The sequence below is a fragment of the Chelonia mydas genome, chromosome 25, assembly GCF_015237465.2.
Source record: "Chelonia mydas isolate rCheMyd1 chromosome 25, rCheMyd1.pri.v2, whole genome shotgun sequence".
Taxonomy (NCBI): Eukaryota; Metazoa; Chordata; order Testudines; family Cheloniidae; genus Chelonia; species Chelonia mydas.
The window spans coordinates 6,886,029-7,007,030 of NC_057858.1; the positions used below are offsets into that span (position 1 = coordinate 6,886,029).

A 121,002-nucleotide genomic window follows, 5' to 3' on the forward strand; every position below is an offset into this window, starting at 1 on the left:
ACCATTGAGAGGGCTGATTTGTCTACTAGCTATGCCTTCCCCAGTGCTTTGTGCACATTCAATTCCTTGTGCACTCCCATTTACTTATGCAACCATTCCACCTTTGGGATCTTTTCAAATCTCATGAAGCACGAAGGGATAAGCACATCAATGGAGACCGCCAAAGAACAGGCAGGTATCAGAGGAACTAATGTTGGTAACACTGTTTTCTCTGAGGGTGTAACTACACTGTAGATACTACAAACTCCCCTGAGCGATGTAGCTAGGTGGATCGAAACATTTTAGGTATAGACCCAGCCTGAGTCAGGGCTGATTAGTTGCCTCGGGAACAGTGCTAAGGGATGTTAGGTAAAGTACAAAGTATGTTTTTAACAATATAGGTCTTGTCTCTATTATGAAAATCATCTGGTTTAATCTCATGAGCAGAGAACAAATAACATTTAGCAGATGTTAGTTGTGTTGCTCAATGCACTGCTGGAAGGCACTCAGGGTATGTCTTCACTGCAATAGCTAGCTCGAGTTAGGCCAGGTCTACACTACAGACCTATATTGGTCTGTAGTATTGAGAAATCCACACCCCTGAGCGATGTAGTTATACCAGCCGAACCTCCCTCGTACGCAGCCCTGTTGGCAGGAGAGCTTCTCCCATTCACATAGCTACTGCCTCTCGGGGAGGTGCCTTAATTATGCCAACAAAAGAGGCTCTCCTATCGGTGTAGTAGCACTGTACACAAAGGCAAGTCCTTAGTGTTCAAAACAACACTGGATTTACACAGGGTGATTTGATGGGCAGCACAGAGTGATCAAATGAGGCGCTGATAAGCACTACTAGCTTGCGCATTTCCGCTTCGACCCCCTCCCCGACCCCTGCCCTCAACAGGGTCCGTAGCTCAGGCTTAAAGCGCCACTTAACTTGAATAAGAATTTTGTGTGTATAGGTGGGAGCTGAATGGGGGTAACACTCGAGTTACAACTTGAGCTAACTATGCTGTGAAGACACACCCTCAGATATTATGGTGACAAGTGGGGTATAAATCTATACAGAACGCTTAAATGCTTAAATTCCAATTGAGTGTATTTACATTCTTAGTGATGTACTGATGCAAGTAAACATGTACAGCTTTGTCCTGCATCCACACTAGTATTGGGCTACCCTGATTGTGGTACGTTGCATTCTGGGTATGTATCCCAGAATTCCTGGCACTGCTCACTAGCATGGTGCTATGCCTTCTAACTTCTGGGCAATTAATTTGTGCTCAGTATTGTGAGATAGAACCAGGGCTACTCAAAGGAACTGTGGGAGGAGGAGTTAAGGAATTTCCATAAATTCTTGTTGCAAAAAACAGCTCTGTATCCAGAAGCTGCTCACTATGATATGGCTCACAAATGAACATCACACAGTGCCCAGCACTGCTGGTATGGTAGATGACTTCCAGCCAAACTGATCCCTGGACAGCAGAGTGCAGAAAAGAGACCAACCAGACAAGCCATTTTTACAGTCACTGGGGTACTGTGGGACAGCAGAAGGGAGGACTATTTGTATTTTATTGTGTTAGCACAGTAGTGAGATGGGTTCACACAAGCAAACAGTTGATTGAGCTAATTCCAATTAAGGTTAACAAGAAATTGGGATAACTTGAACAAACTTGATAACAAGTCAAAAGTCAATTGTAGCAAACTTGTATGTGTGAAGGGCACAGCCTACCGAAGGAAGAACAATTCAATTGATCTCTCCAGTCTAGAATCATAGAATATCTGAGTTGGAAGGGACCTCAGGAGGTCATCTAGTCCCACCCCCCTGCTCAAAGCAGGACCAATCTCCAGTTTTTGCCCCAGATCCCTAAATGGCCCCCTCAAGGATTGAACTCACAACCCTGGGTTTAGCAGGCCAATGCTCAAACCACTGAGCTATCCCTCCCCCCCCGAAGAGGGATAGACAAGGCCTCAGAGTTCACATTGCTCTATATTATGAATATGTAATGAGCTGACATATTATGTAGATTAGTTATGGGTTTCAGATGTCATTACATGTAAGTGGTAGAGCAATTTTGCAATAAGAACTACAAAGAATAACAAAAACATTTTGACAGCTCAATTTAGTATAAACTTTGGGCTAAATTCTGCCCTCTTCCACCATGTAATTCTGTGATAAGCCTGGGATTAGTCCAGATTTATAACAGTTTAACTGAGGGCAGAATTTGTCCCTTTTCCATACACACATACTTAGTCTGTGATACTAATTTATAAGTGATGAATATTATACAGTGAGCCAACAGATACATTCTATAGTACATTTGGTGTACCTGCCTCTGTCTACAGTATGGCCACAGTGGAAAGTCCCAAAGTACACCTGCTGATCAGCATTAAGATATCAATTCAGCTGATGCCAGTTCAAGGCCTTGGTCCTAATATTCAACTTGATTTTTGGATCAAGCACCAGCTACATTATAGATCGAATTTTGATCTTTGGACTACTGAGACAGTTGCACTCTCCTGGGACAATGGGGATCACAAACCCAAGGATGAAATACATGAGAGCAGGGGACAGTCAAGGGGATAAGGCTGTGGAACAAACTTCCAGAAATCAAGCGAATACAGAGGTTAACCATTGTTAGGAAATGCCATAAAACCTTCCTTCTGAAAAATGCATTTCCACCATAGCAAAATTGTCACTCACAATGCTGACATCGCACAATACCCACTCCCCAGAAAAACCCTATAACAACAAAACAAAAAACCAAAACAAAATAAAACAAAAACACCGGTCACAAACCACTTCAAGCAGAGTTTTTAATTCAAAAAGGCAGGAGGAGCTACAGAGTCCATGAAGTCCACTAGGAACTTTTCTATTGTTATTGATTTTACATGGAAGGTGCTCAGATACTATGATGATAGGAGGCAGTATAAAACTCTAAGATAGAGAGATAGAAAATGTGGTCAGTTCATTTGTGTGGCCGTAACTGTAGCACACAATCATTTAGAGTCCTGCTTCCTTTTTGTAACTAAATAATGAAGATGTATTCAAAGGATAGCTTCCCGTGTGGACGTTTAACATCCTCAGATATTTTTCACAAGAGTAACAGGGGTTAATCATAGTGTCCTGGCCAAATTCTAATTTGGGTAACTGCTTTCAACCTCCTAAACTCCCTCTAAAGTGTCAACAAAATGATGTATTCTCTTTCTCTTCATAAATGAAACTGCTGTATAATTGTGTATCTCAAGCTGACTGTGAAACCTCTGCAAAGAGTCCAGCTGATACAAATGCAGTTGCCCACCTCCTTTGTGGTTTAGGATGAACACATTAAGCCTTTGCTCCAGCTCCATGAACACATTTAGTCTTTGCTCCAGTCCTACCACCAACTCCTTCTGCTGCCAGTTTAAATCCTAATCTCCAAAACATTTAATGGATCAGGTTCTAGCTACATTAGAGACCACATTTCAATCTATGAATCACCAAGGCAGTTATGCTTCTCTGAGACAATGCAGAACAAAACACGGAGGACTTGAGCTGGTCAGGAATGTCCTGGTGAAATGGTTTTACATCAGAAAATGTCGATTTGTTGGAACCAAAACTGTTTACAAGAAAGGGCCAGTTTTGATGAATCTCTCAAATAGAACAGTTTTTGAAGAAAAAAAAAAAAGTCAAGATTGTTGAAACATCCCACTCTGACATTTTAGGGGGAGGGGAAATCATTTTTTTATTTCTGTTTTGAAATCTAAATTAATTTATATTTTAAAAGGTACAAACAAAAGGTTTCAAAAATTTACCAAAAGAAACATTTTGATTGATCGATTCCAACATTTTTCAAATGATTGGTTCATTAATATTTTTGAGATTGGGACATTTTCTCCTATTTTGGGACAGGAAACATTTCAAAATATTGAAAACTCTCACAAGATGGAAAATTGTTTTCCACCCAACTCTACAAAGTATTCTTGGTTGAGGGAATCCAGCTACGGAATGAACTTCCAGAGGAGATCAGATGAAACCAGAGTCTGACCACCTGAAGGAAACGCTGGACAATCTTCCTTTTTGATAAAGGTTTTCCATCAAAACCAGAACAGTATTTACAACATCAGCCACCCCACTTTCCCCACCAGAAATGTCCACCCTTCCCTCCCCATGCAGAAAGATTTCTATAATACAAAGTTGGTGTGCCAGAGACTCCAAGGCAGCCACATTGGATTTTGCTATGGCCAATCTATTTTATGTGAGAGGGGCTCATAAACTACAGTGGTAGGTAGATGTACAGAATCTTAAAACAGATAGATTGATAGATTCTCTACTAGCCCTAGCTACATGCTTTACCATTAGACTGCAGTATAAGGGTGAATGTACCTCAGAAAGGTAGATAATTCCTCCTAATCAGGAGAAACATCAGCAAAAACTGAGGAAAATCTCTGCAAAATCCCCACAATTTTCTCCATATTATCCATTCTCTCCCACTTCTGCAATGTACTCCTGTCCCTTGTGACAAATCATTGTGCTGCTGTAACCATGGGTATATCTACATTGCGACTGAAGGTGTGATTGGCTTGAGTAGGCACACTCAGGCTAGCTTCTATCTAGCTAGCACGGCTAAAAATAGCAGTGAAGACGAGGCGACACAGTTAGCAGCCTAGTAATGCAAATAAGTACCCAGGGTCCTGGATAGGCTTGTACAGCCCATGGTGAAGCCTGAGCTGTTGCATCTTCATGGTACTTTTAGCACGGCTAGCTAGATTAAAGCTAGCCTGAGTATGCCAAGCTGCAGTCACACTTCTGACTGTAGTGAAAACTTACCCCACGTTGTTGCAGGGGAAGCACGGCAAACCTCATGCTCTGCGGCTTCTGTTGAGGGAGAGGGGAGATTATCCACTTTAGTTACACCGAAGGAGTAATGTTAGATTTTTGCAGGTATATTTTGGAACCTAAACATGTTGACAGTGCTCCTTTAAATAAACAGCTGCAGGGAAGATGATGTGTTCCCACTGTCATACTGGGAATATTCTAGAGACTGTAGGTAAATGATGAGGATTGCTAGTTCCTTTTCTTTCATACTCAGCTATGGTATTTATTTGTCTTTTCCTGCTCGCTGGTCCATTTTGTCATTCCCACAGCGTGAGCATTATGTGACTGTTACTTGATGTCAGATCATTCTAGCTATCCTCAAACAATGTGTATTTTCCTTCCTCAGCACGCAGTTTCTGGACTTGATCCCACATTAAGGATTGGTTGGTCTTGGCAAGGATCCTTTCCTCTCTTATATTCCTCCCAAAGGGACTGAGCCAAGTCCCACGGAAGTTCAGGGAAAGACTGTCAAATTACCTTTCTTAGCGCTATCCTGTCAAAATACTCATAATACTCATGCATTTTCCAATCTACAAAGATTCTAGAAAGTGTTATTAATTTGAATTTGTCTAGCAAATTGTTCTGCTCATTTCCCTTGTTGAATGATGTAGAATGTAATTCTAAATGCACCATAACATTTTCCCAAAGGGAATTTTTAAAGTTTTCCCTTGAAATGTTGTTCTACTCAGAAAAGCTACACGGCATATGGCTTCACGGGGTTCTGTAACTCCAGATCACAAGAAAGTCAGTTCACAAAAAAGTATCCATATCTACATGAGGAAAAAAGGTGTATTATTAATGTGTCGGCTAACACAAGTTAGCCAACTGGTTTTACATTCCTAGTGTAGACAAGAGAGACAAGGTAAGTGAGGTAATATTTTTTATTGGACCAACTGCTGGCGGTGAGAGAGACAAGTTTTCAAGCTTACGCAGAGCTCTTCTTCAGGCTACAGAACTAACTCAGGGGAAGTCTACACAACAAAATTAAGTTGACCTAAGTTACATTGACATACAGCCACCATAGTAATTACATCACTTTTGCATGTCCATACTACGCTCCTTGTGTCAGCAGTGCATGTCTTCACCAGGGGCACTTGCACCGATTTAACTGACAGTGAGGGGCAGCTTCTGAAAGGCAGTAATAGTTGATGGTGCAAGTGCTGAAGGAACCAACTAGGGGCAGAGCTCTTCTTCACCTGCTGCTCACAAACCGGGAAGAATTAGTAGGGGAAGCTAAAGTGGATGGGAACCTGGGAGGCAGTGACCATGAGATGGTCGAGTTCAGGATCCTGACACAGGGAAGAAAGGAGAGCAGCAGAATACAGACCCTGGACTTCAGAAAAGCAGACTTTGACTCCCTCAGGGAACTGATGGGCAGGATCCCCTGGGAGAATAACATGAGGGGGAAAGGAGTCCAGGAGAGCTGGCTGTATTTTAAAGAATCCTTATTGAGGTTACAGGGACAAACCATCCCAATGTGTAGAAAGAATAGCAAATATGGCAGGCGACCAGCTTGGCTTCACAGTGAAATCCTTGCTGATCTTGAACACAAAAAAGGAGCTTACAAGAAGTGGAAGATTGGACAAATGAGCAGGGAAGAGTATAAAAATATTGCTCGGGGATGCAGGAGTGAAATCAGGAAGGCCAAATCACACCTGGAGCTGCAGCTAGCAAGAGATGTTAAGAGTAACAAGAAGGGTTTCTTCAGGTATGTTAGCAACAAGAAGAAAGTCAAGGAACATGTGGGCCCCTTACTGAATGAGGGAGGCAACCTAGTGAGAGAGGATGTGGAAAAAGCTAATGTACTCAATGCTTTTTTTGCCTCTGTCTTCACAAACAAGGTCAGCTCCCAGACTACTGCACTGGGCAGCACAGCATGGGGAGGAAGTGACCCGCCCTCTGTGGAGAAAGAAGTGGTTCGGGACTATTTAGAAAAGCTGGATGAGCACAAGTCCATGGGGCCGGATGTGCTGCATCCGAGAGTGCTAAAGGAGTTGGCGGATGTGATTGCAGAGCCATTGGCCATTATCTTTGAAAACTCATGGCGATCGGGGGAAGTCCTGGACGACTGGAAAAAGGCTAATGTAGTGCCCATCTTTAAAAAAGGGAAGAAGGAGGATCCGGGAAACTACAGGTCAGTCAGCCTCACCTCAGTCCCTGGAAACATCATGGAGCGGGTCCTCAAGGAATCAATTCTGAAGTACTTAGAGGAGAGGAAAGTGATCAGGAACAGTCAGCATGGATTCAGCAACGGCAACTCATGCCTGACTAATCTAATTGCCTTCTATGACGAGATAACTGGCTCTGTGGATAAGGGGAAAGCAGTGGACATGTTGTTCCTTGACTTTAGCAAAGCTTTTGACACGGTCTCCCACAGTATTCTTGCCAGCAAGTTAAAGAAGTATGGGCTGGATGAATGGACTATAAGGTGGATAGAAAGCTGGTTAGTTTGTCGGGCTCAATGAGTAGTGATCAATGGCTCCAGGTCTAGTTGGCAGCCGGTATCAAGTGGAGTGCCCCAAGAGTCGGTCCTCGGGCCAGTTTTGTTCAATATCTTCATAAATGATCTGGAGGATGGTGTGGATTGCACCCTCAGCAAATTTGCAGATGACACTAAACTGGGAGGAGAAGTAGATACGCTGGAGGGTAGGGATAGAACACAGAGGGCCCTAGACAAATTAGGGGATTGGGCCAAAAGAAATCTGATGAGGTTCAACAAGGACAAGTGCAGAGTCCTGCACTTAGGACGGAAGAATCCCATGCACTGCTACAGACTAGGGACCGAATGGCTCGGCAGCAGTTCTGCAGAAAAGGACCTAGGGGTTACAGTGGATGAGAAGTTGGATATGAGTCAACAGTGTGCTGTTGTTGCCAAGAAGGCCAATGGCATTTTGGGATGTATAAGTAGGGGCATTGCCAGCAGATCGAGGGACGTGATCGTTCCCCTCTATTCGACATTGGTGAGGCCTCATCTGGAGTACTGTGTCCAGTTTTGGGCCCCACACTACAAGAAGGATGTGGAAAAATTGGAAAGAGTCCAGCGGAGGGCAACAAAAATGATTAGGGGACTGGAACACATGACTTATGAGGAGAGGCTGAGGGAACTGGGATTGTTTAGTCTGCGGAAGAGAAGAATGAGGGGGAATTTGATAGCTGCTTTCAACTACCTGAAAGGGGGTTCCAAAGAGGATGGATCTAGACTGTTCTCAGTGGTAGCAGATGACAGAACAAGGAGTAATGGTCTCAAGTTGCAGTGGGGGAGGTTTAGGTTGGATATTAGGAAAAACTTTTTCACTAGGAGGGTGGTGAAACACTGGAATGCATTACCTAGGGAGGTGGTGGAATCTCCTTCCTTAGAAGTTTTTAAGGTCAGGCTTGACAAAGCCCTGGCTGGGGTGATTTAGTTGGGGATTGGTCCTGCTCTGAGCAGGCGGTTGGACTAGATGACCTCCTGAGGTCCCTTCCAACACTGATATTCTATGATTCTATGATGTAAACAACGCAATGTCTACATCAACCTAAGCGCTATGCCTCTCGCGGAGGCGGAGTTATTAAGTTGGCGTAGTGGGCAAGTTACATCAGTGGGAGCTACATTTTTGTGTAGACGCAGAGTTAGGTCAATGTAAGCTGCCTTATGTTGACCTAACTCTGTAGTGTAGACCAGGCTTCAGAGTGTCACAGCTAAAGACAAGGTAGAGCAGATTGTTTAGCATAAGTAGTTATATATTTCAAGGGACCATTCAAGGTGAAGTGTCCCATTAATACCCCTCCAGTCACAGGGAGGAAAGGAAGGAAGGGAAAAGCAGGGTTTGGAGTGGGTTAAGAGATTGTTGCAATAAGCCATAAAATTGGTGTCTTTATTCAGCTCATAATTTTTAGTATCTAGAAAAGTCATTAATGTTAGCTCACAGGTTCATCTTTTGAAAGTGTGGTGCAAGTTTTATTTGAGGGTGAGGACTGATTGGTCAGCTAGAGAGTGAGTGCTTTGCCAAAAGTGTTCACCCTCAGGTGATGCACAGGTTTTGTCTTTTATCACTTTCCTATGCAAGTTCATTCTAGAGCATAGTGATTGTCTGGTTTCACCCAGACAGTTGCTATCAGGGCTTTTAGTGCATGGGATGAGGTACACAACATATTGTGATAGGCATGAGTAGGACCCATGGATCTTCAAAAGTGTGTTGTGGAGGAGTTGATCATTGTAGCAGTGGAGATATGTCTGCAGGAACCTAGAGTTTACCTTGACCAGCTAAGACATATTAAAACTACAACTTGTTTTCCATACACAAGGATTTTAATGTGCGAGTTAATACATGTTAGCCACTCCAGGTTAAAAGAATATAAGACCCTAGCTACGCTGATTGTGCAGGGCTATCCGGAGTAAAAAATCAATAAAACCCTATTTTAATCACTAAAGCCACAAATATGAATCAGAAGTACAAGATATACGGCATAACACAGTGCCATTTTTAAATAGATTAGAACCACACTTTAAGAAGAAATTTTCTCTCTCAAAAGTTGACTATTCTAACCCAACCTGTGCATCTCTCTAACATTAGATTTCATGTTCTGGTATGAATTTACTTCAAAACGTCATCATTTTGCACACAGACTTTACCAGGGAGAAGACCGGATGCAATTTATTACTCCCAGACCTGGCTTTGAAGCATATATATTCCTGACTAGTATGGGAACAGAGCATCGGAGAACGTAAAAAATCCAAAATTTCCTGAGACCCACCCCTCCCATTAATTTATCACCTCCTTAGAACGCACTTCAGATGCGGGAATGTTCATGTTGTATGTGCTACATACATTTGCACTGTGGAAATCTTCCTCATTCTCCAGTCATTTCAGATGGCAATAGTTTTAGCTGTGCTAGTTAGATTGGCTCTGTACCGAGTCCTTGATGCATGTTTTTTGAAAATTCACAATGGCCTGGGGCAGAGTACAGAGAGGTCTTTAATAAAATGAGAGCCAGAGAAGTCACGGGCAAAAGGCCAGAAGAGAAAATGGCTGAGTTGTAGTAAGCGCGGAGTCCAGGAACAACTGAAAGCCAGAAGGGAAACTTGTACTCAAAGACAGGAGAGATACAGTCCCACATTCTGAAGTGAGCGAATAGTCTGGTCATTGCATTGTGGAATCCCTGGAGTTTAGAGGATGGTAATTTAGGGAAAGTGTTAAAGAAAGAATGGTAATATTTGAGACAAAGGAAGATTAAGGAATTAAAATATTTTTGACCGGGGCAGGCTCAAAGAAAAGAAGTATCCTGATAATATTCACGTACAATTAAACTGAATAGAGAGAAGTTTACAATTTACAGAGAAGGAAGATGAAGGATGAAAAGTTCAAGGTGAAGAATGACACAAATGACTAGCTTTGGGAGCAAAGTTTAAGAGATCGATAGCGGAGCCTAAGACAAGGGGAAAAGAAGACTCTTCTCCAAAACGGACTTCAGTCTTTGCAGCATGCAGACACTAAGGACCATATGATGATACTAGGAACTAACAGTCAGGACAGTGAGCTAGAGGAAAAAGAGACGTGTAGAGCTGGGAGTTATCTGCATGGAAGTGATGTTCACAATCAAAGCTATCAATGAGACCTCCCATGAAGAGAAGCTCTAAGGAGAAGAACAGAGAGACAGTTTTCAGACCCCGTTTCTAGCAGAGGGGAACATGGAAAACTAAAAGAGTAGCAGTTAGCAGTGGAATTCAAACCAGGAGACAGTGATGGAGTCATTGCTGTTAGACAACTGAGATTCAACACTTCTAGTCCATTGTGCTTTGCAAACATCTGACATCAGGCTAATGAAACTGTTTCTGTGTCTAGAATAATTTAGGATCTTGGTTAATTTTTTTCAGATGTCACTAACTTACCCTCATTTTCCCATGTTAATGGATGACATGTATTTTTGTAAAAAGAAAAGGAGTACTTGTGGCACCTTAGAGACTAACCAATTTATTTGAGCATAAGCTTCCGTGAGCTACAGCTCACTTCATCGGATGCAACACGGCTGTTACTCTGAAACATGTGTTTTTTGTATGTACCCCTACAGACTTCAACAAACTTTCACAATGTGATGATAGCCAGGGGCTTATTTGGAGCCTTACATAACTGAGGAAAATAACTTGCCTTCCAGGCTTAAAAAAATTAAAACCTTTTGTTTTTTTGGTTGTAAATATGACACACAAACTCACCAGCAGCACTGAGAACCACATCTGAGGATCTTTTCTCAGTGAACTGCATGCCACAGACAACAGTTCCTTTCAGGCGCCTCATCCACAGCTGGGCTTGTGGTAGTAACTGCTGCATCTCAGAGCACAGCTGGGCCTGTGGCTAATAACCACTCATTTTGCAGGAGTTACTTCATATGATGTTGCATTGCCAAGGCTTCTTGATGTACAACTGAAAACGTGCTATCAACTTTTCTGTGCCATTTTTCTCATGCAAGATAATCAGCAGCGCATTGCACTTTCCCATACTGGAATCATCGGTCTCCATGGAACATGAAGGACAGTTTAGATCAAGACGACACACTCCATGCTAGGAGACCAGCGTGCACATAGGGAGCTGTACTGTTTCTGCTGCACTGTGTTCTGGAGATTCTCCGCCTCCAGCTGGCTGAAGGGTGATTCATGTCAGGAGCTGTAGCTCTTGCCCTGGTGTGATGGGACCACAGGCCTTGCAGGGCTGGTGCATGCACGGGCGCTGGAACAATTTGTACAGTGGGGGTGCTGAGAGCCATTAAATCAAACTGCAAACCCGGCATATGATGGAAACCACTTCAAGCCAGGGCATGCAACAGCACCCACAGTTCCAGCACCTATGGTGTGATGGGAGCCAGGGGCCCTGCAGAACTGGTGCAGGGGGTGTGATGGGGCCTGCTAGGAGCCAGGGGCCCTGCAGGGCTGGCGCAGGGGGTGTGATGGGAGCCAGGGGCCCCACGGCGCTGTTGCAGGGGGTGTGATGGGGCCCACTGGGAGCCAGGGGCCCCGTGGGGCTGGTGCAGGGCTGGGCTGGGAGCCAGGGGCCCCGCGGGGCTGGTGCGGGGGCTGGGCTGGGAGCCAGGGGCCCCGCGGGGCTGGCGCTGGGGCTGGGCTGGGAGCCAGGGGCCCTGCGGGGCTGGCGCTGGGGCTGGGCTGGGAGCCAGGGGCCCCGCGGGGCTGGCGCGGGGGGGGGGGGGGGGGCGATGGGAGCCAGGGGCCCCGCGGGGCTGGCGCGGGGGGGGGGGGGGGGGCGATGGGAGCCAGGGGCCCCGCGGGGCTGGCGCGGGGGGGGGGGCGATGGGAGCCAGGGGCCCCGCGGGGCTGGCGCGGGGGGGGGGGGGGGGCGATGGGAGCCAGGGGCCCCGCGGGGCTGGCGCGGGGGGGGGCGATGGGAGCCAGGGGCCCCGCGGGGCTGGCGCGCGGGGGGGGGGGGCGATGGGAGCCAGGGGCCCCGCGGGGCTGGCGCGCGGGGGGGGGGCGATGGGAGCCAGGGGCCCCGCGGGGCTGGCGCGCGGGGGGGGGGCGATGGGTGCCAGGGGCCCCGCGGGGCTGGCGCGCGGGGGGGGGGCGGTGGGAGCCAGGGGCCCCGCGGGGCTGGCGCGGGGGGGGGCGATGGGAGCCAGGGGCCCCGCGGGGCTGGCGCGGGGGGGGGGCGATGGGAGCCAGGGGCCCCGCGGGGCTGGGCTGGGAGCCAGGGCCCGGCAGGTCGCCCAGGAGCCGTGGCCCGCGGGGCGGGGCAGCATTGTGCACTGGGGGCAGCGCCCCGGGGCTGGCGTGGGGCACTTCTGGGAGTCCGGCGCCCAGCCGCTGGGCGGGACCCCTTTCTGTGGGTGGCCCCCAGGGCCGCGGGTGGACAGCGCGGGCCGGGCCGGGCCGGGCCCGCGGAAGCGGGGGGGGTGGGGACTCGGCTCAGCCCCCGCCCCGACAGCGGGCCCAGCCCCCTCAGCTCCACGCTGCCGCCTGACCCCGGCAATGCGCCGGCTGGCCACGCCCCCACCCGCCTCCCATTGGCCGCAGCGCCGGCCAGTCAGCTGGCGGCAGAGGGGGGCTCGCGGCTCCCGACGGATGCCCCGCCTCCTGGCTGTGGGCTGAGCTCCCATTGGCGGCGGAGGCTGCCCGTCCGGGCGCGTCTAGTTCCGGTTCCGTGGGGCGGGCTGAGGGGGGGGAGGGAGAGGCAGGGACTGTGCCTGTGAGTGACACACAATGAGGCGAGGGGCCGCGGCGGGGCCGTGAGGGGCCGGGACCGAGCGGGGGGAAGCAGCGGGCCCAGCCATGGACAATCAGGTGAGGAGGAGGAAGTCCGGCCTCCCACACACGGGGAGAGGCCAGGGGTGATAGGCCCCTCGCCCCCTCAGCGGCATGGGGGAGGGGCAGCAGCGGGACTGTTGCTCCCCCTCCCCTCCGAGTCATAATTTGGGGGAGGGGCAGCAGCGGGGCTGTTGCCCCCCCCGTCCCCTCAGAGTCGTAGGGGGGGGAGGGGCGGCAGCGGGGCTGTTGCTCCCGCCCCCCCCCATCCCCTCAGAGTCGTATGGGGGGGGGAGGGGCAGCAGCGGGGCTGTTGCTCCCGCCCCCCCCATCCCCTCAGAGTCGTATGGGGGGGGGTGGGGCAGCAGCGGGGCTGTTGCTCCCGCCCCCCCCCATCCCCTCAGAGTCGTATGGGGGGGGGAGGGGCAGCAGCGGGGCTGTTGCTCCCGCCCCCCCCATCCCCTCAGAGTCGTATGGGGGGGGGAGGGGCAGCAGCGGGGCTGTTGCTCCCGCCCCCCCCCGTCCCCTCAGAGTCGTATGGGGGGGGAGGGGCAGCAGCGGGGCTGTTGCTCCCGCCCCCCCCGTCCCCCCAGAGTCGTATGGGGGGGAGGGGCAGCAGGGGGGCTCTTACCGCTCTTATCCAGCTCTTAATTTGTTCTAGGGCTTGCCAGGGCTCAGCCCTGGCACTTCTCAGCTTGGCAGTTCAGAGCCCCAGCACCTCTGGGCTTGCCGCATCAGTTATGAATGTAAAAAAAAAATACTTAAGGCCTGGCACCTCTTTCAGTACAAATTAAGCCCTGCTTGCCCCCTCAGAGGCATAAAGAGAAGGGCGGCAGCAGAGCTGTTGCCCCCCCTACCCGCTCAGAGCCATAATGGGGGGGGGGGGTATTGCCTGCTCCAGAGGAGTAATGAGAGGAGCGGTAGTAGGGCTGTTGCCACCCTCCTTCCCCTACCCAGTGGTGTAATGGGGGGGCAGGAGTGACACAGTGCTCTTGATCCCCCCCCCCCCCCCCGTGGCGTAATGGGAGTGAGGGACAGTAGCCCTCCCATCCCCTCAGAGTTATAATGGGGGCGCAGCAGTGGGGCTGTTGCCATCCTGCCTCCACAGAAGGATAAGGGGGCAGGAACACGGTGGGGCTGTTTCCCCCGTTCAAAGGCATAAGGGGGCAGAAAAGGCCAGTGGGGTTATTGTCTCCTCCTGTCCCCTCAGAGGCGTAATGGTTGGGGCAGGGGCAACAGCAGGGCTATTGTGTTCCCTTGCTCTCTCAGGCATAATTGGGAAGAGGGGAAGTAGTGGGGCTGTTGCCCCTCTGCCCCCTCAGAGACATGAGGGAGAGAGGGGCGATGATACAGCTGGCCTGTAGCCAGCTCACAACCTACCCAGACATGGGAAGGGGGTATGATGGGTAGCAACAGGCCTGTTGCTCCCTCACTCAGACATGAGGGAAGAAGGACAGTATCAGTAGCAGGGCTCTGTATACTGCCCCCTCCCACAATGAGTGAGCAGAGCAACTGCATCTGCAGGGGCATTGTCTTCTCTAGGCATTAGTTTGGGGGAGGATTAGTGTCAGCATTAAGGTTCTTGCCCTGCAACTATCCTTCACTCAGCTCTGCTTGAGGGGAAGTCATGTCAGCAGTAGTGCTATTGCCCCTTGTCAGACGTGGGGGAAGAGGTAGTGTTATCAACAGGGCTATTGCTGGCCCTGGTCATGGGGGGAGACCCTGCATTCTCAGAACAGAGTTTATTTCAGATCATCTTTCTTATTTCAGATCATCATTTTTTCCGTCTTTTTCCGTGTGTCCGTGTATGTATTTTGACATATCATATCCGCACAAGTTCAGGCTTATGAAGTCATACGGGAGGCTCAGTTAGTGCTTGATTGATAATCCAAAAGGAAGAGAGAATAGGTAGAGTTGGTGACTTTGAAAACAATTGATACATCAAAAGAAAATTAGAGGGAAGGGTTGAAGACTTTAGTAAATTATTGTAGAGTATGTTCATCCCCACCATCACCAGTTGAACAGGGTTTTTGTTTCCTCAGGGCATGAGAGAAATCTCTTACTCCATAATTTCAAATGGGGCAAATTCAAATATTTTAGGTTCTATTTGGATTTCCTTTCAGCTATTAACTGGACCTGAAGAGAATGGTGCTTCGAGTGGGAACTATTCGCAGTTCTTTTCTGTATTTAATTTTCCCCTCATCCATATAGTTTTAGCTGAGAACTGTACGGGACTTAGTCACTGAAACTGAGGAACCTCCATGGGGTAATAGCCATTTATACTTCTCTGAAGAGTAGAGTGTGTTTGATGCAGTAGCAAAATTTAAGGTGTAGTTGAAGCTACAGAATAAAATGAATCTGTTGAAAAGAATTCCTGTTTGAATATTATGGGAAATATCCCAGATAAACTTGCTTTCAAGAGGTTTCCCCCATGGATGTCAGAATTTAGGTAGACTACACAATGGTGCATCACAATGTACTAGGTTCCTGTGTGTTGATTAAAACTCAGTTTACCTTTTTCCTTGGACCTTCAGGATTTTTAAGCCTAAAGAAAGGGAAGCATTTGTTAGGAAACAGAAATATTTGACAACAGAGCACCATTATCTGTAATATTGAGGTGCAGCCCATGGAAATGACAGGTCCCAACGTGCAGAAGAAGAAAATGACCTAGCAAGATATATTTAAGAGGAAGGTGACTCAAGAGAGAGACTTCTGTAGAATGGATTAAGCAGTTAATTAGAAGAGCTGGTACCTGGGTTTTATGGTTGATGCATGAACTGCTGATCTCTGAAAGTATTTGATGGTGCAGGTGATAGCTTGGAAGAAAAATTTTAAAATCTTTTTGCCTTAGAGAAACAATTTTGAAGGTGGGTTTTGTGATTGAGGTACTAGACTGGGACTCAGGAGATCAGAGTTAAATTCCTGGCTCTGCTGTAGATTTCCTGTGTGATCTTCAGCAAGTAGCTTAGGCCAAGATTTCAGAAAGCAGTCTGATTTTTGGCTGCTCTAATTAAGACTCCTTAAAGGGTCTAGATCGGGGTGATGAAACTTACTGACCATACGAGCCGCATACGACAGTCTTCAGAAGTTCGAGAGCCAGGGCACACCTGTCAAAGCTCGGGGCTACAGCTCCATGGGAGGCATCTGTCAGGGCTTCAGCCCAGCTCCTGCTGAAGCCCTGGCAGGTGCACCCTGCAGGGGTGAAGCCCCAAGACTCCCCTCCCTTCTGGGCAGAAGCCCTAGCCCCACCACTCCACTGCAAGGCAGAGGTCTTAAGGCACCCCTCCTCCCCCCCCCCAGCCTGGTAGGTGGAGAATGCGGGGGAGCATGGGGGGCTCTGCGAGCCGCACTTTAACGATAAAAGAGCTGCATGTGGCTCATGAGCCACAGTTTGGCCACCCCTGGTCTAGATTATCAGAAATTGCTAAATAAACACCTTCTGAAAACCAAGCCCATCCAAGTGTGTCAAGTTTGGACACTCAAAATCACTATTATACTCTCAGATCACCATTTCACATATGGAGAAAATACTTTTTTCAACTATTATCTGTCTAGACCAGTGTTTCCCAAACTTGGGACGCCGATTGTTCAGGGAAAGCCCCTGGCGGGCCGGGCCGGTTTGTTTACCTGCCGTGTCCGCAGGTTCGGCCGATCATGGCTCCCACTGGCCGTGGTTTGCCACTGCAGGCCAATGCGGGCTGCAGGAAGCGGCATGGGCTGAGGGACATGCCGGCCGCTGCTTCCCGCAGCCCCCATTGGCTTGGAGCAGCAAATGGCGGCCAGTGGGAGCTGCGATCGGCTGTGGCAGGTAAACAAACCGGCCCGGCCCGCCAGGCACTTTCCCTGAGCAAGCAGCCTCCCAAGTTTGGGAAACAACTGGTCTAGACTAAGCATTTCAGGGAAGGGACTCTTACTAAGTATAAAGAAAAGGAGTACTTGTGGTACCTTAGAGATTAACAAATTTATTTGAGCATAAGCTTTCATGAGCTACAGCTCAAGTGCTCGTTTCTTTTTGCGGATACAGATTAACACGGCTGCTACTCTGAAACCTGTTACTATGTGTAGGTCCTATGCCTAACACAGTGGGTACCTTGATCTCATTTGGGGCCCCTGCATGCAGCTGTAATACAAATAATAATGTTCCCCTTAAAAATGCCCATCTGAGACCTGACTAGGTTACACATGCAATTTATAAGTGAAATCAAATCCCTTATTCCTCATAAATCTTAGTTGAGTGGGAATCTGAACCAAGCACTGCCAACCTTCATGTGGGTTTGAACTTCTACTTGGTTAATCTGATCATTTTATTAAATTTAGTGTAAGATGGTCTTGGCAACTACTTCAGTTTGTATAGGGCACATACTTCAAACTAGAGTTGTACATACATGGCACATATTCTCAGGTGGGTCTCTGGCTCTTCAAATCTCTCCTGAAACCTTTTGGTGTGCTTTAGTTTTTTTGAAATTAATACTTGCCTTCCCTCTCCTACATCCACCTACCTCCTTCCACTGTCTCCGAGATGTAAATTGTCTACAGTAAAGTATACATCTTAATTTAATTTCAGCTGTTTCTTATACTCTGTGTAGTGGGCTTTTTGTTCCTTGTATGGGGCACAATACCCATTTTTTTCTAGTGTTATGTGTTTAACATTATTTAGACTAGACTTCAGAAACTTTAATCGGGGCTAGGTCCCTATAGTGCTTGGTGTTTTACAAATACATACAAAAACACAGTTCCTGCCCTTAAAGAGTCTTGTGATCCTTTCTTTGAAAGAGGTTACATAAATTATTTGGTAAACACACAGAACATCATAGTTACATTTTTTTTTGTAAATTACACAATTCTTCTACTAGCAAACACACAATAGTGTATTGTCTGTATAAGTCCATGTAAGCATAGGCCATGTAAATCAACTAATGTATGAAACTTATAATGCAACTAAATTCTAGTTCCTATGAAAATGCATGATACTTGTGTCCTGGAAGTTTACTAACTCAAGTGCTGTGACAAAGCAGTACTGTAAGATTTTTTTTTTTTTTTTTGGTGGGCTTTCATAATGGTCTAACCCAGTGAGCAAATGCCTAATACTCTTTTTAAGATTATTTTACTATCTGCAAATGCTGTAAACTATTTGAATCTGAGAATCCAGTTGTTCTGCTTTGTCTTCCTGAATGATAAAGACGGTGGAGTCAGAACTTAGCTTACAGCTTAGTTGATGTATCTGTCTTCTATAGCTGTATTGACTCTGCAGAGTAAGGTGTGACTCAGGCACACACAATAGATTTATGATGTTAGAAACCATTTTCACAGTCACTTTTCTGACTGACCACAGTTTAGTTTTAAAGAATCGCCATGATCTTCTGTGGCAACTTAGTTTCATTGTGGTAAACACTTGATTTGATTCTTGTCCTTCTGATACTTAGTATCTTCTGTCTGTAGATCTCAAAGCTCTGTAAAACAATGTCATCTGGCCTGTATTGACTAGTGTCCCACATCTCTCTCCCTTTCCAGTGCACAGTGCAAGTGAAGCTGGAGCTGGGGCACCGAGCCCAACTCCGGAAAAAGCCCACCACCGAAGGGTTTACTCATGACTGGATGGTATTTGTCCGTGGCCCAGAACAATGCGACATCCAGCACTTTGTGGAGAAGGTGGTCTTTCGGCTACATGAGAGCTTCCCTAAACCCAAACGTGGTGAGCGTGCATGTTAACTAGCATTCGGTCTCCTTTCTCTGGGGGATAGTCATGCAGTCTGGGTCTGGCATTGCACTGTTGTTTCTGTGAAACATTTTCTTAAGGAGGAACAAAACACACACTGCATACACTTGAGTCTTGAGGTTTGCCACTTTTGTTTGAGGAAGATTAGAGAGAATGTGACCTTTCCTCTAATGAAAGGGTCAAAGGTGAAATGCTTCCTCCCTCTTTTTTTTTGTTACTGAAGTAATATTATTTTGCGTGTTTTCAGAGCACTTAATGCCAAGAGAATGGGGACAAATGACTATCATGTTACATGGGGGGAAGTGCCATTGGTGGCTATGCAGCTGTCTTAAGGGCATATACTTGTCATGGTTATCTGTGAGACTCTCATGCTGTGAAAAGCAACTTGAAAGGAAACTTGAAAAGCAACTTGGTAGTTCTGTCTTAAACCTGTGCAGGTAATACATATAATGATTATGTCTGCCACAAGGTGGTGGCAATAAAATTGATGTCTGATAGGAAATTGGACTGCTGAACTAGAAACAAATTTATAGAAAGACTTGAATAAAAGTTGCAGTTTATGCTGGTTGACAAGGATCCCAGCACAGCAATTACCTTATAACAAACATCTTTATGACTATTCATCTTTGCTAACCAGATTACTGTGTCACCCAGCACTAAAAATGATAGTTTGTTTCCCCCTTCTTGATTCACACTTACCTTAAGGTTCACCATGATGCCAACCTGTTTTTCACCAAAGAGGGGTTGGAATAGAGGGATTTTGCAGTCCATCAGTGCTATTCCTAGATTGGCCTGAAGGGTTGTTGCAAATGACGCTTTCCCTAACCTGAAGCAAGAGATTGCTGACATGGGCTGGGCTTCGCTTCACTGCACTGCTAACAAGTTATTTTAACAACTAAAATATTGTAGAAACAGTTTTTAATAAAATAAAAAAGGCGGCCTGCAAATAATCTAAAAATCTGAAATCATTTCATGGTAGGATTTTAATGTAAAAGCAGAGTTAAAATCAAGTCAATTGACCCTTATTTCAAACCGGCTTTTTTGTTGTTGGGAATGCAGAGAATTGTTGAGGTACATCTCTTGGCACCCTTACTATGGAGTAAGAGTGTGAAAGTGGGGAAATTAACTTCTGTGGTGTTAGATTTGAGGAAATTGCCATTTCCTAATCAAGCTATTAATTTAAAATTCTTTGAGTGTTGGTCCCTATATGTATTCCATATGTGGGTGCACGTGTGGCGTGCACCTGAGTTTGGAAGTGTTCCTTAGCAGTGTCCTTTGACCCGAACGTGCGTAGTGTATCCCCTCCTGCTTGCAGCTGAAGGTATACTAGGTTGTGCGGGTTGATGTCTCTCCAGTTCCCTCTTACTGCTGCATTGCCTGAGTCGGAACCTTTGTTCCTTTGTGCTCTTAGTTTTTGCAAAAAAAGTTACTTCTGTCCATTTGTTGTAGATTGTAGTTTTAGAGTAGATAATTTAGTTTGTGATGTTTTTTCCCTGTTTGGGGAATGTCGTGTCATATTCCCCCCCACCCCCCGACGATGCCCTGGATTCTGGGTTTTAAAAACTCTCTCTCTTGCCCTCGCCCATTCTCTGTGATTGACAAGCACCAGCGATGCCTTTGTTGCCTTGGCGAGGCTCGCATTGTGGCTTGCTGCTCCATTTTTAAGTCCTTCCTGCGCCAAACCTGGGAAGCTCGGAAGCTCAGGAGCTCCGCCTCCATAAGTTCCTAATGCAGTAAGCTATGCGACCACGTGCACTCTCTGATCCAGGACCATCAGACCCCCTGTACAGTGGCCGTCAGCCAGAGGTGAGTGATCTTACGAGCACCTCACAAGCCCCAGGTCTGGTGATACTGAAGACAAACAAACTCTAACATGAGACTCTCTCATGGGCACAAAGAGCTGCAGACTGCTCCCAAGTGCAGCTTTTCCTACCTGAGCTGGGCCAGGTTGGATGAGATGTCACGCATGAATCCTGCTGGACCAGCACACAGGCTTCCCTGGATGGAGGGTAAAGCTCAGTGCAAACAGGATTCAGTGATGGCCCTGGTACCCATGTGTCTGGAGTGCTCACTGGCATGTGCAACACCTATCCTGCCATTGTCCTCATGGCTCCTGGAGAAGCTGGCCCTGCAGATGCCACCAGGGCCCTTTGGTATCTCCATGGACACACCAAGGACTCCTGGCCGCTTGGAGCCTCTCTTGTCAGCAGCAGAGCTGATGCTCCCATACCCGCCATTTCCTCTCCTCTCTGGACCCTCGCTTGCCAGAGATGTCCCCACTCCAGAAGACGAACCTCTTCTGCTGTTGCCGGACAGACCCCTGCCATGCTGCGGCCCTCCTGTGTCACCGATTCCCCCACTGCCAGAACTATCCTTGGAGTCGGAAGAGTTTTCGGAGCCAGAACCCTCGTTCTCCCCGATGTCATGCTGTAGTTCAGACTTGTATCCCTACCAGTGTATGATCCAGCAGCAAAGGTCTGGTACCATAACCTACTGCATCTGCGGGACCCTTCCCCTTGGCTGTACCGGGCACCCTCACACCCCTAGCGCCGACAGCATGCACCCTCCCAGGCATCCTATCGTGCCTCCCCTGCTCTTCCACCAGCACCGCTGAGTTCTGAGAAAGAGGCAGACATTGAACTGGAACTGTCTGCTCTGCTGGTCCCAACGGCTGCTTGCTCTTCCCCGGATGAAGTGGTTATTTCCCTCTCGCTTTCTCTGCCAGACAACAACTGGTAATATCAGGGTAGCAGCAGACCTGGGGATTCCCTTGGAGGAGATTCAGGACAAACATCATCAACTTCTGGACATTCTCCAACCTCGGGCCCTCTAGTTTGGCACTACCTATTGATGAGACCATCTTTCAACCAGTGTGGGCAATGTGGCAGGCCCTTGCCTCCTGTGCCCCCACACCGAAACGGGCAGGGAGGAGGTATTTTGTACCTGCTAAGGGATTTTTTTTCCCATCCACCCCCCAGCTCTTGTCGTCCACACAGCAGCAGAGCACGCATGCCAGCACCCACAGAAGTCGACCCTTCCAGACCAGGCAGCAAAACACACGAAAAGTATATTCTTCAGCAACACTGCAGTTCCGGATTGCAAACTATCAGGCTGTGGTGGCCACGTACGATTTTAATAACTATGTAAGGCTAGTAGAGTTCCGGGACAAGCTGCCATCACACTAACAGCAGCAGTTTCAGTCGCGGGTAGACAGGGTGCCTAGTGACCACAGTGGGCCTATAGGCAGCTGTGGATGCAGCTGATAAGTCTTCTCGCTCTCTCACAACTGGGGTTGTCATGCAATGACATTCGTGGGTCCAGTCATCCGGCTTGCCCAGGGAGGTCCAAAATACAATCGAGGACCTCCCCTTTGATGAAAACAGATTGTTACACGACAGAATGGATGAATCCCGTTATTCGTTACGGTCCCTTGGTGTGTATGTGTGTTCTGGTGCCATGATGCAGACAACAGAGGCAGCAGTTCTGTCTGTGCCCCCACACTTCCTACTCAGCCTACTACCAGCGTCCTCAGGAGGCCCCACATAGGTGGCACCACTCTCAACAACCTCGATTCCCTGCCTCTTCCACAACTGCCTCTGCCACAACCGCCTCCTCGACCTTCTCCCACCAGCAGTCAAAAGCTCAGTTTTGACATGCCGATCGACACCTAAGAACCTCCCCTGACGCCACCCATGGTGCTCCATGTCGTCTTTGGGGGTCGTCTTGCTCTATTTGCATGCAATTGGGGCAAGATCAACATGGACATTTAGGTACTGGAGATCATCCACTATGGATACGCCATAGAATTTCTCTCATCTCCCCTCCGCCCCCCAGCATCATCTCACTTCCCTCCTCCAGGGAGCCATAGAGCATGTCCCACCTCACTACATGGGATGAGGCTCCTACTCACCATACTTCCTCATCCCAAAGAAGGGCAGAAGGTACCGTCCCATTCTCGATCTTCGGGTGCTGTACACCTTTATCAGAAAGTCCAGACTGTTCACCCAGCCCACTGCAAATTTCTCCGTTTTTGGGTAGGACACAACCACTACAATTCCGCGTCTTTTCGGCATAGTGACGGCTCCGTGAGTCTTCACGAAGGTCTTCACTGTGGCAGCAGCACAAATGCATCACCTTGGCTATTTGGTATACCCCTACCAAGACTGACACGACAGTCCGACGTTGTCTCTCTCTCCGTGAACATATGGCAGCCTGCACCTATGTGACGCCACACATGTCTGCACATGCATTGCCTCCAGATATGGCTCCTCTCTATCTGTGAACCATATTGTTCCCCAGATTGTGCTGACCTCTCTTGCTTGGTGGACCGATCCTTCCGAGGTCATGGTCGGTACCCCCTTCATCCCTCCCACCCCACAGGCCACCATCACAACAGACGCTCCTCTCGTGGGTTGGGGAGCCCATCTAAACCATCACACAGCCCAGGGAGTGTGAATACTATGGGAAGCCAGGATGCATGTAAACATACTAGAACTGTGAGCAGTCTATTTTGCATGCCAGGCATTTCTTCCTTTCATCCAGTCCCACCACGTTCAGTTGTTCTCCAACAACAGTGCAGCAGTTGTGTCCACCAACAAGTAGGGCAGCGCCAAGGCTCCCTCCCTCTCCCTCCCTCCAACTCCATCCACCTTTGGAACTGGTGCATCAAGCACCGTATGAGGCTCCAAGCCATGTACATCCCAGGCATCCAGAATTCACTAGCCAACATGCTCAGCAGGACTCTCTACCTCAACCATGAGTGGGAGCTGCGCGACGCCACACTCTGGTACCTCTTCGACAAACGGAGCACCCTTCGGTGGGACCTCTTTGCCACTTACAAGAACCAAAAGCTCCCCCTTTATTGTTCTAGGGGAGTAATAGGAGAGGACTCGCAGGGTGACGCTATCCTCCTCCCCTGGACAGGTGACCTCTGCTATGCCTCCTCCCACGAGTGATACGCAAGAACCCTGGGACTGGGTCACTGTGGTATTCGTAGCCCTGTTCTGGCCCTGTCAGTTCTGATGCATGGACCTCCTCAGACTCTCCACCCACACACCGCTCTGCTTCCGAGCCCTCCTGGATCTCCTCACACAAGACTGGGGCCGGATCTGGCCCCCCAATCTGGGCCCTCTTCACCTCATGGCCTGGTGATTGGATGAGGCTCGAGGGTAGATAGGGCATGCTGCAGCCCAGTGCGACACGTTTTTAACCAGAGCAGAGGGCATCCACCATGGCCTGCTACCGGGCTGAATGGAGATGCTTCACATCATGGGCTCACCACAGTCCCCACCACTGAATGCAATATCTATACCTATCATCCTCGACTACCTTCTCAATCTCAAAACGTCGGCAGTGCTCAGTGCCTTTCCTCCTCCCATGGATGGCACCGCTCTGTTTACACCCCCAACCACCATCTGTTTCATGAAGGGTTTACTTAATTTAATACCTTCCTGCCAGTAGTCAAACCCACACCCCCATGGGACCTTAACCTTGTTCTCTCTACTCTACGTTGAGTGCTGGCAACGTGCTCCCTCTCTCACCTCTCTCTTGGTAGCCATTTCCTCAATTAGATCAGTCAGTGAACTGGTGGCTAGGATGGCACACCGCTCTTACACTGTATTCCACAAGGACAAAGTGTCCTTACGATTACACCCTAAATTTCTCCAGGAAAGTTTTTGGAAAGGGTAGGGGACAATTTCCTGGTGCAAGTGCTGGTGGAACCAACTAGGGGCAGAGCTCTTCTTGACCTGCTGCTCACAAACCGGGAAGAATTAGTAGGGGAAGCTAAAGTGGATGGGAACCTGGGAGGCAGTGACCATGAGATGGTCGAGTTCAGGATCCTGACACAGGGAAGAAAGGAGAGCAGCAGAATACGGATCCTGGACTTCAGAAAAGCAGACTGTGACTCCCTCAGGGAACTGATGGGCAGGATCCCCTGGGAGAATAACATGAGGGGGAAAGGAGTCCAGGAGAGCTGGCTGTATTTTAAAGAATCCTTATTGAGGTTACAGGGACAAACCACCCCGATGTGTAGAAAGAATAACAAATATGGCAGGCGACCAGCTTGGCTTCACAGTGAAATCCTTGCTGATCTTAAACACAAAAAAGAAGCTTACAAGAAGTGGAAGATTGGACAAATGACCAGGGAAGAGCATAAAAATATTGCTCGGGGATGCAGGAGTGAAATCAGGAAGGCCAAATCACACCTGGAGTTGCAGCTAGCAAGAGATGTTAAGAGTAACAAGAAGGGTTTCTTCAGGTATGTTAACAACAAGAAGAAAGTCAAGGAACGTGTGGGCCCCTTACTGAATGAGGGAGGCAACCTAGTGAGAGAGGATGTGGAAAAAGCTAATGTACTCAATGCTTTTTTTTGCCTCTGTCTTCACGAACAAGGTCAGTTCCCAGACTACTGCACTGGGCAGCACAGCATGGGGAGGAGGTGACTAGCCCTCTGTGGAGAAAGAAATGGTTCGGGACTATTTAGAAAAGCTGGATGAGCACAAGTCCATGGGGCCGGATGCGCTGCATCCGAGAGTGCTAAAGGAGTTGGCGGATGTGATTGCAGAGCCATTGGCCATTATCTTTGAAAACTCATGGCGATCGGGGGAAGTCCCGGACGACTGGAAAAAGGCTAATGTAGTGCCCATCTTTAAAAAAGGGAAGAAGGAGGATCCGGGAAACTACAGGTCAGTCAGCCTCACCTCAGTCCCTGGAAAAATCATGGAGCAGGTCCTCAAGGAATCAATTCTGAAGCACTTAGAGGAGAGGAAAGTGATCAGGAACAGTCAGCATGGATTCAGCAAGGGCAACTCATGCCTGACTAATCTAATTGCCTTCTGTGACGAGATAACTGGCTCTGTGGATGAGGGGAAAGCAGTGGACGTGTTGTTCCTTGACTTTAGCAAAGCTTTTGACACGGTCTCCCACAGTATTGTTGCCAGCAAGTTAAAGAAGTATGGGCTGGATGAATGGACTGTAAGGTGGATAGAAAGTTGGCTAGATTGTTGGGCTCAACGGGTAGTGATCAATGGCTCCATGTCTAGTTGGCAGCCGGTATCAAATGGAGTGTCCCAAGGGTTGGTCCTTGGGCCGGTTTTGTTCAATATCTTCATAAATGATCTGGAGGATGGTGTGGATTGCAGTAAGTTTGCAGATGACACTAAACTGGGAGGAGAGGTAGATACGCTGGAGGGTAGGGATAGGATACAGAGGGCCCTAGACAAATGAGAGGATTGGGCCAAAAGAAATCTGATGAGGTTCAACAAGGACAAGTGCAGAGTCCTGCACTTAGGACGGAATAATCCCATGCACCGCTACAGACTAGGGACCGAATTGCTCGGCAGCAGTTCTGCAGAAAAGGACCTAGGGGTTACAGTGGATGAGAAGTTGGATATGAGTCAACAGTGTGCCGTTGTTGCCAAGAAGGCCAATGGCATTTTGAGATGTATATGTAGGGGCATTGCCAGCAGATCGAGGGACGTGATCATTCCCCTCTATTCGACATTGGTGAGGCCTCATCTGGAGTACTGTGTCCAGTTTTGGGCCCTACACTACAAGAAGGATGTGGAAAAATTGGAAAACGTCCAGCGGAGGGCAACAAAAATGATTAGGGGACTGGAACACATGACTTATGAGGAGAGGCTGAGGGAACTGGGATTGTTTAGTCTGTGGAAGAGAAGAATGAGGGGGGATTTGATAGCTGCTTTCAACTACCTGAAAGGGGGTTCCAAAGAGGATGGATCTAGACTGTTCTCAGTGGTAGCAGATGACAGAACAAGGAGTAATGGTCTCAAGTTGCAGTGGGGGAGGTTTAGGTTGGATATTAGGAAAAACTTTTTCACTAGGAGGGTGGTGAAACACTGGAATGCGTTACCTAGGGAGGTGGTAGAATCTCCTTCCTTAGAGGTTTTTAAGGTCAGGCTTGACAAAGCCCTGGCTGGGATGTTTTAGTTGGGGATTGGTCCTGCTTTGAGCAGGGGGTTGGACTAGATGACCTCCTGAGGTCCCTTCCAACCCTGATATTCTTTGATTCTCCCAAAAGTAGTGTCAGAGTTCCACCTACATCGGTGCTTCCTCCAACCTGTTTTCTTCCCCAAACCACACGCCTCCTATGCAGACAGGGTCCTGCATTCCCTTGATGTCTGCTGTGCACTGGCATTCTGCCTCCACAGAACTCGCTCCTTTTGCACATTGCCAAAACTATTTCTGGCCATTGTGACTGATCCAAGGGCCAAGCGCTCTCCTCCCAGTGAATCTCCAAAGGGGTCTCGGTGCATCCACACGTGCTGCACGCAATCCAGTGTACCCACTGCCTGATGGAGTCACAGCACGCTCTACACGAGCACAAGTGCTCCTAGATACAGCAAAGACCATGTGGAAAACTCCTGCCACCATTTTGGCAACTTGTAAATGGGCAATAACATACTATCTCCCTGCGCTCGAGACTCAGAATTTTTGTTTACCCATCCCCACCTAATTCCCTGGTGCTGAATGCCATAAATGAGCAGGGTAGACAACATTACTCTAGGTCTACTCTTTATGACAAGGACCAGAAAAGGTCCTTTTTGAATGGAAGGCCTACTCATCTGCAACCCTCCAATTTTGAATTGCAATTCATGTAGTCATACCTGGCCATGATTGCCTGATAGTTTGCAACAAGTTTGCATCCTTTATTGAGCGTCTTCCAGAGGAGCATAGAGAGTGCTTCCAGGCTGTCTTAAGGAGGGTCTTTTATTAGGCAGAACCTCTCTCCAAGCATCTTTGGATGCTGGAGACACTGCTGCTAGATGCATCTCCACAGCAGTTGTCATGTGCAGGGCATTGTGGCTCCGGTTGCCAGGATTTCTGAGAGGTTCAGAATATAGTTGAGGCCCTCCTGTTTGATGGTCAGAAACAGATTTAATTGGGGATTGGTCCTGCTTTGAGCAGGGGGTTGGACTAGATGACCTCCTGAGGTCCCTTCCAACCCTGATATTCTATGATTCTATGATTCTTTTCAGGAGCTACGAACGCATCCCTGCACACCCGAAGGACTCCAGGGCTACATTGAGGTCTTTCAGTATATACAGTCCTGGTAAATGTCCTCTTATTTGTAGATCTCAAACTGCCCAGAGATTGCACCCAGTACAGTTCTCTGATTTTTACAGAACCACCGAACACACTAGGAAAAGAGATTCCCACCCTCCTTCAGCTCCTACCTAGTTATCATTGAAAGAACAATTTTCACAGGTTGATTGAGAGCTCAACTCTTCCCTCACCTCTAGTTTGCAAGCCGCAACCTTTTGCCTACCTCCCCAGTTCTGGAGGCTGCCTTTCCTATTTCCAACAGGCCTGGCAGCATAGTACAACAGATAAGTTGGTCATAGTGGTTAGAACCTCGAGCTACACCATCCGCTTCATGTTTCTCTTCAGGGACCCCTTTCATGAGACTATTTTGAGTCAAGAAGTATGCTCCCTCCTTTGTTTAGAAGCCAATGAACCGGTCCCATCCCCTCACAGGTGGAAAGGGTTTTAATCAAAGCATTTTCTTGTGTCAAAGAAGGATGGAGGCTGATGTAGATCTAAGACAACTGAACAAATTTGTAACGTCTCAAAAGTTCCAGATGATGACTCTGGTGGCTCTAATCCCTTCTCTAGAGGCAGGAGATCGGTTTTGGCCCTCAGCCTACAGGACCCCTATTTCTTTATAGTGATACATCCCACCACACAGGAAATACCTGCATTTCACCAGGGGCCAGGATCATTTTCAATCCTGAGTACTTCCCTTCAGCCTCTTTTCAGCCCCAAGGCTGTTCTTGAAGGCTTTAGCGGTAGTGGCTGCTTACCTTCATAAAGAAGTAATTTTAGTCTTCCTGTATCTCAATGCATGGCTCCTCAATGGCTAATGTTATGAAGCAGTACTAACTTCCACTCAGATGGCTCTCTCCCTCTTCTAGGAGTTGGATCTCCAGTTAAATGTAAAAAAATCCAACTTAGCTCCTGTACAGAATACAATTGATAGGGTGCATATTTGGATTCATTGATAGCCAGGCCTTCCTTCCCACAGACAGATTCATAACTTTGTCGAATCTGGTTGGGACAATTCAAGGAATCCCCCATACTACACTAAGGAACTGTTTGCAACTCCTGGGTCATATGGCAGCTTGCTCCTTTGTGATGGAGCATGCAAGATTATGCCTCTGCTGTTTTCAGGGCTGGTTTAGGGGGACCTATTCCTCAACCAGAGACAGCTTGGACAAACAGGTTACTGTTCTCCTCTAGATGAAGAACTCCCTGGGTTGGTGGAAAGATCAATACAATGTATGCACAGGCGTCCATCTATCCACCCAGCTCCAACAATCACAGTGACAACAGATGCATCACTGTTATTATGTGGGAAGCACGCTTCAACACACTCACAACTCAGGGCACATGGTCACCTCAGGAAACTGGTATTCATATCAACTTATTAAAACTCAGGACAGTTAGGAATGCCTGCCTTCAGTTCTTATCCCTCGTCAAGGGCAAATCAATCAGAATCAGGATGGAAGAACAAGGTCCATCTCTCTGTGTGCCAAAGTTATGAAGTTATGGAAATGGTGTATTAGCCCATCAGATTGCTGTTTACCTTCCTGGAGTTCAGAATGTCACAGCCGATATGCTCAGCAGGTGCTTCTTCCAGGACTATGAATGGGAGCTGGACTCTCACATCCTTCATGGGATATTCCAGAGGTGGGGACTTCCTGTTGCTGGATGTGGAGAATAGGTGCACCTGTGGAAGTGCCCATTATTCTGCTTGAGGGGAGGTCTAGATTGCCTTTCTTTTGGGAGACGCTTTCTCCTTCCTTGGACAAATGGGGAGTGTTCTACGCATTTCCCTCCAATACCACTAATTCTAAGAGTGGTGAACAAGATCAGGCAGGAAAAGGCCAGGGTTATCCTTGTGATACTGGCCAGACTGAGGCAAGCTTGGTATCCTTACTTCCTTCACCTGTGTGTCCAACCAGTGCTCAAGCTTCCGACCTTCCCTCATTCCTCTCCCAGGGTGCAGGTCGTGTGCTTCACCCCAGCTTAGGGGTCTTCTGTCTCCAAGTATGGCTCGTACATGGTTCCCGGGATTAGAGTACTCCTGTCAAACAGATGGACAAGTATTACTAAATGGTAGAAAGAAAAGGAGTACTTGTGGCACCTTAGAGACTAACAAATTTATTTGAGCATAAGTTTTCGTGAGCTACAGCTCACTTCATCGGATGCATTCAGTGGAAAATACAGTGGGGAGATATATATATAGAGAGAGAGACACCATGAAACAATGGGTGTTACCATACACACTGTAATGAGAGTGATCACTTAAGGTGAGCTATTACCAGCAGGAGAGCGGGGGCGGGGGGGAGAGGGGAAACCTTTTGTAGTGTTAATCAAGGTGGGCCATTTCCAGCAGTTGACAAGAAAGTCTGAGGAACGGGGGCGGCTGGGGAGGAAGGGGATAAACATGGGGAAATAGTTTTACTTTGTGTAATGACCCATCCACTCCCAGTCTTTATTCAAGCCTAAGTTAATTGTATCCAGTTTGCAAATTAATTCCAATTCAGCAGTCTCTCGTTGGAGTCTGTTTTTGAAGTTTTTTTATTGAAGAATTGCAACTTTTAGGTCTGTAATCGAGTGACCAAAGAGATTGAAGTGTTCTCCGATTGGTTTTTGAATGTTATAATTCTTGACGTCTGATTTGTGTCCATTTATTCTTTTACGTAGAGACTGTCCAGTTTGACCAATGTACATGGCAGAGGGGCATTGCTGGCACATGATGGCATATATCACATTGGTAGATGCGAGGTGAATGAGCCTCTGATAGTGTGGCTGATGTGATTAGGCCCTAGGATGGTGTCCCCTGAATAGATATGTGGACACAGTTGGCAACGGGTTTTGTTACAAGGATAGGTTCCTGGGTTAGTGGTTCTGTTGTGTGGTGTGTGGTTGCTAGTGAGTATTTGCTTCAGGTTGGGGGGCTGTCTGTAAGCAAGGACTGGCCTGTCTCCCAAGATCTGAGAGAGTGATGGGTCGTCCTTCAGGATAGGTTGTAGATCCTTGATGATGCGTTGGAGAGGTTTTAGTTGGGGGCTGAAGGTGACGGCTAGTGGCGTTCTGTTATTTTCTTTGTTGGGCCTGTCCTGTAGTAGGTGACTTCTGGGTACTCTTCTGGCTCTGTCAATCTGTTTCTTCACTTCAGCAGGTGGGTATTGTAGTTGTAAGAATGCTTGATAGAGATCTTGTGTTTGTCTCTGTCTGAGGGGTTGGAGCAAATGCGGTTGTGTCGCAGAGCTTGGCTGTAGACAATGGATCGTGTGGTGTGGTCTGGATGAAAGCTGGAGGCATGTAGGTAGGAATAGCGGTCAGTAGGTTTCCGGGATAGGGTGGTGTTTATGTGACCATCGCTTATTAGCACCGTAGTGTTCAGGAAGTGGATCTCTTGTGTGGACTGGTCCAGGCTGAGGTTGATGATGGGATGGAAATTGTTGAAATCATGGTGGAATTCCTCAAGGGCTTCTTTTCCATGGGTCCAGATGATGAAGATGTCATCAATATAGCGCAAGTAGAGTAGGGGCGTTAGGGGACGAGAGCTGAGGAAGTGTTGTTCTAAGTCAGCCATAAAAATGTTGGCATACTGTGGGGCCATGCGGGTACCCATAGCAGTGCCGCTGATTTGAAGGTATACATTGTCCCCAAATGTGAAATAGTTATGGGTGAGGAGAAAGTCACAAAGTTCAGTCACCAGGTTTGCCGTGACATTATCGGGGATACTGTTACTGACGGCCGCATTTGCTCCAACCCCTCAGATGGAGAGCCCCCCCGCCCCCCCCGCTGGTAATAGCTCACCTTAAGTGATCACTCTCGTTACAGTGTGTATGGTAACACCCATTGTTTCATGTTCTCTGTGTATATAAATCTCCCCACTGTATTTTCCACTGAATGCATCCGATGAAGTGAGCTGTAGCTCACAAAAGCTTATGCTCAAATAAATTTGTTAGCCTCTAAGGTGCCACAAGTACTCCTTTTCTTTTTGCGAATACAGACTAACACGGCTGCTACTCTGAAACCTGTCATAAATGGTAGAAGGCAGTCAGCTTGAATTACTTACCTTCAGAAATGGAAGAGGTTCAACCACTGGTGTCCACCATGTGCCAGAATCTTCTCTGCTCTCAGTTGTCCGCTGGACTTATTTAATAAACCCAGGTTTCAGAGTAGCAGCCGTGTTAGTCTGTATTTGTAAAAAGAAAAGGAGTACTTGTGGCAACTTAGAGACAACCAATTTATTTGAGCATAAGCTTTCGTGAGCTACAGCTCACTTCATCGGATGCATGAATCCATGAATCAATGAGTGCATGCGTCGGATGTAGCTCACGAAAGCTTATGCTCAAATAAATTGGTTAGTCTCTAAGGTGCCACAAGTACTCCTTTTCTTTTTAATAAACCCAATTCTTTTAAACTGTATTAAGGTTCAGCTCACCACGATATCAAGATTTTATGCCTGACTAGGAGGGTTTTCTATTTTTACTTCCCCTATGTCATTGAGATTTATTAAGGGTCTGGAAAACCTTTACCCCCAGGTTAAGAATCCTACTCCGACACAGATATGGAGGCCGCATAAGGTTTGATCTGCTCCTTTCTTCACTTATCTATGAAGATGGCCTTTCTAGTAGCTATCACGTCAGCCCACAAGGTTGGAGAAATTGGAGCCTTGATGGCAGCAGACCCTTCTTTTATGATATTTTTTTCAAGAACAAGATGCCCCTATGACTGCACCCAAAGTTCTTACATAAGGTGCTGTCAGATTTCTATTTTAACCACTCTATTTATCCACCAGTACTTTTTTCTAAACCACATAAATCTCAGTGGGAGACTTCCCTTCCCATAGATGTATGACAGGCATTTGTCTTTTATCTGGATAGGACCAAGCAGTTTTGGAAATCACCTAGACTCTTGTCTCTATCGCAAAAAAATCAAAGAGATCCATGATGTCTTCACAGAGACTGTCAAGCTGGATCTCTGGGTGTATTATTGCTTTCTGTGATGCAGCTGGTGTGTTGCATCCTCAAAGAACTATGGCACACTTTATCAAATCGCAGGCATTTTCCATGGTGTTACTCAAAAACATTCCTGTGTCTGAGATATGCAGAGCTCCTACTTGGGCTTCAGTGCTTACCTTTTCTAAATATTATGCCTTAGTCCATGCTGCCAGATCTAGTGAGTCTGTTCTGCTGTACTGTCTTCAGTCTTTTGTACTTAATTCTGAAGCTAGCTTCTCCCTGTGAGGATAGTACTCGGGAGTCAACAGAAGAGGAGAAGCCCTAGGGACACTACTTGAAGAAGAAAAGGTTACTCACTTTGTGCAGTAACTGTGGTTCTTTGAGATGTGTGTCCTTGTGGGTGGTCCACTACCTGCCCTCCTTCCCCTGTGCTTCGGACTGTTCTTGGACGCTCAGCTACAGACGGACGTGACTGTGGTTCCCCCGGGCAGCCCTATATACCTTTGCAGCACAGCATGAGGTTGCGTAGGGTGCATGAGCAGGCCGAACAGACACTACTAATAAAAAATCTCTGAGGGCTCAAGAGACCCACTTGCACCTGGAGTGGAGCACCCTTAGAGCGCACATCTCGAAGAACCACAGTTACTGCACAAGGTGAGTAACCTTTCATTTCTGAGGGTAGCGGGCAAGCAGTTTTCCTACCCCTAATTAAGCATAGGATCTTATTCTGTGTTTATAAAGGTCAGAGGTTTGCCCTGCATTGTCAGAGGCTCATTTCTCTTCCTTGTAATTGCTCTGATCTTGGATATTGTTACATTTATGTCTGAAGCTAATGTTTGTTTTGCCTTTTTCTTCTTAGTGTGCAAGGAGCCTCCTTACAAAGTGGAGGAGTCCGGCTACGCTGGTTTCATTATGCCCATTGAAGTACACTTCAAAAACAAGGTAGAGTCCTATTCGCCTAATTGTTTTGATTGCTTTGAACTGCACCAGACAGTTAAACTGCTTGGCAAAAATGTGCTAAATTATGTGACCATTTTGTGTGGTTTTTTTGCTCTGATAAACAGAAATTGACTCTGATTTTTGGAAGTTATAGCAAGCTTTCTGCCAGACTTTGAAAGGAAACACTCCTGTCTGGTAGAGAGAATGTTGTAAAGAAAGGTAATATAAGGGTAGTGTAGCAAGTTATGGACTTGTCTAAACACAAGTTTGTATAGTACAGATTCCCAAGTGGGGGTGAAGTTATATTGATATAAAGATGTGTATACCAGAGTAATTTATTTGTCTTGCTGTACAGGAGTGTAAACTATAAGCTCCTTTTATATTGGTATAATGTCTTCCACACTAAGGATTGTACTGCTATTAAAAAAAAATTTCAAAAAAATCACACCCTTAACCTAAATAGTTATACCAGTATTAATATGGTATGTAGACACAAACATAAGACTTGTGTGTCTTGGACATGTAATTCACAATAGATACTATAGGTCTGAGTTTGTTCACCCCAAAAGAAAATGCAAAAGACTTTGTTATCGCTGAATCTTAAGATTTAATGTGAAAGTTAAAATGTAGTATTCGCTGCATACGGTGAAGATAAAGTTTAGTCCTGCCTCAAAAGTCCTATGCCACATGACTTAAAGAAGGTTACGGAGACTAGAGATTTGTCAAACCAACTTTGCACTCGCTGGTTGTATATTCAGTTTCAAATTAACTCTTTGTTATGATCATTGTGTTGAGCGTTCCCTTCTTTTGGTTACTACACAAAAAATTGGATGTGAACCAGTTGTTTGTTATGTATAATATAGCTGACATAAACCCAGAAAAGCTAGGAAATGAAACCATTAAGCCACTTAACAGTACATAACCTCTAATTCCTCACCCATGGGTAGATACTTTACCATTACCACAAAAAGAAAAGGAGGACTTGTGGCACCTTAGAGACTAACCAATTTATTTGAGCATGAGCTTTCGTGAGCTACAGCTCACTTCATCGGATGCATACTGTGGAAACTGCAGAAGACATTATATACACAGAGACCATATATATATATATATATATATACACACATGGTCTCTGTGTATATAATGTCTTCTGCAGTTTCCACAGTATGCATCCGATGAAGTGAGCTGTAGCTCACGAAAGCTCATGCTCAAATAAATTGGTTAGTCTCTAAGGTGCCACAAGTCCTCCTGTTCTTTTTGCGAATACAGACTAACACGGCTGTTACTCTGAAACCTACCATTACCACAATTACTGTATACCACACACCAATACTGTAACTCTACCTATCTGCCTTCCAGCACCTCCTTTACTGAACACATTAGGCTGTCTCCATCCTTGCCTTCTGCACCTCTCTTCACCACACTACCTCCTCCCAACACTATTAGATGTGAATGTTTGATGTGTTTGTCTGCTTTCCCTTTGTAGCTTGTGGAGCTCTGACCTTTATTACTGAAGCAGTAATGAGCTGGTGAGCAAGTCCAATAAATTTCTCATGTTTTGCCACAGAGGGAGCACCTCCGACATAGCATTGGAAGCTTTTTTTTGCCCAAGATTGTCACTGTTCTGAGGCTGGGACGTGGGGGAGCCCAAGGCATGTAAAGGGAAGTGGGGATTGCAGTGCATGGGGCATGAGGGTGGGTGATAGAAGCAGTTTTGCCCAGACCCACAAAAATAATGAGATTTTAAATAGGCAAAGTTTGTGACTTTTCCTTTGGATTTTTTGAAAGCTTTTAGGTGAAAGCCACACCTCCTCCTCCCTTCACTCACTCCAGGTTCAGAATTCACCTTTAAATAACCAAACAAAAAATGTGATCCTCTCCCCTTAGGAGAGTCCCCTCCCAGCTGCCAAATCCTGGTGTGGGTGAACAGTCATTCACATGCTCTTCGCTTCTCTCTCCTATCACTGTCTTTTCCTCTCTTCCATTTTCCTCCCATTGTTTTGCCCCACTTGCATTCTCCCTCCATTCTACCATATAATCACCTGTCTTTCACATGCCCTCAGTCTCCAGTCTCCCCACATTCTCTCTCCTGCACCCACACTCGATTGTCCTTTCTGCCCTCCATATTCTCTTGCTTTCCCTGTCTTCCTCCCCTATTCACATGCTTGTCAGAGTCCCCTCTTTGCCACCTAATGGCATATAGGGCTGCCACCTTCCCTGAATATAGCTTGGTTTCACCCTTTTGGGGAACAATGGGAGGCGGTGTCCATTATTGCAAAAGACTGCTTAAATCTCTTCCTTCACAGATATTAGGGACATGGTGTCCATCTTAACTGATAAAAGCAGGGATGCTCTCTTTCACACTGAGAACAATGGGAGACGGTAGCCATTTTGAGGGTCTTTGCAGAGACGGAAATGCGAAGAGGGGAGGAGGAGAAGACGGGAAAATCCCAAAGATCGGGAAATGGAGGAGAAACAGAAAAGAAGATGAGGAAGGAAAAGAGAAGGCAGGATTACTAGAGTCCCGCAAATCTGCGGATATCTGCTTTATGTCCGTGGACCACATTTGCAGATCAGATGCAGATACAAATTTTGTATCAACGTAGGGCTCTAAGGATTACTGTTGGCTTATAGGGGAGCATGCTTTCTCACTGAATGATTGAAAGTGACATTAGTTATTTGTTTGTTCAGTACCTTAAATGTTTATTACTTAAAGGCTGTATCCTCCCCATGATCTCTGTGCAAACCTACTGATGTCAGCGACAGGTCTGCTATATGTTGTGGGCACATATAGTCCTGAATTTATATCACAGTTCATGGATCATAATTAAATATGGAATTTGGCCCTGACTTCCAAATGAGTTTAATGCCCCTGCTTTAGCTCAGTTAGAAGTTTTGGATTTGATACAGGAATCACTTAGTGAAATGCTCTGTAGCCTGTATCTATGCAGGAGGTCAGACTAGATCACACTGTCCTTTCCGGTCTTAAAATCTCTGAATTTTGACAGTTTTGGCAGATGGTTGAAATGTGTCTGCTTGGTGACTGAGGTGTTTGTCAGTTTCGACCCTCATATTGTGTTCCTGTAAGTGAATTGAGATTTACAAAGGGTTTTAGGCCCTGTAACAATACCACTTTATTATAGCCTTTTGAAAGGTTGAAGTGTGGGAGGGTGGAAACAAACTGGAGAGGCAATGGACTCCTAATCCATGAGGGTAGATCTTTTTCATGGTTAGCTTAAATTAATTTTTAATTCCAAGGTTTTAGTCTTTCCTTTAACTCTTCCACTTTCCCATTTGGTTAGTTTCTGAATTGTTGCTAAAAAGGGAAGTAGTGGTTGTTGGAGCCAATGTACTCTTTACCTTTTGCGTAATGAAGCATGCTGCCATCTAGTACTATTGGAGAATCTTACTTTGAGAGTATCTTCAATGAGCTTCATCAGGGACTTCTGGGCAGCGTGGTATAAAGCTGCCTGTCAACTCTGTCCTCTGCATTTTCTCATTGCCCAGTTGGAGTTGGGAGAGTCAGCAGCCCCAGCACCACCATAGCTGGAGCATGTTTACTTCTGGTGCCTCTCTGAGAAGGCAGAGATGGCAGATTACTGAAGGTGTTGTTGGGAGCTGTTCTTAACCTCCACCCCATGTGGCCCTGCCTTGACACTGTGTGTTCACCTTCACTATACTGTAATTTGGTTCATCGTGGGTGGGTGAATGCTTAAACTCTTGTCCATTTGACTTGGAAAAAGATCCTAATGATTTGAGTCCTCCACAATGTCAGAGTAGCCCCTGTGGGAAATAAGACTTTCATACCATAAAGGTGGGGGGGATCCTTTCATTTGCTAATCTAGTGCTGGTGGCCAGCTAGAGCTCCTGCCTCTGGAATCAAGCCTGAAAATAAAATGGAAGGTTCTCAGCAGATTATGTGAAAAGTAGTTTTGTGAAAGTGAAATTGACTAATAGTAACTGCCAATTCATTTGGGACTGTTTGACTGAAAATGTTAGCTCGCCCACTTCTATTTTTAAACCCTTTCTATTTCTTCCTGTAATTGGATCAGTATGAACTGGTTACAGTAAATGCATTGCAATCTTTCTCCTACTCCTTCCCCAGAAATCTGGTGGTATTGAAATTTATCACAGCCTGCTGCTTATTTCCAAATACATATTTCAGAACAGCAACCACTTAAATCTACAACATAAAATTATAGGTACGGTTTGTGGTTTTCAACCACTATTATTACATTGTGGACACTGACCAAATGATTATACACCATTACAACTAAAGAACCAAATACAGTTTCATATTATACCAAGATCAGACAGAAGATATTAATGTGATAGGTATCTAAAACCATTGCATTAGGACCTAAATAAAGTTTACCATCTTCAAACTGCAGTGTTAAAAAGAGAGACGATTTTCAGTATTTACATAATAGAATACATACAGTGAAACTTAATTTATTCTCCATTACTAAGAAGGGAGATGGGTGGGGAAGGAGAGATACCAATTTGGTTCTTATCAAACATTTTGCTTTTTTTTAAAAAATGTGGGTTTTTTACTTTGTCTAATATTTGTTTTGGAAGAAAACTTCTTTTGTATTAGCAAGTCTCCTTCAGGATTTGAGTTAACTCTTTATGGTGATCCAAAAGAGTGTAACTAGGAGAAAAGGGATGGAATGAACAAAGGAAAACTTAGGCTAAATAGCAGGAATCTTCCTGTCAGTGAGATATATTAATTTGTGGAATCGTCTTCCAGGGAAATTGTGGAGAACGCATTTTACCTGAGACACTTAAAACTTTACTGAAGAAAGCACTTTTAAGGTGCTGTATGGGAAAATTCCTACACCGATTGGGGGTGAGAAGGGATAGATTTGACCTCTTTCATCTCTTATTTAATTGTAGCATGCTGAAAAAAACAAGAGTTTAGTTTACTATTTATTTTGTTCATGCTTTAGATCAACACATTGTGATCTTGCATTTTTCAATAGCATTTCTTACCTGATTCTCAATCAGCCCTGCAACATTTTCTAGTGGGCTGCTGTTGAACAGAGCAATATTTGTACTTCATCTTAAATTCATATTTGTTGCTTTGTTTTAGCCGTTTTCTTTTTGGATGGACTGGAGTTTGTTCAGTATGTTTCCTCAGCCTAAGTTTTCTTGTGTGTCTTGCTGCCTTTCATAGGTCTTCCAGTTTGGTGCTCAAGAAGTTATGTGGTGCCTGTTTACATGCAATTCTGTATGTTACACATCACTGTCACTCTGGCTGGCAGAGAAGTGTTGTCAAATGTAGGTGCTTTCCTAAGTGGGGCAGTGTCCCCTTCAGCATTTCTAAGAGCTGACAGCTAATTAAACATATACCTGGATTTGAAAATTACCTTATAAAAATGTATTCGCTGCTCCAAGAAAGTATTGGCTTAAAATGGAGGGTTTATATGATACTTCAGTTTTTTATTAATTTTTATACATCACAAAAACAAATGAATATATGGAAAGTGCAGTGTATAAAATATTACTAAAACTTGTAAGGTAAACACAAGCATAAGAACCTAGATAGTAAAATAGTTCTATCTTATGCTCTTTCAGAGGAAAGACCAGAAAAGTTAGAAGAAAAAGGGATTGTAAGTTCCTAACTAGGATTCTTGTCTTATTTTCTATCTGTAAAGTGTCATTCATACCTGTGGAGTTACGTAAACAGTGTGTGATGAAGAAAATGAATAACTTTTTAATATTAGCCATTGGGAATTTAACCCTTAGCACTCACCAACCTCCCCTTCTGTCAGTGATGCTATCAATTCCTGAATTTTATCTCATGTCAGCTACTTTTTCTCTAAAGAGATTTTGTTTTCCTGAACTGTAGAGGTTGCCCAGACTTTCAAGAAGTCTTATTATACCTTGAGTTTTTAAAACAAAGGAATAAATGTCTCTTTGAGGAGATTATAATTTATAAATATATGACTAGATGTCTTGATTTTATCTCTGTAGTCGGGGAAATCTGAATAATCCCATCATGCCTCAAAGAGGTTAAGAGTGTCTTGAGGACTTGCCCCCAGAATAGCACCAGCAGCACCTTAGGCTAGTCACTCTAAAATGGCCTATTACACAGATCTGGGTGGAGAACCAGTCAAACAGGTTATATAGCCGTGAATAGAGGGTCTCATCCATATACCAGAAAGCGTTATGTACTGTTTACAGAAAGGTGACCATGTCCCAGCCTAGATCTCTGGCAATGGTGAAGCACTGTTAGTTGTCATGGTTACTGAGGCTTTGTCTACACTAGCATTTTTGTGAGTCAGGGGTGTGGAAAAAATCCGCACCCCAACTAAACCACACCCTGACTGACATAAATTTCGCCGACAAAAGCGTCGGTGTGGACAGCAGTGTCGGCGGGAGAGCATCTGCCGCCGACATAGCTACTGCTGCTCATTGGAAATGGTCTAATTATGCTGGCAGGTGAGCTCTCTCTCACTGGCATAGAACAGCTGCTGTAGGGTCCGTAGTGTAGACGTAGCCTAAGTAATCACGGAGCTGCTTCCTTAGTATTTTAAATTTCTCTAGGGCCTTTCATTCTGTAGAATTCCAAAGTGTTTTACAAACCCTGTGCACATAGCACCAGTAAAATTCTTCACCTCTTGGTTGGAGCATGTGGCCAGGGACAACACACCTTGCCCAACCGGAGGGAAGGGGAAATTTTGACCGAGGACATATAAAACTGTCACAAGAACTTTAACCCTTTATTAAAATTTTAAAATGTCAGTAACTAACGAGGAGTAGGCGGTGGTAATTGACGGGGTGCAAATGGATGCTAGAATAGTGAGGAATCAAGCATAAGGTGATCCGATAGGTGACAGGTGGGGGGAGTGGAGGCATCCATTGGATGGGGCTCAAAGTGGTTGCAAGTTGGTTAGGACATGTCTTAAGCTTTGCAGTAGGCTGTTCCTGGTCTATTTATTTAATGGTGTGTCAGGATTAAGGGATTGTTGTCCATGTGGAGTGGACAGAACCTCCGTTTCCAAAGCCTCTAATTGAAAAGATCCATACAAGATTAACAGCATGAAGGGCTGAGTTAACCCTTGGACTTGAATTTGAGTTCTAGCAAGTTTTAGCATTGCAGAGACACTGTTGAAACATCCCCGCTAACTGTCTTCTTGGAGAGGCAGGAGATCTGTCCCTTTAAGAAGGGACTTGGACTCTGCAAACGTTTTGCCTTTCCCCTTATGCATCTGTTTGTCACTTCTTAGAAATTAATCTTGCCACATATCTATTTGAATGTGCCTAGTTGGCTCTTCCTTTCTTGGCATACTTATCAGCATCAGAGGTTGGGCTCTATATAGTGGGATCATTTGAGCCTACAACAGTTACCAGCCCTTATCTCAGCAACTCAAGTAAATAACAGTGCTGAGTCCTCATGTCACATGTATATGAGGCCTGGGAGAAGAGCAACAGTGCATGCAGCTGTGCACCTAAGGCAGTTTCGGAAAGGAAGAATGGAAAACCTAGTTTCTTATTTAGAATGGCTTTGAAGTCTGGCCTTGTAGACGTACTGGGACTTTCACTTCAGAGTTGGAGGGTGAGTAGCCTGTAATAAATCATGTTGTGGAGGTGCTCCTGGGCTTTCCTAGGTGTGTGTTTGGAGAGTCCTGGGGGAGAAACTGGATGATCTTAACCTTCTGGGACCCACAGGGTTCTCAGCTCTAGTGGCCAGTGAACCCAGCACTGAAGAAACACATACTTGCTAGCAGCTCTCTGGTTTAAGGGTACTTGCAGACATTTCTCTGGTATACCTTTTTTTATTTAAAAATGCTTGTTTTCTAGAGTTGAAAACCTGTGTGAAATGGAGCGTATTTAATGCTTCTCTGACTACTAAATGGATTATTCTCTCATACAGGGCTGTTTGCATCTAGAGAAGAGAGGACAGGAGATCTTATGGTTAAAGCACTTGACTGGGACTCAGGAGATTGGGGTTCAATTCCCAGCTCTGCCACGGTCTCTGACTTTGGGCAAATCACTTAAGTCCTCTGTCTCAATTCCCCGTCTGTAAAATGTGGAGATTCATCATAGAGTTGTTAGAATAAATACATGGGAAACCCTCAGTTACTTTGAGGGCCATATAAGTATCTAGATACATGAGATGAAAGGGAATTATCTCTTCTGCTTCTGTACATGTAAATCTCCTATTTTGAAAACAGTATAGCTGTGCTTCCTCATTTGCCTAGTATTACAGGATAATGGTCTTTAGATAAAGCCTGCTTTTGCTAGTTATGTCCTCGAGCCATTGACTCCATGTGGCAAACCTTGAGAAGTCTTTTAGAAACAATTCTATGTAGGTCACACTTTCTGGGGCTCTCCATCTATTTAAGTTACATGAGGCAATTGCATATGTTTGCAATCTTTTGTTCCAGAATTAATTACTTTTTCTGTATATTTTGCACCTGAGATTGTTACCTCAGCCTTCAGGATACCCTCCGCAGCAGCTATGGATTCCCAACAAGTGGAGAGAAGAAAGCGCAGAGGTCTTTAAATTCTCTGTTCATGAAAATGTCCTTTTTGACAAACTGAGAATGAAACTAAACTGTGGCATCCTCACTAAAGATATTTTTTTTCCACTTTCCTGTGAGGTACCAGTGGCTCTGTAACATAGCACTGAGAAACTGGATTCTCCAAAACTTACCTTAGGGGTTCCTTGGATTTTAAAGACCCTGTCTTCATCTGTGTAATTTGTGTGTTCACACTGTGTTTACCTGAGAGCCCCAAAACCTTGGTGCTATAGCACAATCACCTGCACGTTAGTCCTCTTCTGGCCTGGGAAGCTAGAGACTAAAAACTTGACTCCCAAGCTCTCTCATAGGTACTACTTCTGATGAAAGGCCAGCTGTGGTCACAGATGTTTGTTTTAAGGTTAACAGTGGCTTAGCTCTTAAGGGGAGTCGCTTTTATTTATTTTTTATATATATATATAAAAAAAATTACGTGCACACACTAGTATCTCCATGGCAAACTTCCAGAATCTGTGTGGTCTGAGAATTGCCAGCTCTTCATTAGATCTGCTGAAAATAGGTTGACTTGGGCTAGAAGCCCAGGGCTTCTGTTCTTGTATAACAGCTGCACTAGACTGGTAAATGAAATTGCAGGATGTGATCTGTAGTAAGTAAGACTGCTGTGAAGTTGCTGAATGTTATGGACTGAATGCGACATGCATGGAATGCATGCATGCAAGTATGGGATCTTCTGAAAGGCCCCACGTAGCTTCAGAAGGGTCCCCTTTGCTATGCTCAGTAGCATTTCTTGAAGCATTGCTTTCTGGGATGATCCTAGGAAATGGAGTATCAATATACAGGGTGATGGACAAGTGCGTACAATGGTCTGAAGCACAGGAGGGGAAATGGATTGGTGCTGTCCTGATGTGGACAAGAATGCATCTGAAGAAGCTTATGCTCAAATAAATCTGTTAGTCTTTAAGGTGCCACCAGACTCCTTGTTGTTTTTGAAGAATGCTTTGGTAGCTATAGGACAATCCCTATGACATACTCACTAATGAAATCTGGCATAATGGAAATGCAGCTTCCAGCCATACCAAGCCTTATCTTGTGACCAAACAGTTCATTGTTACATAGGAGAAGATCAGGAAGTTTCCTAAGGTCAGGAACATCAGAGGGTGTCTACTTGGCCTCCAGGAGTGTCGGGTGTGACGCTATAGCTGAGTCACTGGCAAATGTCACCCTCTGGCCATGTTCAGCAGCATTCATTTTGAAGGGATCTCTGAAAGGGATTTGAGTAGTAAGAGCTTATCAGGGTGGTGTTGACTGTAGTACCTAAACAAAGGGGTAGGGTAAAACAAAAGGACTAGGGAGAAGAGGACCCAAGCTTGACTGTCTAGGGAGCCAAAATCTCCCTTCCCTCTCCTTAAAATAGAAACAGAATGTTGGTCTAAAGCAGGCTTCTGTGCTCCCTGTGTTTGTAAGAAAGAAGGCAATACTGGTTCACCCTGGTCCTTGAGGCTTTTCCCTGTTGTAATAAATAGGACATGTCTAATTTCAGTGGTGTCATGAGGACACGTGGGCTGCAAATCCCCAGAGGAGAAAAGCACTTGAAATTATAGTATTAAAGGTGATACATAGCCTTAAATAGGCAAATAGAGGAAGGTTTCTCTTCCTAGAGACCATTATCCATGCAATTTGTCAACTAAAACCATTCTTTCACTTATTACCACAGATTGGGATGCAAATTGGGCTGGATGGGCATTCCATTTTATTTTTCTAGTGAAATCTGTTATTGTACACCTCCCTAATAGCGCTGTGTGCTACTTTAAGGATCATCATCTGAGTTAACAGAACTTCCTCGCAACCTCACTCAGGGCTGTGAAACATTTCACTCCTTGTGTGATGTAGTTAGGCCAACCTAACCCCCACTGTAGATGCAGCTATGTTGACATAAGACAGAGAAGTGCATTAACTGCATTGACAGAAAAACCCTTTCTGTTACTGTAGTGATGTCTATGCTACAGCGGCATATCTGCAGCACTGCATCTGTTCCCAGCAGTGATTGTACTGTAGACATACCCTTACGCTTATCTGTGTGTGTAAGGTGATAGATACTCCTGCAGCAAGCGGAGTCCTTCCATTAGCAGTAGAACTAGACACTGCACTGACAGAGACTGATAAAGCGTCACAATGGCTGAGAATTCCCCTCTCACTAATGGCTGCACTTATGTTAGTAGCAGCCAAAAAACTAGCAGCCAGTGATATGTGAAAGGGACACAGTCGGCATAAAACTCATATTTAAAACCCTTATTTCTGTTACTAGCCTCACCTTGGATTACTAACTCAGTTTTAAACACGTGGTTTGTTTTACACCACTTACGTTGTTTATTTTCTCCAATTGCCTTATGGCTGGATGACAGAAAGAAACTAATCCGTTTCACTGATGTACGTCTTCATTTTCTGGTTCTCCTGACCTAGTTCAAGGAATCAATTGCAGGAGACAGGGTTTTGTGGGTTTTTTTGTGTTTTTTCATAGCACTGAAGACAAACAATATTCATATTGTCTTTTGTAAAACCTTTAATATAAACCTGGGAACTAAAACTAGTAAATGTCTGTCCATTTGCTAACCTAGTATTATCGATTCTCCTAGTTTCTTGATATACGAGGATAGGTGACTGAGGAGATGTCACTCCTACTTTTTCTGAAGAAGATTAAGGAATTGTGTTAGCTGTCTGGAAAGAGTTCCAGCAGTGCTCTGCCCCATACTGTCTGTCCCATACATGAGACATGAGAATGCATGAGAACTCTCTTCACTGATGCAGCAGGTGGAACAGAATCAGTTGGCCACAAATAGGAAAACAGTCTGACTTGTATACAAATCCCAGACTTCATCAGATAAAGATGGCTCATTTGCAGTACTTGGAAAGCTGAAAGGACTAGGTCATTTGCTCGTTCATCAGCTTCCACCCAACTCATTCAGTTTTTATTTCAAAAGGGATTTTGCATATCTAGCACTCCTTCCCTCACAGTGGCTAATCTTTCTAGAACCCGCATCTCTTTGGAGTCCAGGAGTTGTCCTTTCCCTAAATAATAAAGCAAAATATGTTTCTAATGGTGGTAACTATAGTTCCATTATTCTCCAAAGAGGCTGAATAGATAGATTGTATGTTTGTATCAAAGAGTGGAATGGATAAAATTTGTACGTCCTTTCTTGGACCTTGGATGCCTAACAAAGACCAGCATCCCTGTAAACAATCGGTTTTGGCAGGTGTCAGTCAATATCCTTATCTATAGATTGTCACTCTAGGGGAAATTCATGTCTGAGTTTTTTGGTGTGAGTTTTTTGGCAACTGCAATCATTGCAGGCATTTTAGAAAATGAGATATTTGTACCTAGATTTTGAAAACTCTGTGATTCCCAAGATGAAAAACTCTGTTATGAATGTGACATTCATTCAAGAGTTAGTTCAGCATTCCTAGGACTGACCATTTGAAACCTCTGACCTAGCACACTTGCCAAAACCCTTCATGAGTCTTCTGCTTTCTTGGTTTTAGGAGGAACCGAAGAAAGTTTGCTTCACATATGACCTTTTCCTGAATCTGGAGGGAAACCCACCTGTGAACCATCTTCGCTGTGAGAAACTGACATTCAACAACCCCACCAAGGACTTCAGACGCAAACTGATTAAAGCTGGAGGGGTGAGTGCCGAAAGAACCAGGGATGCGAAGAGAATTTTAGTGAAAAGGTGTAGCCAACTAATTCTATTCTGGGGGTTCTCTCTGTACTTGAGACCCAGCTGTCTTCTGATTAACTTAGCTATTTAGATACCCTTATTATAAACAATCTCAACTGAACACTTGCTGCATTTGTCTTGGGGCAGATTCAGGTTCTGGTGACTTAATTGAAATGCTAGCAGCTGCAAGATGTTCTTGTGTGGATCACTTGATGCATTTGTATTTTCAGTGTAAATTTGTCTGCACACTGTGCCAAGGCCATAAACTTGTGGCTGCAGGCACCAGTCTGTGGATGGTGACTTTTTTTGTCCATCTGGCTGTTTTCAGATTGCGTGAGCTCCTTTTGTGAACTGGTTGGTGTCAATAACTTCCTCCAAATGTACCAATATACAGAAGGAGACTCAAGAAAAAAGATATCCTAGTGTCTCTCTTCCTCTTTCCCACAAGCAGGCTTAATAGTTGGCACTTCTGGCCAGTAAGTGTCCCCTAATCCTGGCGTCCGCTGCCTATCGCATAGGAAGCAGAACCAGGGAGAAGTTCTGGGTGCCAGATTATTTAAAGCAGGCTAAGAGGAGAACACACCTCTGCATGTGAGAAAACGTTCTTTCTCTGCATATGCTGGTGGGGGCCACCAGTTGCAGAGGAGAGAGGAACCATTTCATCATGTCTGCTTTTTTAAAGCTGGTATGTCTGTCGAGAGGTTAGAAACACAAACTTGGAGAAATAGAGAATTAGAATGAAAGGAAAAGAGAAGAAGGAAATGGAGAGACACGACATGCCAGGAGAAGCAGAAAATGAAGGAAACTGAGTTAAAGGAGAACAGGAAATATGGGGGATCAAGATTGTGTGATGGAGAATGGAGGCAAATAATGGTAAAAAGAAGTGAAAGCAGGTGAGAGAGGAAAAAGTGGAAGTAAATAGTAAAAGTAAAGTTATGGAGAAAAACCTGGACAGATCCTTGAAAAGCTGCAATAATGAAGACTTGGGCAGCCACAGTGGGTAAGTTACTGGTTCTGTGGAAACTGGTACTGAGGAATCATTCACTGAATATTGCCAAATAGTTGTATAAGGTCTAAGCAAGTTACCTTGACCCACATTCCCTGTGAGATCTGGCAAATTTGCAGTCAGGGTTCTAATATTTTGACAGTAAGTCTTTCCTTTAGTCTTTTTTCAGCTGAGGTTGTCATGTGACAGGGTTTTAGGGCACACCTGGCACATGACTCCATTCCAGTCAAGCACCTTACTATTCCAGGTATTCCTAAATCAATGTGAAAAAAAGTTGTCTACCTAAAACCATCTTTCTGGCCTGGGATGGTAGAACTAGTCTTGTTCCATGAAGAAGTTTGTAAGCAGAAGATTCCAGAAGTGGAACTATTAATTTATTTGACTAAGTTCTAAGTCAGTCTATCCAGAACTTCCCTACAAGTCCCACATCCTCCTGCAATGAGGATGAAGAGGAAGAGGCTTATTTCAGCCATACAATGGTGCTGAGCACTGTTTGCTTTTTGACACTTGTACTTTTTAGTATTTTAGTCATGCATTTTTCTTGCACGTCTCTAGGATCATCAGATATTGGAGTAACATCATATATGAGCCATTATTTAGAAACTGGGTGGATCAACTGAGAGTCATGTCTGATATGCCGCATCAAAAATCTTATTGGTCCCATAGCTCATTGGCAAAAAATGTGGAAGACATTTCTTTCAGTCCCAAATTCTCAGGGGAATTACTTTAGCTACATTGAGAGGAGCCTAGAGACATTCTGGCCTCTCATGGCTATCCACGTGTGTTTCTGATCTTGCCAATAAATGTTTTTCATGGAGGTTTTTTGGCTGAAAGAATCCAACTATCTCATATTCTGTGAAATCTTGCTCTCCCTGGCCCCCAGTTTGCCTCCAAACTGTTTAGGGCATAAGAGAGGCTGGTGCATTTTATTCTGTGTCTCCAGCCTCTCTTGGTCATAGCCACAGTTATGCATCCTACTTGTACACAGGGTGCTGAAGTTCCCCTTGGTGGAGCTGAAACTTGTCATTGCATCTTGGCTCCCAAACTCATCTCTCTGAATGGTCTCTATTTAAACATTGTCATTGGAGCTGGGAATCTTAACTGGAATTATTCAGGAGATATCTTACATCTTTAAAGGGAAAAAAGACATAAATAATAGTAGCTAGAAATGATCAAAAGTCACTTGCTGAAGAGTAATCATGTTAAAATAGTCAACATTTCTCCTTACTTGTATATCATTTCTCTTCTTTATTACTAGGTGATGGTAATGCCAGAAGGAGCAGAAACAGTGTCCAGGCCAAGTCCTGACTACCCTATGTTACCCACAATACCACTCTCTGCCTTCTCTGATCCCAAGAAGACCAAACCATCCCATGGGTCAAAGGTCAGTGAGGCGTGCTGCATTTATTTTGGAGCATTGGAGTACAGGGCTCTGTTGCTGGCAATGCACCCCAAAATTAAGTTTCCTCTGTCGTAACTAATTCTGGTTACTTACTCTGAGCATCTGGGATTTCTTCTTCCTTAGACTCTAGTTAGTGACCCAGGCAATTTGTGTTGTATTTGCTCTGTAGGATTCCCTTCCAAGCAACAGCACTGCGATTTCCTCAGCTTTAATGGAGGAGGTGCAGCACTTGGTAACCATTGTTGTCATCCTCTGTATCTGACATGTTAAGAACCCTTTAAATGCCTCCGAGGAGCCTAGGTTTCCTTTCTAGTAGCTCATGCAAACAGGCTATTATTTAGTCCCTACCTAGTATAGTGACAAGTGCTTTGGAAATTCATAGATGAACATGTCCCTAGTGGAGTCCCATTGAGTCCACTGCTCCCGTTTCTCTCTATCTCAAGTCCAGAAGGCCTTTAGAATTCTTGTGACTTCCTGGCCCCTCTGAAGAGATTTTAAATAATTAAAGCCGACGGGATTTGTGAATATTTGTGAGCTAAGCCTACATGCTCAACTGCTAGAGCTGATATCTTTAACTGAGGCTAGTAAAGCTTTCTTTTTAAGTCATTTCCAGTTGTTATAACTTGTTTCCATATCACTGGATATAGAGTAATTGAATGCAGCTTTTGTCCCCTGTCTCATGTAATAGCTGTGGTCAGAGTCCCTAAGGAATTCAACCTCCCAGCAGGAAGGAGAGGTTGACTAGAGAATCAAAACTTACTCTAGCAGTGTGGATGCTTGGGATGGCCATGTAAAGAGCACAAGATGTGCTGGACCTGATCAAGCCAGTAGTTTGAAGATTTTGATATCCTGCCTGTAGCAATAGCTAGTTCCCAGAGGCTCCAGAAGAAGGTGAAATTCACCTTCAGCCTCCACCAGCCTAATGCAGCTGACCTTGTGTAGGTTTTTGTACATAGCAAGGGCAATTCTCGCATGATCCCCACAGGCAATGTGCCTTGAAGCAGATTACATGTATTCTGTCGGTTTGCATAGCTACAAAAATTAACGGCCAAACAGAATGCTCAAATGACCTGAAGAAGAGCTCTGTCTAAGCTCGGAAGCTTGTCTCTTTCATCAACAGAAGTTGGTCCAATAAAAGCTATTACCTCATCCACCGTGTCTCTCTAATGACCAAAGAGTTCAGTCCTACTATACGTTTTCTCCATTCTTCTAAAGTTATTGTATTTTGGCTGTGTCTTGATTCTTATGGGATGCAACAGGGAAAAATGACTTTGAATCATGTATTGCTTGTCTAATAGTGGCTGATTTGATTTTTGGACAGGTATTCGATAGAAAATGCTGAATCAGGAAGAAAGACTATGGCCAGGTCTACACTAGCAAGTTTACAGTGGCGCAGATGTCCCGATACAGCTGTGCCGCTGTAAGATTGCTCATATAGCCACTCTATGCCGATGGGAGAGAGCTCTCCTATCGACATAATAAAACCACCTAAATGAGCCACGGTAGCTATGTCAGCAGGAGAGTATCTTCGGCTGACATAGTGCTGTGCACGCGAGCACTTATGCTGGCGAAACTTATGCCGCTCAGGCAGGTGGTGTTTTTTTTTCACACCCCGAGTGACATAAGTTTTGCCAACAATAAGGGGTAATGTAGACCTGGCCTAAATTAGAGATGCTTTCTCTACTGTCTCATTCTGTACAGACCCTCTCTCTCCTGCTTCCATGATGGCAGAGCAGCATGTGTGCACTAACTGGGGCCAGTCATCCAAAAGTGGCAAAGGCAAATGACTCCTCATTATGCATTTCTATCCCCTGAGATAGGCAGGTGCCTACTGAGGTGTTTTTTTGTACTGCTTGTTAAGCTAAAGATCTGCTGTGGCAGGAAGCCTTAGCTGTGATACAGGTGTCAGAGACCTCAGTCATTTTCCTAAGATCCAACATAGTATTAGTTTAATGCTTGATAGGTAAGGCATTTTTGGAGGGGGATGGGTGTGATCACAGCTTACTCTGGCAGAGTAAAAGATCTAATAATTCTCCTCCATTGAATTGTTTTGTTCCTAAAATGTCTGTTTTAAAAGGACAGCTTGGTATAAAAGTTCACCTTATGTTTAACACTTACATGAAGTAATATAGTCTTTACCACAGTCTGTGCAAATTTGGATTATAGTGCTGTACTGAGTTTCAGGTTTTTATGTAGCTTCTGTGTTTCTGTCCCTAAATTTTAGGATGCAAACAAGGACAGTAGTAAAGCATCCAAACCACACAAAGTAACCAAGGAGCATAGAGAGAGGCCAAGGAAAGACTCTGAGAGCAAAAACTCCTCCAAAGACCTCGAACGAGAACAAAGCAAGCCTTTGAAAGATTCCTCCAGAAAACCAGCTGAGAACAAACTGCCTAAGGATGAGAAAGCACCTCCTAAAGCTGCTTTCAAGGAACCAAAACTAGCCCTGAAGGAGACCAAACTGGAGAACACTTCTCCAAAGGGTGGACCACAGCCGGAGCCAAAATCTTCCAGCAAGAGGCCCTCCAACGTGGAGTCACCAAAGCCAAGCGCCAAAAAGCAAAAAAAGAGCAGCTCCAAAGGGGTGAAGAACATCCCAGGAACTTCTCCCCGAACTGCGTCTTCCTCATATCCAGAGAAGAAACAAACCAAGGAGAAGATGAATGCCAAAGTGGAGAAAGTAAAATCTGAAAGCGAAGCCAAGGAGATCAAAAAACCCGTGGAGATGGAGGAGTCCAATTCAGAGGATGAAACTTCTTTTAAATCAGAGGTGAGAGAGAGTTTTTCTCCTACCTGGCCTGGTGGGCATGTTGCTTGGGTTTCTTCATGGGGAAAAATGCAGACTAGATATAGTCTTTGATCTAGTCCTGTTTCAAAGAGGACTAGATGAAAGTGCAATAATGAACTGTTAATGCATGATAGTGGGGCCTTAGGGGAAGGGGTGGGCTGGGCTGGGGGCGAGCCTCCCTGAGCCCATGGTTCACCCACTGCCCGTGTGTCTAAGTTATGGTCTGTCATTCAGATTTAGTTTCTTTGCAGTAACATTTATGGTGCAGGCCTGAATATGCCTTCAACTTCTTTGGTGATAACATCATGATTTTATGCCCTCGTCCCAGTTAAAGAACTGAGTAAATAATTTTTCTTTTGGAAAAGCATCATAACTGTAAAAATAGAATGTACTGACTTGTCTGAGGCTGACGGCAAGAACAGAGAATATAGTACTATTAGGCAGGCCTCAGAAACTCTACCTGATTCTTGCTAGCCTAGCCAGAGGACCAAACATACTAAGCGACGGGTTCTTCTACAGATAGGCACCTGCAGTGGTTCCAGGATCATCACAAGGCCTTGTAATAAAATTAATTTATGGCACCAGTCTTGACTGAGTAGGTTTAGTTCTGTGGTGTAGATGTCTGCTGCTCGGAGAAGCTCTACACCAGTGGGGCACACCCTCTCTGGGGGGGCAAGGAGGAACATCTGGGGGGGGTGGGGTGGGAGGGAGAGGGAAGGTGCAGCAGGGCCTGGGCCAGCCCCCATGTTGGCCTGGAGGGGGATCTCCCAGCCCTGCTCTGCCCCAGCTCCACTCTCGGCTGCCAGCCCACAGCCCCCGCTCCCTGGCCGTGGCCCACTACCTGGCCGCAACTCCGCTACCGGCCATGGAGGGGCACACCACATTCCATTACTGGTAAGGTTGGGGCACAAGAGGAAATGTTTGGGTACCACTGCTCTACTCCCTCTTTTCCTACTGCCTCTCTATGAGCTAGGGTGCGATTCCCAGCTCATGTAGACATACTCGTGCTAGGTCTCATCTGAGCTAGTGTGCTAGCATGGGCGGCAGCGGTACAGGACTAGCAGTACCGAATACAAACCTGTCTGAATCCCATAGGTACCTACACGGCCCAGCTTAGCTCATGCTGCTGCTGCCTGTACCCGCTCAGCTACGTTACTATTTTAGCACACTAGCTCAGATGAGAGGTAGAATGAGTATATCTGTGTGAACAGGGAATCACACCCTTAGCCCATAGTGTAGATGTAGCCTTGGTAAACTGAGAGTTCCATTCATTCATTATCTCTCCCCTATCTTTGGCTGCTGGGAAAGGCAAAATGCCACTTTCTCCCTCAAGGATGGTGGTTTACCTGTTCTGCATTGAATCACAGGAGCACTCCTCTTTTGCCCTTGGAGTGCGCAAGTGGAGTGCTCCGTTGGTGTGTTCTGTGATTTGCTTTTCTGCCTGCGTATTTCAGGCAGAGAGCCGAAGGGGGCTGGACCATGGACAGGACATCACATACCCTCTTGCCAATTGGCTATGGCAGAGGGCATTTTTTCCAATCCCTGCCCTTTGCATGTCTTTTCCTCAATGTTTTGATTCAGTGTTAAACTCAGGAAGGGCCTTGGATGCCTTGGTGAGAACTGCATGGAATTTGGAAAATGCAAAAAGTTTACAAAGAGAGCAGCATTCTGAATGTGCACTCAGTTTCCTGGTAGAATGTCCATGCACCTTACTGCTCAGGATGAAGCTGGTCTCAAAAGAACTCCCTCCTTCCTGTTTAGAATGGAGTATAAAATGGTTGAGCTTCCCTCACTGTTGCAGGACAGTGGTCTTACCCACAGCAGTACATAATACAATGCTTAGATCTCAATAAGTGTAATGCTTTTAAACTCTGTTGTTTTTATAACAGCGTCAATGAGAGGTGATACTTAAAAATAAACAACTGGAGAGGCTTGTTGCTAAATTAGCATTGGTGTTGACACTGATCTGTAAAAATAATCTGAGCCCAAATTTTGGTCAGCTTCTGGACATTTGTCAGAAGATGAAGGGCTACTGTCCATATGCAAAAAATTGAGACAGGTGTAGCTATTGTTATTTTAAATATGGGGGTGCAGTTATGAAACATGTTCATTGAGCAGTGGAAATTGGCAAAGGTAATTCAGCCAGTCACAAGTGATTTTATTCATTTGTAACTGTGATCACATTACTTAAAATGCTCTAAATTTCTTCTTCTTTTATCCTCGTTATGTCAGTCATAAAATGTACAATATCCATCTGAGGAGGATATAGGTAGAGAGGGACTTCAGGAGTGAAATCTTGACTTACCTGCCAAATAGAGATTATTTTTAAACCCATCATCGCTTATTTGTGCTTCATAACCTCAGAAGCTTGTCTCTCTCTCACCAACAGAAGTTGGTCCAATAAAATATATTAACCTCACTCACCTTGTCTCTCTAGTATCCTGGGACTAACATGGCTACAACAACACTGCATGCTTCACATATAGACGTAGGAAATAGGATGTGGTTATAAGATCATGTGTGATATGATCACCTGATGCTCATGGATAATCCCTGTCATCCCAGGGAAAGGCAGAAAAGACTCCAGCTAATTTTTCCTGGAGGAAGTTCTTTCCAGGTGTCAATGTGCATGTAGTGTATATATAGGTTATGTACAATATGCATGTGTATAGCAAAGAATGCTATTCCATCAATGATTTTTGGAAATATAAACAATCAAAATTTTAGATGGAATCATTTTCCTGGAACTCACTGTAGCCAGTCTTATTCATAATGCAAACTCTGAACTGTTTAAATTTTAAAGCTGCTAAAACATGTACTAATGAACTGATATCTATTTTAAGAGAATGTGTAAAAGTGAAGGAGAGATCACTCCCACAATCTGGAATGACGAAGTGGAAATCTCAAAATAGTCAAATAAGAGTTGGGTCAGATTGTTCTAAAAGTAAAGATTCCTCTCCTTCCAGTTTTAGTATGACATTCTTCTGTATGGGTGAGGTGTTCCAGTGATGCTCTAGATCAGTGGCTCCCAAAATGTGGGGCATGTGAAGGGTACTTGAATAGGCCTCCCATTTGTTCTTGAGTCTGAGCTTTTATATAAGGGGAAAAAAATCTCTAGCGGTTATGGTTGAGCAGAAAATCTTCAAAACCTGACGACATGTGTAACTGATACAGTGGAGTCTGCCTGAATTTGCAAAGAGCCTGAAACAACAGTTCTGAGGTGTGAATTTCCCTATTTAAACCGATGGGTACTAAATCAGATTACAGTAATATTTCAGATGTTGACACTAACTATTTCACTGCTCCTCAAGGCATGTAAGAGAGAAAAAGTAGTACATTATTAAGGTCTACGCCAGCATTTTCTGAAGTTGTGGGAGAGCATGGCACGAAGGACTAGGTGGGAGGCAGGGGAATGAAAGATGTAGAAGGTGTGTAGGTCTTTTAACAACATGTAGCAGAGTTGCAGGGGAGGATGTGTGAGATTGGCTTCATTTTTCCTTAGTGAAAGTTCAGCTTTCACAAGTTTAGGAAATGTCAAAACCATGACCTTTCTACGAATTGGGGATGCTTTATTCCAGATAAACAAACATAGGTAAATAGTTAGAAACACACATAATTCCACCCTGGATAGGGTGGGGAAAGTCTACTTTAGGTGGTGAGGGAGTAGATTTCGGATGCAGCAGGTGACAGATGCTGAGGAATATTGCAGGAGGAAATTAGTCTAATCAGTTGTTCTATAAAGACAAATATTTCACTCAGCTGTTAACTTCAGCGCAACTTCAGATTGTCCTTGCTCACAATAATATGACAGGTAGAACCTCATCGAGCAGTCATAAACGCACTCCAATCTACTTGTCTGAGAAGAGGCCACGTAATTGGAAAATAGCTTTGCCGTAGTCATCCTTTAGTCCATAGTTTAGTATTTTTGTGTGCCCAAAACTATTGACTGGATAGGTGTTGGCTGAAACAAGCTTATAAGATCCCAAGTCATAAAACAGAGACCCCTTAACCTAGAGTAATTTGAAACTGTAAATGCAAGGCAAAAAGACCCTGTCTTTCAGGACAAGAGCTTCCCACCGAGCGAAGCATTTTAAGCATATTTCTTTGATAATCTGCAAGGAGTAGAGTAAACTGTAGCTAAGTGGTGTGCAGGGTGTGGCTACCTACCTTAGTACAGTGGGATGGACCAGGAAGAGCATCTAACACCTGTGCTGTGCGCTCTGCACTGATGCCAGTCGCCTGGGTACATTTATAGATGGTAAAACCAACATCTTGAATTTCTAAGTAGCTTGTAGCCCATGTACCTCAAACAGGTTTTCCCTGTGACTCAGCACAGCTAAGGTTGCTGAAAAGTGCGGTCAAAGGGGGTCCTGTACAGTGTCCGGTCAGATGTACTGACCGGACACGAAAGTCCAGTTGCCTGGGTGGGGGAGGGGTGCTGGGTCATCAACCACACTAGCTCCTACTCAGCCGGGGCTGCCTCCTACCGGCATCTCATGGGCAGGCAGGCTCTGCATCAGGGGCTGCAGCTCCTGATCCAGCCCTGGAGCAGAGGAAGCCCAGCCTGAGGGAGTGGAGGGATGTGGGGAGGCTTGAGTGACGGGGGAGAAGGAAGAGGAGTGAGTGGGGTGGGGCCTTTAGGGAAGAGGAGCAGCAGGGGTAGGGCCTTGAGGGAAGAGGCGGGGCAGGGGGAGGTTCCCATGCTCCTGCTATAGTGTCCGGTTTTCAGAAATTAGAAAGTTGGCAACCCTAAGCACATCTCTTTGTTCATCTGGAATGCTTCAGTTAACTGTCCCAGGGAGGCCCAAGGAAGCAGGGGGCAGTGTGAATAGTGTGGGGGTTTTTGCTTTGTTTTTTGCTATCTCCTTATCCTGGGGGAAATGTTGTTTGTAATCTAAGCTGTGCAAAGTGTGCCCAGCTACTGCAATGCTGGATGCCTCCCCAGTGTTTGAAATAAATGGAGGCTAATGAATGACCCCTCCCCTAAGTAGTTAGTTGTTTAAGGGGCCAAGAAGGTGCAGTGCAGGGGAAGAACACCTGTTAGTTGGTCAGGAACCAGAGTTATCAGGGTGGCTCCCAGATCTAAGTTCAAAAGCAGCACCTTGGTGAGAGTAGCAGCACTTCCTGTTCCCAGCAATCCTGAAGGAGCTCTGCTGTAGGTCTTTGGTATCTGCTTCTGCTTAGTAGGTTTAATCCTCATGGGCAAATAAGTGTCTTGTGAACTTTCTAACCCTTGCTGCTATATGCCAATGTATCAAATATCCCCAGTGTTAAAACGTTTAGTTTGCTATGGAATAAGTTGTAACTGTAGAAAGATCTTGTTTAACACTTGTATTTCCCTGGTTTTGGTATGAGATACATGCATCTCTGGTGCGCTAGATAGTAAACCTACAACATAAAAATATAAAAAGAAAATGCGGTCACTGCCTTCTCTTGCTAATGTTAAAAGCTGACATGCATGTTGCTGAGTCCACTGCACGCTCCTATATCGTATTAATGTTTCCGAGTATATAAAATATATTCACCAATAGAAAAGTAGGGTTTTCAGACTCAGTATTCCATTGTATGAAATAATAACCATTGGCTTTCTAGGATTATGTACAAATTAAAATGCTGTTTCCTGGGAGAACTACCAAGAAATAGCACTGCATCCTGTTACAAAGGGGAACTTAAAGTAAATCTAGACCCAAAGGACTATCTCTTACAATAATCCTTACAACAAATAATTAAAATTATCTTTTTACTTTCTGCTGTTTTGGACCAGAATACTTGATTTAGCCTTGACTGCCACCTTGTGGTCTCTGGTACTACAGAATGTGGGTGCTCTGCAAATATCTGATGCTACATGAAATACTGTAAAAAGATTTTAATACTTAATTTCCATATGTTACTAATAGCACCTATTAAAACTCCTATTTACTTGTCACAATTTTATACTGTTTGTTTCTTGCATTTTTGCTTGGAGGGGTGTCCCGGAAGTTAATTTCACCTGTTTGGTCACTTTCATTTTCAGGTTCTCAGTGTTGGCATTGCAAACAATGCAAGGGAATATTTAATGGTTTTCATTGGTATTTTTTTAAAGATGGAAGCATTTTTATTGATCTTGGCTTTTGTTACAATTTCTGTAAAAATCTAAACTGGAACCAAATCACAGTTGTCTTGTAAAGCAGTCACTGCTAGGAATGCTTAGTTTAAAGATGTACTGTCAGTTTAACATATATAGTTCTAAATAGAAATATTCTTAGTTTAAAGAGCATTTTAGGCTATGAGGATTAAAGTAATCTTAAACATTTAATTTATTTTTCATGATTTATGCTGGTTGTTTACATTTTGCATTCGTCTTTCACAGTGAAAATAGACTTTGTATCCACTTTCACTTACAGGTTGTCATACAGGTTGTCATACTATTTCATGCTTTTTGAGATGATTTGAGACTCAGTAGCGAGGGTGGTGTGTATTGGAAGCTTGTGCTGCTGCTGTTTCAGCTGTCCTACATAATCCCAAAAACTATCAGCCCAGAATAGGGTGATCAGAGAGCAAGTGTGAAAAATCGGGACACTTTTTTTTTTTTTAAAAGGGGCGTGGGGTATATAGTTGCCTATATAAAACAAAGCCCCTAATATTGGGACATCTGGTCACCCTAGCTAGTCCAGAACCTTTCACTAATATTAATTAATTGAAATTACATTTTATATGTTTTTTAAAAAATTAGTGAGCAGTGCTGTAGATAAAATGATGTAGAATGGAATGATGATGTGACGTTCTTGAGCACTGCTAGACCATGTTGCATTTTGGTCAGTCTTTTCTGTGGATTGAAAGGTTAAGATTTTTTTTTTCTTTCCTTTTTTTTCTTTTCTTTTTCTTTTTTTTTCTTTTTTCTTTTCTTTTCTTTTCTTTTTTTTTTTTTTTTTTTTACCTTCTATGGGGGGTGAAGTCTGTCCACTCCAGTCCTTCCAACTCCAGTTCCAGCTCAGACTCCAGTTCTGACTCGGATTTTGAACCATCTCAGAACCACAGTCAAGGTGTGTTGCAAGAAGTGATATTCTTCAAAAACCTTCTCGCTTGATTTGTATAAAGTGTTTTTTACCATATGTTACAGTCCAGGAATTCCCCAGGGGGATATAATAGAGGCTAAGGGGGGATATGATAGAGGTTTATAAAATCATGAATGATGTGGAGAAAGTGAATAGGGAAGTATTATTTATCCCTTCACGTAACACACGAACCAGAGGTCACCCAATGAAATTAATAGGCAGCAGGTTTAAAACAGAAGGAAATACTTCTTGACACAGCACACAGTCAACCTGTGGAACTTGTTGCCAAGAATGTTGTGAAGGACAAAAGTATATCTGAATTCAAAAAAGAATTAGTTTAATTAAATAAGTTTGATAAATTCATGGAGGATAACTCCATCAATGGCTATTAGCCAAGATGGTCAGGGATGAAGCCCCATGCTCTGGGTGTCCCTAAGCTTTTGATTGCCAGATGCTGGGACTAGATGATGGGATGAATCACTTGATGATTGCCTTGTTCTGTCATTCCCTTTGAAGCGTCTGGCATTGGCCACTGTTGGAAGACAAGGAGTACTTGTGGCACCTTAGAGACTAACAAATTTACAGGGCTAGATGGACCATTGGTTTGACCCAGCATGGACATTCTTATGTTATCCTTTTTACACCACCATTCAACGGGCAGAATTTAAACCTGCTTCATCAAGACTATCTAAGGCCAAGGACGTAGCTTGGTTTTGCTGAATGGAATTGATGCATGTTGAATTTACTATGTGATTCTATGCAAGGGAAAAAGTAGTACCTTATGTATTTGCCATAAACAAATATTTGTTACTTTGGTAGTTAATCTGTGGGCACTGAATATCTCTGGAACTGGATTTTTCCTGCACAATGTGTTGGCTTCTGCTTTTATTTAATCTTTTAAGATTTTTGTGATCTGTTCAGTTTAAGAGGTTTTAGTTTGTGAATTTGTTCAGTGCTGACTAAAATCTCATGGCATCACCAGGCTTATGACTTTCTCCCACAAACTCAATTTGTCCCAATTAATAGAAATTAGAGATGGAAAAGACCTATTAATTATATCAAGTTCATCCCCTTGCCAATGCAGGCATGTTCCCATTATTACATTTCCAGTGCTTTGTTCTGTCCAGCTTTAATTACTCAAAGAGATGGAGCATCCACCACTACTTTCGGCAGTCATAACAAGCACTGTGGGGCTGCAAATGCCACTTCTTGGGTGACACTTAAAACTTGCCTGGCACATGCACTGAAAAGTGGCCGTTTTTATTTTGACACGAGCAGGGGGAGTAGAAAAACCCTTTAAAGTATAAAAAGGGTTTTTAAAAGTTAATGTTCTTTTCCCAGTGAACTATGTTAGAAAACTGAATTTCCAACACTACTTCAGTCTTGAGAAACACAAGCTGACATATCCTTGGATAGAACTTAAACATCTGTGATGCCTGTCTAATAAATCATGACTCTTCTGGGTTACCTTAGGGATAAACAAAGCCAAGTTTAGTTCGTAGCAGTCAAATACGATTCTGTAGCAATCATGCTGAAGACATATTGCATCTGCGTTAAACTGCTTTTCTCCCTTTTCCTCCCTTACCTCTAACCTCAGGCCCACTGCGCTCCATGGTAGAGGATCTACAGTCGGAGGAATCAGACGATGATGACTCCTCTTCTGAGGAAGAGGCAGCAGTCAAAGCTAACCCGGTCAGCCGGGATTCCAGGTGATAAGGGAATGAAAGATGCCTAGCCACCGCTTCATTTTGCTTATGTTTATTTGTGTTTGTAACTTCTATGACCATAACTTTGTAAGAGAAAGTAAACAAGGGCATTGACGTGTTTGCTGGGGTGGGGGATGGTTTTTTGAAAGGAACAAATTCATGGAGGTTTAAAGAAGAGGGCCTTGAGTAGTAGTAGTAGGTGGCTGCTAGACTCAAGGTCAACAAAGTGACTAAGGGGAATTGGTATGGTAGAAAGCCCCTTAGACTTGAAAAGGAAGAAGTCATTAGAGTCTTGTGAGAGCTGTTTCACTGGAATACAGAGGACAGAAGGTGAGTTGGAAGAATTAGAAGAGAGATGAAGGGGAGCAGGTCAAAGTGCTTGGAAATAAAGACATGTTCGATAAGACAATGAGGAATAGAGGTAGACTGAAGACTTCTGCAAAATCTAGGCTTTTTCAGTGAAAGCTGCTAGTCCTCATAGTTAAGAAACCTTTAAACCTTCCACCAGTGCAGTGTTGTCCTACTGAGGCTGCAGGCAGCCTGTGACGTTCTTATTTGCATTGCAGTAGCACATAAGAGCTCCATTTATGGACGGTGGCCGTGCAGTGCTAGGCACTGTACAAACAACAAAATAAACTCCCCTCTCTCTCCTTCCCCTTTAATCTCACTGGAGTGTTGATACTAAGGCCTAATATTTGTGGTGGTGGTGTAGCTATGTTGGTCCCAGGATATTAGAGAAACAAGGTTGATGAGGTTATATCTTTTATTGGACCAACTTCTGTGGGTGAAAGACAAGCTTTCGAGCCACACAGAGGAGTTCTTCAGGTTCCAAAGCCTAATGATATTTTAAATGTCAGCATGGACTATTTAATTGCTGATCGTTTTAGTGGAGGGGGTGCAGTAGAGGTAGAGTGAAGCCTGTGGGCATTGCGGGTGGCATTGGGAACTTGTAGATGCTGCAGAGAAGAAAATGTAGAAGGGATAAGGGGGGTGGGTACAGAGAAAAGAAGAGGTGGAGTAGAAATAGTAAAGATCCCAAAGGGAAGCGTAGTTTTCCATGGAGTGGTGCTGGATGTGACTTAAGGTAATGAACTACTATTAGTAGTAGCAGCAGTAAATATTTATTTTTGGTAACACGCAACCAGGATTGGGGTTCCATGTGCTGGATGTTGTAGAAACACAGCAAAGAGACAGTCTGTGGCCTGAGTGGGACTTACACCCTAAATATACCAGATGATAAACTGTCACTAACGAAGGGGGAGCATAAAGGCTTTAGAAGCACAAGCCCCATTGACTTTCAGTGGGATTTGTACTCCTAACTTCCTTAGGTGGCTTTGAAAATCTTTTCCAAAACTTGGTTATTTAATACCATATTCTAGCCTGTGACCATGGTGGGAGCTCTGCTGTGGACTGGAAGCAGTAATTAATCCAACACTCAAACCATGACTCAGGAACCGTAATTGAATATAAAAATTCGTCTCTTTCCACTGAATGAGTTTGATCTGGATAGAATAGAGAAATGGCGAGGCTGGCTGGCTGTGTAATCTTCTCCTTACCTCAGGTTACCAATACTCAGCCCAGAAGTAATTTTCATTCCTGCTGCTGATTAGACTTTGCTCCTGCAGGACTTGGCCAAAAGTAGTTTCCTGCTTTAGTTTGGGGTGCAGGCTGACAGCTCACGACCCCCTGTGTAATAACCTTGCGACCCCCTGAAGGGTCCCAACCCCCAGTTGGAGAACCCTTGATTTAGCCCAAGCAGCAGCTGTAGGTTTTCAATGGGGTCCTCTATCCACCACAAAAATATACTACTTTGATTAGCTTCTGTTTATATCACAGTGACTGAAAAGGAGTGTGGAGCTTTTTAAGGGTCTGTCATTGATGGTCAATCTATATTTAAATACAGTTGAAGTTGTGGTGCTGTTGCATGTTTATACACTGAGGATGAGCCTTCAGTGGAAATTTTGTGGTTTTCCTCCTTATTCATTGTAAATGTTTAGTGCTACTTGTGTACAGTACCTACAGCATTGCAAAACTTTGAGCTTCTGTATGGGAACAATTGCAATAGCATATCATCATTTGGAATATATTCTTCATTCTGAATTAGATTGAAATGTGCTGTATTGGAACCGCAGGTTGACCAAAACAGAACTGCAACCTAAACTACAAAAAGATGATTTTTGATCCATGTATTTCTCTTACAGCTAAATAGCAGTTTCCTACTAACTGGTGATGGTAATTCTATGCTACTTGCTTCTCAGATTGAGTCTTAGCGACAGTGACAGTGACAACAGTGCGGACTCCTGCCTGGCAAGTCGAGAACCCCCTCCCAGTCAGAAACTTCCCCCAACTAATAATAAGGTACTTGCAACGTGGGTGTCGACACAATGCTCCTTTATTGGCTTTGGCTTTGACTTTGGCTTGGATCTGCATCTCCTAAACAGGCAAGACTGAATACCCTGGAAGCTTTGCCTGTAGAAGGAACTGCAGGACTAGCCCTTGAAGAGCTCATGTTAATTGCGGGGGGTGGGGGGGGAGAGGACACTATCAACTTGACATCTAGTCAATTTCAGAGTTCAAAATTCCAGGTGCTATACCTACTTGTCAGACTCCCTGCAGATTTCCCTGGTTTGACATTCACATTTTTTGACTTCTTAATTTTGTGTTCTCCCCAAGGCAAACTGACTACATACAAAGTAAGCAAATTGAAATATAGGAATAACTTTTACTCTAGTATCTTTCAATTACAGTAATCTGAAGTTAATTGTAATTGATTTTTTGAGTCAGAAATGATTTGTTGTACAGTATCTCTTTAACACAGTGAAATATGGCTCTTTAGAACTCAGTGATGCCAAGAGAACTGTGTGGTGATGGAGAGCAAATTTGGTACAACCGTTAATGTGAGTTGCCAGCCAGAGATGTCAGAATTTTGGGTTGCAACTTGTCTCATTGCAGCAATGATAAGACCATAGTATATTGCATGCAGGTCTTAGCATCTTGCCGGCAAAAGGCAACAAATTGGATGGAATTCAGAAAAGAACAACAGATTAATTTATATATTATAAGTAAATCTCTCCGTCCCCTCATTAAACAATTGTTTAATGTTCCCCTCAGAAAACAAAGGGTAGGAATAAATGGTCAGTTTTCAGAATGGAGAGAGGTAAACAGTGGTGTCCCCCAGGGGTCTGAACTGGGCCCAGTCCTATTTAACATATTTATAAATGATCTGGAAAAAGGGGTAAACAGTGAGGTGGCAAAATTTGCAGATGATACAAAACTACTCAAGATAGTTAAGTTCCAGGCAGACTGCGAAGAGCTACAAAAGGATCTCTCAAAACTGGGTGCCTGGGCAACAAAATGGCAGATGAAATTCAATATTGATAAATGCAAAGTAATGCACATTGGAAAACATAATCCCAACTATACATATAAAATGATGGGGTCTAAATTAACTGTTACCAGTCAAAAAAGATCTTGGAGTCATTGTGGATAGTTCTCTGAAAACATCCACTCAATGTGCAGCGGCAGTCAAAAAAGCAAACAGAATGTTGGGAATCATTAGGAAAGAGATAATAAGACAGAAAAAATCATATTGCCTCTGTATAAATCTATGGTATGCCCACATCTTGAATATTGTGTGCAGATGTGGTTGCCCTATCTCAAAAAAGATATATTGGAATAGGAAAAGGTACAGAAAAGGGCAACAGAAATGATAGGAGTATGGAACAGCTTCCGTATGAGGAGAGAGTAATAAGACTGGGACTTTTCAGCTTGGAAGAGATGACGAAGGAGGGATATTATAGAGGTCTAGCAAATCATGACTAGTGTGGAGAAAGTAAACAAGGAAGTCCGGTGGCACCTTAAAGACTAACACATTTATTTGTTGTTTTTGTGGATACAGACTAACACGGCTATCCCTCTGATAAATAAGGAAATGTTATTTACTCCTCATAACACAAGGAGTAGGGGGTCACCAAATGAAATTAATAGGCAGCAGGTTTAAAACAAACGGAAGTATTTCTTTACACAATGTACAGTCAACCTGTGGAACTCTTTGCCAGAGGATGTTGTGAAGGCCAAGACTGTAAGAGGGTTCAAAAAAGAACTAGATAAATTCATGGAGGATGGGTCCAACAATGGCTATTAGCCAGGACGGGCAGGGATGGTGTCCCTAGCCTCTGTTTGCCAGAAGCTGGGATTGAGCGATGCGGGATGCATTACTTGATGATTACCAGTTCTGTTCATTCCTTCTGGGGCACCTAGCATTGGCCAATGTCGGGAGACAGGATACTGGGCTAGATGGACCTTTGGTCTGACCCAGTACGGCTGTTCTTATGTTCTTAAATAGAGATTAGATGATGACTAAAGAGTGCTTACAATTAGCTGCAGGGCAGAAACACCAAGACGGAAAAGAATTTTTTGGGAGGTCCATTAGAAATAATGTTGTTAAACTAATAAGTGGAAAGTGCATCCTAAACATCAGAAACAGTTTTCTAAGTGAGATCTTTTGAATTGTGGATTGTCAAGGATGGAAGCCCAATCACAAGCCAGTGAAAAATGGGCAAAATGCTAGACATACCCTGTAGGGAACAATTCAGTGCTACTCCTAGGGAATGGCCTATTGACCTACTAGGCCATGACTGCCATCTTTTCCTGGCAGGCTTCTCCATAGCTGGTTAGCAGTGTGAATCAGTTTGCCTCTGCTTGCAGGTGCCAGGAGTGCCATTAGTAAAGGACTTTTTAATTGTAAGCGTAACTTTTTCGTGCTATACAGTTCACTTCTTTATCCAGCACTGTGAAAAATAAGAGCTGTCGCTCTATGTTGCAGAGCTGCTGAGGTTGTGATCATTCCCTTTGCCCAAGTCAATCAAGCCAGCAAGTGTTTCAAGCCTTTTATCAATATTTAGTGATGGAGAAACTTTTCCCCTCTCTGCCTTCAATCCCTGTATCATGGTTCTGTCCTTGGTGCTGTGGACTGCCAAAGGCAGCTCTCTCCACAGCTCATCTACTTCACTGCCCACACGTCAGCCAGAGGATTTCCTTCCATTGGCAGCCAAACCATTACAGTTCTGCTCTGCCTCAATTATTTTTGGTCACAACCCACTATTTGTTTTCCTCTCAGGCCTCTGGAAGAAAGAGTCCAGAACCTTGCAACAAGCCAGAAAAGATCCTGAAGAAGGGAACATATGACAAGGTACTTTTGCTTAGGGTAGGCATAGCATAGTATTGTGGGATACAGGAGGACATTTCTCCATGAAAACAAGAGCTCAGAAGGAGTACTTGCCCCCCACATTGAAACAATTTTGGCCGTTTAAAGGCTTGAACCCTGAAATACTGATGCTAGAAGTACTGACTCAAAATGAGGTGATAGAAATGTTATAAGTGTTTAAGAAATGAACCCCACATCCTTTCCAGGTGTTGCTTCTTAGATTAGTTCTCTCTTACTTTGGTCTTTGTCTTCCCTTTGAGGAGCATTGTGGCCACAGGTGACAAGGCAGTTTACAGCTGTTTGATCTTTGCCAGAATGTTAGAATGGCAGTTTGATTATTGTTTCACGCTCTGATTGCTCAGAGCCTTGCACACCTAATTGAGAGCTTTATTTATCTTGGTGGATGCCCCTTCTTTCTCCCCTCTGGGGCAACTTAATCAAGTTTTTTGAACCACACACACTATTTAACTTACTGAAATGCTAAACATGGCTGATTTCTTCACTGTTCAGAAAGGTCTCAGTAGGAGAACTCTTCCTATGTAGAAATCCTTCAAATGTACATTTAATACTTTCATTTCTGAGCCACACATCATACTACTAAAAATCACAATGCGAGGATTACCTATTGGACTGCAAGCCGGTTTCTTTTCTGCTTGAATATTATTCAGCCAGAAGAAAGGCAGTGTTTAAATATTAAAGACAATGTGTGTTTGTGATCTTGCTAGCAGAAGGGTCAGAATACATACTTTCAGTGGTCAGCGTAGTGTTCTGGGTGAGATGCTTGTCCCCAGGTGAAACTTCAGGGTGCTGTGCTAAGGTGTATCTCATGACTGATTTCTTTGCCTTGGTAGGATTGCTTAAATGAGCTCAGTTTTGCTGGTACATGCATGAATAACTCTGGGACAGCTTTACAGGTAAAGAATCTGTCCTCTGATTGAAAGCACTAGACCAGTGGTTCTCAACCTATTTACCATTGTGGGCCGCATCTGCAGCTCTCTGTGCGTTGTGTGGGCCGCATCCACACAATCCACGTACTACCTGTGTATCTCCCAAAAAAAAAAAAGTTCGAGTATTTGTCATCTGACAGCAATACGATTCAGTGCCTTTCATTTCAATAAAGGCAAATGTCTGCCAAGAGCATTTTAAATTAGTAAAATAAGACAAAACATTAACTGTTAAAATGAATTAATTTACTGTACGGGTGGCCTGGCTTGGTATATTGCCACCCTCACTTCGCGCTGCTGCTGATATCGTGGCTGCGGAGCCTGCCTGCAAAGACAGGGAGCCCTGCCTGGTGCGGTGTGCCCTCCCCCCAAGGCGGGACTGTCCCCATGCACCCAGCCCCCCTCACCCAGGGACTGCCCCCAACCCCTTCCCAGATGGCCCCCCAGCCAGGGAAGGCCCCCCCCATCACCCAACCAGCCTGGGACTGCCCTCCCCTCCCCCCCCCCCCCCCCCCCCCCCAAAACACTGGGCTAGCATACATGCCTGCCCTGCAGAGGCAGTGCCCTGTCCAAGGCAGAATGGCCCCCCCTGCCCCCCCCCCCCCCCCGGACTGTCCCCTTCTGCATTCAATCCACTGCCCAGGGACTGCCCCCCAGCAATCAATCTCCCCATCCAGGGACTATGTCCCAGTATCTAGCCCCCTATCCAGGAACTGCCCCCAGCCACCAGTTCCCCCACCTAGAGTCTGTACCCCATATACTGGCTATACCCTCGCTCTGCGGCCCTAGTCTGCTATACCCTTGCCCTGCAGCCCCAGCCCCCTGCATGCCACGCCACACCTGCTGGTCTCCTATCTTGGCAGCACATAGCTCTGCCCCCCTGCCTCTGCAGTCCTAATGCTGGGGAGCCTGCTCCAGCTAGGGTCACTGGACCCTCAATCCTGAGGCTTGGAGGTGGGACACTAAGCACCCTGGCCTCCTGCTGATGCCGCTGGGCCTGATCCTGTGCCGTCCCATTTTTGCACGCGCACACCCCCCGCTGGCTCTGCAGTTGCCCCTCCCGCCCTACCCTAGTTATGGCCCTAAAGATGTCACATGGGCCACAGCTGTGCGATGACTCGGCTGCAGGTTGAGAACCACTGCACTAGAGTGTGCTAACAGAGATTTGCCCTCTTGGCTGGCTTCTCTGAAAGTCTGGTCTGATTCTTAAACTGAAGTGGGTGAGGGTGTAAATGTCCCCGTTTCTTGGATGTGGTATCAGTGAAACTTCCTGGGGAACAAGGATTTCAAAAAGTTTCTTCCTCAGTTTGGTTGGAAGCTTCATATGAACACAAACTAGTGTCAGTGTATTGCTAAAATCCCATCATAGGTGACCACCTACTTGGTATTGTATTTGGGGGCACAGGTGAGCATTTAGCACAGACTGCTCATAGGGCACTAACATGGAAGTTCACCAAGAGACATTCAGCCTGAAATTGGGGGTGCTCTAAGTTCAAAGGTTCAGATCACTTCTCACAAGCCACTTGTTTGGAGGGAGACACCTTGTGGTGCACTATGAAACATACCTGACTGGACCCAACGCAGCTGGATTTCAGTCAGTTTAATTTCCAAGCAGATGAGAGTTGATGAATTAGACTACAGAGGAGGGACTGGAAGGTTTTTTTGCGGGGGGGAATGGGAACAAAAAAGTGACAAAGGCCCTCAAGCAGCTGCCCAAAATCTTCATTGGGGAAGTAACTGCTTTGCTTCCCTGGCAGGACTGGAAACATGCCAGATGCGTTTTTTTATTCCTTTTTACCCTCTCGTTCACAGGCCTACACTGATGAATTGGTGGAGCTTCACCGACGACTAATGGCGCTGCGGGAGCGCAATGTACTCCAGCAGGTAGAGAGTCTGTCGGTTTTGTGGTAAATTACACCCTATATCCTTGTAGCATAGGTAATCTTCTCACCTCGCTGGTGTAACAAACAATAGGGAAATGGGGACTACAGTGATAGAACAACAAAGAAATGAGGATTTCACATCCCAGCTATTGATAAGTGAGTTCTTGCCAGACAGGATGCTATCAAACTAAGTTTCCTTTTACATCTTCTAGGCACTTCCCTTTCTCTGGAAGCGATAGGCACTATCAGGACAGGATTGTATTCCTGACAGCCCAATAGCACCTTATTTCAATGTGACTAGTTTGGAATGTGAGGATGTGACCGGTCGCTTCCCAGCATATGGCTGCCTCTGTTGCTTAGCCAAAGACCTTAGCCTAAGCACAGGGCCGCAGACTGTCACAGTAGGAGAAGGACCTTACACTGGCAGACAGTGATTTTGATTCTTTCTTTTATATCTCTAACTAGCCAAGTGATAAGAATACACCTAAATTCTTAGCGTATAGGCCTTTACAAACAGGCCTGAATATCTATATCCTAACAAGTGGCACCTGTAATTTTCCATTGCAATGGATGGTTCACCACAAGTGAGTGATCCCTCTTTATTAAAGCAAAAAAGTGTAGAAAGAAGCCAGATACGCGTTGAGTGCTTGTATTGAAAAAGGGTTGAAATATAGTGCACAGGACCCTTCCTACCCGTATTTTGTTCAAGCCATACCCAACTTGGGCTCCTTGGAGCGTCCCGATAATTAAAATGCCTCAGATTTAAGGGGAAATGGTCTGCCAGTGCCTTTTTGTGGCTGGGCATCCATCCCTGTCAGGAGATAGCTTTTAAAGCCCTCTTGTGAGGGTAAGGGAGGGGGTTTGATTGGGCCAAACCGACCCTCCCCTTCCAGTGCACTAGGTATGGCTGAATCTGGGCTCCTCACATACATCCTTGCTCCTTTCTCTTCAGATTGTAAATCTTATTGAGGAAACTGGGCATTTCAACGTTACCAACACAACCTTTGACTTTGACCTTTTCTCCTTGGATGAAACGACCGTCCGTAAGCTGCAGAGTTATTTGGAAGCAGTGGCAACATGACGCTTAGCCTTGGAAGCGGGCTGCTTTTGAAACCAGAAATCCCATCTCTTGGTACCAGGAAATAAACCCTTGGAACTAGGCCTTTTTACTCTCTCAATTCACCCGAAGCACTGCCTTAGAGAACAGCCATGCTCTGTGAATGCACCCACCGCCTGCTGCACTTTGTCCAAACAAGCACCCGTAGTGCTGAGTCTGTCCTCCCTCGCTTCGTACGTACACTCGGGCACAGGTACTGAGCAGAGCAAAAGATGTGCTGCTCCCAACTACACAAGAGCGTGACCTTGGTTTGGTTTTACTTCAAGAAACTGTGTCTTTCAGAATACATTTTCAGGTGTCTCTGAGAGCTGAAGGAATTTGGACAATGCTTTCTTCGCTGGATCCAGGGACCAACTTGCCCGCAGAGAGACTCAACTGAGTCAGATTTCTCCCAGCTCGGGGAAGAATTGTTCGCGCTGTGTAAGCAAGATTGGCTTTTACAAAGCTAGCCATGTGACTTGCAACAGAGATTGCTTCCCAAGGGGCCCTGTTGGTCTGTTGCAGAGGAAGTGGATAGTTGTTGCTTTTGATCATTTGCAAGTTCTAGAGCGGTTTGGTACAACAGCTTATTGTATGTAATCTGGTCCCTGATCCCTGGAAGGCATTGTTTCATATGCAGAGTGCAGGGCCTTATTCTGTGTTTCAGCTTCTCAGAGAGACAGAGTTTGTGCTCTTTGAAGAGGCTTCCAGAATCTGCTGTCTCCCACGGGGGTTTTGAGACTTCTTGTTGATCCAAGCCCCTAAACAAAGTCTCACTCCTTTCAGTCTGCTTTAACTGTAATAGGACTACAAAACTGTAAGCTGTATATTTTATATATATATATATATATATATATTATATATATGTATGTACTGTATGTATAAGAAGGGCCTAGTTGGGTCTTAAGATTTTAAAGGTGTGTTTTTTCTGTTATGTTTTTTTTAATGGTAATGGCAGGGGAGGGGGGTGGTTAATAAGATTTGACTTGTTTGTTTGTTAAAAGGCCTCTTGTGAACAATTTTTAGTGTATGAAAGCTGAACAGCGATCTTCAAAGCATTTTGTGCTCTGGAAGGGACTCACCTGTCTCACTTTCATTCTTCAGTGTTTGAATAACTTTGCCAAAATATGTCATTGGTTCTTGTTCTATGTTCTCAAGGATGAATTTTTCCTATAGTGGCCCCTATAGTAGTGGCTATACTCTGGGAAAACCAAAATAAGGGAGTATTTTAATCCTGGGACACCTCTAGAAAACGAAAAGATCTTGGAACAAGTGAAGTCAGGTTTTTCTCTCACCTGTTCAAAAGATGGCAGGTAATGGCAAACACTAACCCTAGTTCAACTTCCAAATGGAGGTGGGGGAAATACCTGTCATGTCTTCAGAAATAGATTAAACTCTTCTTTCCTAAAGTCACTATTTTTAAAGAAATAATTTTCACTTTTCCAATCAGGTTCTAAGCTTTTGCCAGATGTAAATGGGCTGCTGGCTGAAAGTTGTGGGGAAAGCAACAGTTCAGAATAACCCTACACAAACAAACAAACCTCTTTAAAAGTTCCATGTGGGAGGTGGATGAGGTATAAAAGATCATTCTAAAGCTTCTCCCATGTGCTGTCCCACTTTTCAATATGAAATTGTAGTCCCTTGTTTTGGATGTTCCCTTTCTTTATCATGGAAATGTTGCAACTAATAGATTAAAGTGGCAATATAATGATAAGCTTGTTTGAGTTGGGTCATGTTGACCCGATTCCTGTTAATTTTGTCTGTTTGTACCATCTGTCACATGTCTTCATAGAAATGTCAAGCTCATGCCAGGTCTATCCCCTGTCATGCTGACGGTGATCTGATCTGTTTTTGTTTTCCTGATGGACATTTCCAAGCCTGGATAGAAACCGTGTACAAGAATGTGCTATGGCAAGGTTAAGAGGATTACCAGGAAAGGATGAGACTACAGTACTATCTCAAGCTCTGCAACTGGATATGGCTAAGTGAAGGAAGTCGCACCAGACTTAGCTTTTTAATGTTCTGCAGATCCCTTGTGCTGTTCAGGGCTTACTGAGTACATTTAAACTATAAGAGCAGCCAGTGCTTGTTGAGACTATTTTTGATGGAGGGAGTGAATTCTGTCATGTTGCAACATGTCCAAGCCCACTCCAAAAGTTTTTGGGTGTATGGAGAATGGCTCCAGGTATTCAGAGCCTCCAAATAGCCTTGCTCCAGAGACTCTAGCCAAGGGATGAGTGAGGCCTTCCCCTCCATGTAACAGCAACAGTGTTAACTGAGCTGTTTGTGTGGAAAGTCCCTAAGACTTTCACCTCCTCTCTTCTCCCGAGATCAACTTCCTTCCCTGCTCCCAAATCCCATTTCTAAATTAACTTCACCCCTAGCACCCATACTTACTGTATTGGTCTTGGGACTAAGTAGTTTCCAGATCTGTAGCACAAAGGACTAGAGAGAGGCACACAAACACTTCCCCATCATATTAAAAACAGAACCTTTATCATGATGCTCCCCAGCTGGGCCAAGGAGCAAGAGTCTTGGGGTTGTCCCTGAACATAGCTGTGCCATGTGGTAGTGCCTAGGGCTCCCCCCGTGGCCACTGCACCGTCTTGTCCCGGATTTTTACTTTACTTGTGAAATTTAACAAGTATTACTATTTCATGGGGAATCTTTTTTTTTTATAAAAGGTATTTTACATATGAATTTTTTAGACTGTTTATAATAATCTGGGAAACCTGAAATGGAAATGTTCCCCCAACAATAGTGTTCTCCGTTGTGTGCACCTGCTGGTTTGTTACTAACAGTACTTTGTTTCTGACAAGTACTTTGCTGGTATTTTACCAAATCATTAGTTTTTTTGGGGGTGGTGGTGGTAGGATTGGGGACCACATGAGGAATGACTCTGCAAACAAGGAAAAATTGCTTAAATCATGGACCTCCCAACCTTTGTGTCCCCTTTTAGTTACATTTAAGAAAAGTTCCACTTGTAGATTCTCTAGTAGGCTGACTGGTATTCTGAACATGCCATGTACAAGTATTTGTGGATAAAGTGTTTGTTCTTGTGTCACTCTTGAGAGCATGGGTGGATAATTGTAAAATAGAAAGGAGATTTTGATACTGCTACTGATAGTACCACTACAAATCTGTACAACGATGCATAGTAACTTGCATTGTTTAAAATAATGCAATTGTCTGACTGTTTTAGCCATAATGATTTTTCCAAGGAAAATGGACAAAACTCAAGTTTACTCTAAATGTCCTTCAGCTTGGTATTAAGGGCATGTACAAGTAATGATTAACCTGAAGGCTTTCAGAGTAATTGATTTGAGTAATGTGGATGTGAGATCAGGGCACAGCTTTTCTTTTGCCCTTGGCCTTGGTCTTTGTATAAAAGGGCAGAATAGGGGTCAAGAACACTGTCCAGTTGTCTTGGTCTGATCTGTATTAAGCCTTGAGGCTTTCATTACTGGCATTTACTGTAGAAATGGACAAAAGGTTGTGACCAGATCACAGAATGCCAGTTAGGAAGAACATTGGACACAATAGTAGTGTAAAACAGGCTTTGATGTAGTCAGCCTGAATATATGGAAGTGCAATGATTTAGCCACAAGTTCTTATACTGCTCTCCATGGTGGGAGCATCAGAACTCGTAAGGAGCTATGACGCAACAATCTAGGACCAGTTCTTGTCAGAGATCTTTAACTTATTTTGATGGTAAAACATTTAAACTTCCCCTTATGGAGCTTGCCCCATCATATTCTCTGCATGCAGAGACCTGTCATTATTGGTTCAATAAATTTCAAATGTAATGTTGTCCAATGGCCACTGATGGCTTTCCATGCACTATAGCACAGTTGATATACTCAAAAGAAGCTTCCTTGATCATTTCAGGTGCCTGGCACTTGCTAGTTGACATTCTGAAGTGTCAAAACTAGACACAACCATTGTGCACCTTGTAATGGTTCTTACTTTTAAAGATAAATTAAAATCAGATGGGTATTGCTTTCATGAGGCATGAAATAGCCATCAAGAACTAAAGAGATGAGTTTGCACTCCTAAAAGTGTGTAAGTACTTCAGCTTCTAGATTTTTAATTGTATTCTCCCTGAAACCCAAGGTATTAAATACCTTGTCATTTGAGGATATGAAAGGTTGTGCTGGGAAATGAGTTCTTCACTCAACTATAAGAAATTCATCTGGCCCCCAAGATTAAAAGAGAGAAGAATAATGTTTGTAATAAGTTACAGGATTGTTTCTGTCCTGAATTTTAAACTTTTTGTTAAATTTGTGGAATTATGGAGGAGTTTTATAGAAAAACGTGAAATAAAGTAAGATGGAAAAGTAAAAATGAAGGGGTATTTTGTTTCTCTTAACTTCATTCCTGACTTGGAAAGGAGATGCTCTGCTAGAAAATGACCTCTACATTGTAAATCTCTGCTTCAGAAAATATTTTTCCCGAGAGAAATAATATGGAAACAGTGGCCTTAGCTTAAACTTGAAATAATCAACTGAATGTGACTCCTGCAACTCTGCTCTTACAGCAGTGTCAGTAATACTTGGGACAAATATTAACTATTCTAGAGCATTGTCATCTGCTCCATTAAACTCAGAACAGTAACTACTTGACAAATGGAAAAGGGCACAAGTGCTAAATGTTATCACGCTTCTGCGTTAAACTGTTCACCACTCACATGAAACTAATCTTCATCAGCGTGGTGTGTAGTGCAGTCTGACCTGGCCTGTATTGGCCATAAGGAACAACTTGCTGTTTAGCAGTAAGTGTCAGTGAGCACTCGACTGTCCAGGCAGTTTCTGCTTTTAAAAAATGCTTTCTGCTTAGTTTTATGAGAAATGCAGGTCTCGTCTGCTCTGGAAGAGGCTCTGGGGCACAGCAACTTGTGATTATGATACTGGGTACCAAGGAAGGGAAATCTAAGTGAGAGGGAAGAGAGTTTAAAATAATTCAAGGTTCAGCTTTTCTTTCACCCGGGTGTTATTTTTGAATGTTATCTAGGAGCCAACAGATTCTCCCCCCCGCCCCCAATCACTGCAATAAGACTAGCTCAGACTTAGGAATTTATGCTCATGGGACCCCTAAAGATGGAAGAATTATCCCAATTTTACATTTGGGAAACTGACTTGTCCAAGGTCAGCTTGTAATCAAAACAGGCCTCCTGAGTTCCCAAGTCAACATCTTAACCTCAGGACTGTCTTTGTGCCATCTTTATTAGAGGCTCAAACCCCTTCTCACACTTCCCAGTGTCTTTCAGCAAAAGCAATGAAGTCCAAACTTGATATTTAAGGTAGCAAAACAAGCAGGAAAACTCCCCCAGCCTTTGGCTGCCTTTATACAACACAAAAATGAGATGGAATAAAACCCAATTGTCTTTCCTTTCCAGGTCACCAATTAAAGATCTCACTACACTTTTACCTTGGAAGTTAAAGTATTTGCATGGAATTGAAACTGTATATTGGCAGGTATGGTGGTAGAATTTTATGGTGAACATCTGGAGCTGTTTATAGTCTACTGTAAAATCTCTTGTGATCAGTCACGCTAGGACCACTATTTTCTGTGGGGTTAGAATGTTTTCTAATGTGTAAGGATACTGTTTCTGGCTGGAATTATGAGTAGTGTTACTAAAATTCCCTTAACAGGTGTGTTCTAAGGTTTATAAACCTTAGAATACATTGCAGGATTAAGCAATACACATCAGTGTTTATCCCTGCTTCTGCCATATGATACTACCTTTGTCCTCTTTGTTCATGGGCAGTGGACACACCCCCATTAGCAATGCATAATAAGAAAATGAATAATTGCAGGAGGCAACCTGCCCATCACATTTAACAGCACAGCACAGGTTGGTTACAGGGTGGCTGGCTGGCTCAGGATCTCAAACAGAATTCTCCATGATGGCAGGACACTCTGCCTAGGTCTCTATTCCAGAGGTTCTCAACTTGCAGCCCAATCAACACACAGATGTGGCCCATGTGACGTCCTCAGGGCCATACAGGTAGAATGTTTGTGTGTATATATATATATAAATATTATATGTGGCCGTAGCCCACAGTGGTAAATAGGTTGGAACCACTGATCTAATCTAACACACCCACTGACTGCAGATTAGTCTGCTGGAGACAGTACAATGCTAAATTAAGACCCAACTTCCTACATTGACTTAAGGTAACACTACAAATATTCACAAAAAGAAAAGGAGGACTTGTGGCCCCTTAGAGACTGACCAATTTATTTGAGCATAAGCTTTTGTGAGCTACTGCTCCCTTCATCGGATGCATTGAGTGGAAAATACAGTGAGGAGATTTATATACACACACAGAACATGAAAAAATGGGTGTTTATCATGCACACTGTAAGGAGAGTGATTGCTTAAGATGAGCTATTACCAGCGGGAGGGGGGGACAGAAAACCCTTTGTAGTGATGATCAAGGTGGGCCATTTCCAGCAGTTAACAAGAACGTCTGAGGAGGCGGGGGGAGCTGTAGCTCACGAAAGCTTATGCTCAAATAAATTGGTTAGCCTCTAAGGTGCTGCAAGTACTCCTTTTCTTTTTTCAAGGGGAAATAGTTTTACTTTGTGTAATGACTCAACCACTCCCAGTCTCTATTCAAGCCTAAGTTAATTGTATCCAGTTTGCAAATTAATTCCAATTCAGCAGTCTCTCCTTGGAGTCTGTTTCTGAAGTCTCTGTTGAAGAATAGCCACTTTTAGGTCAGAAATCGAGTGACCAGAGAGATTTGGGGGGGGAGGGGGTCACTCTCCTGCTGGTAATAGCTCATCTTAAGTGATCACTCTCCTTACAGTGTGCATATAAATCTCCTCACACTATTTTCCACTGAATGCATCTGATGAAGTGAGCTGTAGCTCATGAAGGCTTATGCTCAAATATATTTGTGAGTCTCTAAGGTACCACAAGTCTTCCTTTTCTTTTTGTGATTACAGACTAACACGGCTGCTACTCTGAAACTACAAATAGCGTAGCTCTCATTAGGCTGGACAGTACATGTGGAAAAGTTTCTCCCTTTTCTGTAGGTTCAAGTCCCCTGGGCTTTGAGTGCATGGCTAGGAAGCCTGCTCTATGATCTTGGAAGTTGAATTTTTCCAACTGTTGCTTAGTAAGTGCTGTCATGGAAGTATTACCATGTGTGCTACCTCAACCCCTTTGACAGATGTTTAACTGAAAAAATAGTTCACGTGTACAGAATTCTCCCTGCTGCCTCATCAGCATTGAGCAATGCAATTTGGGGACATCACTGGGAGCCTGGCTCTGCGTTAAAGAGCATTTTGCACTTTTACATTAAAGCAACCCCAGGAGAATGGCTTTGAAGCAGAGATTTTTGGTGCCCATGGCTCCATGAAGAGAGTGTGTGGCATTAGTAGAATCATCACCAGGAGAAAGCAGGGTGTGATGCGGGAAAGAGTCCCACGTAAAAAGGTAAGTGAAGTGTGAAAGGTAGATCAAGCACTTCTAGGGTTAAGTGACATTTTGTGAATGTGACAGCATGTAGCACTCCAGGATAAGACCATGAGCATATTTTTCAAAGAGGTTTTAGATGGATAAGTATCTATCCAGAACTAAGGCTTATGTTTCAGAAGAGAAACCCAGCCTCAAACTGGAGAAGGCTAGGAAGAAACTTTTGTTGTGGGCAGGTTCTCTACCTTCCTCAAAGAGCTGGTGCTGGCCCCTATATTGGGCTTGATGGATCTACGTAATGATGCAATTAAATTCCACTCAAAGGAATTAATTACCTTTCCAAAACCAATCCTGTCATTGCTCTTTCCTGGAGTTCATAACTGGCTATTTTACATCACTTTCTAAAGCGAGTATTTCAAGGTAGCTCCTTTGTTGCAACAGCAGATCCAAGATCTCTTGCTGTACTTCAAGGGAGAAAGGACATTTAGAAGAAGGAGCACGTGCTCTTTAGGATGGTACTTGAATGTGGAGTTCATTTGCAACATGAATACATCCTATTTCACCTTAAACTTTAGGAAAGCTAGTGTATTGGTTATATCACCCTTGTATATAAGGTAGAAATTTCTCTTTGATACTACTGGAATTAAACCGACCATGCCCCAAGTTCTCTAGAGACACAAGTCCTGAATTGCCATCTTAATAGGAAAAGGCTCAAGTACTGTTTTGTATAAGGAGTTTCTATTAGCCTTTTATACAAGGTGGCTATTAAATACCCCCAACTCCCTTTTAGGCTGGAACCAGTTTCTATAGGCCACATCATGTATGTCTCTACTAGGGCTGTCAACTGATTGTAAAAATTGTGACTAATTGCACTGTTAAATAAGAATACCATTTAAATTTGGGTGTCTTCTACATTTTCAAATATTGATTTCAATTATACTGAATAAAGTGTATAGGGCTCACTTTATTTTTGGTCACACATTTGCCCTGTGAGAAAAATAGTATATTTCCAATTCACCTAATACAAGTACTGTAGTGCAATTGAGGAAAGTTAATTCTACATTTGTAAGTTTAATGTACAAACAAACTGCATTAAAAAAAAAACAGTAAAACTTTAGAACCTACAAGTCCACTCAGACAATTTGCAGGAGATAATACTGCCCACATCTCATTTACAATGTCACCTGAAAGCAAGAACAGGTATTCTCAATGCTCTTGTAGCCAGCATATGAAGATATTTGTGCCAGATGCACTAGAGATTCATATGTCCCTTCATGCTTCAACCACCATTCTAGAAGACATGCATCCATGCTGATAACTGGTTCTGCTAGATAATGATCCAAAGCAGAGTGGACTACTGCATGTTCATCATCAGAGTCAAATGCCATAAGCAGAAGGTTGATTCTCTTTTTTGGTGGTTCAGGTTCTGTAGTTTCTGCATTGGAGTGTTGCTCTTTTAAGAGATCTGAAAGCATGTGCCATACCTCATCCCTCTCAGATTTTGGAAGGCACTTCAGATTCTTAAAGCTTGGGTCAAATGCTGTATCTACCCTTAGAAATCTCACATTGGTACCTTCTTTGCATTTTGTCAAATCTGCTGTGAGTGTTCTTAAAAAAAACTAAACATGTATGGGTCATCATCCAAGACTGCTATAACATGAAATAACAATGTGGGTGAGCAAAATTCTCCCCCCTCCTGCCAGTGAGGTCAGTCAAATTTAGGTTTTTTTTAAAAAAAAAAAACCAGCAGCATAGAAGCATGTCCTCTGGAATGGTGGCCAAAGGGGCATATGAAGGTTTAGCATATCTGGCAAATACTTTGTCATGCTGGCTACAAAAATGCCATGCAAATGCCTGTTATTTATTTACAATGTCACCTGAAAGTGAGGAGTCAGCAGTAGTGCCTGTCAAGGTAAACAAACTTGTTCAGCCAATTGCTATGACAAACAAGGAGGAGAACTGAGTGGTCTTATAGGCTCTGAAGTTTTACATTGTGTTTCAGTGCAGTTTGTAACTTAGATTTTTTTTGTTACATCTCACAAGAGATTGCACTACAGTACTTGTACGAAGTGAATTGAAAAATCATGTTTAATTTTTACAATGCAAATATTTGTAATAGAGAAAATTTAAAATTTTCAATATTGATTTCTAACAATCATTAGTGTGATTAAACTAAGTTAGAGTTTAATCTGTTAACTCACTTACCCACAGCTGACCCTTACCCAGAGTCCAAGTCACCTGGCAAAAGGACTGTAATTGTACTGTAGGTGTTCAAGCTTGGCTAGAACCTGTGGTCTAGGAGCTTGAGGTCAGAGGGTCCCAGAGTGCATGGTCAGACTCTGGTGGCAGCATCTACACCCCAAACAGCTCCTTAGCTGGAGTCCAAGCTACCTGGCACAGGTAGGCAAATGTGGTATTTTAATTGCAGAGCTGATGGGCAGTTCAATGTGTTGTCCCTTAAACAATACTCTATTCTCCAATGCTTAGTGTTCTCTGCTGCTACTAGTTAAGTCAGCTACAGGGCCCAATTAGTTTGCACTCTGTATTGTCCACTGCTTGCTTTTAGGCTTCCTCCTCCCTAGAGCAGGGATTGTTAGCTATGCAGGAGAAGTACTCGTCCTTGCATTTAAGTTCTAAAGCCTGACAGTTAAGGGTCTCCATTTCTCTCCCTACTTTAGAGGTAGTGAAGGTTATGCAAGTCACTATGAAGAAAAAAATCTTGGCAGAATGTCAGCACTATAACCAACAGGATGTATTGTACAGGTGGTGTTCCTAGAGGGGTTGAGTCACCTCAGATTTTATGAAACCTTGCTCTTTCTGTACCTCTGTTCTAAATCTTGTTACTGTCCCATGAACCAAGACAGATACTCAACTTCCCCTTCACCACTAGTTTGCTGGTCCAAGCTTCATTTAGTGACGTTTAACTAAAACCTACCTTGTGGCAAGTTACTGAAATGCTATTTCAAAGACAAATGAGGTTCAAATGTTTATTAACAGTTGACATTTCACACTTGTCCCATAAATAGATACAGAAGACCAGTCAGTGGTAATAGTGCACAGCACTTTATCAAATTACAAGCTTATTTACACATGTGGAATCTTCATTATAATTCCAATTACAAATAGCCCCCCACTTTTTACAATCCTCAATTCTTGTATAAGTGCTTTAAATTCCTTCCCTAGCCATCTTACAGATAGCAGTTTAACACAACAAACTCTGATGTAGCTCAAGTGATGGCAAAGTTTCATTTGATATACAAATCAGAATAGCCATTTAATCCTTGTGTCCTGAAGTACTCCTCAGCCTTTTGAGATGCCTTATAGTAATTCATTCATATACATATTCCTCTGCCTGACCCATCCACTCCAGGCACTGACAAAGATAATGAACTGAAGACATCAGTAAGAGTCAAGTCTGAAAGTAGCTAGAATGATTGCACTTGTTCAATCCTTCACAATCTCATACATGGTTCATACAGTGTTGTTCATGATCAGATGAATACAAGTTTCTCAAAAAAAAAATTAGATCTTAAAAACATTTAAGGTCCCTGAAACTTAGTTGGAGTTAGGCCTTCATAATGATACAGATTTCTGCATGACTGGTTAACAGGAGGGGGTAAGCAGAGCTAATTTACTCGTCCAGGCATAGAGCAGAAGATAACTGATAGCCTGTTCACATCAGGCAAGGTGCCCCTGAGTAGAATAGAATTTACTGTAAGCATCCATGAATTCAGTAACAGTTGCTTGCTTCTGTAGAGTTGCCTACAGTGCAAGACTGCTTGAAGTTCTAGAAATGCAGCACACACCTAGTTCCCTCCACACACCCCCACCAGAGGTTGAACTTCCCCCTTATAAACTAGTAACCCTTTTGCCAGAAAAGGCAATGCCAATCAGTGGAGCATTTCCTAATGCATGCATTATTTCTCTTTTCAAAAGACAGTTAGCCTTTAAAAACTGTTCAGTCCAATACTGTCCTAAAAGTATACTTGCAAGAAGTCATTAAGACTTTCACTTACCTCAAGTGTACTACACCATAAAAACCTAGAAGTTCTACCTGTGAGAAGTTTAAGACATTCCAGGATTGTGGGACAACTGAGGAACAAGTCAGAAGGGACAGGATTTTGACAGCTCTATCAGACTCCCTTTGCTGGGATGCTTCTTACAACATATGCACAGTATAGTTTCAACAAGTTTATGGCTTTGTGATATCCCAACCAAAAAAGTTTAAAAGCCAGTATTACACAATGAAGTAAACCTGTATTTTGTATCCATACTGTATAGAAATCCTTTATATGATGTATATAATTTACTTACAAAAAAGTCATTGCTATTAAAAAAAAGTACCCCAGCCCTCAAGTGTAACTACAAAGAAACCAAGATTCCTGCTTGTGTTTTACATTCATTTTCAGACAAAAACAAAACTTTGGTGGAAAAATAAGTTATCATGGTTTTTACAATACAAAGTAATGCCATGGTACTATTAAAATATTTTAACTATTTAACTTTTGCTGAGATTCTATTTGCCCATATATGATGCACAATTGATTTTGAGCTGACCATGGACATTAGAAAAAGTCCATCTAAAAGAGAGGGAATGTTAGTGCAGCATCACCAATAACTAGAGTCAGGAATGTATACAAATATTCAGTGATTGCAGGGCTACAATATTAAACCTGGTTTATTTCAGAGATGCATTTATTCCTTCATTTGGGAGTCAAAGCAATGAACAGCACGCACACACACTTACACAGCAGTAGAAGAGTTGAGAACTGTATGTTGAGACCTGCAGTGTTCCAAGATTACTTTGAAAGAGGATTTGCTGATGTGGTTTCCACAGTGTAGAAGTGGTCTATTGTATCTTTATACATCTTTGTTACAACAGGCCTCTTCAGTTTCATTGTTGGGCCTGTAAGAGGGAAGTATTTTAACTGTTATTTGTCCTACTAAGACCAATTCCAAAAAGTTTAATGTCTTGAAGCAAGGCTGCTTGCTGATTCTAGAGAAAGGCACAAAAGACAGTTGGGCATCCAACTTGGAAAATCTCCCTTAGTTACTATGGTTTCCCATCTTGGAAGGAAATCACTTGACATCAGGGTGGAAGGCACAAGAAAAAACTGCTGAATGGGGAAGTGTGTACAGATGGAAGGAAGCAGCAAGGCTGCTGGCCTCAGAGCCAGGTACAGAAGCCTTAGCTTCCCATACCATCTAGACTTTCAGGGTTGTAGTGAACAGAAATGCCTGGTCTTGGGCTCAAGCCTATCCAGGCACCAGAGTCATTTGGCAGGCCAGGAATTGAATGGTTCTTGGTGGGTGGGCACCACAGAGGGGAGGTGCATGACAGCCTGAGGCAGCTTACTGCAATCCTCCAGGAAGGAGTTTAGGCTCTGGCACATTCTTTAAGAAAAGATGGTTACAGTATTCACTTGTTACTGAGGGCATGGCTACAGATGGCTTGCAGATGTAGAGCGCTTTGAGTTAAACCAGCCTTTGTAGAATGCAGTAGGGAAAGCGCTGCAATCTGTCCACAGACACTACAAGCGCACATTAGCAGCTCTTGCAATGGCCAGAGAGCAGTGCATGGTGGTAGCTATCCCAGCATGCAAATGGCTGCAACATGCTTTTCAAATCGGGGGGTGGAGTTGACAGGGAGCATGTTGTGTGTATGGGGGGAGAAGAGAGTGGGTTGGGGGGGCTGAAAGCATGTCAGCCTGCTGTCTGGTAAGTTCAGACAGCAGCTTTCCCTCCCGATAAGGATGCCAGCTGTCAGAAACTGAGCTTTCAAAGAGCATATCCTCATTCCTGCAGAGATTCCAAAAACGATGAGAAGAGTGGCCACATGACTTAAGGGCAGAGTGCAGTAACGCAACACCTTGTTCACACTGACACCTGGGTGTTTCAGCCAAGGCACAAACAAGTGTTAATCTTCTCGCTGAGGTGGAGTACCAGGAGCGCTCTATGTGCCTTGCCAGTGTGGCCAGGTAGTGAGCTAGGGCACCCAGGGCTGCTTTTAACATGCTATAAGTCGCAAGTGGATCCAAGCTCTGAGATTAACTGGGTTCCCTCACCTAGCCATTTGCAGGGCTGCTTAATTGCACTATCTACTTGTGCCCCTCAGAGTACTCTACCCTTTTGGACCTAAGTAGGAGCAGGCACCAGAAATCATTAACTCCAAGAAGTGCAAATTTCTATACCTCTGGGGGATGTTCACTTTGAAGCTTGGACATTAAATCAAAGATTTGGATACCATTCAACTGCTACAGATGCAGCAACAAGTTGCTACAACAGGATGCCAGGGTGCAGATGGTTACCAGCAAGGCTTGTTGGAATTGGGAATGAAATATTAACCCATCCCACTCTAAGACTAAGGTCACAACCAGTTCCACCCACAAGCCAGACAGCATCTCCTCCCCTCACTCCTGTCAACCAGAAACCTCAACCAATTTCTGGTTACTACATGCCAGACTTTCAGAGTGCCAAAAGTGGCTGTTGTCCAACCTACCTAACTGACAGGCTCCTACAGTTCTGTTGCTTGAGTGTCCAGCACAGTGGAGTACACACACTGTACATTCACAGGGCAGTTTAAGACTGCCTTTAGTATCATAATACATGCAAGAGATCACATCACTCAGGACTTTAGGGCAATGAGGAGAAGATGTGCCACCCCCTAATTTGAAATCAGGAGTCCTGCATAAGTTTCAATGTGTAGTAGCCCAGGTCACTTACCTAGCTCTCCACCAGAGATTGAGAAGTCTTTTTCTAGAATGACCCACTTCTGTACTTTCTGTGCATTTGAGGTGGCTCTCTCATTGACTAATGCAATTCCCTTCTGGATAGCAGCATCAACAGCTTTGTCTTTGCCACCTACAATGTCTGAGACTTTTGTAGCTTTGCTGCCTAATCTGAGACAGTATGCTATGGCTTCCGGAGTAAGGTCGTCTTCTGGTTCCCCTGTTTCTTCATTTACCTTGCACTGTAAGAGGAAGGACAGAAAAACATTACTTTTTTTCTGTAGTGTAGCTAATATATAAACTGTTGAACCAGTGAAGTAGTTTTCTACAGTCACATGCTTATTTAACCCAGCAAAGTTTATTTTCCTGTTACCTTGGCTGATCCTAAGCAGACAGCCAGAACCACATCACCTTGGTGCAATAGTTTACCAATTCACCGACGCCTGGTAGTTGAAGGAGATGATGTTCAAATGAAACCCCTCAGATCTCAGCATGCTGGGGGAAAATTGTTCAGCACCTAGGCTGCTCTAGAAGTAGGTAGAGGATTTCTAGGGCTAATTTTGTTACAGCTACAGTTGTGGTTTGTGCTCTTTTCCCATTGATTATTGGGAGCATTTCTAGGGAGTTAGAAAAAGAAATGCATTGAATCTGGGAGAGGCATGCAGCACAGGCTTCCCATACTGCTTTGTCACGGTCTCTTAACAGCTCAGCACCCAACAGCTCTTATTATGGAGAGTGGGAACTAGCCTCCAGAAATCTAGAGCTCAATCTTCCTTGGTAAAAAGATCAAGGCAGGTGTTTTACAGGCTCTTGAGCTTGTCATTACCAACCTGGGAAACTTTTAAAACAAATCAGATTTAAAACAAAGAAGCTACAGCTTGTTACTGCTATGGTGGGTGAGGTTTGGGGAGGAAATACAAGTGAGAACCACATTTTCCCTCTTGCATCTTACTGCTTCCATGTCTTCAACTCCCTTCTATTTTGCTGAATATGTATATAGAGGGATGAATTGCACCTCTTCATAACCAAACTATAGCCATAGAATCTAAACATGCAGAGTTGCTCCCATGTACTTCTTACAGTCAGGTTCTTGTAATTTAAAGTTACAGCATGACATGCTGTTTGGTGTTGATCAGAAGATTAGTTTGTGAAATGCTTATTTGCAGGTATTAGATACAGTTTCAGATCTTTGATTTGACAGCAACAAGCCCTCTTAACTCTTCTACTCCCAGAGTACAGCTATTCTGGCTAAGGTGATAGATAGCTCATCTTATTTTCTGGCTACTTATCAGGAGATAATGGAAAGAATCATACCTTCAGAGTTAGAAGCATAGCAAGGAATTTTGCCTTGTCTCCAATTAACATAGCATTACTAATTATAGGAACAGCTTCCTTTACAGCATCTTCAATTGGAACAGGAGGGATATTCTCCCCTCCAGCAGTAATGATTAGCTCTAGAAGACAATAAGGCATAACTATGAAAATGCGATCTTTCACTAGTTTCAGTTTTGTGCGTTTTGAGAAGTGTAGGTTTCAGAGACAAGTTGACATGTGCAAAGATTACAGCACTTGCACATGTTAGACAGCCAGCTTCCGTCTTGTAGCTACCAAACAATGATGTGTCCCTAAAAGTCAATTTAATAAAGACATACATGGGCTGCTGTGCTATTAAAATACACAAGTGACTAACAGATTTGAAACTGCTGTAGAGGGGAGTTTCACCAATGCACTGGAGAACTTAGGACTGAAGAATTTTAGGTACAGTTGGCTATGTAGTATATGGGGCCTTGAGTATCAGGTTATTTTTGGTGAACTTTTTAACAGCTTAGTACTCTAAGATTCCGTGGGACAATGGTCATCCTGACTTGTGCAGATCCAACTAGGATGGGGAGAATCTTCCCATTAGGAAAGCCCAGAGAGGAACCGCCCCCGAAAGCAAAGAAGAGACTAGCTGTTCCTTTGCATGCAAAGAACAAAAAAGGTCTTCAGCACTATCTGCCATTAGTCATTCTTCCCCATCCCCTCCCTTGGCCTTATTTGTGCTTAGGTCCTGGGGAGACTCCACCATCTGGGATTATGGAGTTTGAGCTGTTGCTGTAGGGGTCATTTGGAGCCATTAAGCTATTGTTACCTGACTGTTCACCACTCTTTTCCTTGAAGAAAGGGTCTTGGGCCATACTTCTACACCCCTAGAGGGGTGTAGAGGGACCCTATTTAACCCAGTCCTTACCAGAACTCTAGTGCTGGTAGCCAGGTATCAGAACTGGAGGAGGACCCAGAGGCAGATTCTTCCCTGTCTGTGCCAATGCAGAGGGGTGCCTATTCAGTACTCAAGAGACTCAAGACCAGCCATGTATTTGGGTAGGGGTAGACAGTGTCAGTCTGAGGTGCCCTAGAGCTGCGAGACAGGAGGGGGACATTGCTACAGTGGCTCAGAACTAGGCAGTTTCAGACCCTTTGGGAAGAGGATAAGGGGCCGGGGGAGATGGGACAGGAGATGGGACGAAGGCTATTCTTCCCTTACAGTAGAATCTAGGGGTACAGAGAGCACATGCCCAGATAGCATGGGTATAAACAGCTGTAGAGAGGAGGCCAAAGAAACCCCCCCCAAAAAACCCACCAACTGCCCCCCCACCACTCAGTGAGTGGAGTATGTACACACCAGAACCCTAGTGGAAGATACCCTATATGGCCAAGCAGTGCCTCCTACATCTGCAGTAGGATGATCTGCTGCCAGAGAGAGTCTCCCTCCCATCCCCATGAGGGAAATGCTAATCCTTTCCCCCCCACTACCTCCCCTAGTACACTTGTGCTACTGACAGCACAAAGGTGGAAGGATCAACTATTTCTCTCTCTGAAGAGGACACACTAGGACAGATAGATCACGGATCTGCTTTTGTATCTGTCCTATAGTAATTTAAGTAGGTGTCCTTCATAGCAAGGAGTGGCATATACAGGCCACTCCTGGGAACGGCTTCCCTTAATAAAGTTTTATATCCGAACAGCTGGCTCATCTGACTGAGAAGGTGGATGATGTGGTAAGAGCTAATACCACAGCCTGTTGAAACTAGAAAAGTTACTCTGCCAGTCTTGATTCCCTGAAGTCAGACTATAGCTAGCAAGAGTCAGCCTTAGACAACTATCATGTTGCAGAGCAGGTCACTGGCTCTTTAACCCCCCACCCCCCGCGCCCCTTTTGAAGTCTTGACTTCTACAATTTGTTCTTTAGTTTTGCAGCATTTTTACACCACATTTAGAGTACTCTACCACATCACCTTGATGCCAGGCTAGGTCATAAGTGGATAACTCCTGAGGTACTTATTAGATACCAAGTCACGATAGAGGCCTACTTAGCTTGCAAGTAGTAACAGTTCATAGCACAGGATGGTGCAGCCAGACAGTTCAAACCAAGGATGAGGTATTACCTTTAATTCTTCCAGTGATGTAAAGGAATCCATTCTTGTCATGCTTGCCAAGATCACCTGAATGGAGCCAGCCTTCATCATCAATGGCCTCTTTGGTTTTATCTTCCATGTTCAAATAGCCCATAAAGATGTGTCTACCTGAGAAACAGATCTCTCCACTGCCATCGTGGTCTGGCTTGTAAATCATTGTCTGGCAGCCTATAATCTCTTTTCCACAGCTAGAACAGGGACAAATTCTCCTTAAGATTCAGTATGCTAAAAAAAGCTATGAATTGTTAGATTCCCTATCAGTACCACTTAAAATTTAAGTATTTGCACAAAGCCATGAGACATACTCAGGTTGTGGTGTCACATCTTTCAGCAAGGAATTAGTTTATAAGCTGCCTGTCAGTGTAGTGTGATGAGACCTACAACAGATCCGATATTAACTAGAGAGAGATTAGGACCTATTAGACCAGGGGTGGCCAAACTTACTGACCCTCCAAGCCGCATACAATAATCTTCAGAAGTTTAAGAGCCAGATGCACCTGCCAGGGCTTGGGGCTTCAGCCCCATGGAAGGTGCCTGCCAGGGCTCAGGGCTTCAGCAAGTTTGGCCACCCCTGTACTAGGCATTTAGGCCAGGTCTACACTAGGAAATTAAGTCACTATAACTATGTTGCTCAGGGATATGAAAAATCCAGACCCTTGAGTGATGCAGTTAACAGACCTAGCTCCCAGTGTAGACAACACTATGTTGACAGGAGAATTCTCCTGTTGATTTAGCTACCGCCTCTGAGGGAGGTGGACTACCTACACTGATGGAAGCAGCCCTCCCACTGGCACAGGTAGGGTCTTCACTGAAGTGCCACTGCAGCCTGGCTGCAGTGTTTTAAGCCTAGATCTGCCCTTGGTGTTTTCAGCAGATTGTTTTAGAATACCTGAGGTTTAGAAAGTCGTATTACAATTAAGCTATTTATTCCAAACACTGAATAAACAGGGGCTTGTGATTTCAAAGATTGTAATATATTCACATTGACCTTTCTTAAATTACTGGATGTATTAACTATATCATGAAGAATGGTTGTGTGCCAGAGTAGAAGTCATGAGAAACAAATGACTATTCCTCTTTTACCAGTTTCTCTCTATCCCTCCATTTCTCAGTTGTGCCTCCTAGAGAGCCTGGCTGATTTAGGCTTTAAGACAGAGCTCCTGTTCTATAGGCCACTGCCAAGTTCCACCATTCCTGTACCTCAGCCACACAGTTGAGAAGTTGGCTTGCTCCCAATCCCTGCTTACTGGTGGCTAGCTGATGCTGGTACAGCTGAAGGAGGGGAGCTGCCTGCCTCAGTGGAGGGCAGCAGCGATCCAAGTTGTATATAAGTTTCTGGTATGAGAGCAACTAATGAAATTCTTCTTTATGTAAGAGTCAGTTATCTAGTTCCTCTCCACAATGAGGAATACATACCTAGTGATCCTGAATGTGTCTGGAAGAGACACTGTGTGAGGTCCAGAGCTCTCGCTCATGCCATACAACTCATACACAGGAATGTCCAGACTCAGGAAATACTCCAGAGTCTCTTTAGTAATTGGGGCAGCCCCCGTGTAGCATTTTGTGCATCGATCCAGCCCAAGACCCTTCCGAACTTTTTTATAAACCAACTGCCTGGCTAGACGGAAGTCCACTGGGAGTTCAGAAGCCCTTTAGGAGAAGAATTGAAAGAGGCTCAGGTTAGTCTCTCTTATCATAGACTATTAGGGTTGGAAGAGCCCTCAGGAGGCATCTAGTCCAATCCCCTGCTCAAGGCAGGACCAACCCCAACTAAACCATCCCAGCCCAGGCTTTGTCAAGCCAGGCCTTAACCACCTCCCTAGGTAACCAATTCTAGTGCTTCACCACCCTCTTAGTGAAATAGTGTTTCCTAATATCCAACCTAGACCTCCCCCACTGCAGCTTGAGACTATTGCTTCTTGTTTGTCATCTGCCACCACTGAGAACAGCTGAGCTCCATCCTCTTTGGAACCCCCCCTTCAGGTAATTGAAGGCTGCTATCAAATCTCCCCTCTTTTCTTCTGCAGGCTAAATATCCCCAGTTCCCTCAGCCTCTCCTCATAAGAGAATGTGTCCCAGCCCCCTAATCATTTTTGTTGCCCTCCACTGGACTTTCTCCAATTTGTCCACATCCCTTCTGTAGTGGCGGGACCAAAACTGGATGCAGTACTCCAGTTGCCAAATAGAGAATAATCACTTCACTCGATCTGCTGGCAATGCTCCTACTAATACAGCCCAATAGACCACTGGCCTTCTTGGCAACAATGGCACAATGCTGATATCCAGCTTCTTGTCCACTGTAATCCCCAGGTCCTTTCCCGCAGAACTGCTGCTTAGCCAGCTGGTCTCCAGCCTGTAGCAGTGCATGGGATCCTTCCTTCCTAAGTGCAGAACTCTTCACTTGTCCTTGTTGAACAGCCTAGACAGCCAAGCTTCTACTTAGTTTCAGAAGATGCTCTTAACTTTTTACAACAGACCATTAGTTAAAGACGGAATCCTGCATATTATGTTTGAATAGAGCATAATATGCTATTAGGATCTACAGGCTGCATGTAAATTGCTTTTTAAAGAAAATTTACCCATTCATCCGTTTCAGGTTAGTTTGTAATCCTACTTCCTTAGCCCATGCTGCCACTTTTCTTCTGAGAGCAGATGATTTTGCACCCACAGATTTCATTTTTTCTTGTATTTTCTCCCAGACGCGAGGAACTCCCAGAAAAGCTGTTGGTCTGACCTCCCGTAATGTGTCTATCAAGCTGCCCTAAATGAAGTAGAATTTTAAATGTTTAAAACCACTTTTGTTCAGAAGATAGTTTCTAGTTGACATCTAGATTTCCTTCCAAAAGCCACCGACGGTGGATTAAGTCAGTACTTATTACTAATGAGTAGAGTACTCCATTCCTATAGTACACTCATCTTCAAGGGGCACAAATCCAGAATCAGCCCTCATTTCAACTTTCAGGAATCCAACTCACAATATGCCATAGTGCCACTATACTGTGGACTCCAGATTAGTGTCAAATGTCACTCCCAAGCAAAAGCTAGGTGCCCCCAGAAGCTAACCTCTTGTGCTCAGCAATTAGTCTAGCCCTGAAACATTCATACTAGCCACCATGCCTTTTTGTATTGCTAGCAGTGTGGAGAGGAGTTTGCTTTCTGAGTGCTAGTCAGAAACTCTGGTTTTCAAAGGCCAGGGCATGTTAATGCCCCTTGCTTGGACTCCAGATGCACATGTGCCAACTCTGCATGAAGGGCAAAAACCTGGCCCTTTGCATATCAGGGTAGAGATTTTGGAGTATGGCCAGTAAACCCACAGCACTACCTTGCTATTAGAAAGGAAAGTTGCAGAATAGAGAGAGTGTCTGAAATGACATAAGGACCCAATATATTCATATAGATTCAGAGTACATGGTCACCTTATCCATCTTTGTACCATACACAGTAGAAAGGTGAATAGATGCAAGTTACTTGCTTGTGTCTCAAGTTTAAGGGTCTGTTTTATGTTACAAAATTGGTGTAATTTATTATTACTTGGATAAATGTAATCTGAATTTCTTGGGATTGTCAGCTTTGTTCATGGCCAACCTAGGTTTCCTCTTGTGACAACACCCCCATCCCCCCAAGATACAGCCCTGTTACTGTCTATAAGAATCTAGATTAAGTAGTGTGGTCTTTACCTTCAGTGCATCTGGTTGAGCAAAGAAAACTTGTGCACCATGTTTTATTGGCAGCCAAATATCAAGCATTTGAGCAGCAATATGACTGAGGGGAAGGTAGCTGATCACCAGCTCCTGTTGCTCGGTAGCGTCTGTCAGTTGTACATAGCGCCCTGCTGATAGTGAAGTCCAAGTTATCTGAAAACAAGCACCTCATGGTTACCATTCACACTAGTGGTTCTGAACAAGTCTGCAAGGCACAACACTGATGTCATTTAAAATTTAGATACTCTGTAGTTCACAACAAGTTTAATGGATTTAAAACACACAGCATACATTTCATTTCACTTTGAGAGAGTTTCTCCCTTTTCCTGGTCTCTGGCTAGTTTGAAACTTGTGTTTAACTTAACCAATTGGTGGGGGGGAGGAATCAGAATGAGCCCTATCAGTTAAGGTTAAGCAGGTAACTGAATTAGATTACTAGATTCCAAGGCCAGAAAGGACCACTCTGATCTAATTACCTCCTGCGTAACACAAGCCATAGAACTCCCAAAATAATTCCTTTTGAACTACAGATGTTTTTCCAAAAGATCTGCTATCTTAATTTACTAGCTGCCATTGATTAAGAATCTACCATGAGCCTTGGTAAATTATTCCAGTGGTTAATTGCCCTCTTAAAAATTTAGACCTTATTTCCAGTCTGAAGGTCTCTAGCATCAGTTTCCAGACATTGGCTTGTTATATCTTTGTCTGCTAGACTGAAGAGACAATCATAGATACTAAGGTCAGAAGGGACCATTAGGATCTAGTCTGACCTCCTGCACAATGCAGGCCACAGAATCTCACCCACCCACTCCTGCAAAAAAAAAAATCTCACCTATGCCTGAGCAGATATGCGTTCCCCCTCTAGATACCTGTTGGCTGACCAAGTCACCCTTTAACCGTCTCTGTGAGACTAACTATCCTAGTGCTCCTTGGGTGGGATTCATGAAAGGACTCAGGTGTTGCAATGCTGAGCATCATGGCACCTAACTTTTAGGCATCCAGAAAGTCACAGGAAAAAAACATGGAGATCCATAATGCCAAGTTAGGTACCTAAGCTTCCTCTAACAAATAGGGAGAGATAGGCACCTTTAGGACACACCCCTCTGGTCCACATCTCCCACTGGCTATCTTAACATGGCTTTTGTGAATTGCCTTCTTAGGTGCCTATCTCTGCTTAGCAATCCATGAATGGGAACCTGCCATCTGGAGTCAGGCAGTTTAGGCACTGAAGTAATCTCATGAGACTGAGTTAGACTCTGCCCCACTCCACACAAAGTGGCTGGAGGGGGTAATGCCCCCTTGCAAACAGCTTCTAGCTCAGAAGTTAGAACACACACCTGGGAAACAGGAACTCCAAGTTCAATTCCCCCTCTTTGGCAGAGGGGGAGAAGGGAGCATATGAACAAGGGTCTCTCGGAAGTGTCCTCTAGCCATGGAGGTCTGGGATATTCTGATGTGGTGCTCAGTTTCTCCTGAGGAAGCTGTTCCACTGTGTATAAATAATGTGTGACTGGACCCAGGAGGTGAGTGCCCTACCACTGGGCTACAGTCATTCCCATTCTCTTGTCCAGTGACCGCCCCACATCAGAATGTTCTACAGCTCAGTGGTAGAGCCCACCTCAGCAGTGGGAATTCCACCTGGGTCTCCCATAATCCAGGTGAGTGCTTTAGCTATTGGGGCTAAGAGCTAGTGGGCACCACCATTACTCCCTCCTCCAGCCAGATTTTGAATGAGAGCTGCTCCAGTGGGCTTCCTTGGAGGCCACCTATGAGATGAGGCTCTGCATGAGGTTTTAGTTGCTGAAAGCCGGTCTTTCCTTGATTTGAGAGAGTCACTGTCTAGGCTGGGCTGGAGCATGAAACAGGCATGGAGGGAACATTTACCCTGAACAAGAAGCTTAGGCACCAAGTGAGTTTCAGCGCCTACAGAATTCAGCAGGAGTGGTGTGGATCACAGTGGAGCCAAAACTGGGACTTAGGCACTTGACTAGTTGGATCCCACACCTTGAGTCTATCCATTCCCTATAAGACATGTTTTCTAATCCTTTAAATCATTCTCTGGGCTCTCCAAGCCCTTCCCAGTTTATCATTTTTGAATTGTGGATACAGTAGTCCAGCTATGGTCTCAATGACCAATTTAAAATAAAAAAATAAAAAGGGAAAGCCCCTCTAGTCTTACTCAAGATTCTCCCATTTATGCTTCCAAAGATTGCATTAGCCCTTTAGGTCAGTGCCACACTGGGAGTTCATGTTCAGCTGATTATCCCTGGAAGCAATAACCCAAAGATGTGTGTGTCTTGGGGAACAGAGTCCCTTCATCCTGTATTATGGCCTACTTCTGTTGTTCCTAGATGTAGGCTTCAAGTACATGTTCAGCCCCCTGCTACTGGAAGGGCAGCAGTCGGCCTCCCCCTTCTCAGGGGTGACTGAAGGCGTGTGTCATTTATACTCTGAGGAAGCAGAAAGAAGTTTCACTTATGGGCAGGTATTTCCGTCATTGCTCACAGCAGGGCAGTCCTGAACCTTTTGACAGGCTATTGGACTAGATGGAGCACTGGTCTGGAAATTCTCATGTTCACTGTTGGGCCTGTTCAGACACTAAGAAAGCATCCTGGATCCAGTACTGAATTAGTTTTGATCAAGAGAATTGGGGAAAGACTTTGTAAGTAGCTTCTGTGTACACAAAGAGAAAGTGGAGATTAGACCTGCCATGACATCTCAGTCACATTCGCCTTGATTGCTTAGTGTCTGTGGCCAGTACTACTGTTTTCAATCTAGAATCACTGTCTGGGAGATTGGGACTGTAGCACTTAGAGCAGGGGTGGGCAAACATTTTGGCTCAAGGGCCACATCTGAGTATGGAAATTGTATGGCAGGCCATGAATGCTTGAAGACAAAGACGAAGCAGCAGCATGTCCTCCCTCCGGCTCCTATAGCAGAGGTGCAGTCAGGCAGCTCTGCGCCCTGCCCTGTCCACAGGCACTGCTGCTGCAGTTCCCAGCCAATGGGAGCTGCAGGGGCTGTGCTTGGGGTTGGGGCAGTGCATGGAGCCCCCTGGCTGCCCCTATGCATAGGAGCCGAGATGGGACATACACTGCTGCTTCCAGGAGCTGCACAGAATCTGGCACACCCCCGACCCTGCTCCCTGGTGGGAGCTTGAGGGCCAGATTAAAATGTCTGGAGGGCTGGATGTGGCCCTCAGGCTGTAGTTTGCCTACCCCTGACTTAGAGCTTAAGTAGGGTTTAAAAGCAAATTGTATGAACTTGCATCCACAGAAGACCAAGTCACGACCACAAAACAAACCAGTCCAATGCTTTTGGAGTTAGGCTAAAGCCTAGGTTTTGATCTGACCCATACTTGTCCTTCCTCACACACACGGTGTAGCCCTTGAATCCAAGCACTCTCCTTTGGAGAGTCTCTTGGTGTCTTAACAGATTCACCAGCTGAACAAAGAGCATAATCTTTTGGAGCATCTCTTGAATCTGTTTTGACTTTTTTGCTGGCAGACTAATTACAAACTACATAAGGAGTGTAAAACAGCATGAGTGATACTAGGGAAACAAGCTACCCCAAACTACTTCAGTCACCTCTATGCAGAGGCCACCATGGAGGAGTGTCTAGGTTAGTGGCTCTGCCATTCCATTTGACGGAAGGCGAGGGTTTTAGTCTTATGTCATTAATAGCCCACATGAATGCTGGCCAAGGTTAAGCTTTGTAAAATGAAGATACTGATCTTTGTACATTTCTTTGAGACTTAATGAAAAGACCTAAGAGCTAGCTATTAGTAGCAGTAATGAACAGTAGGGCCCAAGTCTACAAGAAACCCAGTAACAGTTTCAGTGTCCTGATCTGGGTTATAGGGGAGAGAGAGAGAGAGAGAGAGAGAGAGAGAACTGCCCTTGTAGTGACAGACTAATTTCAACATGTACAAAATGGTTGTCTGCATTTTTAGGACAAAATATGCCTAATATCTTTTCCTAGAGATCTATTCTGACCAAGCCATGGGTGTGTTGGACATACACTTGTGGGGCATGACAATGTAGGCAAGATTTGCCTCACTGACCAGAAGTAAATGAATTTTGCCAAATCTTGCTTAAACAAAGTGGTCTTGAAAAGAGAAACTGTTCTGAAGTTAATTTGTATTTGTTTCCATTATGTCCTAGTGTTAAAATATTTTGGCTAGAGCCATTCTTCCAACCTCAACACTATTTAAAAAAAATAGTGCATCCCAGAAGTCTGAACACCAATAGCAGTTAGGCAAGAATACTTACATTATCATGACTGAGCATAACTCCCTTTGGCTGTCCAGTTGTTCCTGAGGTATAAATCAGCGTACAGCATTGGTTAGGCTTCTGGGAATCGATGATCTTATCGAGCTGGGAATCTGGAACACCACTGCCAAGGCCCATAAATTCACTCCACTGCATTCAAAAGTAAAGAGCTTGGTCAGGCTTTACACCATCTTTCACATATGCAACTAAGCTCTCTGGAAGGGGTGGGTAGGTGGAGGGATTTAAATTGGTGAAGACCACTATTGTGTTTCCAGTGAGATTTCATAGGTTTTGTGACAGGGTAAGGTCAGATGGCTATAGAAAAGCCTTGGGAGATAGATATATTAGCTCCAGGCTAAACAAATCCCTGGCACCAGGATAAGTAAAATGGCAGCTGCTCCAGGTCAATTACAACACCTGGGGCCAATTAAGAACTTTTCAGAAGGCAGAGAGAATGCTAGGTTGATTGGGACACCTGAAGCCAACCAGGGGCTGGCTGAAACTAGTTAAAAGCCTCCCAGTCAGTCAGGTGGGTGTGCATGTCAGGAGCTGTGGGAGGAAGTTGTGCTGTTGGAGAGGCTGAGTAGTACACACCATATCAGGCACAAGGAAGGAGGCCCTGAGGTAAGGGTGAAGTGGAGCTTGAGGAAGTGAGGGCTGTTGTGGGGGAAGTAGCCCAGGGAATTTTAAGTCATGTTTCTAAAAGGTCAGCTACCATAGCTGATACTATTAGGGTCCCTGGACTGGAGCCTGGAGTAGAGGGTGGGCCTGGGTTCCCCCCCTTTGCCCCCTGATTAATCATGGGGAGACTGCAAGGATGGATAACTTCCTCACCTCCCTCACTGGCTTATGATAAAAATGGCTCCAACTGTGATCCTTGTCTCTAGAGAGAGAAGGGTTATGTGGAGGGTCACAGTGAGCCTCTGAGGCTAGTGAAATGTGCCAGGAAACGTGGGACCCATGGAGGCAAGGACAGAACTTTGTCAGTCTACACATCTAATTATATCTTCCATTAGTCCATGGAAGTCTTTCCAAATCAAGAATTCACTTCAAATACAATACAGTGTATAAAGCTGTGGATATGGGGTGTGTGGGGAGGAATACAGGTATGTGTTTGGCCCTAGTGCAGTGATTTTGTTCTACTGACACATGAAGGAAGACATGTTTGGGGGAGTAGTTTTAAGGGAGTTTCCTGGGCTGTTAGGGATGATTTCATTGAGTCTTGCTGGTGTCCTGTCTAAGGGCTTATTTAAAAATAGGACAGGGAACACTAGCAGGAAAGTCATTGGTTGTGCTTTATTGGAAAGGGTTACCCTCCAGAGAGTTTGAGAAATAGAGGGCCTACTTCTACATGGCTTTTACTTTGTGTAGTCATTACATCCACTCCACACAGCTGTGAAGTTACCACTTGTGTCAGTGGAGAATTCTTATCTTGTAGCATTTCCCCTTCCCCCTGCCACCTCCATCCACTGCATACAAGTGTAAGCAATTTATGAAAGAACATAAAAGATAAAGAACTCTTTCCCCACCCCAAACTGTTCCCTAATGAACAAGAATGTCATCTAGTAGGGGCCCCTCCATGAGAGATGGCAATGGGACCGTTTGCTGGTATTACTCACTACAGCTGCATGTTGAGGTGTACTTGCAGCACCATCAAAGTGTAGCTAGTTATTCACAGAGGCATTTGTTATATGCAACCAACACCTCAAATGTTACTTAAGTGTCATTACTTACAGTGTAGAGATTTGGTCTTTTCTCCTTAAGCTCTCCATTGTACTGGATGATTGCTTTCAGAAGAGGGAGCTTGTGCTGAACCTGCAGTGAAGTGGAAGCCAGGTATCAGAGTAAATTAGTGTTTCTGTTGCATACATCAAGCTGAAAGGAAGGCGCAAGAACTTTCTGTTGTAGTCTGAAGACAATAGCTTCACCCACAACTGAAATTGCAGCCGCCTTTGGAGTGGAGAATATTAATGGTATTTAATGATAGTCTGTGAAGCCTGCTGGATTCTAACATCAGGTAGTTAGAAAGTAATTATCCAGACTGAAGTTTTACAGGAACACTTTGATTTTCAGAAAGCATCATGGGATTTTTAGTGATGCTTAATTTTTGCTTGTGGTATTCTGTGACTGTTTTAGAGCCTTGACTAGAAGGGTTTATAATTTTAACTTCCCTTTCAAAGTTGCTTTGGCTACCAGCCCCCTCCCATCCACCTCTGATAGGTAAGAGCACAGGTTGGACTGTTCAAATTCAGTTAATGATTCCAGTCTTTATATTTAACATTGCAATCACCTTTCCACTCTAGTCCCAATTTGGCTTCCCTGCCCACTCACAGGTAGGCTTGCCAGCATTAGTGAGTGTTTGTACTCCACCATATCCCTTTAGAGTGCTATGCACACACCAGGTGCAGTTTGAAGTTGCAGGGGGAAGTGGAAGTTCTGCTGTACAGTCAAGTCCCCTTCCATCCCCAGCCTGGAAAGAACAGGCATTTCTTGGTTTGACAGAATAAATGAATAAAAAGGAGAAGGAACACACCCTAGGTTAGAGCTAGGGATGGAATTTAAATACATGCTTGACTATTTAACCCAGCCAAATGCTTTCCATATGCCACTGCCACCCCTAAACTCCTCTATAAAAAGATATTTACTTCTAGGATTTTCTGCAGCTGTTTATGATTCTCCACAACCAGGATATTAGCACCACAGTTCTCTGCTACATACTGGCAGGCTTCAGGAGAGTTTGTGGTATAGATGCCAACAGCAAAACCACTATAAATAAATCAGAGTTAGAGGGTAATAGTTAAAGATTTCAGTCTTAGAAGTTGGCCTCTTTAACAGAAGAGCCTTCCCACCTGGAAAAGTGCTCCATTACAAAAAAGAGTTTAGATTAATGAGGATACCTCCTTTGTGCTAAATTCTATGAATGGAATTTCAATTTCTAAAGATCTATAATTTGTTTTTCAGGAGCCACAATATACTAGATTCTTTGCAGAACCTCTGCTCAGTTACAGGACTAGTAGTCTCTCCCCTCCCCCCAACATGAAGTGCAATGAAACATTCTTTCAGACCAGCATATTATTGCTTCAGCTCAGCATTATGGAAGCACGACATCCTCTAATCCAGTGATTCTCAACTAGGGTCCATGAGCAGGTTTCAGGGAGTCCACCAAGGATTAGACTTGTTGGGGCCCAGGGCAGAAAGCTGAAGACCAACTGCATGGGGCTGAAGCCTGAGGCCCCGAGCCCCACCACCCATGGCAGAAGCCAAAGCCTGAGCAACTTAGCTTCATGTGGCTCCCTGTGGTGTGGGAGCCCTGGCAATTGCCCTGCTTGCTACCCCCTAACACTGGCCCTGGTTTTTATATTCAGAAAACCAGTTGTTGTGGCACAGGTGGGTAGTGGAGTTTTTATAGCATGTGGGAGGGGGGCTCGGAAAGAAAGGTTGAGAACCCCTGCTCTAACTAAGCTATATATGTATCCCTCTAGCCCCTCTTGTTCATTTGTTAGAGGTACTAATGATAGTTAAAGAAGTATATCTAGAGTCTAAACAAATTGCTAACCACAAATAAAGAGTAGAGCCTTTGACATCAATTGTTTAATCATGTTTAACACCTTTTGGCATCTGAAAATATAATAGCTTGCACTGGCACTTTAAAAGACTAAATTGGATTCTTACCCAGCTAGAATAGCTCCAATGTCAGCAATAAACCACTCTGCAGAATTAAATCCCAGAATGCCCACTCCATGGAAACGCTCCAATCCCAACTGTAAATAAAGATCAGATAGGACTTATTTCTCTTGGGAAAAATGCCTTAAGATGAGTTAAGCCATGTATACACTAGTGAACTTACAGTGGCACATGTGTGCCACTGTAAGATTGCTTGTGTAGCTGCTCTATGCTGACAGAGCTCTCCTGTTGATGTAATAAAACCACCTCAACAAGCAGCAGTAGCTATGTTGGTGGGAGAAGCTTTCCCATTGACATAGCCCTGCGTACACCACTGCTCTTGCTGGTGAAATTATGTTGCTCAGATGCTTTTCTTCCACACTCCTGAATATAGTTTTGCCAACATTAGTAGTATAGACATAGCCTTAGTTTGAACATCTTTTCTATATGGCTGCTAGAAGCAGGCATATACTTTGAGCTTAATCATCATCATCAAGAAAAACCCCAGCCAGTGTACAAGAGGATTCACATTAAAGAAATTCCCTCAAGAATTAGCACAGAACCAAAACACAAGTTTAAATTTAATCTCAAGATATTGCTCTGTTTTGTTCAATGCTGACAAAGTGCAAATGCAATAAGACCACTTCATTAGCATGAAGTAATACTCTATAGTGGAAGACCAGATCAGGAAATCTGAATTCCTGAGTTTAATCCAGACAGATATCTGCTCCCTCTGTGGACTTGGGCAAAGTTAAAAAGTGGCAGAAAGAGTTAAGAGACCCTTGCATTTAGTACCTTACATAGTTACTTTAAGTGTTAGTCACATTTTAAATTAAAATGTGATGTATCTGTAATATCAAAAACATCCATCCTGACTCCATTGAAGCCCAGGGCTGGTATGCTATGGACTTCAACTGTACCAGGATTTCACCTAAAATCCTCCTGGTTTTGCAGCAGGAACTCTTACTGTGCAATTGAAAGGGCAGGAATCTTGGATTTCAGAGCTTTAAATTAGAGCAATAGGTTAACAGAAAGCACATGCTATTTTTAGTTTGACAAATCCTCATGAGTGAAACCTGGACAAGAGGTTATATTCTAATATTCAGCCATAGAGTTTCTGCAAGAGGGTGGCAGACAAGACTTATGCTAGCGAAAAGCCAAGCAGAACGTTTTGAAGCAACTTTTCACTTATACAAAGGTCACTTTTCCCAGTTTGGCCATTTCCTTAATATTGAAATATTTTGATAAAACATTTCATGGACAGTAGCAGACACTCGCATATAGTAACAGTGGTGTCAAGCAGCAGCCCCTGCTAGTCGCTGAGAAGTCTAAGAAGAGCCTGACCTCTTGGAACCAGACATGAAACACTTGTTCTGGAGAGAGTAATCACATCCTTAGTTCTCATTACTTATTGCAGCAGAGAGTATGCAAACAGATTGAGGCTTGGCTGGTAAGTTTGACAGTTTTGTAAGGTGGTCTTGAATTTTTGACTGTGGGCAGGGAGGAAAATTAAACATTTATATAATAAGTGTCTAGAATTAACCCACATTTTTAGAGTTAAAAACAGAATAAGCCAAGTTTGGAGTTTAAGTTTAAATTCCTTTGAGGAATGTTAAGTATATCCAAGATGAAAAACCAACTCACATGCCTCCTGAAGAGTCATCCTCTGGCATGAGCACATGAGAAGTTTCAGACAGAACAATTCAGTTAGCAAATGTATCATTAAGACTCCATGATACTGAGCCACACTATCCACTGTGCCCCACCCTCTTCCTGTAAGATTAGGGCATACTTAAACATTGCCTAAGCTTCAGTGACTGAATATGGACATTACTGCAATCACAGTAATAGTGGATGGGTGAATAAAAGTTCTGTAAGACATACCTTTATAAAGCTTTTTGCTGCCTTCCAGCATTCCTCATAGTATTGTTTATAAGTTTGCTTTATCCACTTGTCACCCTTCTTTGATGCAAGGGCAAAATAGTTACCGTATTTTTTAACAGCTTCCTGGAATACTTCATGAACAGTTTTTGGTGTCTCACTACCAATACCATGTTGATCTAGCCTCAGTTTAACTTCTCCATCCCGTCGTGTTGTCCATAAGCCTGAGGCAGGGGATGAAGCTAGTATTAAATAAATAATGTTAGTGTAATGTCTTGCATTTAGATTTTTCCTTCTGCCACTATGAAATAAGAGGTCAGATCTGAGAGATTATACCCAAGGTATAACGTGAATTATCACTTATTCTGTACTTGGGCAAGTTGGCAGGTAGTTCAGATTCTATTTTAAGACTGGAGTTTTGCTGAAACCTGAACTATATTCAAGCTGTATGCAAAAGAACAAAGATAGGGAACTTGAAACCTCTCCCTCCCACTAATACTTTCACATACCCTCTAACAAGGAGGGTGCTATTCTGCCAAAAGATGCTTGTACAAGAACAGCTGGCACAAGAGCCAAACTCATTCAGTGCCTCTGCCCCAACCCCAGCAGGGGCTTGTGTTACTACACTGTGTGCCAATGGATATTTACCCTCCCTGAGGGCTACCACCACTGCAACCCAAGCTAAATTCAGCATGGTTTCTCAGGAGACTATCCTGCAGTTCATGTTTCTTGTTTTACAAGATACAATTTTGGAATTCAACAATTTGAAGTTTAGAGCAATGTATTAGTCTACAACAAAAAGACAGTTGTAACAGATTCCTTTTTGCTTACCTTTGGATCTAAACATATTTAACTGAGATTCCTCAGTCTTAGTCTCTTCAGTTATCTCAGCACTATGGTCCTCAACAGTTCTGCAAGCAATAGCAAGCACTAAGTATTGGATGTTATTTTAGTACACCGACCTAAGTGCATAGCATATTCCCATCACAGTTCAGATATTTTTCTCAGTTTCATAATTTCATTTTGCTAATCCCTTGATGTTAGGAGGGGGATTTTCCTCCTATATTATTGGTCCCCAATATTCTGGATTTGAGTTTGTTGTCCTTTTACTGATAGTCTATGTGGGGCTAACCTAGCAAGACAGTCCCAGCCTCAAAAAGTTTACAATCTAAATCCAAAGTGTTTTTGTTAACATAAGTTTGAACACAGAACTGGTTTTGACCAACATAAACTGATTACTTGCATTTCCAGGCAAGCTGTGTCTGAACTCAAGCTTAGCATCCACTGGCAGCTAGGAAGGCTGGCACAATTGAACAAACAAAACCAAAACAACTTCCCAAGTAGTGGGCTTACAAAAGCAGATGCCAGAAGTGGAGGAGCTCTCTTCTGCTCCTTCTAGGGAGCAGGTCTTCCCTGCTTGCTACCACAGAGCGCTAATCCAGGACACTTGGCCCCAGCAGCTTTCCCTCCTTACCACTCAGATTAGTGGTCACCCAGCACTCTCTCAGGAAAGTCCTAAGGGTCCCCAACTTCCCTCAGAAGGATTCAGCAGCCTGAAAGTAGGTAAATTTTCACAACACTGCTTTTGCCCAAACTCTAGTATGCTTCAGCCATTGCTAGTCAGAAACCACCACATCAGGCCAACACCAGATGCTTCAAAGGACGATGAAAGAAACGCCCTCTGGTCTGGTTAGTCCATTAAGGGAAGTTTTTCCTAAATGCTTATCAGTTAATGATTGGCTTTTCTCTTGAAGCATAGGTTATATCCTATTGCATTCTATCTTATGGAACTGTGGATCATCTGAGCCACAAGTCAATTTTGACTCCTACTAAGCTGTTTGCCTCAATAGTGTCTTGAGGTCTCTTCCTAGCCCACCATGCATCTCCAGTCCCTTCTTTTAGGGAATTACCACACACACTAGTCCCCACCTCCACCATGGAAGTAGCTTTTCACAAGTCATACAATGTTTGAGATACCTGTTATGGGACTGAAACCACCACCAACTAGTAAACAAAAGGAGTACTAGTGGCACCTTAGAGATGCATCCGATGAAGTGAGTTGTAGCTCATGAAAGCTTATGCTCAAATAAATTGGTCAGTCTCTAAGGTGCCACTAGTACTCCTTTTGTGTTTACGAATACAGGCTAATATGGCTGCTACTGACACCTAACTAGTGTTTCACCATTTTTATGGTCTAGACTTAGTCTTTGATCACTGCCTCAAAGTTATGTAGGACTCACCTTGAGCTCAAACTAATAGTTTAGGCTGTGAGTTGGTCACCAATTTGATGACTTTGTGACTTCTGGGGCAGCCCATGGACCAGTTGCACCAGCCACTGCTGGGGCAGTCTCAGACCACTGCCTGCCCCCCAGTGGTGGGAGGAGATTTGGTGTGGGAGGGGTGAGGGCTCTGGGCAGTGCTTACTTTGGTGGGGCCCTTCCCAGAAGGGGCAACATGTCCATCTGTCCCTCCCTCTCTCAGCTCCTAGCTCTGTGTGCTGCCTCCACCCAGAGGCACTGCCAGCACTGTTCCCAACCAATGGGAGCTATGGTGCTGGCAGTGCACAGAGCTAGGAGCTTAGGGAGGGACATGTTGCTTCCGAGAAGCCAGGTTGGGAACCTGTCAGCCCCACCAACTCCCCCCACAGTGTGCCCCCCCGCCCCGGGGCATCCCCCCAGCCCTCCCCATATTTAATCAGGGGTATAGTACAAGTCATGGGCCAAGTTCCCTCTAAGCTGCACAGCAGCCTATTAAGCTCCACACAGGTGCTCAGGGCTGCAGCAGGGAGAGATTCCTCTCCCCCCAGCCCCAGGTGTGCTGTGGCCATAGGAGAGGCACCCCCAGCCCAGGTGCTGCTGTGGGGAAAGCTTGGGGGGTCCTCTCCCCACTGTAGCCCTGGGGCAGCCTGTACCCCAGACCCCACATCCCTGGCCCCACCCCAGAGCCTGCATCCCCAGCTGGAGTCCTTACCCCACATACCTCAACCCCCTGCCCCAGCCCCACCCCAGAGCCTGCACCCCTAGCTGTGACTGGTCCATGACTTTTACTAAAAATACCAGTGACTAAAACAGCCTTAACCAGAGTTAGTTGAGTCATCAACCTAGAGGTTAAGGGATCATCCCATCACGGTGCTGGGCAGCAGCTCTACTCCAGGTTCAACCTTGCTAGAAGACATCTGGTAAGCACTGTCCCTTAACTTTTGTAGAAGATGGGGAGGAAGTGAACTCCACTCTACCCTCTTGGCTACTGATAGGAATGAAGAGACTTTGTATTCTTCCTCTCCAAGACAGGTTTATTTATCAGACCTTCATTCTCTGCCCTCATTAGCCAGGTATATTTGCCATAATGAAGACTGACAGCAGTCATATACTGTACCTTCCAGATAACCTAACTGGAAGCTGAACTCTGGCCTGGCCTTTGGGGACCCGTGTGAACCACGCACCAGAATGAGATCCCTTGAGCTACAAGTGTAACTGTCCTGCTCTCCTAGTATTCATATGGCTGGTGCTTGCTCCCCTGCACTGTACAACACACCATTCATACAGTCACCTTAACTCCTATTAGTCAGCCATGACTGCCAAAAAATATATAAAGCTTATTTTCCACCCCAGAAGGATTGAATATTCCCATCTTGCCTTCCTGTTTCTCTAAAGTCTGTCACTTTGACATCACTGCAGGTCGATAGGCAGGTGAGCACTTCATGTCAGTGCTGAACCTTCACTCTTCCTGAAGACTCAGGTGGGGGAAGAGTCCCACCTTTTGTTCTGTTAAGTACTGATCCACAGTTTAAGTCTGACTGTATCCCTCTGTGTCCACTTCTAGAAGACTGGCATTTGTTCAGAAAATACTCTGGAACTCACTAGGTTCTTATGACATCACTGACTTCTGAATTCTAGGCTGTCCCTAGCACTAGGTATCCACTTTGACCCTACATGCAGGCAGGGTCACTTGGACACGAACTGTTGCTATAGAAATAGCAAATCTTAGCTAGATCATTGTGACATACAAAAGTCCTGGCACATGATTGGCTGTAGACAGATCTGTAGTTTCAGCTGTTGGCTTTGGTATGAGAGAACGTTGGTCCCAGGCATGTTTCTGTTCCTGATTCAGTCAGAATTTGTGTCCTTCACCCCAAACTTCTAGTTCTCCCCCTTTTGGAAGGGGAATTGAACTGTTCTGTTTAAAATGTAGTTTTCTGGAGAAACACATACTGGCATTTGAGGTGCTATGTTTATCTCACTGTAAAAATGAGCAGACTTGTTCATTACACATGAGGTGACTGTTTTAACTGGCAGTCAAGCAGATGTGGGGGGAGAAGTGTTGACATTTTACAGTTAGTACATTGTCACTGGTTTTGAACCAGTAAAGTTCAGTTCTTGTCCCCATCCCTAGAGTTCCAGGGGTGGGTGCACAACTGCTGTATTTGGAGGCGGTTCTCTCATGATCTGCCAAAATAGAAGGACTCAAACCACTGCAATTAAGTCTGAGGTAGCTATTTTGACACTGCACAATAAAACAAAGCTTGCTTCTCCCACTAGGTCTGCAATCCAGAACCAGAACAGGAGAAAGTAAGTCTGTCCCTTAACCTTGCTCAGCAAGCTATGGAGTCTTAACTGCGGGGCCAGCATAAAGTATGCTTCTTATCAGTTTGCACTTCTGTTGCCAGATTGGCATGAATAACTGTCCTTTAAGTGTTCATTTTGCTGAAGTGTTTGTGCATTTGAGAGAGTAGTTTAGGAGGTCAAAGCAAGGGGAGGGGGGGAAATAGACTAAGGACTGCTTTAATCAGGCAGATCAGTACATAAAACTGAAGACCAATGAGAGGTTGCAGAAACTTCACTACTTACTAGGGCATTTGGTAGCTGTAAGCTAGCAGAGGATAAATTAATACTGATAAATGGATGCAGAACCACTGAAAAGTCAGACTGGTCATTCTTACTAATCTTATAGATCAAACAGTAAAGCAACATCATTAAGAAATAGAGGAGCAGTGTTGCAGTATTTGCAAATGGTAAAATTTACTCTATTAGCAGTACAACAAGGTTGCTTATTAATGGAAGGAAGTTTGGGCAACTATCGCAGGGCTAAGAGGTACCAGCTTTTTAACATGGTTTAGTATTCACTAGCAAGATGTGGGTGGTTTTTCTAGCAGGTTGTGGCACTGGAGTACAAACACTTCCACAAACAATGCTACCACCACAACACAAGCTTTCCTTTTGATTTACCCTGGAGATTCAGGCTATTTTCCCACACCAGGTCAAAAGTTGTTTTCTTCATGTGTTTCAAATAAAGAGACACAAGATCTTAGGCTGAGAGCCTCTGGAGAGTTTGGCACCTAAATCCCACTAATTTCATTGGATTGGGGAGCCTAATTCTTAAGCTCCTTTTTAAAAAAAGGATCCCAATTTCTCCAGCAGCAGTTGGTTTGACAAGGCTCTTATGCTATAATTATGCAGGAGCAAGTGTGAATGAAATATAATTGCTTAAATCACCTTAAGCCTTAATTGAAGATATCTTTTTGCAAGACACTTCCCTATTGGCTAGGGTTCAAGGCTATACACAAATCTTTGTTCCAGGCCATCTAAATTAGGGAGGGTTTTATGGGCCATGGAGTGATAGACTATAGCTGGTCAGGTGAACCTATGGAGTTCTCTCCTCCGCAAACACTGCAGAAAAATGACTGACAGGGAAGCAAAGGGAAGCCACAAGAGTGATCACATGACCTTCCCCAGCAGTATGGTTTGGGTACCCAGGGCAGCCAGCAGAGATGTAAACCACTGTGGGGCAGGGGAAGACCTGGCTAGTGGTTTCTACCTTGTGCCTGGCTCAGCTGCTAATCCTGGCTGTGCAGGGGAGGACAGGACTTCCTCTTCCCCCACATGGCATCTGGGACCTGGGTCAGACCCACCCAAAGATTTCTCATCCAGCTGCAGGAAGCTCTGCAAACTTCCGCTGCTTCCTACACTCATTCCTCAGCTGCAAGGGGAGGGATCCCTGTACAGGGAAATGCTCCACCATCTGCCCAACCCCCATGCATCCAGACCCTCTCATAACTAGAACCTCCTGCTGAGTCTCACCTCCCCTCCCCCCACAGAGCCTCTAGTAAGCCCCATTCCCCCTGCATCTGGACCACCCTGTTGAGCCACCTGCACCCCCACCCTACTGAGCCCCAACCATCTTCACTTGGAGCCCCCTGCAGGAAGTCCCATCACCATTGTGCCCAGACCCCCACCCCAACAAGCCCATGCACCCAGATTCCTCATTTTGCCCCCACAACCCTCTCAACCCACACCTGGATCCCCCCTCCACATTAAGTCCCTCCACTCTTGGATCCTGCCTTGCTGAGCCTGCCTGCCCACACCTGGCATGGAGGGGAAGGTCCCTGGAGTGTTTCTGGGGCAGGCCTGGTCCTTGTGCAGTGTCAGGGTTGGGTGCAGCTGCACCACTGAGCGTGTTTTCTCGGGGGGGGGGGGGGGGAAGCTGCACAGTGATCTCCCATCTCTGGGCAGCCAATCTTTTAGTTTTCCCCATGGGCTGTAGCAGATACATAGCTCTACATGGTCTACTTTGAGCCAAATCCCCCTTGCTTCCCTCATATGTGGCACAAACAAGATGTACTTTCCTACATTTGGAGATTTCCCTGCAGACACCCAATATTCTGTTTGCAGTATAGCAACATTCCATAATATAGAAGTGCTAAGTATCGGCCCATGCCTTTCTACGGACAAATTTAAATTCTGCCAGAGTTAACATTAAATGCATACTTTTATAAGAAGTTCAGTCTGCCTGTACAGAATGCTTTTTGAACATAAGCTAAATGCAGTGTATTTCAGAAGCTAGTCACTGCACTAAAAGCAAGTTCTATTCTGCTCTTTTCCCTCCTCACAGCATTAGATTTTAATAGTACAAGCCCATGTTAATGTAGATCATGGAAACCAGTCTAGTTAATCAAATGAAAACCTAAAAAAATTCTTAAAGAAACTGGACAAACCTGGATGGAGAGTTCACCAAGACATCACTAAGAGACACCCCACATGGCACTGGAACTTCTGAGTTAGGGGCTGAATCTGCCAATACAGTACCCATTTCTGATTCAGACAGCATTGTCCCTGCAAAAGTTTAAAATGACAAAGTGATAGTTTAAAACTGCTTTAAGGAAACCACTTAACATTGTTATCTGAACAAGCCCATTCAAACAACTGTCACTGACGACAGCAATATTTGTATTTGCAAAGAATAAAATAAGATTCTTTATCTGGTCCAGTACTAGGATGGTGCTAGATATAGAATATATTCTATTAGATTTGTTAGTTGTCAGATTTTCCCAATTCATTTTTAGAAGTATAGTCTATAGTTGACCTGCTTACAATTTTGAACATCTCATAAAAAGGTTCTCATTTATATCCTATGCTATTTAGCCAGAAATAATGAATTTAGATCTTAACCCCCAAAAACCCAACCACCATCACAGAATTATGGTTTAGAATCTCAGAGCATTTTCTGTGCCTTTGTTCAATCCTCCTCCTCTGCAGTCTATCAGCATGAGCACAGATGTGTAACATCCTTTATTTTTTTAAACTAGCATCTACCAGGAAGAGCTGTAACATCTTAGGTCATGTGTTCTCTGCATTGCAATTGGAAGTAGCCCATCACCCCACTTTTCTCCTTATATAGAAAGGCCGATCATGTGTTTGTTCCTCCTCCCCCTGCAACACTAGCACATGCAATTACTTTCTTAGAGGATGCTGGATAGTTTCCTTTTTCCTGCCTGGAACATGTCCACAACAGCTGTGATGTGGTCACAGGAACAGGGTTACTATGCTACAGTCAAGTATCTATTATATTTGAACACAAAGTATGCACAGTTCATTTTTATAATAATGACAGTTCAGTAGCTGCCTTCTTCCTGAGTAGGTTTCATAGTCAGGATTAAGTGAATGTATCACTATTGTGTCTTAAAGGTTGAGTTTGTTCATCTAAAATTAACCTAATGCTAGAAGAAATGTCAGTTTTACTTGAGCTTTGCATTAGTCAGTACATAGGCCTCAAACTCAGGATAGTTGGGTTGGGCTGGGCTTTATTTGCCTGGAAGAGAATCACCCTATAAACAGGAAGGAAAACACATTCTTGTTAACCCCTTTAAGAGGCATAGTTCACCATACTATTTTTTATTTCTTTTAACAAGACAGACATTGCAATAACTTTAAAGTGGTCAATACAAGGCACTATGATAACCTAAAAATCCAATAAATGGGTTTAGGTTAAGGGCTGGTTGCTTTCCTCTAGCTAGTCATGAAGCAGAGAGTCTGCTGAACTGTGGGGCTGAGAGAAGAGAGTAATAGCAGCTCTGAATCATTTTGCTGCATCAGAACAACTCTTCAAAATATATTGTGTGGCTGCTTCACCATGGCCAAGCTATAGTATGCTAGACTCTTATCCCAGTAGGAAATTCTTACTGATGTTCAGTGATAGGAGGGCAGTCAAGCCACCAGTGTAGAAGATAAGGGGAGACAATATGGGAATTCTCTGAAATATTTATTATGAAGCCTTTGTGCCTCTGTTTCCCCTCTGCACTTTGCATTGTAAAAAAGTTTAAGTCTCCTGCTAAGTGCAGGAAGCAGGAAATAGGAGTGTCACCTAGTGGTCTGAGTGGAAGAGCTATGTCATTAAAGACTGGCTCAAACTGACTCCAAATCAAATCAGAACATCCAGCAAGACTAAGGCCTGGTCTACACTGCCATGTTAGGTCCAATTTAAAAGGACTGGGTCCACACAGCCAAGCCCGTTCCATCGGCCTAAAGGGCTCTTAAAATAAACTTTTTTACTCCTCCCTGATGAAGGCAGTAGTGCTAAAAATTGACCTTGCTGGGTCAAATTTGGGATAGTACAGATGCAAATCGATGGTATTGGCCTCCAGAAGCTACCCCAGAGTGCTCCATTGTGACTGCTTGGGACAGCACTTTGAACTCTGATGCACTAGCCAGGTACACAGGAAGAGTCCTAGGAACTTTCGAATTTCATTTCCTGTTTGGTCAGCATGGCAAACTCAGCAGCACAGGTGACCATGCAGTCCCCCCAGAATTGTAGAGTGTTTCTAGGCTCCCCCTATCATCTCCATCCCTGAGGAGATCGCAGGTGGGAAGGCGGAGGGAAGCACTCATGATGACATGTTTTCTGAGCTCATGCAGTCCTCCCGCACTGATCATGCATTAAGCTGTGCCCTGAGATATTCAGTGGCAGAGGCCAGAAAGAATTCAGTGAGTGTGAAGAGCGGAGGTAGGACACGATGCTAGGCTAATAGGAAAGCCAACGAGAGCACAGACCCCTGCTGCATCCACTGTATAACCGCCTACCCTCCTCCCCATGTTCCATAGCTGCCTCACCCAGATGCCCAAGAATGTGGGGGGGGTGGGGGGGAGAAGGGCTCCGGGCACCCAGCCATTCCACTCCAGAGGATGACCCAAGCGACAGAAGGCTGTCATTCAAACAGTTTGCTTATTGTAGCAACACTCAAAATCAATGTGGCCTTGTCCTTCCCTCCTCCCCTACCCCACTCAGGCTACCCTGTCAAGTTTTTTGGTTTTGTTTAATTAATAAGGAAAGAATGCATGGTTTCAAAACAATAGTTACTTTATTTCAAAGGGGGGAGGGTGGTTGGCTTACAGCGTATTAAAAACAAAGGGCAGGTTTGCATCAAGGAGAAACACACAACTGTCACACTGAAGCCTGGCCAGTCATAAAACTGGTTTTCAAAGCCTCTCTGATGCGCAGCGTGCCTTGCTGTGCTCTTCTAAATGCCCTGGTGTCTGGTTGCTCAAAATTGGATGCCAGGTAGTTGGCCTCAACCTCTCATCCTTCCATAAATGTCTTCCCCCTTACTCAGATATTATGGAGCACATGGCAAACAGCAACAATGGGAATGTTGGTTGTGCTGAGGTCTGACCTAGTCAGCAAACAGCATCGGCGAGCTTTAAAACATCTAAAGGCACATTCTGCACTTGCTAAGCCTATAGTTGAACTGCTCCTTACTACTGTCCAGGCTTCATGAGCCATGGGAGCAAGGGGTAGGCTTGACTGCACAGTGCTATCAGCTGGGAGAGCCTCCAGCTCGCATGATATTCCAGGCAGGACTGACTCTCCATGAGACAAAACTTGGAGAATGACCTGGAGTGTCTGGCTCCCATTCAGTGCTCTAAGAGGAGGATAGCCATGTCTGTCCAGGCACCCTGATCGACCCCACCGAGATCTGCCAAGAGCACCCAGGAGATGGCTGGCTCAGTCCTACTGCACCGTCTTCCGCGAAGGCAAGGAGCTGCTGCTGCGTTACACGTTTCCTTACATGGTACCATTTAGAACATCTAGTCACTTGTTCACACACTAGTTACAAATATTTAGGTATTAACTTACCTAGCTTAGTGAAAACTCATTTTAAAAGGTTACCATAGATGCTAATTGTAGCACAACTGTTAGTAAATGGCTTGGCTGCCCTTGTATACATTCTTAATATGATCATTCAAGAAAGACTATTTCTCAGCCTCCATTTCATTTAGCATAAGTAGTTGCTTAAACAGTAAACAAAATTTGTTAATGTTTAGCCATTGGATTGGGTAACTGAATATAGAGACTGTGTCTGCACGACCACTTGTTGGTAAAACTTGTGTCAGTCATGGGTATGAAAAACCACCCCTCTCACTGAGATAATTTTTGCTGGCAAAAGTGCTGGTGTGGGCAATGTTATGTCAGCAGGAGAGGCTCTCCTTCTGGCAAAGAGCAGCTACACAGGAGACCTTACAGTGGTACAGCTGTAATGTCTGTAGTTAACATAAGTGAATCTTGTACAATGACCTGGTCAGTTGTTACTGGGGTCCTAGTGGGGGAGCCAGCTGTGGTCACTCAATTAGGGTGAACTGCAAAGAATGGGGCAGACAATCCCCCAAAAGCTGGTGGATATTCCAATACTTAAATTCACCAAATCAGCACAGCTTATTTATTACCTTACTGGTTACTCAAGTCTAAACAGTAACCTTAAAGTGATCCAGCATCAGGCCCCCATCCAGGTATGCAAGTCAAATATTTCATCATGTAAAAGAACAGGTTCTATCAGTCCCAAAGGATCGGACACTTTACCTCCCAAGTTAATGAAGGTTTCAGAGCTTACCTAAATATACATGACAGCCAATTCTTATTAAACTAAAAATTAAACAAAAAAGAATGTGGTTAAAAGACCAATACACATACAGATAGGAGTTCAATTCATTGAGTTTCAGATTCACAGCAGAGATGGTGAGCTTTGTAGTAGCAAAGACTTGATTACATGGTCCACCCTACTCATATATAGGTAAATATGCAAACATTATCTCCCCACATGTCTTCTCTGGGTTATTCATTTTACTGGATGTTTAACCCTTTCTAGCCATGGGTCAGTTGTCAAGGCTGGATTTAAGGTTCAATAGTCTACAACCCCCCACCCCTCCCCCTGACTGGAAGCGTGTTAACAGGTCACTTCACTTTGACTAGTCCCTTGAAATGTGTTAGCTACTTATGCTAAACAATCTGTTCCACCTTATATTTAGCTGTGACACTTCGATTAAGTTTCCCAGCTCTAGAGAACGCCTACACAGCCATGTTAAAACTCTGCCGTGGCTGCGCTTTAACATGGCTGTGTAGTCATGGCTCCACCACTGGGGAAGAGCTCTGCCAGCGCTGTAATAAAACCACCTCTGTGAGGGGAATGGCTCCCAGCACTGTCTATACAGCCACTTTACAGCGCTGAAACTTGCATCGCTCAGGGGGGTGCCTATACTGTAAGTGCTACATCAGTAGCACCAGTGTAGCGGCGCTGCTGTAGTGTATCTAGTCAAGAGGCTCTATGCCAGGGTGGCCAAACTGTGGCTCTTTTACTGTTAAAGTGCCGCTTGCAAACCCCCCCACCCCACCCACCAGACTGGGGGAGCAGCTTGGGACCTCTGCTTTTCAGTGAGGTGGTGGAGGTAGGGGCTGCTGCCCAGCATGGAGTGGGAGTCTCAGGGCTTCTGCCCTGCAGGGGCTCGGGGCTTCAGCAGGAGCGAGGCTGAAGTCCCATCAGGTGTCTCCCACAGGGCTGAAGCCCTGAGCCCTGGCTGGCATGCCCTGGCTCTCGAACTTCTGAAGATGGTTTATGTGGCTCAGAGGGTCTAAGTCTGGCCACCCCTACTCTATGCAGATGAGAGAGAGCGCGCACGCTCTCCCACTGGCATAATAAATCCACCTCTGTGAGAGCAGCTCTCCTGCTGATATAGCGTGGTCCACACTGATGCTTATGGCAGTGTAAGTCAAGGGTTCTCAAACGGTGGGTCACCACCCCATTTTAATGGGGTCACCAAGGCTGGTATTAGACTTGCTGGGGCCTAGGGCTAAAGGGCCCCCACCACCCAGGACTGAAGCTAAAGTCAGAGCCCCACCACCTGGGGCCAAAACTTGAGGGCTTCAGCCCAGGGAAGGGAGGGGGTGGCTAAGGTTATATGCCCCCTGCCCAGGGCAGAAGCCCTTGAGCTTTGGTCCCCCCTTCTGGGGTCATGTAGTAATTTTTGTCAGAAGGGGGAAGGGTGTCACAGTGCAATGAAGTTTGAGAACAGCTGGTGTAACTTATATTGCTTGAGGGGGTTGGCTTATTCACACCCTACCCTGAGCTACATAAGTTATAAGTGGTAGCACAGATCTGGTCCCAGACCTGGAGAAGAGCTCTGTGTAAGCTTGTGTGTCTCATCAACAGAAGTTGATCCAATTAAAAGATACTACCTCACCCACCTAGTCTCTAATATCCTGGGATTGACACAGCAACAAACATTGGATGCTGGAGCAGAAAGTCTAACTTTAAAAAGTACTCTGGAAATATTTCTGAAACAACTGAACACACTGAAAATAGAAGCTGCACCAGTCAGGATAATTTCAGCAAGTCAGCTTCTCTTGGCCAAAACTGAACTAACTGATGTCCCTTAGTCTAATATTAGAACTTTAGTACAGTTAATATTTCAGTAACATCACTTCAGAGACTGTACTATTTGAACAAGAAAGGGACTATTTGGTGATTGTATTAAAATTAATTTGGCCTTAATGTTTAGAGCAGGCTGTACCTTTACAAAAGGCAGGGAGTAGAAGTTTCAGATTACATGGTTTCTAGTGCAGGAGTACTTTATATTTATAGTTTTTAACTCTTGATCTCCTTGTGCAGAAGGCACTGACTTAGAGGAAGCTAAGTAAGACTTTATTTTCTTGAACATGACCCTAATGGGTGGAGGAAGGGGAGCATGGATTTCAAATGATTTTTCCTGCAATTTCCTGCCATGTACTGGAGAGTTGCTTACATATGGGAAATAGCGTGACTGTTACTACAGCTTCCTCACTATCTCTCTCAAAGGTTCTTTGTTTTACAGCAGAGGGGTGTCAAACAAAGCTAGTTTTGTTACCATAATTATAGTTGACATTTAAACATAATTATGCTTGAAAAAAAGCTAAGCTTCAGGTTAAAGAGATTGCATCTCCATGGGAAACTTTGCTAAAATTCCCCACCAGTATAGCTTTACCAGTAGGCTATTTTCTGTTTGTGCATTTGGTAGCACATTAGATGGGGTAACCCAAGTTTGACTGGTTTCAGAGTAGCAGCTGTGTTAGTCTGTATCCACAAAAAGAACACGAGTACATGTGGCACCTTAAAGACTAAAATTTGAGCATAAGCTCAAAATAAGTTTGACTATATAGTCAGTTTCCCTTTGAATGGGGTTCCCCCCACCCTAACCACACAGTGAAAAGCCACTTTTTGAAGCATGATGCTATAATTTTAAAACCACAAAAGTTGACAGGACCATCAGAGTGTTGGTGTAGTATTCAAGACTATCCCTTTAACCTGAATTTTTAAACTGACTGAATTTCAAGTCAACAGTACCCCTACTGAATCTTTAAGGTAATTTTAAGCTATTTCACTACTGATCATTTCAGTTTCTACTAATCAGAAATTTACTTCATTGTAGCTATATTTCACCAGGAGGGAGATGGAGAAATACAGGAGACAGGGATATATAGGTAGGCAGCTAGCTGCTGCTTAGGGAAGAGTAATAGATGTAAACCTCTCCTCCCTGCTCTAAACATTTAATCTTCTTTATTCCTGCCCAGAATGGGAACTGGAAATTTAGCCAGCCCTTTCTGGGTGCCAGAATTCTCAATGGACTTCTGACCAGATGCTAAAACCTGTTTTCTCTGCCTACCCTCCCAAAAATTCTCATGTACAATAAATGTATGCATTTTTCAATACAGAACTGTAGGTTGAAAAGGACAGAATTCACTGCAGTATCCAGAACACAAGTGGAACTGGCTAGATATGCAGCCTGAACTCTCCACCAGTTAAATTTGGTGAGCCATCACAGCAAGTGTAGTAATTTTTGTTCACTAGTTAAGGCTACACTAAATTAATTAGTAGGAGCTGGTTAAGATTCCTCTCTCATTTAACTGTGTTTAGCTTTAGTTTATAAATCTAATCTCAAATCTAGAACAGTTGTAGTCCATGGAACACTGGTGATCTGTTGAGACTGCATAGTCACAGGTTTCCAACTTCCCTTGTAGCCATCTGCTTAGCCACCTTGCTTCCACAGATCAAGGTTAGAAGAGCAGTTTCTGTATTTGCCACAGGGGTGTTTTGATAGTTACTGGCAGATATGGTGGTCCATGCTACTGCAAAACAGAAGGGGTGGTGTTCCATATGGCACAGTTATGATGTGAACCACCTCATGAAAAATTCAGAAACCCTGAATGAGATACTACTGTGATCATTCTATATAGCGATCCTACTTGACATCTGGATTTAACTGACATAATATAGTTTAGAAAAGTGTGGAGTTTGTTACTGAATGCACACAGAGGACATTTAAAAAAATCCTGGTAAAATACTGGAATGAACTATTAATTTTTTTGTTGCTGCAGAATGTTCTGACGTCTTGTACCAATGTTAGTCATTTCAGCACCGTTTTCCTAACACTGCAGGCTCCCTCTACAGCATCATGCAAGTGTAACCTGATTATTTCAGCCAATAGACATGTTACAAGTCATCATTTTGACACATGATAGTATCAAGACACTGAATGAATAAGCTTTGAGGTTATCAGAGAACATTAACCTGTTGTAGAGGTCACAAGTGCACTTCTTCCTGTTGAGGCAGACAGCAGAGGTACCATGAGTTACTCACACAGATGGAAACACACTGAAAACAGTTTAATACTGATGAAAGTATAGAGCACTGTTTACAGTTTATAGCCATCAGCTTTTTCCACAGGAAGTTATGTATGTGGCAGGAAGTCTACTGCTGATTCTTTGATACACAGCTATATTGATCTTGTTTCAATAGAGGCAGATGAGATCTCTCCTCTAGGGACTACCATAGCACCAAACATTTTTTGTACAGAACTGGAAATAGGTAGTTAAACTTAAAATATGCACCAGTTTCTGAAGTATACTGGCAGTTTTTACAAGACAGCCACAGAAGAAAGGGTATAATATATACAAGGCACGATCTACATCATTTTTGCAGCAGGGAGTTCCTCAGCATTGGAAGACTGACTTTTCAAAATCTGATCAGATCTCACATTTGATGAGGTCAGCCCCAGTACCAATTAAGAATATGGGATACATTAAGATTTTAGTTCAGAAATCAGAGAAACACAGTCTTTTTAAACAACTTTGTTACATTTTTAGAGAGACACGTGAGACACATAAGTGACTAGCCCTCAGGCAGGCATAGCTTGTATTAATATTTGCTTAAGGAAGTGTCAACAAAACAAAGGTCTAGAAACCAGGTGACAACTACAAACATACTGGCAGATTTCAAATGTAAGGGAACAGACTAATGTTCTTGTAGCTAGGAGGACTTTTACTTTCGGGGGGGGGGGGGGGCCCTCTGAGCAAGCACAATCAGAAACGCGCTAATAAGCGGCCAAATGCTCACTCTTTGCGCCATGGGGGGGGGGGGGGGGAGAGAGAGAAAAAAGAGAAGAGGGGACCAAAAGAGAAAATGGAAACTCCAGTTCTCCCCTTAGACACAAAACCGCAAGTGCCCCAGATGATGTGTCTCCCCCCCCCGGCCACCCGCCCCGCGCCCTCAGAGGGGAAACCCAGTACGTGGCACGATTGCTGCGCTTTTCCGTCCATAAAGCGCCCTCCAGCCATGAGCTCATTGAGGAAGCTGCCGTCCACCCACGCCCTCACTCCGCTGTGTGTGTTTGGGGGGGGGGGGGCGAGGCGGTGAGGCACCTGCCTTGCCCAGCCCTTCGCCGAGCCGAGCTGTTGCCACCAGCCCGAGGGCCCCCGCCGCAGCGGAGCTTCCAGCAACGCGGCGTCCCGCCCGCGGCACGTTTCGGGCACTCGGGCCAGGAAGCGAGCGGCTCCACCCGGGCGGGGCGCGTGCAGCGGCGGGGCGGGTCACCAGAGCCCCCGCCAGGCGCCTCACTCGGGCAGCCGCTGCCCCGCCAGCTCCTGCCCACGCAGCGGGAGAGGAAGGGAGCAGGGGAACCCCCCCCCCCCCCAGCCCATCTCCGGGGGAGAAGCAGCCCCTCCATCACCAAGCCGTACCTGGGGGGGGGGGCAGCCCCTTCATCCATCGCCTCCCCACCCGAGGGGCCAGGCACATCGCTCCCCGGTACCTGAGGGGGGGGTAAGGGCAGCCCCTTCATCCATCGCCCCCACACACCGGCCTGAGGCAGCCCCCTCCCTCCCCAGTACCTGAGGGGGGGCGGTAAGGCAGCCCCTCCATCGCCCCCCCACACACACACCTGCCTGAGGAGGCAGCCCCGACCCTCCCCAGTACCTGAGGGGGAGGGGGGTAAGGGCAGCCCCTCCATGGCCCCCCCACACACCGGCCTGAGGAGGCAGCCCCGTCCCTCCCCAGTACCTGAGGGGGGGGGGGGTAAGGGCGGCCCCTTCATCCATCGCCCCCACACACACCGGCCTGAGGCAGCCCCGTCCCTCCCCAGTACCTGAGGGGAGGGGGGTAAGGGCAGCCCCTCCATCGCCCCCCCCCCACACACCTGCCTGAGGAGGCAGCCCCGACCCTCCCCAGTACCTGAGGGGAGGGGGGTAAGGGCAGCCCCTCCATCGCCCCCCCACACACACCTGCCTGAGGAGGCAGCCCCGACCCTCCCCAGTACCTGAGGGGAGGGGAGTAAGGGCAGCCCCTCCATCGCCCCCCCCACACACACCGGCCTGAGGCAGCCCCGTCCCTCCCCAGTACCTGAGGGGAGGGGGGTAAAGGCAGCCCCTCCATCGCCCCCCCCCGGCCTGAGGCAGCCCCGTCCCTCCCCAGTACCTGAGGGGCTTAAGGGCAGCTCCCTGCGGGACCAGCCCCGCCCGCCTGGAGGGGAAGGAGGGGCAGCCCCCGTCCCTTTACCTGGGGTGGGCGCGCCGAACCGAGCCGCCTCTCCGCGCTGCAGGACTGACTGGCTGCCTGGAGGAGGCACCAGGTGCCTTAAATTTAGAGCGCTCGCGGGCAGGGGAGGGGCCAGAGGGCGAATCCCGTCCGCGGCGCGTCACCCCCCGCCGCTTGAAAGCCCCGCGCGCGCCCCCTCCCCGCCCGATTGGACGCAGCGCCTCTCCTGAGGGGGCGGGGCCAGGAGCGAGCTCCGCCGTTGTGGATAGGAGCAACTTTTTCGCCAGCAGCCAATAGAGGTGGGTTCCGCGCTGCCTCAGCCCCGCCCCCTGCTGTAACCCTCGGTCATTGACCTCCACTAGACCATGCGGCGTGTGCAGCCGCCCTCCTGGCAGGCGGTTGCGGGGTACTGGCAGGGCCGGGAGCGTTGCTCAGGGGAGATGGGGCATAGGAGGGGGTCGCAGGAGCTGTTACAACAGCGGGGGATTGTCTCAGTTAGCATCGATTGCTTATAAATATGGTTATAATCGGCCAGGGGCAGCAAACAAATTGCAGACCTGCTGGTAATAAATTGCATAACCTGCTGGTAATAAATCACAAGCAGGGGATGACAGATACCGGGACAGTAAGCATTGGGGAACAAACAAAGCAGAACAGCGACAAAGTCTACAGCAATTTGTTGCAGGCCAGTCGCAGGTGCAGTAACAATTCTTGGAGAAACTGGTGAGTTTCATGATAGGGAGTGATAAGTGGGGGATAGTCATGGGGCTGTGCAAAATGGGCCATATGCCTGACCCTGATGCCTTCCGGTTAATGTTTGAATGGGTGGTTTCAGGAGCAGACTGGGTAAAGAGGGTATGGGGTCTTCAGCTGCCTCCCTCCCTGCCTTTCGGGGTATAGAGGGTATGGGCTCCCTATCAACCTCTCGTGAGAAACTCAAGCTGTTTATAGGGTGCTGTGGAATGAAAAAGCATCAGATTATGATACCATAAAGGCTGCCATTTTAGATCAGATGGGTCTGTCAGCAGATCGATACAGCCAGAAGTTTTAAAAAGAAAAGGAGGACTTGTGGCACCTTAGAGACTAACCAGTTTATTTGAGCATGAGCTTTCGTGAGCTACAGCTCACTTCATCGGATGTTTTAGGCAGCCAGGTGGTCACAGGGGACAAGACCTAGGGGCTTTGCACAAATTATTGGATTGGATCACTGGGTGGCTGAGGCCAGGTGCGGGGTTGGGGAGATCATGGACTTCATTATTTTGGAATAGCTTTTGCAGTGCCTCCCCAAAGTCACTAGGTCTTGGGTGCGGAGGCACTAACCCACTATTCTGGAAGCCACTGTTAAATTCACTGAGGAGTTCCTGGAAGCTGGTGTCCCTAGTAAAACAACATGTTCATTTAAAGAACATGACCTGGGGAGGAAAGATGAGGAACTACTGACTACAAAGTGCTGGAGAAGAAAAGAGAAGTGAGGAAGGAGACCCCACCCACAAATTGCCAAACTGTTTATCAGTGTGGGGGCTCAGGACATCTGAAAAGGGACTGCCCCTATGTAAACTACAGTAACTCCTCATTTAACGTTGTTACATTGCTGATCAGTTAGGGAACATGCTCGTTTAAAGTTGTGCGATGCTCCCTTATAGTGTTGTTTGGCAGCCGCCTGCTTTCTCCACTGCTTGCAGGAAGAGCAGCCCATTGGTACTAGCTGGTGGAGGCTTGGAACCAGGGTGGGCCGGCAGTGCCCCTAAGTTCCCTGTGCAGCAGCTGCCCAGCAGGCTTATCAATTGCCAGGCAGTTTGAGTGCCCCCCCACCCCATCCCCTTGCTGTGTGCTGCTCCTGCTCTCTGCCTTGGAGCTGCTTCCAGGAGCCTCCTGCTTGTTGTGCTGGGGGGGGGGGGGGGGAGGGGAGGGAGAAGGGATGCTGATGTCAGGGTGTCCCCCTCCCCCTGTACCCCATCTCCACAGAGCTGGGGGCACATGACAGGGCTCAGGATGGAGGGAGCTTGCTGGCAGCAGCTGCTGTTTCAACTTGTTGATCTACTTAAAAAGGCAGTGTACTTAGAGTGGGATCAGTGTACTTAAAGGGGTAATGCGGGTTTCTCTCTCTCACACACACACAGAGTGTGTGTGTCTGTCTCTCACACACACACATGCAACCACCCTCCCCCCCCCCCCCCAGCAGTTTGGAAAGTGGAGGGACTGGTGCACTTCAGTGGGGTAGGGTCATCATCACGTTCAGTTTCCACAGAGAATGTCTGCAGCTACTGCCAAGCATCTATTGTGTCTCTTCCCTCCATCCGTGCTCCTTGTAGAGTGTGAGGCTACATTAACAACAATGTGTTAACACTTGAGGGCTCAGACGAGTGCTAATTTATCATTTAGCAGTAAGGCATTCCCTGGGAAATAACCCGCTCTCTTCCACCCTCTGACTCCACCACCTCAACCAAGCTTCGTAATCATCATTGCTGTGTACAGTATTAAATTGTTTGTTTAAAACTTATACTGTGTGTGCGGCCAGCACATCCCTCGGCCCGCGCCGCTTCCCGCAGCCCCCATTGGCCTGGGACGGCAAACCGCAGCCAGTGGGAGCTGCGATCGGCCGAACCTGCAGATGCTGCAGGTAAACAGACCGGCCCGGCCCACCAGGGGCTTTCCCTGGCGGGCCGCAGGCCAAAGGTTGCCGATCCCTGCTATATAATGTCTTTTGTATGGCGAAAAAAAGTTCCCTGGAACCTAACCCCCACATTATTACATTAATTCTTATGGGGAAATTGGATTCGCTTAACATCGTTTCGCTTAAAGTAGGATTTTTCAGGAACATAACCACAACGCTAAGTGAGAAGTTACTGTATAATCTTGCCAAGTTCGGGGGCGAAAGGGGAATCTTCAGGAAGCAATTAAAGCAAGCACTCACAGTCTCTCTGAGAGTTGCGTGGTGACAAGGGACAGGTCTAGTAGATTTTGCTGAGGGATGCTTGTTGCTTAGGACACTGGGTGCTGGGAGAAAGATTGAGGCTAACGTATCCACAGGGAAAGAAAAATCTCCCAGTGGCCTGGGTGCCTTTGGAAGTTGGAGGAACATTTCAGAGGAAGCAGGCTGCAGTTGTCAAGGCATTGCCCCAATCTGTGTTAATTATGACAAATCAGAGCCCTTTTCCTTTAAGGAAGGAGAGAAATGCCTGGAGAACCAAACGGCTAGAGAGTGAGGGACCAGGGGAGATGCCAAGAAGCCAAAGTAGGAGCTAGAGAAAGAAGGAACAGGACAGACTAGGCAGAAACAGATGTTGGGGTTATCCTTGCCACTGGAATGCACCTTTTGTGGTAATGGGACAGGAAGCTGCCTATGACATTGTAAATAAAGTACACTGTGATGAACCTACCAAAGAGTATTATATGAGGACTGCTTGCAAAGAGAAATCCAGGTGACCAAGCCCACCCTTTAACAGCTCTGGTCCTGCAAAGACTCACACACGCTTGATTTTACAATCAAGTAGTCTCATGAAA

At 44.8% G+C, this 121,002-nt stretch overlaps 2 protein-coding genes and 2 long non-coding RNA genes across 12 annotated transcripts in view; 3 read left to right on the top strand and 1 right to left on the bottom strand.

Annotated features, from left to right (window-relative positions):
* Nucleotides 1–12,959: 12,959 nt before the first annotated feature.
* On the top strand, nucleotides 12,960–73,330 carry MLLT1 (MLLT1 super elongation complex subunit). Of its 4 annotated transcripts, none has more exons than XM_037885682.2 (13): nucleotides 12,960–13,097; nucleotides 18,570–18,750; nucleotides 33,637–33,719; nucleotides 45,743–45,886; nucleotides 48,186–48,311; nucleotides 50,554–51,099; nucleotides 58,043–58,139; nucleotides 59,749–59,860; nucleotides 62,116–62,215; nucleotides 64,977–65,048; nucleotides 65,915–65,977; nucleotides 67,820–67,891; nucleotides 68,843–73,330. In XM_037885682.2, exons 1-13 carry the CDS (start codon nucleotides 13,086–13,088, stop codon nucleotides 68,969–68,971), a joined length of 1,737 nt encoding a protein of 578 aa, XP_037741610.1. In that variant the 5' UTR covers nucleotides 12,960–13,085; the 3' UTR covers nucleotides 68,972–73,330. The 4 variants fall into 4 exon arrangements, with proteins under 4 accessions (XP_037741610.1, XP_037741611.1, XP_037741612.1 ...); XM_037885683.2 differs by having other exon boundaries at nucleotides 12,962–13,097; nucleotides 58,052–58,139; XM_037885684.2 differs by lacking the exon at nucleotides 65,915–65,977 and having other exon boundaries at nucleotides 12,962–13,097.
* Nucleotides 73,331–75,884: 2,554 nt separating this feature from the next.
* Nucleotides 75,885–77,401, top strand: LOC122463844. Its single transcript, XR_006287492.1, has 2 exons — nucleotides 75,885–76,832; nucleotides 76,884–77,401. It is a non-coding gene; the product is annotated as an uncharacterized LOC122463844 (long non-coding RNA).
* Nucleotides 77,402–79,385: 1,984 nt separating this feature from the next.
* Nucleotides 79,386–117,729, bottom strand: ACSBG2 (acyl-CoA synthetase bubblegum family member 2). Of its 6 annotated transcripts, none has more exons than XM_043536131.1 (16): nucleotides 117,520–117,729; nucleotides 111,271–111,302; nucleotides 107,104–107,221; nucleotides 100,944–101,023; nucleotides 100,116–100,336; nucleotides 98,241–98,329; nucleotides 97,214–97,334; nucleotides 96,303–96,383; nucleotides 94,569–94,718; nucleotides 90,273–90,449; nucleotides 89,175–89,356; nucleotides 88,012–88,245; nucleotides 86,566–86,783; nucleotides 84,455–84,594; nucleotides 83,136–83,382; nucleotides 79,386–81,318 (listed from the first exon to the last, which is right to left on the bottom strand). In XM_043536131.1, the coding sequence occupies exons 3-16, from the start codon at nucleotides 107,214–107,216 to the stop codon at nucleotides 81,212–81,214; spliced, it is 2,160 nt and encodes a 719-aa protein (XP_043392066.1). In that variant the 5' UTR covers nucleotides 107,217–107,221; nucleotides 111,271–111,302; nucleotides 117,520–117,729; the 3' UTR covers nucleotides 79,386–81,211. The 6 variants fall into 6 exon arrangements, with proteins under 6 accessions (XP_043392066.1, XP_037741486.1, XP_037741485.1 ...); XM_037885558.2 differs by having other exon boundaries at nucleotides 100,116–100,354; XM_037885557.2 differs by lacking the exon at nucleotides 111,271–111,302 and having other exon boundaries at nucleotides 100,116–100,354; nucleotides 117,520–117,703.
* Nucleotides 117,730–120,205: 2,476 nt separating this feature from the next.
* The window catches only part of LOC119564456, a 5,888-nt gene continuing 5,091 nt past the window's right edge, over nucleotides 120,206–121,002 (top strand). Inside the window, exon 1 of the long non-coding RNA XR_005223346.1 lies at nucleotides 120,206–121,002. This exon is cut by the window's right edge and continues 1,614 nt beyond it. This is a non-coding gene — a long non-coding RNA (uncharacterized LOC119564456).

Bases quoted from the DNA above. Each gene is read 5' to 3' on its own strand.
- MLLT1 (XM_037885682.2), top strand. The intron at 45,887-48,185 runs GTGAGTGCCGAA...CTTTATTACTAG, and splicing joins AACTGATTAAAGCTGGAGGG to GTGATGGTAATGCCAGAAGG. The intron at 65,049-65,914 runs GTACTTTTGCTT...TTGCCTTGGTAG, and splicing joins AGAAGGGAACATATGACAAG to GATTGCTTAAATGAGCTCAG.
- ACSBG2 (XM_037885558.2), bottom strand. From the start codon at position 107,216: ATGCTGTCTGAATCAGAAATGGGTACTGTATTGGCAGATTCAGCCCCT. The intron at 83,383-84,454 runs GTATGATTCTTT...TTCCTCTTACAG, and splicing joins CTATGCTTCTAACTCTGAAG to TGCAAGGTAAATGAAGAAAC. The intron at 81,319-83,135 runs GTAAGTGACCTG...TCCCTCTTACAG, and splicing joins AATCTCTGGTGGAGAGCTAG to GCCCAACAATGAAACTGAAG.